The following is a 144,179-nucleotide window of genomic DNA, read 5'->3' as shown; positions in this document are numbered from 1 at the left end:
AAAACTAAAAACATATAAAAGTTTACAGAAATTAATTAAAGATCAGACTTGCTAACCAGGGTATCAGAGTTTCTTCTAGCTTACATTTTTACTCCTGAGTGCAGAGGGTGAATGACCTCAGAATGGCACATTGAGACCCTCCATATGCAATACAGTTCACTGTTAGACTTCACTTATAGCAGGTGAAAAGAAGTGGCCAGTGACTGCACACCGAGGGCAGTGATTAGAAATGGGAGACCATTTGTCCAGTTGGACAGATGTCTGAAATGTAAGGAAGCTTTATCAACATGGGCCTGGAAGCTGCTGTGCTAGAAAGAAAGCTATGTTACAAGTCAAGTGTATTTGTATAGCCCTTTTTACACTAGACATTGTCTCAAAGCAACTTTACAGCATCCAGGACCAACAGACCAAAAACCCCATTGAGCAAGCCAAGGGTGACAGTGGAAAGAAGAAACTCGCTTAAAATGACAGGAAGAAACCTTGAGAGGAACCAGACTTCTTGGGTGACCTGGAGAATCATTTGAATGATTGGGATTTACACTAACCATACAAACACAAAACATTATAGCTAGTAAGTTATAGCTAATAATTTAAACTAAAGTTATAACTAGTGAAAAGGAAAAAAAAATGACAATGAGGTTTTTGTTATTCAGTCCAGTCTGAGATAAAGTCAGTAGTGAGTTCTGGACATTTGCAGGGCAGACATGGCAGGTTTCCATCACATCTAGCAGGAGCAGCAATGTTGGTATAACAGTCTTAACTTGCAGGCTTCATCTATCTATCTATCTAACTATCTGACTATCACTTTATCTATCTATCTATCTATCTATCTATCTATCTATCTATCTATCTATCTATCTATCTATCTATCTATCTATCTATCTATCTATCTATCTATCTATCTATCTATCTATCTATCTATCTATCTATCTATCTATCTATCTATCTATCTATCTATCTATCTATCTATCTATCTATCTATCTATCTATCTATCTATCTATCTATCTATCTATCTATCTATCTATCTATCTATCTATCTATCTATCTATCTATCTATCTATCTATCTATCTATCTATCTATCTATCTATCTATCTATCTATCTATCTATCTATCTATCTATCTATCTATCTATCTATCTATCTATCTATCTATCTATCTATCTATCTATCTATCTATCTATCTATCTATCTATCTATCTATCTATCTATCTATCGTTACAACTAGTGAAAAGAAATAAAAGACAATGAGGTTTTTGTTATTCAGCCCAGTCTGAAATAAAGTCAATAGTGAGTTAGGATCTGTCACCGGAGCACCCGGTGGAAACCCACACACACTGTAAAAAATGTGGTGTTGAAATTACTTTAAAAATGTAAGGCAATAGTTTGCATGGATCTTTTTGAGTTGAATTAACTTTCTGTTTTATTAAGTAAATGGAACCTATCTAAGCCACTTAAAATATACTTAAATAAATTATCACAGTATAACTAAAATCAGTACGTTGAGTCAACTTAAATATTTTTAAGTTGAATCTACTCAGGTTTTGTAATAAACACAACTAAATAAAGTCAAAATGAAGGACTACAAATTCAAGTTGTACCAACTCATTTTTTTAAGTTCTACCAACATAGAAAGATCCATGCAAACTATTGCCTTAATTTTTTTGCTTTTGTATTACTTAAAATATAAGCACACTTAACTACCACTCAAATAAATCAATTTCCAGTCATCAAATACAATATCTGCATTTATTAAAAGTGCAAACAATTAACAAGCAGCAAAAGGGCTTGCATATACAGTGTATCACAAAAGTGAGTACACCCCTCACATTTCTGCAAATATTTTATTATATCTTTTCATGGGACAACACTATAGAAATAAAACTTGGATATAACTTAGAGTAGTCAGTGTACAACTTGTATAGCAGTGTAGATTTACTGTCTTCTGAAAATAACTCAACACACAGCCATTAATGTCTAAATGGCTGGCAACATAACTGAGTACACCCCACAGTGAACATGTCCAAATTGTGCCCAAAGTGTCAATATTTTGTGTGACCACCATTATTATCCAGCACTGCCCTAACCCTCCTGGGCATGGAATTCACCAGAGCTGCACAGGTTGCTACTGGAATCCTCTTCCACTCCTCCATGATGACATCACAGAGCTGATTGATGTTAGACACCTTGAACTCCTCCACCTTCCACTTGAGGATGCGCCACAGGTGCTCAATTGGGTTTAGTCCATCACCTTTACCTTCAGCTTCCTCAGCAAGGCGGTTGTCATCTTGGAGGTTGTGTTTGGGGTCGTTATCCTGTTGGAAAACTGCCATGAGGCCCAGTTTTCGAAGGGAGGGGATCATGCTCTGTTTCAGAATGTCACAGTACATGTTGGAATTCATGTTTCCCTCAATGAACTGCAGCTCCCCAGTGCCAGCAACACTCATGCAGCCCAAGACCATGATGCTACCACCACCATGCTTGACTGTAGGCAAGATACAGTTGTCTTGGTACTTCTCACCAGGGCGCCGCCACACATGCTGGACACCATCTGAGCCAAACAAGTTTATCTTGTTCTTGGACTGCTTGTCTTCAGCAAACTGTTTGCGGGCTTTCTTGTGCGTCAGCTTCCTTCTGGGATGACGACCATGCAGACCGAGTTGATGCAGTGTGCGGCGTATGGTCTGAGCACTGACAGGCTGACCTCCCACGTCTTCAACCTCTGCAGCAATGCTGGCAGCACTCATGTGTCTATTTTTTAAAGCCAACCTCTGGATATGACGCCGAACACGTGGACTCAACTTCTTTGGTCGACCCTGGCGAAGCCTGTTCCGAGTGGAACCTGTCCTGGAAAACCACTGTATGACCTTGGCCACCATGCTGTAGCTCAGTTTCAGGGTGTTAGCAATCTTCTTATAGCCCAGGCCATCTTTGTGGAGAGCAACAATTCTATTTCTCACATCCTCAGAGAGTTCTTTGCCATGAGGTGCCATGTTGAATATCCAGTGGCCAGTATGAGAGAATTGTACCCAAAACACCAAATTTAACAGCCCTGCTCCCCAATTACACCTGGGACCTTGACACATGACACCAGGGAGGGACAACGACACATTTGGGCACAATTTGGACATGTTCACTGTGGGGTGTACTCACTTATGTTGCCAGCTATTTAGACATTAATGGCTGTGTGTTGAGTTATTTTCAGAAGACAGTAAATCTATACTGCTATACAAGCTGTACACTGACTACTCTAAGTTATATCCAAGTTTCATGTCTATAGTGTTGTCCCATGAAAAGATATAATGAAATATTTGCAGAAATGTGAGGGGTGTACTCACTTTTGTGATACACTGTATATATACAGTATATAATACAATCAAATAGTAATTGTAATTTTGTCCAACTTTAAATAGTGATTTGAGTGAACTAACAACCTAACTTAGCAAAGCAAGTTGCACAACTGCTTTGGGCTGCTGAAGTTGAGAAAACTTAAAAAGGTGAGGCAGCCGGTTGCCTTACATTTTCAAGTCAGATTAACCTTTAGATTTTTAAGGCTGACTAAACATTTTACTTTTAGTTTACTAAACTGTGTTTTTTTTAACAAAAAAAAAGCAGTTACTAAATGTTTTTTTACAGGCAAAAGTTTTTTACATATCTGAACTGGCAGTTGGTAGCTCAGTGGTTAAGGTACTGGTCTAGTTGCTGGTTCAAGCGCCACCACCACTAAGTTGCCACTGTTGGGGCCCTGAGCAAGGCCCTTAAACCTCAATTGCTTGTATTGTATTCAGCCACAATTGTAAGTCTATCTGAGTAAAAACATCTGCAAAATGACAAAAATGTAAATGAATATGTTATGCTCTTAACAAGTAGCTATGAAAGAAATTTAAGACAATTTAAGAAAATCTTATTAAAACGTTTATTTGACTTTAACAACAGACATTTATTTTAAGCCATAAACCTGTGCCACTCCAGCAAAAGTATAATTAGCATCAATAAACAAACTAGTTTTCTAGTATAGTAAGCAGAGTCAGGATACAAACACGGCAATGGCCAGGAGCGCCCTTGGTAATGACACAATCTGTAATGTTTCAGTAGTACTTCTGGACTGGGATTGCATTGCATATCAATCTGCAATAAAAAACACAAACAATTTTAAAATAATATATTTACATTTAAACAATATGATGATTTAGCTCTCGTTTAATGATCAATTAAGACATGCACAGTAAATCAGCTAAAGTTGAAGTATGTAAGCAAAATTCCAATAAATTGACAATAAGCATATTAATGTTTAAAAGTTTGCAACTATAGCTAACTATGAATACCATGAATAAGGCCCTACCTAATTCACAGTCGTGAAAATCACATCAAATGAGCCGCTTACTTACAATCATACTGCATCATAATTAAGTGTAACAGACTGTTTTGTAATGTGCTGTACCACAGACAAGTTTTGCTTACTAAGCTAACACAGTTAGCCCCAGGCCATTCAAACAAATGGGCATCATAACCCGCTAGCATGTCAGCTAACAGCTCTCTCTGTGTACCGAAAATGGTTAAATTGTCACCGACAAGCCCAAATTTGCAAATAGATTACACTTGTACACCTTTATATAAATTAACAATTTGAAAAGAACTCGCACTCGTCTGCCATACAATATTTAAAATCTTTGGTTGAGAAAATACGTGAAACTAAAATGCTGTTCCCCTCGTTATTCAGTCAGTTTATTGTTTATGCATTTGTTAAGTTTTAAACATAACTTGTATTATGTTGAATAGCTGAATACCTACCTCAGGGCAGGTCAGGGCAAAATCCAAAACTTCAGGGTCGTCCTCGTCCGTTACAACTCAACTCGGAGAAGTGCGCATGCGCGGACACGCATGCTCTTCTCTTCTTTGCTTCGTTCAGACAACTCAGATATTTTAGTTGGCGCAACTCAAAATTGGTATGATGTTGTACTAAAGCAAAAATAATGCGTTGAAAAAGTTTACAATTTTGAGTTTGTCTAAAATAATGTCTTTTTAGGTTGCCCAAACTCAAAAATTTGAACAATTGTAACAAAATTATTTTTTTTTGTTGAACTGACTTATTATATTATGTTTAATTTACTAATGTGCTGAATCATTTTTTTGAGTGCAGACACAGGGAGAACATGCAAAATCCACACAGAAAGGACTCAGCCCTTAGTGAGGCGACAGTGCTACCCACTTAGCCACCGTGCCTTGTCTTGTTAAAGAGTAGCTGTTTATGTAATAAAGTTCAATAACATAGGTGCATGGTTATTGATGCATGTCATATATTCAAACATTTACCCCATACACATTGCCACGGTGCCACCAATAACATGAATTTACCCCCCAAGGACCAAATGTCCTCTGTTTTAAAAAACTAAACATGGTCACTATTTTAGCTGCTACAGTTTTTTAGTTTGAAGTTATTATTAAAGTTAGTTTAAAGTTAATACTATTATTAAGGTTATTTCAGAAATTTAAAAAGCCAGGGTTTGTGAGTGCTCTTTGTGAGTGCTGTGCGACGACCATGACAAGATAAAGCAATTAGTGGTAGTGAATTAAAAAAATATATACAGTGCTACCTTGAAACTCAATGTCATTTAGTTCTGGGAGTGGGAGTTTTAAGGTATTTTTTCCCATAAGGATGTTTGGGAAACCTGTTAATATGTTCCATGGTCCTGTGGAACTGCATATATTTTAGGCTCATGTAAAATAATGGGGTTGTTTTTGACACTTTTACACTGAAAATAACACAAATATAATATAAAAACACTGAAAATACTACTAAAAATACAATTGAAATACACTTGAAATACAATCGAAAACAGTAAAAAATCAGTAAAAAAAAAATAAATAAAACCTGCACTTTACCTTTATTTCTTGTTAATTGTTTCATTATGCTTCTTAATTGTGGAGATGCTTGATCTTGGAATATCGTATTCCGTTCAGTACCGGCGCATTCACATGAGAAACGGCATATTAGCTTTTGTGCTGCTTTTTAATGATTTAGACTCTCGAAAAAGCTGATTCTCACAATTTCTCAGAACCCCGAGCTACAACACAAGTTTAAAAGTGAAAAAGGAGAAAAATCCAGCTAAACACAGATACATGTGGAGTTTTCAGACTGGATCTGACGGTTATTCCATACAAATGCAGATTTGTCTCATATTCGCACTTTGATGACGTTTTACCGCACCGCTCAAGCCAAGTGTGGAACAAAGCAGCTGTTCACTGTTAATTTGAAATTAAACAAATATTCTTAAAAAAAAAGAAACTGAACACGTTGAGTTTAAGGAAAATGTTCAGTTTAAGGGTACAAATTTCTCAATAAAGGGCGTTGAGTTTTAAAGATTTTGAGTTTAGGGGACGTTGAGTTACAAGGTACCACTGTATAATCATTCTTTTTTACTTAATTTTGTTACAATCATGACACATTCATTTTAAAAGAATATCATACACATTTCCAATAAAATCGGTGATGTTATATGGTAAAATATACAAGTAAAAAGTCATTTGAATCTTTTTTTTAATAAAACATAGCAAGTAATAGTTGACAGACACATTACAAAAACCTGCTTAAATACATGTATTATTTACACCACAGCAGAGATGTAATTGTAATGACATTTGTATGATTTATTCTTTGGTATTATTTTAAATAAATGCTAAATGTTTTTGAATACGTTTCCACAGGGCATTTTAAGATTATCGACGTACACAAAAGTGTTTGCATGTTGTGAGGATTTTACCAAGTTGTTGCTATTTTGTCATGCCTGAGGAAAAATGTCTCGGGGCTCACTGTGTCTGCATCACATTGCCTTAAAAAACTCAATTTAAACTTAGAATATGCAAATTATTGTTTGTTTGGAAATTATGAATTTGAAAACATGTGAAGTTATGATGGACTTTATCGTTTAGCTCGTTGTTTATAATGAGAAGCTTTCCATCGATCACTGCCACTCTGAAGTAAATGGATAAAGCTCAATTATTTTTCCAAACTAAATATAAGACCTACAGTCTGGCAAGCATCCAAATATGTTAATGTCTGTGTATAGTTTTAGACTCAACTTGAAATGAAATGGGATTTTAATTGAAAATGAGATTACTGAGCGGCGTCTCTCAAGAGAAGAGCGGTATAGGGAGAGCATTTATTCCCTCTGTAAAGAAAAGTCACATTTCCCAGCGCAAAATCAGAAAAAAACAACATTTGCAAATTGACTTTATTGAGCATACTTGTGTTCTTTCAACCCTGCCGTTCTTTTTGGACCTACAGGCTAGTAAAAGCGCACGCTGCTGCTCCGTATTCCCTTTCTGAATCAAGCCATGGTCTATTAACATTTGTGTATTTTCATTATGGAAATGGTGTTAACACATGCCCACAGATTGCCACCAGCCATGCTGTAATTTCCTCCCAGTGATCATGATGTGTCCGAATGAGTCGTTTTGATTATGACATGCTAATTACATGTTCGCCTTTTCCTCTCTTTCCTTTTATTCTGCTTTTCTGACTCGCTCCATCCGGGGATCTTTAATGGTAATCTTTTATGAGATGGAAGGAAGAGCGAAAAAAAAGGAAAAGAGGGAGGAAAGGAAAATATCACGGCTCCCTACGTATCTGACGGCCGTGCCAGGCCCACGCTTCAGCGGTTCCCTTTAAATTTCCCAAATTGCATTTCACGACGAAGAAATACCCAAGCCCTTAACTGCCTGTATTAGATTATACACCATTAGATGTAATAGAACATTTCTACCCCTGTGATATTTTCATAAGAGTTTGATGCGTTTGATTAATCTGGGCACATTTTATTGCATTAATGATTTTTCCTCCTCACCGCTCCACTGTAAAGAACTCGTATGCAGGCTAATGCTGATACCCCCCCCCCCCCCCACACACACACACTCTTGTTCTTTATGCCACCCTTTCCTCTATTTTTTGTCTCTCCTGGTCTCTCTCTCTCTTTCTCTCTCTCTCTCTCTCTCTCTACTCGCTTGTTCAAGCCTGTGCAGTTATTGCAATGCATTGTTGATGAGGTGAGTCGCCGTCTTATGTGCTGTAGCTCCTAAAGTCATTGGTAATGGAGTGGAAAGCTTATATTTTGTTTCCTAATGAAGCACGGTGGAGGCGTAGGCTGCTGCCGCTCAGCCTTGCTCTGTAATACCAGGCTGCCACGGTGCTCGCTCACAGCCTGGCTGGCGCTCTTCAGAGGCGGTATGACGATAGGTGAAGTTGGATAGGCAAGTTCTTTGAGGCGAGTTATAGATCAGCAATAAGAAGAGGAGGGAGAAAAAGAACAAAAAAAAATTTATAAAAGACAATAATAATAATACTATTAAAATAAATAATAAAATCAATAAAAAATAAATAATAATAATAATACTGACATTAATAATAAAATAAATTAAAATAATAATAATAATAAATAATAATAATAAAATTAAATTAATACAATTAAAATATTATGCAATTTAAATAAATATTTAAGGTGATGCACATTCCTTAAACAATTTGCATGTATAGAAATCTATACCAATTATTAATAACATGTTAATGACAGAACAGCATGAAAAGGGGCTAACAAAGAATGCAGAGAAACAGATGGATTACAGTCAGTAATTGTAGAACTACAAAGTGCTCCTATATGGTAAGTGGATCTGATAAAATGGACAGTGAGTGTAGAAACAAGGTGGTTTTAATGTTATGGCTGATCGGTGTAGTTCTAAATCATTATGACATGCCAAACCTAAACCATGTAGTGTTTCAAAAATTAATTAATTCATTGTCGGTTTTACCACCGATTTATCCTATTCAGGGTTGCAGTTTGTACAATTCATCGGGTGAAGTTTAGGAAACACCCTGGACACGTCACCAGTCCACACCTACATTTACACCTAGGGTAATTTCAGTATCTCAGGTTAACCTGACTGCATGTCTTTGGACTGTGGGGAGGAAACCAAAGCACCTGGAGGAAACCCATATTGACATGAATAGAACATCCGCTTCACCTGTGAATCAAACCCAAGCCACTGTGCTGCTCCGTAGTTGGTTTTGCGTAAAAATCAAGAAAATAGCATTATTGAGCTACTACGTGTCCCACTAGCCAGACATACTTATTACTTTAGAATTTAGAAATGTCAGATTTGGTCAGAAATGATGGGCTTTAGCAAACTGGGTTAATTTGAGCTCAATTTTATTCCTGACCAGACAGCAATCTGCAGTATACTGACAAAGCTAAAGCTCATTTTAAGTGACAGAAGGGCAACCAGACAGCAACACCTTGCTCTAGTTTGGTCTAAAGATTACAAAAGCATGTACTCTCAGCATCATGTCGTGATAACTTGTGTCTTATTTTGCTTCATTTTATTATTAACAATATGCAACTATATAGGAATACATTTTAGGAATAAATGAGATGTTCACACAGTCTAACTTATTAACTTTAAGTAGACAAGATACAGTATGTTAGGGCTATTTATATTCAGCATGCTGGTTTTAGAACTGAGGTCACTGTGATAAAAGCACTTAAACACCTAGGGTTTGGGTGATTTGAGGCCTGTATTGTGATTTAGCCAGCGAGTCAGAAAGAAGGAGTTAGACCCGACACCTGAACGTTATTATAAAACGTCCTGGGTGTCTGAGAGAAGAGTTATTCTGAGCTCCGCTTCCAGAGCAAGGTCATTTTTAAAACACAAAGCTTCTGACACTAAGTAGGTCACCCTTCTTTCTTTCTCTCTCATTCTCCGCCTCTTACTTTCTCCCAAACTATCTGCCTACCACAGCTGATAATTAAACACACTCAATTATCCCAAATTTAATGGGATTTCAGAGCCACTGTTGTATTTAAAAGGTAATGAATAATATTTTAATTGCTTACAGTCGGTAAATGTGAGAGCCCGATGTGGTTCTGTGTCTCCACGTGTAATTATTAAGCCGCGCTTATATAATCTGGTTTGTATTTGGTGTGATGTGTGAATACACTGAAAGTGTCGATTCATAATCTTTGGTTGAGATTGTTGTGTACATTGTGTATAAATGGTGTGTATGCACTGATCAGCCATAACATTAAAACCACCTACTTGTTTCTACACTCACTGTCCATTTTATCAGCTCTACTTACCATATAGAAGCACTTTTGTACAATTGTAGTTCTACAATTACTGACTGTAGTCCATCTGTTTCACCCTGCTTTCACCTCGTTATTCAATGGTCAGGACCACTACAGAGCAGGTATTATTTGGGTGGTGGGTCATTCTCAGCACTGCAGTGACAATGACATTGTGGTGGTGTGTTAGTGTGTGTTGTGCTCGTATGAGTGGATCAGACACAGCAGCGCTGCTGGAGTTTTTAAATACTGTGTCCACTCACTGTCCACTCTAATAGACACTCCTACCTAGTTGGTCCACCTTGTAGTAGAAAGTCAGAGACGATCGCTCATCTATTGCTGCTGTTTGAGTTGGTCATCTTCTAGACCTTCATCAGTGGTCATAGGACGCTGCCCACAGGGTGCTGTTGGCTGGATATTTTTGGTTGGTGGACTATTCTCAGTCCAGCAGTGACAGTGAGGTGTTTAAAAACTCCAGCAGCACTGCTGTGTCTGATCCACTCATACCACTACAACACACACTAACACACCACCACCATGTCAGTGTCACTGCAGTACTGAGAATGATCCACCACCCAAATAATACCTGCTCTGTAGTGGTCCTGTGGGGGTCCTGTGGGGGTCCTGACCATTGAAAAACAGCATAAAACGGAAGCATGCAGAGAAATAGTCAGACTACAATCAGTAATTGTAGAACTACAAAGTGCTCCTATATGGTAAGTGGAGCTGATAAAATGAACAGTGAGCATAGAAACAAGGAGGTGGTTTTAATGTTATGGCTGATCGGTGTGTATACATGTGTGTGTTTGGTGGGTTAAGCGCAGCAACGTTTCCTTTCTGGAGATGTAATTAATAATTAAGCAGCTGTGGTTGTAATGGCTTAACCCCTCTGAACTTTTCATTACTCACACGACAGAGGCATCACTCAAACTCAAGCTCCCTCCTGCCTCCCTCACTCGCGCACCCTCTGGCTAGAGAACACCTATTTCAGCATCTATATTCAGCTGACCAGGGGCCTGATAGGGGGGTCGGACTGAATTAAGACTCTCAGTTCCGTAGAGAGCGGAAAGTCACTAAATCTCACAGAATGCCTTCCTTTAGTAATCCTGGTTGGGTTTAACTTTCTGGTTCTGGGGCAGAAAAAAGTGAAAGTAAGGAAAAAAGTATATATATATATATATATATATATATATATATATACTCATCAGCAATAACATTAAAACCACCTCCTTGTTTCTACACTCACTGTCCATTTTATCAGCTCCACTTACCATAGAAGCACTTTGTTTACTGACTGTAGTCCATCTGTTTCTCTGCATGCTTTGTTAGCCCCCTTTCATGCTGTTCTTTAATGGTCAGGAGCCCCACAGGACCACCACAGAGCAGGTATTATTTAGGTGGTGGATCATTCTCAGCACTGCAGTGACACTGACATGATGGTGGTGTGTTAGTGTGTGTTGTGCTGGTATAAGTGGATCAGACACAGCAGCACTGCTGTAGTTTTAAACACCATAATAGTCCACCAATCAAGAACATCAAGCCAACAGCACCCCGTGGGCAGCGTCCTGTGAAGGTCTAGATTTTGACCAACTCAAACAGCAGCAACAGATGAGCGACAGTCTCTGACTTTACATCTACAAGGTGGACCAACTAGGTAGGAGTGTCTAAGAGAGTGGACAGTGAGTGGACACGGTATTTAAAAACTCCAGCAGCGGTGCTGTGTCTGATCCACTCATATCAGCACAACACACACTAACACACCACCACCATGTCAGTGTCACTGCAGTGCTTAGAATGATCCACCACCCAAATAATACCTGACCATTGAAGAACAGGGTGAAAGGGGGCTAACAAAGCATGCAGAGAAAGAGATGGACTACAGTCAGTAATTGTAGAACTACAAAGTGCTCCTATATGGTACGTGGAGCTGATAAAATGGACAATGTGTGTAGAAACAAGGAGGTGGTTTTAATGTTATGGCTGATCAGTGTAAATGTGCATAAATATATGCAAAATATTGCCTGTTTACCCGTGACTGGTTTGCTAGCTCTTTATTAACATTTACCTAGCCAGCTTGCTTACTTGTCTATGATAAACAGACAGCTGCATACTTTTAACGTGTCTGCGATTTGGAATGCAGTGAATCTGACATTCTAAATGACTTAGTAATTATGTAAGCTGTTCTGGATAAGAGAGTCTTCAAATCTGTGTAAATAAATCCCTGAGGATATGATGCATTGAAATCCCACTCATATCTACCTGCGACAAATGCAGACTAATGCAGTTTATTAGAAGCTAGCAATCAGCCTATTATTATGAGATGGTTAAATAATAGCAGTGATTTCCTAATTATATATTTAAGCATAATAGAGGATTGTATTTGAATAAGGGTAAATTTTACATATTCATTGAGACATATTCAAATCTGGCTTTCTGTGTCAGCTCACTGGTTGCTTAGTGGTTAAGATACTAGACCAATGATCAGAAGGTTGCCGGTTACCCCTACCACCAAGATACCACTGTTGGACGTTGGAAATTTTAAATGATGTATTGTTATGATTAAATGTATTAGTGTTTCCATTCATTCATTCATTGTCTGTTTTACCACCACTTTTCCTATTAAGGGTACAATTCACTGGGAGAAATGCAGGAAACACCCTGGACAGGTTGCCAGTTCATCACAGGATACACACACAGACTGTTGGACGCATGAACAAGAGCTCAATTGCTTCCATGGTATATGGTCATAACTCCAAGTGTCTGATAATTAGACTAGTAATTAAAACGTTGCTGGTTCAAGCCCCACCACTGCCAGGTTGCCACTGTTGGGCCCTTGAGCAAGGCCCTTAACCCTCAATTGCTTAGACAATATACTGTATTGTCACAGTACTGTAAGTTGCTTTGGATAAAAGCATCTGCTAAGTGCTGAAAATGTAAATGTATTTTGATAAGGATACATTTTTAGGAATGTACCAGATTCCTGGAGACATATTCAAACCTGGCTTGCTGTGTCAGCTCAGTGGTTGAGGTACTGGACCAGTGATCAAAGGGGTGCCGGTTCAGTCCCTAATACCACCAAGATACCACCGTTGGACCCCTGAACAAGGGCTCAATTGCTTCCATGGTATATGGTCATAACTCTAAGTGTCTGGTAAATATAAATACTAAATACTAAAGTCCACTGTTTGTAGGGCAGTTGTAGCCTAGTAGACTAGTAATGGACTAGTAATGGAAAGGTTGCTGGTTCAAGTCTTACCACTGCTGGGCCATTGAGCAAGGCCCTTAACCTTCAATTGCTTAGACAACATACTGTCACAGTACTGTAGGTATGTTTTTTGTCAGGTATTTTAGCTTCTTGCCATCTGGATGTAAGTGCGATTTCCTGTCCTGGATCATCAGGGTGCAATTTCATCTTTCACACCAGACCCACCGTGACCCTGATCAGGATAAAGTACCAACTGTGGGTGCATAATAAAAAATTGATTAAAAATAGGTCGCTCAGGTGGCGCAGCAGTAAAAACACATGCTGGAACCAGAATACATCGTATCGAATCCCAGCTCTGCCTGCCGGCTAGGCTGAGCAGCCACGTAAACAACGATTGGTCTGTTGTTCAGATATGGGTGGGATTAAGCCGGATAGGGTCTCTCTCATAACTAATGCAATTACGACCTCTGCTGGCTGATTGATGGCGCCTGCACAGAGATGAGAAAAGAGTGCTCTCTGGGTGTGTAGGTGATAAGATGCATACGGCTGCTGCCCACGTGTCGGAGGGGGTGTGGGTTAGCTTCGTTCTCCTCAATCAGAGCAGGCATCGGCATTGGTTGAGAGGAAGCATGATGCAATCGGGCAACTGGACGCCCTAAAAAAATTGATTAAAAATGTATAAAAATTCATGAATGAATCTATCAATTTATGCATAAAGGGCTTCACGGTGGCTCTGTGGGTAGCACTGTAGCCTCACAGCAAGGTCCTGGGTTTCGATCCCCAGGCAGGGCGGTCCGGGTCCTTTCTGTGCTGAATTTGCATGTTCTCCCCGTGTCTGCATGGGTTTCCTCCAGGAGCTCCGGTTTCCTCCCATTGTTCAAAAACATGCAGCCAGGTTAACTGGAGACACTGAATTGCACTATAGGTGAGTGTGTGTGTGTGTGTGTGTCTGCCCTGCGATGGACTGGCGCCCCGTCCAGGGTGTTACTGTGTGCCTTGCACCCACTGATAAGCAGTTAAGAAAGTGAGTGAGTGAATTTATGCATAAACCTTTTGTATCTTGGTAAAGGCATAGCACTCTCACCGCCGTTATCACAAGTATGCCACTTAAACCTAAAAGCAATATTAGGCAGCCAATCTACCTGCTGCCATAGTTTGAAAATGAGTTACTGAGTGTCAATAAACTGTATTCTCCAATCAGACAGTACATCTTTAACACACGAGAAGCTTACTTAATTTTCTCCCCTGTAATTACTGAGCAGTCTCTCCTCTGTTCTACTTCTAATTGGGATGTGATCATTACATGTATATTTACCAGTCACAGTGTGTGATGGCTGCAGTATTTGGGTAATATGAGCCTCAGTGTCCTCCAACAGAGCAACTCTCGCTGTCTCACTCTCTCATTTCTACACTCGCCCACACACACACACACAGTTTCCTATACCAAGCACTGCTACCATTATGAATTGAATACATGCATGTCTGCTGGCCAGATTGCCTGGCTCAGTAGATGGAGGCTCACGCTAGGCTGACTAGCCTGCGGTGCTGCAGTTAGGGGAAGGAGGGTGGGGGGGGTGGGGTTCAGATGCTGGGTAATGATACATTGCTCATCTGAATGGCCACTGCTTTTCTCGTCTCGAATAAAAAAGGAGTCCGATTACAACAAGTTACTCCTAAGTTAATTTAAACGGCCCGGTGCGTTGTAGCAGGTAGCAGCTACGGAGGCAAAGCAGCCAAAGGCTGTTTCTCTGAGCCTCAATTAGATTGTACGTGAGGCTTGATCGCTTGCACTTTTCGCCCTTGTTTTTTTATTTATTTCCTTTGGAATTGCTCGAACGTTGTTGTTGTTGTTTTGAGAGCAGCTCCCAGGCTGTTTCGGTATGCAACACGGACGTGATTGCTGTCACAGGCGACTTCTTTTCTTATTTTGCTACAACATATTGAACTGTGTTTTAGGGCACCTAACGCCGTACGGTTGGATTAAAGGAGTTTATAGTTTTTCAGTAGACAGCATTATGTTGCTGGTATATACAGTATATTTGCAGTGTTTAATTATACATATTTTTCACATGGGCGGCACAGTCGCCTCACAGCACGAAGGTCCTGGGTTCGATTCCCAGGTGAAGCTGTCCATGTCCTTTCTGTGTGGAGTTTCCTCCGACAGTCCAACGACAAGTAGTCAGGTTAATTAGAGATACTAAAGTCCCCTAGGTATAAGTGTGTGTGTGGATGTGTGTGTGCGTTTGCCCCATCATGTTGTGTGTTTGCCCCATCAAGTTGGGACAGCACAGAAAATGCAAATAATAAAAACACAGAGTTTCTTACATTTACTTTGACTTTTATTTGATTGCAGACAGGATGAACCTGAGATACGTCATGTTTTATCTGTTCAACTTCATTTCATTTATTATTAAACATCCATTCCTGCATTTCATGCCTGCAACACATTCCAAAAAAAGTTGGGACAGTAAAGCATTTACCACTTTGTAATGTTGCCATTCCTTTTCACCACACTTAAAAGACGTTTTGGCACCAAGGATTCCAAGTAATTGTTTTTTTTTTTACATTTACATTTATGGCATTTAGCAAACGCTTTTATCCGAAGTGACTTACAGTTAAGACAGTATATAATCTAAGCAATTGAGGGTTAAGGTCCTTGCTCAAGGGCCCAACAGTGGCAACCTGGCAGTGGTGAGGCTTGAACCGGCAACCTTCTGATAAATGGACCAGTACCTTAATCACTAGGTTACAGCTGCCTTACAAATTTAGTGTTTCAGGTTTTATCTTTTCCCATTCTTCCTGCAAACACGTCTTAAGATGTGCAACAGTACGGGGTTGACGTCTCATTTTTCGTTTCAAAATGCTCTACTGGGGACAGATCATGACTGCAGGCAGGCCAGTCCAGTACCCGTACCCTCTTCTTCCACAGCCACGCCTTTGTAATGTGTGCAGCATGTGGTTTTGTATTGTCTTGTTTAAAAATTCATGAACGTCCCTGGAAAAGATGACGTCTTGAAGGCAGCACATGTTGCTCTAAGATCTCAATGTACTTTTCTGCATTAATGCTGCCATCACAGAAGTCTAAATGACCACGGGCACTGACACAGCCCCATACCATGAGACCCTGGATTTTGGACTTGTTACTGATAACAGTCTGGATGGTCCTTTTCGTCTTTGGTTCCGGAGCATACTCATCCATTTTTTCCAAAAAAGACCTGGAATGCTGATTCATCTGACCACAATACACGTTTCCACTGTGCGATGGTCCATCCTAGATGCCTCCAAGCTCAGAAAAGTCGATGCCGCTTCTGGACATGGTTAACATAAGGCTTCTTTATGCACAGAAAAGTTCTAAGTGGCATTTGTGCATGTAACTCTGTATTGTAGTGCTTGACAAAGGTTTGACAAAGTAATCCCTCACCCATGTGGTTATATCAGATATTGTTGAGTGACGGTTCTTGATGCAGTGCCGTCTGAGGGATCGAAGATCACGGGTGTTCAGCTTAAGCTTGCGCCCTTGACCTTTATGCCCTGAAATTCCTCCTGATTCCTTGAATTGTTTAATGATATTATGCACTGTAGAGGGAGTGCATAATTTTCTTACACATTTGCTGACAAATGCAGGAATGGATGTTTATTAATAAGACAAAACATGAAATATCTCAGGTTCAAACTGTCTGCAATCAAATAAGTCAAAGCAAATGTAAGGAATACTGCATTTTTATTTTATTTGCATTTTCCATACTGTCCCAACCACTTGATATATTTCTATTAAAAAGGGTGTATAGCTTTTTAATGCTAAAAGGACGTTTTGCATTTATAAAATGTATTGTTGCTTTTATTGATTTTACAATATGCAATAAAATCACCCATATTTAAAAAAAAAATAAAACCTATAATGTAACACTGCAGGAGCTCATTTTAAACTGGCGACTTTACTTTCCTCTATCCTCCTATAGACTTAAAAATACTAATGAGATTTGTATAGCGTGATGATATTAATGTGCTCTTGCGCTAATGTGTTGCTGAGGGAGTGCTAATAAAAACCAAATCACTTTTACAGGAGCTCACACTTCAGGGCGATAGGACAACACAAGAGGAATGAATGTTTGCGGTGCCATTAGTTTGAATCCCATCATGTTAATGGAGCCTTTGTGCGCTTATCACCTGATGTATGTGTGTGTGTGTGTGTGTGTGTGTGTGTGTGTGTGTGTGTGTGTGTGTGTGTGTACACCGCAGGTGCTGTGTACAGACTGCTGACCGTATTTACACAAACTGGAAGCCTTAAGCAAGCTTTTGGCCTACTCACTCGAGAACCAATGCCCTTCTCCTTCAGAGCTATTATTAGTCTAACCCTTACATGCATAATTCATCAGAAGACAAACAGGTTTAATCCTTAGTCCTGATTTCTCATACGTTCTCCTTTCTCAGATGCATCTCATATTTATCTGGGTCATACAGAAATGTATCTATAAACAGTGCTGTGAATAAGTATGTGCCCCCATTGTATGTGACTGAAGGTGTTATGGCATATTTGCATATTGTATACTTACCATAGAAGCACTTTGTAGTTCTACAATTACTGACTGTAGTCCATCTGTTTCTCTACATGCTTTTTTTAGCCGGATTTCACCCTGTTCTTCAATGGTCAGGACCACTACAGAGTAGGTATTATTTGGGTGGTGGGTCATTCTCAGCACTGCAGTGACACTGACATTGTGGTGGTGTGTTAGTGTGTGTTGTGCTGGTATGAGTGGATCAGACACAGCAGCACTGCTGGAGTTTTTAAATACCGTATCCACTCACTGTCCACTCTATTAGACACTCCTACCTAGTTGGTCCATCTTGTAGATGATGACTTTATCTGTGCGTTTATCTGTGGTCACAGGACGCTGCCCACGGGGTGCTGTTGGCTGGATATATTTTTGGTTGGTGGACTATTCTCAGTCCAGCAGTGACAGGTGTTTAAAAACTCCATCAGTGCTGCTGTGTCTTATCTACTCATACCAGCACAACACGCACTAACACACTACCACTATGTCAGTGTCACTGCAGTGCTGAGAATAATCCACTTTCAAAATAATACCTGCGCTGTGGTGGTCCTGTGGGGGTCCTGACCATTGAAGAACAGCATGAAAGGGGGCTAACAAAGCATGCAGAGAAACAGATACTACAGTCAGAAATTGTAGAACTACAAAGTGCTTTTATATGGTAAGTGGAGCTGATAAAATGGACAGTGAGTGTAGAAACAAGGAGGTGGTTTTAATGTTATGGCTGATCAGTGTCTATATTGTGATATATCTCTCACATTGGTGGTCCTTGCTTTATATACAGTATGTCTTACCTGATTATCTCTGTTGGGTTCAGATCAGGACTTCGACTAGGCCATTCCAATATTTGTATTTTGTTTATTTTCTGTGTGGCACATGGCTTGGTGGGTAGCACAGTCACTGTTTTGTGCATTAAATCATTATTAAATAAGCAATATGTCTGTTGTAAGCAGATAAGAATAAACAGTTAGCACAGAATGGAGGTTCCAAAGTCCACCCCCAATGTATAGCAGTATAAAGAAAGGGCCACAACTCTGTCCCTTGTTCTTCAGCTATTCCTCTGCTGAAAGAACCCACAAATGTGCCAATAAATTCTTCCAGTCTAGTCAACTGTAATCTTTGTTTTCCTTGATCATCTCACCATTTTGTCAATGGCAAGGGTTTGGCAAAAATGTGTTTTTCTTCTCATTGTAAATAAACTGTTGTTTTTGCACAAAACTACCAAACTTCAAAATCTTTACTTTGCTCGTGACTTTATTACCAGCAGGTTCTTTACCTTCTGAATGATGAGAGGTGGATCAACCTACTGTGCTTCCTGGTGCCTGATTTGTTGGACTAGCTGGCCTTCCTATGCCGGTGTTGTTTCGGGATGGGGGATGGACCCAAAAGCAGAGCTCCTGGTTTATTTATTTTAGGGTAAACAGTGAAAATGAACTGAGATAACAAAGAAAACAAGGTATGAGGTGTGGAGACTGTGTTTGCGTGCTTTTACTGTTTAGTGCTTGAGGCTGGATTCAAACCAGCAACTCACTGAACCAAAGAGCAGTGCTTTACCACAGGACAAACAGGTGGGAAAAGCACTTCAAAAAGGCGGGAACGGCAAACAAAGGAGAAGCTGAAAATGGCGTACTCAAACAATAGAAGACAATAGTAATCAGATAAACTAACACAAAAACTAACCTTGGGGCTGAAAATACTCCAAGTTTGCTCTAAGAAATTATTCAACTTAAAGACAATGAGCTGAACCCTTTAAGTCCAGTTCACTGTTCATATCCAGAGTCTTTTCCTGAGTTTAGACCTCAGTGAAGCGATCTGCTGGGGTTTGTAACCTTTGATATATAATTTTTTCTTTCTTTCTTCTCTTTTCCCTTTGTTTTAACTCTTTCGACTGTTTCTTCTCTCCTTTCTTTTACTTGTTTGTTATTTTCCTTTCTATTTCTTTTTCTTTCTTCTTTTCTTTTTACCTTTTGCTACATACCATACCGTCTGCTCCTCTACAAAGGTGCAGCACTGAGCAATGGTTTGAGTGAGCTTTTATACAGAGCCCTGCAGGTGTGTCTGATCAGCAGTAATCAGTGCTGGGGCTTCTGGGAACTGGAGTTCTGAGAGCTGCTCCCTCTCTCTGAGAGCTTGGTTATTGGTTAACTTATTTACCACTGTCAATTTATGCATATTTGTCCCAATTTTTCCCAATTTAGCGTAGTCAATTTGTCTTCTGCTGCTGGGGGATCCCTGATTGCAGTCGAGGTGGGTATATTGCTGCTCACACCTCCTCCGACCCACGCGCAGCCCTTAGCGGAACCCTTTTTCACCTATGCACTCTGCACAGGCACCTCTCTATCTGCCAGTCACGGTCCTTACACAGCGTATGAAGACCCCACCCACATAGTCTGGGTCATCCCGCCCTAGCAGAACCACCGGTCCACAGATGGCACTCAGTCGACCGGTGGCAACGCCGAGTTTCGAACCAGGGATGTTAGAATCTCAGCGCTGGTGTGCTAGCGGAAAATCCCACTGCGCCACCTGGGCACCCCAATGTAGGTGCTTTTGGATGGGAGTTAGCATGGCCACTTGTACTGTGTACTGTAATTATATGCAGCCGCATACACAGAAGATTGGTGCACTGTGACACATTCATTTCATCATCTGTATTAAAATTATCTGCAATGCACTTGTGACATTCATTTCATCATCTGTTTTAAGATCATTAACAATTTCAGCCACAGTAGCTCTTCTGTTGGTGTGTACAAGACACCATAGCCTTTACGTCCTCTGGCATCAATAAGTTCTTGCTTATAAGCTGTATATCAGTCTTTACACTGGCTCTTGGAGCTGCTGACATGAATGTAGCACACTTTCCCACCTATGCTGTGGTTGATGGAAATATCTGGTTTGTGTTCATATACACAGACACTTGGCTGTAGCTATTTGCACTTGGGGCCTCTGAGATTCGTCTTAGCATCCTGGATAACAACCTGTCAATGGCAAATATGTGTACTAGAACAAGATGCCAAAGCCTAAGCCTTGAAGAGGCTGTGAAAGAAACATGATTTCATCCTGATGTACATTAAACCACTGTTGAAACATTTTTGCAGTCTGTCATCAGGAAAGTGTAACAAGGACTAGATGCATCTCACTACAGAAGCACAAAGCAAATCCACACACCTGCAAAAATGTAAATAGAATCCAAGTGCAAATGTTTAATAAAGGTAAAAAGCCACTGACAAAAAAAGGCACAATCATAAATAAAAAGGTGGCCAAATTAATAGAAATAAAATAACAAATACAAGACATAAGGCCGCTCAGGTGGTGCAGCGGTAAAGTACGCTAGCGCACCAGAGTTGGGGTTTCGAATACATCGTATCGAATCTCAGCTCAGCCTTTTCGACTGGGCTGGGCGGCAGCATGAACAACGATTGGCTGTTGTTCAGGGTTAGAGGGTAAAAAAAGTCTGGTGCAACTGTGGCCCCTGCTGGCTGACTGATGGCGCCTGCAGAGGGCTGAGAAATAATGCTGATGGGGGTGTGGCCCTCAGTGGCGTACACAGTGCCCGTCAAGTGTATGAACTCGACTCGTGCAGGTGAAAAATACAGTCTGTACTGACTGTACGTGCCGGAGGGGGCGTATGTCAGTTGAGAGGCGTCCTCAGTCAGCGGTGAAAGGTCGAATCAGTATAGAGGATGCAATCAGGGTAATTGGACATGACTCGATTAGGGGAGAAAAATGGGGGGGGGGGGGGGGAACAAACAAATACAAGACATAAAACATCCTCAGCTTGCGACGGAGAAAGTGGATAGAACAGGGATAGTGCAGAACTAGATGCCACAATATGACAGGCTGCTTCGTCCATCTTTGACAAGCCACCCCTTAAAAAAGGAAAGATAGCAAATCATCAGAACCTACTGGTTCAGCCATGCATAAGTGGAACCATATCGCACTAACTGGAACTCCCCACACATAACATCAATTTACAGGTGGGGTCAGGACCACTACAGGGCAGGTATTATTTGCGTGGTGGATGATTCTCAGCACACTGACGTGGTGTGTTGTGCTGGTATGAGTGGGTTTAAATACCGTGTCCACTCACTGTCCACTCTATTACACACTCCTACCGAGTTGGGTCACCTTGTAGATGTGAAGTCAGAGACGATTGCTCATCTATTGCTGCTGTTTGAGTTGGTCATCTTCTAGACCCTCATCAGTGGTCACAGGACGCTGCCCACGGGACGCTGTTGGCTGGATATTTTTGGTTAGTGGACTATTCTTAGTCCAGCAGTGACAGTGAGGTGACTCCATCAGCGTTGCTGTGTCTTATCCACTTATACCAGCACAACACACACTATCTCTTTAATCTGTCTGTTTATGTGGTAGTGTTTTGTGTAGTTGATGTTAGTAGGTTATAGTCTGGTATATATCAGAGCTGATGGTCAACCATTAACAAACCAGTTGGTTAGCCTTGGAGAAGAGTTATGCAACTTAAAACATGACATGTCACAGTACTCAGATTTAAAGAATCATTTTTAAAATAAAAACACTTGTGTTGAAATGTTTAATTAATATTTTAAAAAGATAACATCAAACGTATAAAATATGACTCTTATCATTACACCAGACATTTATACCTCATTTCTTCATGGAAAACTGATGAGGAAGAAGAAGAGATGGCAAGGTCACGTTTTGGGCTTTTGGTCAGGATGGCTGATGGCGTCACCTCACCCAAATGCCCTCCTCTGCATACATATCACCCCTCTGGTGCACATCCATCTGTATGGAAATGCAGCATCTTCCGCAGCTGGAATCCCTGAAAAGCGCTGTCCTTTACTAATAGTTATTATCTCAGTGGACTGCTCCTCCGCGAGACCCTGCAAAACAAGCACATCGCATCTTTATGGTAATGCCCCACTATAGTATGGAAAGTGCCCCAGGCAAAGCATTGAGCCTAGAAACTGGATTTTATTACTATAATTCCCATTATCACTGGCTGATGCTCATCCTATGATTGGCACTATTGGCCGCCACGCTGGGCTGATGGAACCCGTCTTCTGAACGCTGTTTTCTCTTTTTGCTGTATGAACTTGGCTGTCTGAATTAATATAAGGTGGTACTATCTCACCCCTCTCAAAGCTTTGTTCTGATTTTAAAGTAACATGAATGGAACGTGTTCGGTATGGACTGGATATTGTTTAAGGCAGTACATCCAGTTGTGTTATGATTGGTACTCTGTTAAGGTAAAAAAACTCATATCAGGCATACATGAAGCAAGCACAGGATACATTATATGGACAAAAGTATTGGGACACACCTTCTAATATTTGAATTGCTTTGTTTTAACCACAACAATTGCTAACAGGTGTAATAAATCAGTTATATAAAGCAAATTATATGCCTTCAACTTAATAAGATGACCAACAAGCTCATGGTCAGGTGTCCAAATACATATAGTTCTATGTAGTGTATTTACTTAACAGCTCATACAATGGGCAATTTACACTGATCAGCCATAACATTAAAACCACCTCCTGGGCCGCTCAGGTGGCGCAATGGTAAAACACACGCTGTATACCAGAGTTGAGATCTCGAATACATCGTATCGAATCTCGGCTCTGCCTCCCGGCTGAGGCTGAGTGCCACATGAACAACAATTTGGCTTGTTGTTCAGATAGGGGCGGGATTAAGCTGGATGGGGACTCTCTCTCAGACTAGTGCAATTACGACCTCTGCTGGCTGGTTGGTGGCGCCTGCACAGAGATGGGAAAGGAGTGCGGTAGAGGGTGTGGCTCTCCGTACACAGCGCTGTACTGCACTGCACTCGTCAAGTGTAGGTGATAAGATGTTCGATTGCTGTGCACGTGTCGGAGGGGGCGTGGAGCAGCCTCGTCCTCCCCAATCAGGAGCAGGGACCAGCATTAGTGAGAGGATGATTGACGGGTAGAAATTGGAAGCGCTAAAGTAGGAGAAAAAGGGGGAAAAAAATAAACCACCTCCTTGTTTCTACACACACTGTCCATTTTATCAGCTCCACTTACCATATAGAAGCACTTTGTAGTTCTACAATTACTGACTGTAGTCCATCTGTTTCTCTACATAATTTTGTGTCTGCTTTCACCCTGTTCTTCAATGGTCAGGACCCCCACAGGACCACTACAGAGCAGGTATTATTTAGGTGGTGGATGATTCTCAGCACTGCAGTGACACTGACATGGTGGTGGTGTGTTAGTGTGTGTTGTGCTGGTATGAGTGGATCAGACACAGCAACACTGCTGGAGTTTTTAAATATTGTGTCCACTGACTGTCCACTCTATTAGACACTCCTGCCTAGTTGGTCCACCCTGTAGATGTAAAGTCAGAGACGGTCACTCATCTATTGCTGCTCTTTGAGTTGGTCATCTTCTAGACCTTCATCAGTGGTCACACGACGCTGCCCACGGGCGCTGTTGGCTGGATATTTTTGGTTGGTGGACTATTCTCAGTCCAGCAGTGACAGTGAGGTGTTTAAAAACTCCATCAGCATTACTGTGTCTTATCCACTCATACCAGCACAACACACCACCACCATGTCAGTGTTACTGCAGTGCTGAGAATGATCCACCACCCAAATTATACCTGCTCTGTAGTGGTCCTGGGAAAGTCCTGACCATTGAAGAACAGCATGAAAGGGGGGTAACAAAGCATGCAGAGAAACAGATGGACTACAGTCAGTAATCGTAGAACTACAAAGTGCTTCTATATGGTAAGTGGAGCTGATAAAGTGGACAGTGAGTGTAGAAACAAGTAGGTGGTTGCCCTCCCATTAGTTAGTCCTGTCTCATGCCCATTGTTTCCAGGTAGTAAAAATAAATATATAAATTAATTAATGAATGGATGAATAAAATAAAAATGTAATTTTAGAAGAATTAGAAACTTCTTGGTACTTGACTAGTGATCACAAGGTTGCAGGTTCAAGCCCTGCATCTGCCTGATTGCCACTGTTGAGCTCTTGAGCAAGGCCCTTAACCCTCTACTGCTTAGATCGTATATGGTCACTGCGTCTGCTAAATGTCTCAAATGTAAATGATTGTTTAGTTTTTACATTAAGATGAGGATGGATGGGTTAAATGGGTGAGACATCTTGTGTGTGTGATTGTTATTAAGAAATGATTGACAGTTGTTGTTGCATGCAGTAGCCTCCTCCTTCTTCAGCTCGCCCTCACTGTCACACCGCCTTTTAGCACTTTTGTTCCCAGCATTTCTCCTGAGAACAGGAGCCCACGGTGGCAGATGAGCCACCGCCCGTGACAAAAGGGTTCCTGCGCCCTCTACGATCGAACATCGCGACAGCCCCCCCTTCCCCAATCGTTTCGCACATCTCTTTTACTCCGGTGACATTAAAACACACACTACACCAACCTTTCCTAATGGTGACCTTCATCATTCACCCAGTTCTTCGGTCTCGCTGAAATTCACACTCACTGGCTTGCTGAGATTAAGTGGCCATCTAGTCGCGCTGCAAGTGGCGTGAGTGTTAGAGAGAGACCCAGGGGTGGCTTTTAGGAGGAAGATAAACATCAGGCCAGGAGAGGAGAGGAGTGATGTCTTGTTTACACATTAGCAAGTTGGACAATCTCCTGCTTTAACTCAACACAGTCATTCTTTACAGCCCTCCAGTGGGCCTTTTAATATCCCATCTACCACATTTTCCTCTCAGCTTCGCACATACACATACAGACTCTGTTTAAGTCTTCTACCTACTTAAATTAAGTTCTAGAGCCCCAAGACTTTGCTCCAATCTTGGCAGATTGTGTAGTTTCGGAAGGCGACTACTGTCACCCAATGACACCATTAGTTTAAAAAGAGTCACAGCTCCCAAAATGATAGCTCCGGTGCTGTAGACCTTAAAAAGCCCATCGCTCGCAGACAGAGTGGTCCAGGTTGTCCTATCTTGGGAATAACACTATTAGTATGCAAATCTGTAAAGTCTCCATTATTTCACTGACCTTCTAAGCTACCGTTCTACTCCTGCCAGTCTCTACAGTCCTTTTTTCCATTTGTTATAATCACCTGTGCCTTACATGAGGTGGTGTATCGTTTAATGGACCATAATAAACATATAGATCCATTCATTACAGTTAACTGTAAAAAAAAAAAAAAAAAAAAACCTAAACACCAATCAGCCATAACATTAAAACCACCTCCTTGTTTCTACACTCACTGACCATATAGAAGCACTTTGTAGTTCTACAATTACTGAATGTAGTCCATCTGTATCTCTACATGCTTTGTTAGCCCCTTTTCAAGCTGTTCTTCAATGGTCAGGACTCTCCCAGGACCACCACAGAGCAGGTATTATTTGGGTGGTGGATCATTCTCAGCACTGCAGTGACACTGACATGGTGGTGGTGTGTTAGTGTGTGTTGTGCTGGTATGGAGAATAGTCCACCAACCAAAAATATCCAGCCAACATTGCCTCGTGGGCAGCATCTTGTGACCACTGATGAAGGTCTAGAAGATGACCAACTCAAACAGCAGCAATAGATGAGCGATCGTCTCTGACTTTACATCTACAAGGTGGACCAACTAGGTAGAGTGGACAGTGAGTGGACACTGTATTTAAAAACTACAGCAGTGCTGCTGTGTGTGATCCACTCATACCAGCACAACACACACTAACACACCAGCACCATGTCATTGTCACTGCAGTGCTGAGAATGATCCACCACCTAAATAATTCCTGCTGTGTGGTGGTCCTGTGGGGGTCCTGACCATTGAAGAACAGGGTGAAAGCAGGCTAAAAATGTATGTAGAGAAATAAATGGACTACAGTCAGTAATTGTAGAACTACAAAGTGCTTCTATATGGTAAGTGGAGCTGATAAAATGGACAGTGAGTGTAGAAACAATGAGATGGTTTTAATGTTATGGCTGATCGTGTAAATCTACATATGATGCAGCTTGATAGAAACGTATGGATCTGATACTAAAACGGGATTGGTGCATTCCTGGGGTTGATTCACACAGTAACTTAGTAGACTCAAACGTGAGTTGTAGCACTAATTGTAGACCTTTATTCAAGCTTTTTATAAGTGTTTTTGGGGGGGCTTGGCACAGTTGGTAGAGGGGGTGGTTTACATCAATATGAGTCAGGCAGACCTGGGTTTGATCCTTTCCTCTGGTCACTGAATGTGTTTAGTTGTGCATGTTTCCACCTGTGTCTACTGTATGTTGAATTCCTTTGGTACTCCAGTTTCATTCCACCTATCTTTGATTGTTTGGCCATGTCCAAGGTGGATCTCTGGCTTGCCTAGTGTTTCTGAATAGCACCAGACCCACAGCAACCCTGACCAGAATAAAGTAGTTGTTTGGCAGTTGCAGCCTAGCAGTTAAGGTACTGGACTGGTAAGCAGAAGGTTGCCTGTTCAAACCCCACCCATGCCAGGCTGCCACTGTTGGACCCTTGAGCAAGGCCCTTAACCCCTTAGTTGTACAGGTCTTGATCAAGGTCAAGTAATAAGCAGACTAAATGAATAAATAAATAAATAAATAAATAAATAAATAAATAAATAAATAAATAAATAAATAAATAAATAAATAAATAAATAAATAAATAAATAAATAAATAAATAAATAAATAAATAAATAAATAAATAAATAAATAAATAAAAGTTTCTATTGACCTTTCAGAACACCAATAATCAAGATCAGCAAGAAAACACTTAAAACATGTAAACTGAAGGAACCCAACATATAGGGGTCAGTGTCAGGGTGGATGTAACACCCACCTTCCTAAACATGACTAAAATGTGCATATTTTACTCCGTCTTTTACTCTACAGCATTTCTCTCCTTGTCATTTACACACACACTGCATCTTCCCAACATCTAATGAGGTGATGACCAACCACTTGTTATAATTGCTTCAGACTACTTTTAATTTTCAAGCTTATTAATCATATGTAGAGTTATTTAAAAATGCATAAATTAATCTTAGATTAAAAAGCTGATCAGAGCCTCAAAACAATTAAAGTGTAAGGTGAGATTTCCCCAGGGCTGGCAGTTTTATTTTAATGGAGTGTTCAGGTGATTATCACGCTTTAATATGCAGCCTGTGATTAATGTAGGGCCACTAAATGATTTTTCTTTCCCTCTTTTTTTGCAAAAAGGTAAGGACGAGCTACATAATGACCTCCCAACTTCGCGTCTGAATAGCTTTTTTTCTCCCATTCATGGCATCAGGTGCTGTTAGAAAATGTCTATAAGACCGGTACTGTAGCTGGGGACTGGTTAGCTTAGCTCATCTGCGTAATGCTAATGCCAGTGTTCACTTATTATTAGCACCATTAGCATTTTTGAGCAGCATCTTCTATAAAGACTGTGTCTTCTGTAGAGACAGCTCACAGCCTGGTATAAAAGGGCGTCTTTTCTAAGACACCTTGGCAGGTGTAGCTGGTGGTGAACTTTTAGCACAAGGTAGTAGGGCAAATCTAAATACATAATTTGAGTAAACCTTTAATTAATGATTGTAAAATGTGTGAAATGAGATAAACTACCATGTTGGAAAGATGTTCAAGTTACACCTTTGGGTCAATTTAGCCTTGTAAATGTAGCAAATCTATCTATCTATCTATCTATCTATCTATCTATCTATCTATCTATCTATCTATCTATCTATCTATCTATCTATCTATATATCTATCTGTATATCTATCTATCTATCTATCTATCTATCTATCTATCTGTATATCTATCTATCTATCTATCTATCTATCTATCTATCTATCTATCTATCTATCTATCTATCTATCTATCTATCTATCTATCTATCTGTATATCTATCTATCTATCTATCTATCTATCTATCTATCTATCTATCTATCTATCTATCTATCTGTATATCTATCTATCTATCTATCTATCTATCTATCTATCTATCTATCTATCAATCTATCTATCTATCTATCTATTTATCTGTATATCTATCTATCTATCTATCTATCTATCTATCTATCTATCTATTTGTATATCTATCTATCTATCTATCTATCTATCTATCTATCTATCTGTATATCTGTATATCTATCTATCTATCTATCTATCTATCTATCTATCTATCTATCTATCTATCTATCTATCTATCTATCTATCTATCTATCTATCTATCTGTTTGTGGTATTGTGATAGAAGCAAATGGCAATAAAGATATTAAAACATTATTAAACCAGGCATTGAATAGCTTTTTTTCTCCCATTCAAGGCATCAGGTGCTGTTAGAAAATGTCTATAAGATTGGTACTGTAGCTGGGGACTGGTTAGCTTAGCTCATCTGCATAATGCTAATGCCAGTGTTCACTTATTATTAGCACCATTAGCATTTTTGAGCAGCATCTTCTACAAAGACTGTGTCTTCTGTAGAGACAGCTCACAGCCTGGTATAAAAGGGCGTCTTTTCTAAGACACCTTGGCAGGTGTAGCTGGTGGTGAACTTTTAGCACAAGGTAGTAGGGCAAATCTAAATACATAATTTGAGTAAACCTTTAATTAATGATTGTAAAATGTGTGAAATGAGATAAACTACCATGTTGGAAAGATGTTCAAGTTACACCTTTGGGTCAATTTAGCCTTGTAAATGTAGCAAATCTATCTATCTATCTATCTATCTATCTATCTATCTATCTATCTATCTATCTATCTATCTATCTGTTTGTAGTATTGTGATAGAAGCAAATGGCAATAAAGATATTAAAACATTATTAAACCAGGCATTATTCAGCAATACTGTATGGCAGGGTTAGTGCTCAGGTTTCAACTCAATAGTGTATCGGTTGATCTGTGATTGACTACTTGATCTCCATTCACCCTCACTGAAAGTGTATTTGTCGGGTTGCAGATGCAGCATTCTCCTCCTCGTCTCGTTTAACCAGTATGAACAGGGTTAGCGCACAAGGGCACACACTGGGAACAGCCCTGCAAACACCTATTACCAGCTCGCCTTTATCAATGTCCACTAATTAAATTGTCACCGTTTAATTCTCCGACCAAGCTGATTCTTTTGGAGCAATCTTTCTTTAATAAAGGACCTAATCGAAATGCTATTTTCAGGTGAAACAAAAAAAAGGCTTCGAAAGGCGGACCGAGTGAGCAGAGCTGCTGGAGATCAATACAGACTCGATTGCTGTGCTGCTAGAATGAAATGTATTGCTTTCATGCTTTTATGGTCCTAATGCGACATCGAAAAACATTTGTTAACAGCTGCGTTACTTAAAGCTTTCAGTTTTAGGCGTGTAGATGTTCATTACGCACTTATACATATAGGACTTCTTTGGGGGGCGTTTTAAAACGGGATTTTCAGTATACCACGTTTATAAAATCAGTAAAACAGATGCATTTATCATAGACTTGCTCCTGAATATCTGCTACTTTATACCTTAGATTTTGAAACAGGTAAGTGTTTAAATGTCCTATGTGTAAATGTGTAGCCCATGCTATTAAACCACTGTTTGGAAAGTGCATACACTAAGAAACACACTGGGTCCTAGTTTATTTAATAATAATAATAATAATACATTTTATTTATATAGCGCTTTTCAAGATACTCAAAGACGCTTTACATAAGACAAATAATCAAAACAAATATATCTTTGGCTGCATGTATTTCTGCAAAAACTGGGTTTTACAAGCAGGTAAAACAATAATTAAATCACATGCACGTAAAATTTGGTAAAATACCAAATGACCAGACAACAAGAAATCACTTTTATGCCAAACAGGTGCATCCACTTGGAAAATTTGAGTTTAGTTTAGTGTAGTTTTACCTTCAATCACAAAACAAATGTTAATATATAATTACAATAATATTAAATTTAATAATAATGTTGCTGACAGTTACAAATATATTATTATGGTGTTGGGTAATGTCAGTAGTGTTACCACCTCTTATTGAGTAACCCCAAAGAGCAGTCTGATGTGTCACTGACACACATAGACAATCCTGACAATTATGTTAACATTAACATGTATATTTATTTATTTATTTACTATTTATTAATTATGACATATTTAGTTTTTCCTTTCCTTTAACAATCAAAAACAACTGATAATATACAATTATAATACTATTAAATTTAATAATAATGTTGCTGACAGTTAAACAAAATTAAAACTTAGGTGTATAGATAGGTGTATAAACCTGCAAATTTTCAGTTTAAGCTGAAAAAATTTTATTTGTTTATTTATGGGTGTACATACAGAGATATTATTGTGGTGTTGGGTAATGTCAGTAGTGTTACCACCTCTTATTGAGTAACCCCAAAGAGCAGTCTGATGTGTCACTGACACACATCGACAATCCTGACAATTATGTTTAAAACATTAATTATTACATGTGTAGTTTTTTCTTATACCAATCAAAAATAATTAATAATATAAAAAGTAATATAAATAATAATAATAATTTTAATAATAATGTTGCTTAAAAGTTAAAGAAAATTAAAACTTAAAAGAAACCAAACAGAAATGCAATATTTAAAGAATGGTAATATCTTAAAGAAGCCAATTTCTGTATTTCTCTTTTTCTTTATTTCATTATAATATATATATAATTTGACATGCAATATGTCCATCAATGTCCATCAGCGGGACACATCAGTGTTTTCACAACACAGACTTTTATTCAAAGATCAGAAGCCTTTGGGATGGACAGATCCACCACCTCTACCCATAAAACGAAACGCTACAATCCAACCAATTATCTTTAACTCATTAACTGATTAGAAATGACAGTAATGTTTATGGCAGAGAAAAAAATTCACTTTCCACCATGGAAATACATAATTACTTTTTATCTTTATATCTAAAGCTTACAGATTATTGCTCCATGATATGAAACTATAGATTTTTATCATTTAGTTATTTTTTTTCCTATAAAAAATCAGCCCATACCACTGATACTTGAATTCTAGGTCACAGAGACACGAGTTTTATAATACTTTACATGAAACTGTTTATCCCTGTTAAAAAAGAAAGAAGGGACGAGGTTTATAACGTAAATTTATAAGTTTATTTTGTTTACTTTAATATACATCTTAGTGACAAATGTGGAACACATCTACCTTTAGATGCTGCGCAAACATGCATGTCTATTCAAATGTCTTTTGTTTTATTGGTGCAATTAATAAAGAACTGTATGGGTTGTTGTTTAAAACATTATTAATGCACAGTCCTTTTATCTTTATAAGCAATATGTCATTTTAGACAATCCTTGTAATAAATAAACTGTAGAATTATGAGACATGAATGTTAAGTTTCAGTAACCAAAGTGTCCGTTTCTGTCTCTTTACGCACTCGTGCTTTAGCGCGTGTGTAATAACAAGTATACCAGTGTGCCAGTCTCTTTAGTCTTGAATAATTTAAAGGAGGTGAATAATTACAGTCCAAAATGGTAATTATTGTTGGCGAAGAAGAAAGTCTCCTGTCTGTGAAAGTCAATAGCGTGGCGCTGGCTCGGATTACTCCCTGTACCATCATCAATATTGCAGAAGCAATAAAGACACAACTGCCTAACTGATCAGGACACAACCCTAACTAACAGAGCCAACTATCAGGACCAACTAACTTTTTACTTTCTTAGAATATCTCTGTTATACTGACTATTTTACTTTTGAAGAATTAGTAATAGCTTATTAATTCTTGCTCACACCCCAAAAATAAGCGTGCTCATAAATAACCCAACATGTAGCACCCTGATGGCATTAAGAATAGAATAGAATAGAATGCTCAGTGCACAGCACCCCTGGAGCAGAGAGGGTTAAGGACCTTGCTCAAGGGCCCAGCAGTGGCTGCATGGCACAGCTGGGATTCGAACTCTCAACCTTTCTGTTGATACCTCAAAGCCCTATAGGCTTCCACTGTCCTTTTAACCATTCTTGGTTGGGTTTAACATTTAAACTAGGAGTTTTGGGATAAAAACATGTAAACTGAGAATATCACTATTAAGTATTTAAAAAAAAAGTGGTAGGCCTAACAGTTAAAGTGACTACTTTCTAAAATCCAATATACATGTTAGGTAATATGATTTGTCCTTAAAAATATATTTGTTGCCTCAATGCAAAAAGGTCCTGGGTTTGATCCCCAGGTGGGGGCCGTCCGGGTCCTTTCTGTGTGGAGTTTGCATGTTCTCCCAGTATCTACGTGGGTTTCCTCCCTGTCCTCCCTGTCCAAAGACATGCAAGTGAGGTGAATTGTCTGTGACTGTGTTTGACATTAAACTTGTGAACTGATGAATGTTGTGTAACCAGTATCTACCGTTTCTGTCATAAATGTAGCAATGTTAAGTGTGTAAAACATGACGTTAAAATCCTAATAAATAGAAATATATACTCCTTAGCCTAAACATTCATAATTGTATGGTTTGCTGTATTGTCATCAGGCTATAGTACCAATCAACCCAACTATATTGTTGAATATTACCTTGCACTTAATAAAGAAATGTATTTTATTACTTACATAATTCAACAATAAAAATAAAGAATGTGTTCTTAACGTTTATATGGGTGTTTTAATCAGTAATCATTTCTGCTTTTTAGTTCGGTTCCCAAACCTAATGTGTGTTGTGCTGACCCAACCATCTGAAGACCCAAAATTATAATTTTTAGAGAGCTCACCATGTGTGTTGTGTTGACCCAACCATCTGAAGACCCAAAATTATTATTTTTAGTTCGTTTCCCAAACCTAATGTGTGTTGTGTTGACCCAACCATCTGAAGACCCAAAATTATTATTTTTTGTTCGTTTCCCAAACCTAATGTGTGTTGTTGACCCAACCATCTGAAGACCCAAAATGAAAATTTTTAGTCCGTTTCCCAAACCTAATGTATGTTGTGTTGACCCAACCATCTGAAGACCCAAAATTATCATTTTTAGAGAACCCACCATGTGTGTTGTGTTGACCCAACCATGTGAAGACCCAAAATTATAATTTTAGTTCGTTTCCCAAACCTAATGTGTGTTGTGTTGACCCAACCATCTGAAGACACAAAATGATCATTTTTAGAGAGCCCACCATGTTTGTTGTGTTGACTCAACCATCTGAAGACCCAAAATTATCATTTTTAGAGAACCCACCATGTGTGTTGTGTTGACCCAACCATGTGAAGACCCAAAATTATAATTTTAGTTCGTTTCCCAAACCTAATGTGTGTTGTGTTGACCCAACCATCTGAAGACGCAAAATGATCATTTTTAGAGAGCCCACCATGTTTGTTGTGTTGACCCAACCATCTGAAGACCCAAAATGATCATTTTTAGAGAGCTCACCACGTTGACCCTTTACTACTAAATAATCTTTAATTGTTGTGACACATACCTTATGATCCGTGTTTTTATTATACTCTGTTCTTACACTGTCCCAGCTCTAGCTTTAAAGCATTGCTGGAAGTTCAGCTGAACCCTGGGAAGCGGACCATATGTTTATAAAGCAGAGCCCCCTTACCGCACCGACCCAAATCGCCTCTAGAGACAGAGTCCGTTTACCAAGGCCTGCGGCGCACATCATTTTAATAACAATGTTTTATTCTTAAACGAATGCAGATGGAAAAGCTTAAGGCGATCGCTTTATTGTGGCCTTTTTTACTTTGTCTCATTTATCATTTGTTCACATTTAATTGAAACAGTAGATATTCTAATCTATTGATTAACGACGCATGACAGAGACAAATTACGATTATGAACATTTGTTCGTAAAAAAAAATAATTATTCTGTTTTTATTTTAAATTTTAAAACAATTCTAATTTTTAACTTCGAATGACAGTGTTGTGTGTCTATAAATACACCTACTAATACATAATTAACACTCTGTAATGCCCACATCACTTCATTGTTACATCACATACAGTAGTAGGGTATGTACATTAGAACTCATGTGGCTGCCTATTTATTTAGCATCAAAACAAAATTCAAGAAAAACTAGAAGCCTTTACGAAGAAAAACATTCTGACATCTAAAATAACAGCTTGGTTTTACTATTCCACAGAATGCCCTTCTATGCACATTAGCATTTACTGGATAAACAGATGATTAAAATTCAGATTTACTATAAACTGTAGACCTATAATCCACTGCAATATACTCAATATTCCATAACAGTTAGGACCTATTTTTTATTACATAAAACAGCCAATTTTATTAAAAACCAATTTTATTAACAACCCTGGTGAAAAAAGTATACTTAATCTTCAACAGCACACAGCACACTAAAGTGTATTATTTTCATACTAATGATCAATACACTTAAAAGTGCTAAAATGGAACAACTATATATTTTGTACTTATTATACTTTAGCTGTACAAGAATAATACAAAAGCTCAACTTTAATTGTAGTAAGTGTACTAAACTGTACTAAACTTAACAGCATGTGTATTTAACTCCATGTTTCACATTCACTTAAAGTGAAATTAAAGCACATTTAATCACATCAGTATTCCAAGTACACTTAAAGTAAATTGATAAAAAATTAATAGACTTCAAATATATTTACTTTAGACTAAAAATATATTTCCACTTCCTTTATCTAATGCAATTTATACAGTTTACTATTTAAACTCCGTATAGGTACACTGATTGAATACTAATGTGGTGATTTTTTGCAAGTATAATTACAGCATCAGTAAAGTAAAAGTAAAAGTGTTTTACTATTGTACCAATAAGTAATCAAAAATCAAATCAAATCAAGGTTTATTTGTCACATTATACATACATAGTCATACACAGTACAACTGGCAGTGAAATGCTTTAGTGACTGCTCAGCCACATTAGTTACAAAATCGTACAAATAGTCAAAATATATATTATACAAAAAATATAGAAATGTTTTTAAAATGTAAAAATGTAGAAAATTAGAAAAATGTAAAATATAATTTAAAAAATAGAAGCAATAGAAGCAATTAAAGTGAACAAGTGTGTAAAAGTGACAAGTAGAGCAGAAACTGTGCAACATAATGCTATAGAGATGTGAATCTTGTGAAAAATACACTTGGTTAACATACTTTGCAAAAATATACCAAAGATCTATTTGAAAACAAGAATTTGCGAAGTATATTAAACTTAATGAAACTTAAATTTAACTAAACGTATAGTTCATGGTAGTGTGTTTATTAAAAGTATACTTTTTGATTAAAGTGTACTTGCAATCATTTGATTAAAGTATGACAATAATACATATTTAACATGTTTATAATAAGAACAGACATATGCTAGTTTATTTATAGTATACTTAGACAAATCTCAGTATACTTTAAATACACTTAAGTGCATGTGTTTCACTAGGGAACATTAACACAAACAATTCTCAGTCCATGATAGTTAGAGAAAATGGTTAGCAGTAAATATATAGTGTATATATATAATATATTATAGACACTAAAATGGAATGGTCCATTGCAAATGTGAATATCAGTTTTTACAAGAATACGTTTCATAAACAAAGCAATTGCCAAAAGTGAGTAAGCTAAAGACAAATATTTAGACTTCAATTAAACATCTAACACCCCCCCCCCCACACACACACACACACACGTGTACACACACACACACACACATTCCTTTCGTGTGGTAGGGCGAAGAGATCACGTGGTTGAAGCTTTAGCGTCTGCGGGCCTGTGTGAGTGGTGACAGCCGCAGCGTCGCTTGCTTTCATTGGTCCCGGAGGCGGATGGTTCATGTAAATACTTGGCGCTAAGTGGGAGTGTTCCACCATTAGTTTAGCTGTCACTCCATCTCAGAACTGCACACTCTCGGAGCGGTCAGTGCGCTGGACGGACTGCACTACAGGCGCAGAGAGCAGCATGCCGAAGCGTGCACTCTCATAACAGCGCAGAGTCCGCCTGCACCGAACCTCTCCCATGCAAGCGCACAACCTACACCATCAACCAGACGAGGAGGAAACAAATCAAGTCTGAAGGTTAAACAATAAAAAAATATTACTTAAGGACGTGGCTGAGGTCTAAAACTTAGTGCTTTTTTATCTTTAAATAAGGTAAGATGTATTGCTTTTATCACACAATTAAATGATATTTTATATTTCTAATAATGTCTTGTTTTATTAATTAATTTGCATAATATGTATGTCTTACATTTGCCCAAATTAGTTTATTAACAATTTTCTAATAATCTAATTGATAGATGCGTCTGTTTTATTGGCGCAAAACAAGAAATCTATAGGACAGTATTCCAAAATCGTAGTTTTGCTGATTTCACATATCTTAAACCATGATTAAAAAATAATTATTATAATTAAACAGCTTTGGAAGGTCTCCTATACCAGTGCATGTCATGATTTGAAATAATAATTTTCAATATCTAAACAAAAACATAAGTGAAATGTTATTTGACACAATAGCCACGACAGAACGAATACATTTTAATAAATAAAAAGAGTTAATTGAGACCAATTAAGAGGATAATCTTGCTCAGATTCATTTTCTATGAATTAATGAAGCCTGCAGGAGTCCTCGTGAGTTGTTGATGAGTTCTGAACGCCATTCGAATAAGCTGCTACAGGCTATAATTTGTTAATGTTCGGGTTAATTGATTGTTTTTCGTGTTTTTATTATTATTTTAAAATAATTACAATTATTTGTTATAATTAAAATTATTTGTTACAATTAAAGTTATTTGTTATATTATTATTATTATTATTATTATTATTATCATGTATTGTTATGTATTATTATGTATTATTATTTATTATTATTATTATTATTTTAAAATAATTACAATTATTTGTTATATTATTATTATTATTATTTATTATTATTATTTTAAAATAATTAAAATTATTTGTTACAATAAAAATTATTTGTTATATTATTATTATTATTTATTATTATTATTATTATTATTATTATTATTATTATTATTATCATTATTATTATTATAAGTAGCTGTATGTATAGGCATTTTAGCAGCCTGCAACCAAAAAGATGTTGTAATATCAATCTTAAAATTTGTATTATTTAGTATAATAGATATGTGTGTAATAGTCAAGTGGTGAATAAGGTTGGAGCGTCAATTTGTAATAACCTGTGATCAGAATCCAAAAAGTACGGATTACAAATTAATAACCTTTCCAGGGCCAAACAGATATTTTTAACAAACAAAAGTTCTACAGTTAGGTTCTAAAATTGCTTTAATTATTTAAACACTTGATTTAATACAATTATATTAATTTAGATTATTCATATTTTCCTTATTTCTATTTTTATTTAATCATATTCTTTATTTTAAGATAACCATGTACTTTGTAAGCTTTGTCTTCACTAAATTTATTTGATAAAATAAAAAAAGTATTCCATATAAACTGTATAAGGATTAAGGGTGGTTAATCTGTGATTATTCTCTTAAATGTATGGTCTTTTGAATGATTAGCGTTCCTTTCAAGTTAATGCGTAAATTTCTTCGCGTTTGGAACATTTCTGTTTTGTAACAAGTGTTTGGTTGTGTGCAGATTTCCAGGAATGGAATCTATTTCGAGCCAGCTCTCGGCTGGAAGAGATTCCACCTGTTCACCCAATTCCAAGCAGGACCTGCAGTCCTACACTGGCACCACGCTCAAACCCAACCAAGTCAGCGAGTCTTCTCTGTACGGAATACCCATAGTTTCGTTGGTCATCGATGGCCAGGAGCGACTGTGTCTGGCTCAGATTTCCAACACACTCCTAAAGAACTATAGTTACAACGAAATCCACAACCGACGGGTGGCACTGGGCATCACGTGTGTGCAGTGCACGCCGGTGCAGCTGGAGATCCTGAGGCGCGCCGGTGCCATGCCCATCTCGTCCCGTCGGTGCGGCATGATCACCAAGCGCGAAGCTGAGCGCCTCTGCAAGTCTTTTTTGGGCGAGCACAACCCTCCCAAACTGCCCGAAAATTTCGCGTTTGACGTTTCACACGAGTGCGCATGGGGCAGCCGGGGCAACTTCATCCCAGCCAGGTATAACAGCTCAAGAGCGAAGTGTATCAAGTGCTCCTTCTGTAATATGTACTTCTCACCAAACAAGTTCATCTTCCATTCTCACCGCACACCTGAGTCCAAATACACGCAGCCGGATGCGGCCAACTTTAACTCGTGGAGAAGGCACCTCAAACTGTCTGATAAAAACTCATCAGACGACGTGATCCACGCGTGGGAGGACGTCAAAGCCATGTTTAACGGGGGCAGCCGAAAAAGAACTCTGCCCGGCAGTGGGTCTGAAAGCTCATCACCGTTGAAATCATCAGGTCCTGTCAGCCGAGCCCAGGGTAACATGTCTGAGGTGCCACAGAAAACCCTTCGGTGTAATGACGACAGACCCGGTGTGCCCATGCCCACTGGCATTCGCAGCTACCCCGTAATCCCTGTACCTAGCAAAAGTTTTGGCATGCTCCAAAAGATACCTCCGCCTCTTTTCCCTCATCCGTATGGCTTTCAGGCTTTTGGACTGTGTCAGAAGAAAGACGACAGTGTTGTTGGAGATCAGACCAAACCGAGCCTGCCTGGTGTGTTCTGGCCAGGCGCAAAGGACAGCGCATACCCGTCATTCCCAATGTTTTGGCCTACAGCAGGTGGTCTCCCCATGCCTCCGTACCATCACGCACCCCCTAAACCTCCTTCTGAAGTCATTTGCGCCCGGCAGCACGAGTTTGACACATCTGAGACAACCGAGAGGACCTCAAACACACCAAAGGACAGCGTAATCGAGACCGATCGCTGCTCGAGCACCCAGTCCAGCCGTAACGACGAGGACAAATCCGGGGACGAGACCAGGCAGGTGGAAAGCTTGCCCAGAAAACCCTATGTATCAGCCTTCAGACCTGTAGTCAAAGACAGTGAAAGTATAGCAAAGCTGTATGGCAACAGAGGTCCGTTTCCGGGAGCAAGACCTGGGTACTTGTCCCCGGACTTTCTGAGCGAGAGCTCCAGTTACAGATCGGCATCTCCAGATGTGGATGACAGCGCAGAGGATCCAGATGTCGACGTCGAATCTCACAAAGCGCATGAAGATGAAGAATGCCTGCAGCTCTCAGTGGACGACCATCACCACAGTCCATCAGGGTTGACGGCGAAGGGTCAAGCAGAGAACAACAGCAGAACTATAAACGATCCGCATATAACGCACACGAGTGATGGGGAGAAGCAGAAACCATTAATAGAGAGCAGCAAACCCACAGCACGATTTGAAGTGAGTAATCAACTTCACTGCATAAAAGCAACTCACCTGACCCATTGTCTATTCATTTGCTCACCACAACTTCAGTGCATCCCATATGGTGGCCCAACTACCACCATTCAACATAGGGGCATAGATTTAGTCCTTACCTCACAAAAGATCTATTGGATGCTTGAAAGTGACCCTGTAATAGACTGACATTCCTGCTTTGCCCCAAGTGTTTTCAGTAATATCTGATCAAATAAGGGGGTTAGTAAAATTACTGAGTCAAGAAGGGAGTGTTTGTGGTGCACATCTGGGTCCTGGACCAACCCTCACCTACATACACGGCACTACTACATGTATGTTGATTGGCTACTTTAAATCACCACTGGATATGAATGAATGATGACCAGACATGGATTGGCAGGGTGTTTTCTAGCTTGGGTCAGCAGTAGTCTTTTCCACTCCTGGTCCCAGCTACACTGCCATTCCATGTCTGGTCATCATATTCATTTATATCCAGTCAATCATCATGTAGTGCTGCAGTAAACCTGATCAGAATGAATCTGTTACTGAAGATTGAATTAATGTATGACAAATAAAATCAGTGCCAAGACCAGTTAAAAGTATATCATGCTATAACAAATATTGACCCTGTTGACTATACAGCCACATCATAAAATAAGCATCGATTTAGACAAACTGACCAGTCAATTTTTTATGCTAGACCCTAGAACAGATGTGGAACAGATGTGGAAAACAATAAAAAAGGAAAGTTGTATGCTGTATTTTAAGTGGCAGAAATGACACAATCGTGTTGATGTGATATAGTTTGTTTAAATGGAAATAAAGTACAAATTCGAAAATATAGTGAGCAGTGTGAGTCATGTGGACATGGGTTTAATCCCCGACTGTCTGTGTAAAGGGTAGCAATTAGTTTCTCCTGTGTCCGAGTAGCTTTCCTCCGGATCGTCTGGTTTCCTTTCATCTTCCAAAAACATGCAGAAGATGTGTGAGTGAGTAATGTGTAAGTGTCCAGTTATTGAGTCAGACCCACCAACACCCTGACAAGGATGCTAGGGTTAGTGAAAGTAAATCAATTAGTTTATATATTTTAATAATTGCTAAATTAATATATTTACAAGCAAAACACAACCAAGGTATTAATCCTGCATATTATGAGACTATGATAATTTATTTAAAGAATCTGTTTAAACTGTATACTTGAAAGTGCATCTTTCTGCAAATTCATCCATTTACATATTTACACATTTGCACATTTGTTTTGTTTATTTATTCATTCACTCATCCATTCATGCAACCTCAATTGTGGTGTTGAGTTGCTACATCTATCCAGTATATGTAAATTACATGTAGACCTTGAAGACCTTTATTGTTGGGGTTGTGTATGTTCAGTTTCTGTATCTGTACTGTTATTTGTACACAGTTTTTTTGTTATTTCGCATTTATTTTTTTATAATGTGTACTTTCATTGCTGTATAATGCTATTGGGATAAGTAAAGTATCCATCCCTACCCAACACCTCACTACATTTTACACTACGTTTTATGTTTAATGGTTTTTTGTGATGCTAATAGAACATATCTGCTGAGAATAAGAGCAGACGCGTAATTGCTTCAATTAGCAAATTAATTATACGACCTTTCTTTAGTGCTCATGATTGTTTTTCAAATCTGGAACTGGGCTTTAATAGTCCAGACTGGGTTTGCTATTGGGACTATTAAAAAACTCTCTTATGCAGGCTCGAGAGAGGTGTAGGAAGGTGAAATTGAGGATAATTGGTACTAATTACCTGGTTAATTTTACAGGTGTATGTACATGAAAGGGACGAATCTGGATATCAGATGAACGCGCCGTGTTTCAGCACCACAGCTTCTTACCAGCGCGATCCTCGTGACTGCAGCGCTACTGGTACCCTCATCTCGTGCTTTATTTCAGCACTCGTTTTAAAACTATATAAATATTAAAATTTAGCAATGATTTAATAGTTCTTTTTATTTGTGCACAGTTAAAGACGCTCACGAGGAAGAACCCTCGTCCACAGTGGAGGAAATAACGCCGAAACCCCTGCACGAGCACGAGCACGCGCGCCTGTCTGACGGTGGCACGAGAGAACCTAGTGAAGGTGCGTTCACAGCGTCATTATCGCTTATAAATAATCTGTTATAAATGTTCATATTCTCAAAGAAAAGCTTCATAATCTTACTAGTTTTTTTCACAAATGTGTTTAGATATAGAAGCAATGCGGAGTAAAACAGGCCGAGCGTCACTAATAGGAAAAAACATCGAAAACATGGCAAAAGGTGAGAAACTATTAATAATGTTTATGCATTTATATAGTTTACATCAGTAAAATTCATTCTTACATAATATAGTGTTGTGTGCATATTAATATGTTTTTTAATTTCCTGAAAACACATTCAATACAAGTACGCCTAATATCATTAGATTTCCTTTACATTCATTTTAATTACATGCTTTACCTTGTTCTTCAAATATTACTTAGCATACCACAAGCTTTTTCTTATAGGATAATAGGTTATGCACAAAGGCAAAATATATAACCCGTATTATGTATTTCTAATTAATATGAATTATGGAATGCTTTAATTCATGGTCTGTAATTACACATTTTTGAAATAATTGCTGTGTGATGAAGCTTATTGTATAGGCCTAAATAATACGAAAAAAAATGACATAGACACATTATTACAAGTGTCAGTTAAAAGATCCATGTTGTAGCTAAGACATGTAGCTAAGACAATGTAATTTCCTTCACATTAATTTTAATCACATTCTTTATATTATGCTTCAAATGTTACTTAGCATACCACAAGGTTTTTCTTATAGGATAATAGGCTATGCACGAAGGCATAATAAAAAAAAGAAATATATAACCCTTATTATGTATTTCAATATTCATAATCATTAGTTCCTAATTAATATGAATTATGGAATGCTTTAATTCATGGTCTGTAATTACATATTTTTGAAATAATTGTTAGAAGACACACAGCTGCTGTGTGATGAAGCTTATTGGGTAGACCTAAATAATACTAAAGAAAATGACATAGACACACTATTTACAAGTGTCAGTTAAAAGATCCATGTTGTAGCTCAGACATGTCTTTCAATATTATACATATATATATATATATATATATATATATATATATATATATATATATATATATATATATATAAAATGTATATCATTAGATTTCCTTTACATTCATTTAATCACATTCTTTACATTATTCTTCAAATGTTACTTAGCATACCACAATGTTTTTCTTTTAGGATAATAGGTTATGCACGAAGGCATAATAATAAAATACATTTTAAAATATATAAACCGTATTATGTATTTCAATATTCATATGAATTATGGAATGCTTTAATTCATGGTCTGTAATTATATTTTTAAACAATTGTTAGAAGACACACAACTGCTATGTGATGAAGCCAACTGTTTAGGTCTAAATAATACAGAGACCCATAAAATTTTAACTGAATTATTGTCCTACAGCAATATCATATTGATTAGTGGCTGTTCGAATATGGAGTTTCTATACACAGATTTTATTTATTTATTTTTCAAATTTGCAAATGAGCATTTTAAGACTAATGTTGATATAATATGCAGCACTTGTCCCTTTATAAACAGACTAAGCTAAATGTGTCATTTTATCCATACACAGTAAATATTGTAAAATAATATTTATTATTTATTAAATAATAAATCAGAATTAACTACTTAATTAATTTAAAACATTGATTATTTGCTGGTTTATAATTTACAGATAATTTACAGCAGCAGTCCCAGCAATTATAGATGCTTTACAAGAAATTCAGACTTAAACTAACAAATGTTTTTAGCCAAATAAATGTCATGTAAATTTTGTGCACTAGCAGTGTGCTTAAAGCGGTAAAAATACAGTAAAATGAATTAAATTAATCAATTACATTTATAATACAGATGTTGATAAATGCTAAATGTATTAAGTAAATGTTGTAGCATCATTTATTATCTTTCTATCTATATTTATTAGAAATACAGTAAAAAAAAAAAAAAGTATGATCGAGTTGACCAAACAATAAATGCTTGATACAATTTATGTAAGTTAATTACTGATTTTGCAGCAAGGTACTACTATATACAGCACAAAAATACAGAACCTTTACAGATTGAAATCTATGTATTAAGAGCATAAATCATCTATTTAAATATTGTAGTACAATGTACTGTAGGTACAATTGGTAAATAACCTTGGTAAATGTGACCCTTTTCTTTCCAAAACTACCCACAAAACCCAAATCCGTTACACTGTGTTACAAGATCTGAGCATCTTTAATCATATAAGCAGCACTTTTACTTGTTTATTAACCTTTATTAAAAATATAATATAACTTTATTAAATTAATATAATAATAATAAATGAAATAAAACCCCGATGCGAGTTCCTGGGACCCAATTTAAAAGCACAGGTGTAGATTAAGGAACATTTTATTATGCCACAAATTGAAGCATTTTACTTCCATTTAAATGTTTTATTTGTAAGCCAGATTTTATTTTATGGTGATTTATTTTTAAAACAAATTTAGGATCCTTTATATTCACTTGAAGATTATATTACCTATTATATTCCAATAATGTGCTGTTAACTTTGTTATCCTTGTTTTCAACAGAAGAGCTCCAGAAACAGCTTGTGGAACAAATGGAGCTGAGAAAAAAGTTAGAAAGAGAATTCCAAAGTCTAAAAGGTATTTTATCATATGCTAATAGTACTGGAATTTCTGTTGTGCTTAAATTATATATAAACAAAAATTTAGGGTATTGATTGTTCCTTAGACAATTTTCAAGACCAAATGAAAAGGGAACTTTCATATCGAGAGGAAATGGTCCAGCAACTGCAGATTGTTCGAGGTGAGTTTTCAGTTTCTATGCCATGTAACCTAACATCTTTCCAGAGCCTAACAGATTTCAGGTCCTAAAATGTTTTCTAAATAACCATCCTTCTTATATAAAACCCACCATGTTTATATATGCCATTAGCACCCAGTTCTAGTAGAGCTGAGTAAACTTCAGACAGATAGGTTTGGGGTATGATAACTAAGAATAGGATTTCTTAATTATTACCCTAATAATAGATGCAGGGATAGATTAATTTATTAAGATTCATCATTCATCAATCTCACACTGACAAGCCAGCCCCCCATAAAATAACTCAAGATCCCCACCCCCACCCTTTTCCCAACACTGGACTCTACATTTCATTATACACACATGTATATATTTACATATAGAATATACTCCACTTACCATTTAGAAGCACTTTGTAGTTCTACGATTACTGACTGTAGTCTATTTGTTTCTCTATATGCTTTGTTAGCCCCCTTTCACCCTGTACTTCAATGGTCAGGACCCGCACAGAGCAGGTATTATTTGGGTGGTGGATCATTCTTAGCATTGAAGTGACACTGGCATGGTGGTGGTGTGTTAGTGTGTGTTGTGCTGGTATGAGTGGATAAGACACAGCAGCGCTGCTGGAGTTTTTAAACAGTGTCCACTCACTGCCCACTCTATTAGACACTCCTACCAAGTTGGTCCAACTTGTAGATGTAAAGTCAGAGACGATCGCTCATCTATTGCTGCTGTTTGAGTTGGTCATCATCTAGACCTAGAACAGCATGAAAGGGGGCAAAACATGCAGAGAAACAGATGGACTACAGTCAGTAATTGTAGAACTACAAAGTGCTTCTATATGGTAAGTGGAGCTGATAAAATGGACAGTGAGTGTAGAAACAAGGAGGTGGTTTTAATGTTATGGTTGATCGGTGTATAGTGTTTTATTATATAGTTGTAATTGCCATACTGTTGTACAATAGTAATTGCATCTCATAGCTAATATTTTTTATAATTTTCTTATGTTTATTTTATTCTACTCTATATTATTTACTCTATTTACTGTACTTACACTGTACTGGAGCAACTGTAACACTCGAATTTCCAGAAGCACTTTGTAGTTCTTCAATAAAGGAATCTTATCTTATCTTATTCTAATTATAGATGAAATAGTTTGTGTGTGTGTGTGTGTGTGTGTGTGTGTGAGAGAGAGAGAGAGAGAGAGAGAGAGAGAGAGAGAGAGAGAGAGAGAGAGAGAAATAAGTCAGAGGATTGGAGAAATGCCCCGTTGTTGCCAAAATTTACAATTTTGCTCTAAATTTGTGCTTATTATAAAACGTCTTATTTAAACATGTCAGTAAGTAATTAGTTTTAATACATTTATTTATCCTTGGTTTAAACAGAAGTTATTCACTTTGTTACATGTTACAATTAAATACATTTACATGTATTACACAGCTTTCTGGATTACAACAGGGGTTTAAGTTCTATCTAAAAAAAAATCACAATTATTCTTAATTCCAGTAACTCTCAGTTGTTTAAATTTCATAATATGACAGGTCTGCAATGCTATCCATAAAATTATAGAGCATACATGTGTTAGAAACAAACACAACACAATCAGGTGCCAAACGAACCCGGTATTTAAATGTCTCCCCCAGGTGCAGCTAATTAATGTTTGATAAGGCTCAGAGACTGCCTGATTAAAGAAACCGGCACTATCAGTCATCTGCGCCTCCGTGCCCCCTGCTGGCCATAACGGTATGGCAAGTGGGAATGATGCTGATATACACTGATCAGCCATAACATTAAAACCACCTCCTTGTTTCTACACTCACTGTCCATTATATCCGCTCCACATACAATATAGGAGCACTTTGTAGTTCTACAATTACTGACTGTAGTCCATCTGTTTCTCTACATACCTGTTTGGACTGTTTTGTCCCTGTTCTTTAATGGTCAGGACCACCTCAGAGCAGATATTATTAAGGTGGTGGATCATTCTCAGCACTGCAGTGGCACTGACATGGTGGTGGTGTGTTAGTGTGTGTTGTGCTGGTATGAGTGGATCAGACACAGCAGCGCTGATGGAGTTTTTAAATACCGTGTCCACTCACTGTCCACTCTATTAGACACTCTTACCTAGTTGGTCCACCTTGTAGATGTAAAGTCAGAGACGATCGTTTACCTATTGATGCTGTTTGAGTCGGTCATCTTTGAGATCTTCATCAGTGGTCACAGGACGCTGCACACGAGCCGCTGTTGGCTGGATGTTTTTGGTTGGTGGACTATTCTCAGTCTAGCAGTGACAATGAGGTGTTTAAAAACTCCATCAGCGCTGCTGTGTTTTATCCACTCATACCAGCACAACACACACTAACACACCACTACCATGTCAGTGTCACTTCAGTGCTGAGAATGATCCACCACCCAAATAATACCTGTTCTGTAGTGGTCCTGTGGGGGTCCTGACCATTGAAGAACAGCATGAAAGGGGGCTAACAAAGCATGCAGAGAAACAGATGATAACTGATAACATGTCTTCATAACCTTTGTTGTTTAACCGATCTATCCCCTTTTTTCCCAGAAGCTCACGACGCACTGCATCATTTCTCATGTAAGATGCTGACCCCTCGCCATTGCTCCGGAACGTGTACCTTCAAGCCTCCGCTACTACCACCCTGATGTCTACGGCTTGTCCTTCACGAACAATACTACTGTGGATATAGACATTACTGTACCGATAAATCAGCACTCACAGAACAACAACAGATCTTAAGTTATCCACCTGAAATGAGAAACAGTGTCTGGAAGAGTGCACTAGCTAGACTGTAATAATAACTTAATACAGTAAACGAATTATTATATGTACTGGATAATTTATATCAAATCTAGCTTATTTGACGTTTCATTGAACAATGATCTGTTGATCTGTTTTAGAATATACAGTACTTGTATTAGGTGGCTTTGTGCAATGCATATAATATGTAATATAATTCCTATCTTGTGATACTCGATCTTGTGATCCTTTTGTTTGTGAAAATTAGGGCACTTAGATGCTATGATATTTTATTTATTTATTAATTTATTTTGAACAGCTTTATTTAATCCATGTTGTCCATCATTGTTGTTTGTTCTGACATGTAAACTGTGTAAAATATTCATGTGAAGCACTTTAAATAGGACACCCTGATGGCAAGACTGATACCTGAAATATGTATTAAATTAATCTTCTTTTGAAAGGGTGACATTATTGTGACCTTAGATAACGATGAAGTTCATTAGCATTTCTCTGATTATACACTGTGAGGATTTTCTATTAGAAAGAATTTAGGAGGAAATCTATGTTATAGAATGTTTCTAACATGCATAGAGGAATTAAACATTTGAAGTACATTTTTATTATTATTGAACATTTCTGCACAGACATTATAGTTTTTGATTGGGCACCTGTTAGTGGGTGGGATATATTAGGCAGCAAGTGAACATTTAATCCTCAAACTTGATGTGTTAGAAGCAGGAAAAATGGGCAAGCGTAAGGATTTGAGTGAGTTTGACAAGGGCCAAATTGTGATGGCTAGACGACTGGGTCAGAGCATCTCCAAAACTGCAGCTCTCGTGGGGTGTTCCCGGTCTGAAGTGGTCAGCATCTATCAAAAGCGGTCCAACAAAGGAACAGTGGTAAACCGGCGACAGGGTCATGGGCGGCCAAGGCTCATTGATGCACGTGGGGAGTGAAGACCAACAGACGAGCTACTGTAGCTCAAATTACTGAAGAAGTTAACAACCTTACAACAGGTGCAAACATCTTGGTGCCAGATACCACAGCACACCTTCAGGGGTCTAGTGGGGTCCATGCTTCAATGGGTCAGGGCTGTTTTGGCAGCAAAAGGGGAACCAACACAATATTAGGAAGGTGGTCATAATGTTATTCCTTATCGGTGTATGACTATTACAGTAAATTAAGCAAAAATGAATGACTGACAGGATTTCAAACTCATTTAATGTTAACAAGTGTGTCTAAACAGTCAATAGGAAGGTAGCTGGTTCAGCTACATATGAGCATCTGCTTGGTTCACTGCTGTTATCTCATATACCTGTCAAAAGTTACTGTTTCATAAAGAAAGGCTCTTACAAAACAGACATATAGTTAATCTTAGTTAAATCATGCTACCTTACTGACTTGCCTTCAATCCACCCCTTCAAATCTTTTTGCTAACTACTCACATTAATACAAGAATAGGTCCAACACAAAACATTCTCATATTGAGAGTTTAGACATGGTCATAAACTGTGCACATTGGTCAGATGTTTTAAACCCCTTGACTTCAAAACCCCCTTTGCACACATGATGGATGTAATCGGCTTTTTACCCAACAATGTACATCAGTAACAACAAGGAAAAAACATGTTTTAGAGTTTTTTTTATTTAATTATAAATTAAAAATTGAAATGTCTTATTTAAAAAAAGCATTCACATTGTTTATTTAATACTTTGTATAAGCAGCCCAGCACTTGCGTTTCTTAGACATGTGACTACAAATTTTGCAAACCTGGATTTAAGCAGTTTATCTCCTTATTTAGATATAGTACATATCCTCAATGGGATAGACTGCTTTAATAATGGTGTGCAGAGAGATGATAGATACAATTTCTTACAACATCCACTGACAGTATAAAAAACAAGCTAAAAAATTTATGCATAGCATAAAATAATGGTAGGTATTAATTATAAAATATTATATATTATTGAATAGTAATTGCAGCTGTTAGGAAAGACTTCCTCTAGCATTCAGTCCTGCATCTAGGAGGAATCAGTCTATGACTAAAGGTGCTCTGTCGAAACACCTTAAGGGCATGAAGTGGGTGTGAACGATTTGTGATTATCGAGTTAACACACGAGTCTTGTGAGCATTTTTAACTCTGCTACCTGCTGAACTGAATTCTGTTTGGACCCAATTATAGAGCTGGCCTTCTTGATGAGTTTATTTATTCAGTTTGTGTCTGTTGTGCGAGCACCCTCACCCCAGCACACTACTACAAAGAAAAGAGCACTGGCCACCACAGACCACCACAGTTTTAAAGCCATAACATTAAAACCACCTCCTTGTTTATACACTTACTGTCCAGTTTATCTGCTTCACTTACCATATGGGCAGCACGGTGGCTAAGTGGGTAGCACTGTCACCTCACAGCAAAAAGGTTCTGGGTTCGATCCCCAGGTGGGGCGGTCCGGGTCCTTTCTGTGTGGGGCTTGCATGTTCTCCCCGTGTCTGCGTGGGTTTCCTCCGGGTGCTCCTGTTTCCTCCCACAGTCCAAAGACATGCAAGTAAGGTGAATTGGAGATACTAAATTGTCCATGACTGTGTTCGATATAACCTTGTGAACTGATGAACCTTGTGTAATGAGTAACTACCATTCCTGTCATGAATGTAACCAAAATGTAAAACATGACGTTAAAATCCTAATAAACAAACAAACAAACCACTTTTGTTTCTACAATTACTGACTGTAGTCTATCAGTTTCTCTGCATACTTTTTACCTGCTTTCACCTTGTTCTTTAGTGGTCAGGACCCCCACATGACCACCACAGAGTAGGGATTATTTGGGTGGTGGATCATTCTCAGCACTGCAGTGACACTGACATGGTGGTGGTGTGTTAGTGTGTGTTGTGCTGGTATGAGTGGATCAGACACAGCAGCGCTGCTGGAGTTTTTAAATACCGTGTCCACTCACTGTCCACTCTATTAAACACTCCTAACCAGTTGGTTCACCTTGTAGATGTGTTGCTGCTGTTTGAGTTGGTCATCTTCTAGACCTTTATCAGTGGTCACAGGACGATGCCCACGGGGCGCTGTTGGCTGGATATTTTTGGTTGGTGGACTATTCTCAGTCCAGCAGTGACAGTGAGTTGTTTAAAAACTTCATCAGCATGGCTGTGTCTGATCCACTCATACCAGCACAACACACACTAACACACCACCACCATGTCAGTGTCACTGCAGTGCTGAGAATGATCCACCACCCAAATAATACCTACTCTGTAGAGGTCCTGGGAGAGTCCTGACCATTGAAGAACAGCATGAAAGGGGGCTAACAAAGCATGCAGAGAAACAGATGGACTACAGTCAGTAATTGTAGAACTACAAAGTGATTCTATATGGTAAGTGGAGCTGATAAAATGGACAGTGTGTAGAAACAAGGAGGTGGTTTTAATGTTGAGTCCAGGGACCCACGGAAAGTTCCTTGTAGTCTATGACTTATAGACACCCTTATAGACCACAGTTTGTGCCATTCCAACTAATGTCTTATTAATTTAAAATGTGGATGTCAGGTGGATGCCAAGTGAGTTCTTTAATTATCTCAAAGATAACTAATGCTAACAGCTTGCACCTGACCACAATTTGGAGTGCCACAACAAAGGGTGTGACAGAATGTGAGGATTGAACCCAGGTCCATAAGGCCTTAAATGGCAACTACATTACTCTCTGCACTACCATGCCAACCAGTTAATGAAATTATTCATTACTATTATTACTATCCACTCCATTCTTCAGTCCAGTTGCAAAAAAGGAAAGCCCTACTCTTTTGCAGAATGAGTAAGTGACTCTGTAAGTCTGGTTACTCTCTGCATGTTTTGGAAGGACTAGCGAGAACAAACCGACAAAGATATGTGAAGAACATGCAAAACTCTCTTAAGAAGAATTGTTGCTGTGTGACACCCATTATACAAACTGCAGCTCTGAATACAATTTTCTTTTATCAAATATTAGAGGGGGGTGGCACACTGGCTCGGTGGGTAGCACTGTCGCCTCACAGCAAGAAGGTCCTGGGTTCGATTCCCAGGTGGAGCAGTTCAGGTCCTTTCTGTGTGGAGTTTGCATGTTCCTCCCGTGTCTACGTAGGTTTTAAAACACATGCAGTCAGGTTAATTGTAACTACTAAAATTATCCGGGGTGTTTCCTACCCTTTGCTCAATTAATCTAACCCACCGCGACCCTGAACAGGATAAAGTGGTGGTAAATTAGTCAACCTGTATGGAACGGCAACGATGTTTATAATACATGTTCTTGTTGCGCCATCTAGTGGACACTAATGGATTTTCTAGTGCAGACACTGGGGAAAAAGCAGTCGGTTTAAGTAGTCTAGTTTTAAAATAAATTGTAAGAATCAGTCTTATAAGCTGCACTGTATTTTTCAGGGCTGTTTTTTATTTAAAAAGTAGGGTAATTAAAGGCAGGTGTGCTAAAACGTTTTATTTATGCTTAAAAAACAAGAAGTGTAATGCTGCACAACATAAGAAAACACTTTATCGTCTTCAGTAACCGCTTTATCCTGATATTTAGTCTAGACCCCACATGAACTGAGTCACTGAGCACTCACATTCTTACATACGAGCATTTTAGAGTAATAAAACTTCTGTATGTTGTTTTTTATTTATTTTGGTTATGCATTTTCTCCCTTTTTTTAAGTGTGTTTTGCCCGATTGCGTCATGCTTCCTCTCCACCAGTGCCACCCGCTCTGATTGTGGAGAACGAAGCTAACCCGTGCCCCCTCTGACACGTGGGCAGCATGCCGTATGCATCTTATCACCTTCACTTTGACGAGTGCAGTGCAGCTCAGCACTGTGTACGGAGAGACACACCCTGAGAGCACTCTTTTCTCATCTCTGTGCAGGTGCCATCAATCAGCCAGCAGAGGTCGTAATTGCACCGGTCATGGGAGAGAGACCCTATCAGGCTTAGTCCCGACCATCTGAACGACAGGCCAATCGTTGTTCATGTGGCCGCTCAGCCTTAGCCAGGAGGCAGAGCTGAGATTCGATACAATGTATTTAAGATCCCAGCTCTGGTTACAGAGTGTGTTTTTAACGCTGCGCCACCTGAGCGGTCCCTGTATGTTTTGAGAAGTGGGAAAATCCGAGGGGAGGCGTTGGAGCTGTGTGGCACCTACCCACACTACCTGACCCTACTGTAATCCATGAAATGCTGCAATTTAATATATATATATTTGTGTCTTTATATATCACTGTATAAGTTGCACTCTCAAGTCAAAATACCTCAAGAATATAGCTGATTTACTATGGCCAAGGGGTGTGCACCAACATATTAATCTCCTTGTATTAAAATGAGGGACACTGAGTATAAAGTCATCAAAGTTTTATACGTCCGGTTTTATGGTAATGTAAATGTAAAATGTAAATGTATGAAAATGTAAAATGGTGGACGGACCGGTTTTTCATCTGCCTGTCAGCAGTACGACGAAGTGCCTGGACGGACACATATTTGTCCTCCTATGGAAGGTAACCGAATGCTTGTAACGATCATAGTTTATTTGCCTGTCATTGGCTTATGACTATGTGAAAAGAAATGACTTGTATTTCTTTGGTTTAAAGCCACCACTTTCCATGAGGTCATCTACCACTTTATTGTGGAACGTCCAGCCCTGAAATGCTAGTTAATGAATACTAAAAAGTACAACTTTGAGTAGTTGGCTCACCGCTCTTTTATTTTTACATTTACATTTTCTGCATTTAGCAGACGCTCTTATCCAGTGCGACTCACAGAAGTGCTTCCATAGTGAACATTACCTTACTCTTGTTTAAGTAAAGAACAGTCCAAGAACACAAAGTTAGAACATTAGTAAGTAAGTACAAGTCAGCTTAAGTGCTTAGTAAAGAGGTGGGTTTTTAATTGTTTTTTAAACACAGCAAGAGACTCAGATGCAGGGGCGGCTCGTTCCTTAGGGCGATAGGGCGACGCACCACTAAAGGGCGAAAGGGAAGAAATTTTTCGATCACAGCTGTGACTGTTCTGGAGTCTGTCTTGCCTCGGAATATCGTAGTCCAATCAGCGTCGAGTTGTGTTCCGTACAGTACCGCCCCTTTTGGGGCGATTTCAGTCTAACTTGCTCTCATAGACTCTCATGTTAAGGCTCTTTTTTTCGAACTGCAGGCGCTGCAATACAATCTGAATGGGTTCCAGGAGGGCTCGCACTTACGTGCTAGCGTCACACGTAATCTGGTGTCGCGATCTCGTCACCATGACTACCATCACCTCAGTTTGGAGCAACTCCATCGTGTAATCAGAATGAATTAGCAACTTAAGAAATAGGGCCACCCAGACCAAATTTAAACATCAAGTGTCTACAAAGGGGGGGGAATCATATAAGTAACAAGTAAATTACAAGTAAGTAATATAATTTTTAAACAGTGAATTGTGATTGCACTTATTGTATCTCCCCAATTATTTAATTGTACTTCTTTATTTATTGCACATCAGCCCCGATGCCCCAATCTTTATTCTGGATCTGCTGCACCTAAAATAAAACGCTATCTGATGAAGACTGAATTCAATTGTTAGTGTGAAGGCTTTAAAGACTCTAAATTATTCTCCTTCAGACACACAAGTCTCAGCTCGCATCTCACAATGGATGTCAGCTCTTCATCTAAAACTCAGTCCCAGCAAGACAGAGATGTTGCTCATTCCCGGAGATCAATCTCCAACCCAGGACCTAGTCATTTCTCTTGATGACTCCCAGATCAGACCATCTGATAAGGTAAGAAGCCTTGGTGTTGTCCTGAATAACCAGCTGACCTTCTCTTCTTATATAGCCAACATGACAAGATCGTGCCGGTTCCTCCTGTACAACATCAGGAAGATTCGGCCATTTCTCTCCAGGGAAGCTACCCAGATTCTGGTCCAGTCACTTGTAATCTCACGGTTGGACTACTGCAACTCCCTCCTAGCAGGAGCGCCCATGTCCACTATTAAACCCTTGCAGCTCATTCAAAATGCAGCTGCCCGTCTGGTTTTTAACCAGCCCAAACTCTGCCACATCACCCCACTGCTGCGTTCTCTTCACTGGCTTCCTGTAGCTGCACGCATTCAGTTTAAAACACTGATGCTCGCCTACAAAGCCAAAAATGGACCAGCCCTAAGCTACCTTCGCGGTCTAATCAAACCCCGCTCTGTACCACGCAACCTCCGAGCCACTAGTCTCGTTCGGCTTGAGCCTCCACCCAGGACTAAAGGAAGACGAGCATCAAGGCTCTTCTCTGTTCTAGCACCCAAGTGGTGGAATGAATTTCCTCTGTCTGTCCGAACATCTGAGTCTCTTGCTGTCTTCAAAAAACGATTAAAAACCCACCTCTTTACTAAACACTTAGGCTGACTTGTACTTATTTACTAAAATTTTTTTCCATTTCCATCCTGGGTTCGATCCCCAGGTGGGGCGGTCCGGGTCCTTTCTGTGTGGAGTTTGCATGTTCTCCCCGTGCCTGCGTGGGTTTACTCCGGGTGCTCCGGTTTCCTCCCACAGTCCAAAGACATGCAAGTGAGGTGAATTGGAGATACAAAATTGTCCATGACTGTGTTCGATATAACCTTGTGTCTTGATGAACCGTGTGTAATGAGTAACTACCGTTCCTGTCATGAATGTAACCAAAGTGTAAAAACATGACGTTAAAATCCTAATAAATTAATATAAATAATAATATTCCATTTCCAGGTTTCTGCAGATTTGTGTTCTTCGACTGTTGTTTACTAAAACTTGAGAAATGAGATGTTTACTATGGAAGCACTTCTGTAAGTCGCTCTGGATAAGAGCATCTGCTAAATGCAGAAAATGTAAATGTATTTTAAAGACTAGAAAGATTTTATGCATTTTGTACATGAAGTACACTCTAAATTATATCAATTAAGTTTTTAACTGTGTTCTGTAGACACTATTCTGACCACCCACTGTCATGTCCTCCTCTTTAGGGTTATGGACGTGGCCCCCTAGCAGGAGCAGAATTCTAAACAATCCAGACGGGACCTGTTTTTTTTTATTTTATTCGCATTAATAAGAACAATGAAATATTAACCAGTGTAGCTTTAAGCAGAACAGACTGAAGCTGACTGGTTCTAAGCCGGCTGTGTGGACACATCAGATGCAGAATGGAAAGTGAGTTCATGTGAAAACTCGGCGCTAAGTTTGAATCTGAAACGTTAACGGGTCCGCGCTCACGTGCCGGGGGTCTAGCGCGCATGCGCCAGAGAAACAAGATGGCGGACAGTGCGGAATTGAAGGTAAAGCGTAGCCAGAAAATTTACTATTGATATCCGATCTATTGGAACTGTATTGCTTGTTTACCCGGGTTTTTATGGTTTTCTGTTTACACGCAGCGATGCGGTAGGTGTGATTTAAACGCTCGGCTTGGTTGCTGGGTTTGTTGCTGATGGAGAAACGTTGTTATGGTTGTGATGTTGAGACTTGGTTGTTTCAAAGCTAACGGTGCTAGCATGTAGCTTCCTCCTCAGACTGCGTTAGCGCTGGTCAGATAGCAAGTAGCTACTCGAGTCGTGTGAAACTGGACAAAATATGAAGCAATTAATGCTTGTCACGGTTCGTGCGTTTGTTGTTTTGTGATTTTAGAGTCGCCGATATGAGGTTATATTAGTGCTGAGACGATATTATGTGCGAATAAACAACAAACTGTTTGTAGCCAGGTTAGCTGGATTAGCTCATCCTGCTAACCGGCTAGCCGTTCATTGCATTCAATTATTATTTATGAGGACAAGTAAGGATTGACAGGCCTAAATCAGGACACATTTAGTTGAGCGACATGACAAAATAGAATTCGTGGGTTTTTACAGACATATTGTTGGTATTTATAAGTCATTTAATTTTCCTGTGAAGTGACTAACATAATAGTCATATTATGCTTATTATGAAAAATACATTTAAAGTAATGTCACTCCATATAAATCCATAGACTGCTTTGCAACACAACATTGCGTCCACACGTCGTGACAACAAAGCTGTTGGACACCAGGGTAGGATATTTCCAACATTTCAAACCAATGTGATGATTTTGATCAATCAAATTCAAATGAACAGACATGGGGGCATTGTGGTGTGACGTCACGCCCTGGCTGACCACTATGTGGGCAGTATTGTTGCTCTCACTAACTATTTCATAGACATCTTTCAAATAAAATAATACATTTTCTCCGTTCTTACCTTATCTTTCTTTAGAGGTAATTGTTAGGTGTAATAGTTGACATCTGTACAGATGTTTGGCATAGTTGGGCGGCAGGGTGGCTCACAGCAAGAAGGTCCTGGGTTCGATCCCCTTTCTGTGTGGAGTTCGCATGTTCTCCCCGTGTCTGCGTGGGTTTCCTCCAGAGGCTCCGGTTTCCTCCCACAATCCAAAGACATGCAAGTGAGGTGAATTTGGAGATACAAAATTGTCCATGACTGTGTTTGACATTAAACCTGTGAACTGATGAATCTTGTGTAACGAGTAACTACCGTTTCTGTCATGAATGCAAACAAAGTGTAAAACATGATGCTAAAAAATCCTAAAAAAATAAATAATAAGTAAATATTTGGCATAGTTAATGAACAGACAATTCAGTTCTTAGTCTAATAGTGCGTTTATACACTGGGACATACCACTGTCCGGCTGAGAATTTCCCTCTTAAATGGCTATTAAAGTCATATTTAAAATTCCAAATGATGCAAGATGTGTTAGCGCAAGCATTAGTCTTTTCAAAAGTGTAAAAATGAATCCATGCAGCTGTTATTACTGTGTGGGGAAATTTGAAGAGGAATTAGTGTCAAATTGAAATGCATTAAAAAAAGGTGAAATGCTTGACCATAGAATCATGCAAGATATGTGTCAAAACAAAAAGCAAAACCTATACTGAAACACAGCACACACACAAGGACTTCAAAATGCTGAATGTGTCAGAATTGTATACACTTGACTGTGAGTTTAAATCAAGGCACAGCTTTGTTGCTTTTTATTGTGCGGTGATTAAGAGATGTTAAATCATGCAGTGGATCTTTTTAGGGCTGGACGGTATGACCAAAAATGTATGTCTGTGGCTGATTTTACTGTCATAAGTACATAATATAATATAACATTTTCATTTCACCATGTATAAAGTGAAGATTTTGAGTACTATAAGGTTTGCTTGGCCCCACAAAATGACACAATATAAGATGGAATCAGTATGCGTGAAATATGAGGTGGAATATATACAATGTTTGTTATTAATATAATATTTAAGTATTATATGATTACCGTTAGCTCTTCCTTTAACAAATAAAACGGAGTTTGCAGTCTCTGTCACCACTGATGAAGTGCACAGTTATACCATTATACTAAGATATGACTCCACTGATTGTACAACTTGATCACAGGTCTGTTGTAGAAAAGTGGACGACTTTATATATCTATGCATCCAGCTTGCTTCAGTGTTGTTGGTATAACGGTGGTATAGCAGCTGAAGTATTTTTGCCCCGGTAGTAACGTCGCTTAACCGATTGCTTTTTTGCAACAACCCTTCCCCGACCAATTGTACAGTACATAGTGTTTTAGTTTTTTTTTTTCCACCACATCGAGAAAACATCTCATCTGTTAACACTGTTATGCTAATGCTACCTGGTTAACAAGTGAGCTGTATATAGCGCTTTTAGCGGCGATCAATATTATATGATTTGCGTCGGGCGGCACACGGTGGCTAAGTGGGTAGCACTGTCGCCTCACAGCAAGAAGGTCCTGGGTTCGCTCCCCAGGTCGGGCGGTCCGGGTCCTTTCTGTGTGGTTTGCATGTTTTCCCCGTGTCCGTGTGGGTTTCCTCCGGGAGCTCCGGTTTCCTCCCACAATCCAAAGACATGCAAGTGAGGTGAATTGGAGACACTAAATTGTCCATGACTGTGTTTGACATTAAACTTGTGAACTGATGAATCTTGTGTAGAGTGACCATAGTTCCTGTCATGAATGTAACCAAAGGGTAAAACATGACGTTAAAATCCTAACAAATAAACAAACAAACATATGATTTGCGTCCTATTGAAGCCTACAGCTGTTGTATTAACTGTGCTTTGGTATGGCGGGATACCGTACGAGGAATCAAAGCCGGTATACCGAATGTACCGTCATACCGCCCAGCTCTCGACCTTTTACTTTACATTTTGGCATGTTTTAGCATCGTACAGTGAAAAGAAATAAAACTGCCTTGATTTCACAGTCGTTCGTATACAGTTCTCACACGAATTCAGCTTTTTGTTCTTTAAATGCAAATCCTTGTGTATTGTTTTTTAGTAAAGTGGTCAAACAACAGGAAAACAACGTAACGGGGTTTTGTTTTTTGTTTTGGCACTTATTCTGCATGTTTGTATGAAAAAGTAATGACGTGTATATTGTAGGGATGTAACGATACACTCTACCCATGATGCAATGCGATTCACGATACTGGGTTCACAATACGATTTTTTCCCGATTTCTTTTTTTAAACTGAATGAAGAGAATTTGTCCTTTTATTATTTCTCTTAAAAAAGTAAAATACTGTATTTGTGATTATCTTTTATTTATCTAAATAATGAATGTCCTTTTATTTCTGAGGTAGGTACAAACTATGCAAAACAATTTTGAATTAAGCCCAATTTGGCTGGAAAACCCTGAATTTGGCAACCAGGCATATAGCGCCAGTGACGTCAACCAGGCGAGGTGTATAGCATCAGTGCCCTCTGCTGTTTAAAGTGAATATCAATTCATTTTACATGTCAAATCGATTTGAATCGTGTAATTTTTTCATTTATTAACCGTCTTGTGGTGCATCATTACATCCCTAGTATATTGCATTTCAGATTTTTCCACTGTAGTTATTGCATTTCATTTTGGCACTAATTTTTCTCCATAGTTTGTGGCAGCTGTAACAGTAAAAGTCTTAATTTAAAGCAATGCTTTTCTTATTCATTTTGTATTCTGTACATTAAACAATTATGGCAAAAGCTCTTTAAAATAAAAGAAAAAGCAAGATTATTATCTTGGAAAAGATTATTCTTTCTTTGTGTTTTAGGCATGTCTGCAGACAAGCTCAAGGTCAGAATGTATTTTTGTTTACTAGCTAACATCTGTTACGTTTTACGTTGTAAATCAGCATCCAAATGCAGCACTATTGTACAGTATTTACAAGTGTTTAGGTACACAGTAAATTTACATGTAAGCATGGGTACATTGTGTTCTTTAGCTTAAACCATTCAAGTATGCAAGTTAATCAAGCATGTAATTTTAACCTAGACTGTAATTAAATCCAGTTTAGTTACATTGCTGTTCATGTGTAATTATATTAGTAATTCATTGCAGTACACCAAGAAGAAAATCATTCAATAAATTTTTTGCATTAGTCATGTTATAGCTTATTGTTCTATATAGATTGTTAATTGTGTGTCCTGCACACATCCAGTTCTAAATTATACATATTTTTTTAGTTAATTAAATTGAAAGCCTGACATGAAGTGGAAGGATTCCATCAAAATACATCTACATGTTTTATTAGCTTTTCAGTTTTCTTTACTATATAATGTGTTAATATAACTGATTTTTTCTAGTTGGCTTTATTCAGCATAATTGGCAGATCACATTGGTCAAATTTATTTATTTGTAGGCTGCTCAGGTGGCGCAGCGGTAAAACACCAGAGCTGGGAACTCGAATACAGCGTATCGGGTCTCAGCTCTGCCTGCCGGCTTGGCTGAGCGGCAACACGAACAACGATTGGCCTGTTGTTCATATAGGGACGGGATTAAAGCCAGATAGGATCTCTCTCATGACTAATGCAATTACGACCTCTGCTGGCTGATTGATCAAAAAAGTGCATTGATCAGGGTGTGTCTCTCCGTACACAGTGCTGATTTGCATGCACGCCTGTCAAAGTGCAGGTGAAAAAAAATGCATACGGCTGCTACCCACATGTCGGAGGGGGCGTGGGTTAGCTTTGTTCTCCTCAATCAGAGTCAGGGTCGGCATTAGTGGAGAGGAAGCATGACACAATCAGGCAATTGGACGCGCCAAATCGAGGGGAAAAAGGGGAGAAAATGCATAAACAAAAATAATAATAATAAAAAAAAAAAGTATTTGTTTCTTGTAGCATTTTAGCCAAAAACTCATGAAAACTTTTTATAACTCATTAAAAACATGCTGTCGTATTTAGACAGACCAACTTATGAAGTTTCATAATGCTATAATGACCATACTCAAGTGCAATATTTACCAGCTGACTTGCTGTATGAAAAACAGGAAACCGCATAGCAATAGTTAATCTTTCCCGCAAATTAACATTTTATTAAAATCCTCCCCGGGTCTCGAATACATCGTATCGAATCTCAGCTCTGCCTTCCAACTGGGCTGGGCGGCAGCATGAACAACGATTGGCTGTTATTCGGGTTTAGAGGGTAAGAAAGTCAGATCATAGGTCCTCATAACAGGTGCGACTGCGGCCCCTGCTGGCTGACTGATGGCACCTGCACAGGGCTGAGGAATAATGCTGATGGGGGTGTGTCCCTCCATGCACAGTGCTCGTCAAGTGTATGAACTCGACTCGTGCAGGTGAAAAATGCAGTCTGTATGACTGTACATGCCGGAGGGGGCGTACGTCAGTTGAGAGGCGTCCTCAGTCAGCGGTGAAGGGTCGAATCAGTATAGAGGACGCAATCAGGGTAATTGGACACGACTAGATTGGGGGAAAATTAAAAAAAAAAATCCCCCCTGCTGCGGTTTTAATGCTGCTTTACTACTAAGATATACATGAATTGTAATAGTTATTAATATATGTATTATTGAGAAGTGAGCTTTATGGAAACTCTGGAATACTTGCCTTAATTTAAAATGCGATTTAATGATAAACAAGTTGTACATTTAGCAAATGCTTTTATCCAAAGCGACTTTCCATTGTTACAGTATAGGGCTTTGCTCAGGGGTCCAACAGTGGAAACATGGCAAATTTTGAACCAGCAAGCTTCTGATCACTAGCCTTGGCATATTATGGGTGATTTATGTCATTGTCTAAATCTCACACTGCTATAAGACATTAGATCTAAATTAAACAGTATAGTTTAAGTACTGGTGTCGATTCTGACCTGAAATGATACAGAAATGATTATCTTAATGCATGATACTATTCTAATGGTAATTCCTTGTTCTGTTATGTTTTGTTATGACAAATCATTAATTTTTGCTGTTGTGAATCTTTGTCCAGACTAGATCAACACAATGTGACCAAGCTATGCTAATGTTTTGTTGCACACCACAACTGCCATGCTTTGCTCAGATGGGGCAGAGGCAGACTCACTTTGTGGATTCTGCCATCCTTTTGGCACATATTCCACTTAGTTCTGGTCAGACTTAAGGTTTTTATACCAACCGGGTGGGCGGCACGGTGGCTAAGTGGGTAGCACTGTCGCCTCACAGCAAGAAGGTCCTGGGTTCGATCCCCAGGTGGGCCGGTCCGGGTCCTTTCTGTGTGGAGTTTGCACGTTCTCCCCGTGTCCGCGTGGGTTTCCTCCGGGAGCTCCGGTCTCCTCCCACGTTCCAAAGACATGCAAGTGAGGTGAATTGGAGACACTAAATTGTCCATGACTATGTTTGACATTAACCTTGTGTGATAAGTAACTACCGTTCCTGTCATGAATGTAACCAAAAGTGTGAAACATGACGTTAAAATCCCAATAAACAAACACCTGTACGTATTCTTGGATACACCTCTACAAACTCCTGAATTTGGGCAGTTTATCCCATTTTTCGTCGCAAATCGTCTCTGGCTCGAATGGATGGCATGGATCTGTAAACTGCCATCTTTAGGTCTCTAGGCTCAAGTCTGGGTTTTTTTGCTGGGCCACCTAAGGACATTCAGAGAGGTCTGTCTGAAAGGTAAAACGTGCCCCTGAGTTTGTGTGTGTACTGGTGGAGTTTCAAGGATTTTCCTGTATTTGGCTTTATTTATTCATGCCTCAATTCTTATTGTTCTTTCTGTTCCTGTTGCTGAGACGCACCCTCATATCATGATGCTGCCAACCCCATGTTTCAACATATATATATATATATATATATATATATATAGTCTCTATTAGCCAGTTTATGTGAAGTACCTGTTTTTTGTTGCTATGACCAAAAAACAGGCTGTCATATGCCTATTACTCAACAGTGGCTTTTGTTTTGCAATTACACCATAAAGTCTGCAGCAGAGGTTTTACTTTTAGAGGTTCCTTAACCAAGGTCCTTCTTGTCCAGATGCCTAGTCTGACCAGACGGCCAATTCTAAAAAGGTCCAACATTGTACCAAGTTTCTTCCACTTCTTCCCAGATTATTATTGTTGCCTGAAGCTTGAAGCTTTATGAATAGTTTTACATCATCTTGTCACAATTTGATCACAGTGACAAATAAACAGACAAATCCTTGGACCTCATGGCTTGTTCTGACAGTGCAGTGTAAATTGTGAGCCCTTATAGATAGTCTGATTTTTTTTGTGAATAAACTTTTTGGTTTTATTGAATTTAAAACTGATTGTAAAACTGATTGTAGACATGATCTGTGCTTGCTTTTGGGAACCTACAAGATGCAGTTGATAAAACCAAGCTAAGAAACGAGATAAGGCACACAAACACGATCAGCAATACTTCGCAACGAGACAGACAAACAGAAGTGTTTAAATACACTGCCTGGCCCAAAAAAAAGGTCACCACCTGGATTTAACTAAGCAAATAGGTAAGAGCCTCTTTTGGATAATTACTCACCATTGGATAATTACTGCATGGGTAATTATGTTTCAGCTGGCAACAAGTTATTTAACCCTAACTGATGCAGTGAGTAGCTTCTTCTCATTTGTTAAACAACCATGTGGAAAGACACATCCTGTGGTCGTGGAAAAGATGTTAATCTGTTTCAGAAGGGTCAAATTATTGGCATGCATCAAGCAGAAAAAACATCTAAGGAGATTTAGCTGAAACTACTAAAACCTGGTTAAGAACTGTCCAACACATTATTACAAAGTGGAAGCACAGTGGGGAAACATCATCTTCGAGGAAGGAATGTGGTCGGAAAAAAAAACTTGAATGATCGGGATCGGTGATCACATAAACGTTTGGTGAAATCAAATGGTAGAAAAACTCCAGTAGGACTCAGGGATGTTTAATAGTGAAAGTAAGAGCATTTCCACACGCACAATGCGAAGGGAACTCAAGGGATTGGGACTAAACAGCTGTGTAGCCTTAAGAAAACCACTTGTCAGTGAGGCTAACCAGCAAAAACTGCTTCAATTTGCTAGGGAGCATAAAGATTGGACTCTGGAGCAATGGAAGAAGGTCATGTGGTCTGATGAGTCCAGATTTACCCTGTTCCAGAGTGATGGGCGCATCAGGGTAAGAAGAGAGGCAGCTGAAGTGATGCACCCATCATGCCTAGTGCCTACCGTACAAGCCTGTGGGGGCAGTGCTATGATCTGGGGTTGCTGCAGTTGGTCAGGTCTAGGTTCAGCAACGTTACGTGCCCAAAGAATGAGGTCAGCTGACTACCTGAATATACTGAACCACCAGGTTATTCCATCAATGGATATTCCAAGATGACAATGCCAGGATTAATCAGGCTCAAATTGTGAGAGAGTTGTTCAGGGAGCATGAGACATCATTTTCACACATGGATTGGCCACCACAGAGTCCAGACCTGAACCCCATTGGGAATCTTTGGGATGTGCTGGAGAAGACTTTGCACAGTGGTCCAAATCTCCCATCATCAATACAAGATCTTGGGAAAAAATTAATGCAACTCTGGACAGATGCTTGTGGAAACGATGCCACAGCGAATGTGTGCCGTAATCAAAGCTAAAGGCGGTCCAACCAAATATTAGAGTGTGTGACCATTTTTTTTGGCCAGGCAGTGTATCTATATATACAGTGAGCGGACAGTGTTTTCTTTATATTTTGTAAACTTCTATATTAAAATGTCCCCAGAGAAGGTGCAGAGAAAGCACAGTTTTTTGTTGTTGTATAATTTCTCCTGCCAGTAGCTGTCACTGTGTATCAGACAGAGGGGACAGTGAGTGAGAGAGAAGGAAGTCGCTGAGTAAAGTATTCTTTCCTTCGTGCAATTACACCTACAAAATACAACACTATTGAAATAAAGAAGGAAATAATAGAGAAATATGAGTTATTGTTGTTTCTGGTAGATACAATGTATTATGGTTAGGGATGCATCAATACCATTTTTTCCCAACCGAGTACAAGTACATGTATTTTAGTACTCGCCGATACCGATACCTATTTAGAATGATGCAATCTGGAGCATTATGGAATAGTGTAGTTTTGAGTGTAAAATAGTGCAGTGGAACAGTTGCTTGGGTTGCCATCACTAATTGTAAAAAAAAAAAAAAAAAACACCGCACAGCCATCATTGAGAAAGCTTCTGACAAGCTAACGTTAACGTTCATTAATAAACGCACGTAATTAACGCTGTGCACATCATACATGCGATGCGATTCTGCTGATTGAAATATTTTCTTTAAAAGGATAATACAGTCCGATCCCATCTGAGCCGATTCTATCAGCACATACATTCGTGGTTCACCTCGGTAAATCGTAAACGACTCTGAGTCGGCTCCCGCTCTGTGGTAATAACCAGTATAATTAAGCCTGAGCTTTATAATGTAAGTGAGTCACACAAAATGTTCTGTAGTAGTTGGTGTTTATTTACAACCGCATCATTTATTATAACAGTAAACACGGAGAGATGACTGAGAAAAGAAACTTACGCTGCGCTTAAAATGAGTCGACTCCTGAATCACTTGTATCGACACTGAACAGAGTATTAAAGACACAAACACGTCCTATAACAGCGGTCGCTGCTTTTGTAACCGGTTATCTTCGCTGTTAGCTCTATTTTGAAGTTTTTTTTTTTTTCAAACGGAACTAAATAACATTAAACGTGCATGTGAGCGTGGTCAGTGAGAATAATTCAATCTGTCTCCCGTGGGTGAAAAATGAATTGCTTTAGTTTTAGAAGTAAAAAAATCTCGCAATGTCACGCCCCCCGGTCAGGCACTCGCGCCCCACAGGTTGAAAATCCCTGCGTTAACGCAGCAACGTGCACTAGGCACAAGGTATCGGATGTTTAGTATCGGAGCCTCGTTTGCGAGTACGAGTACGAGTTAATGAGCGCGGTATCGGGCTAATACCCGATACTAGTATCGGTACTCATGCATCTCTAATTATGGTGTATGGTACAGCACACGTACTGTACTGAAATGTGATGTGTGTTTTATGTGCAGTCCAGTACTACTGTGTATTGTTGTTTATTATTGTTTATTACAGTAATGTCTATTCTATAATTTAAGATTTAAGGGCAAATATACTTGTATTTATAACAAAAAAGACCATTTAAGACATTAGAAGGGTTAGGTAAGGGGGTGGTTTGGGAGGTCTGGCACGGATTAATTCTATTTACATTATTTCTTATAGGTAAAATAAGTTTAACTAACTAACATTTTGACTTAAGAACAGCCCTTCGGAACCAATTAAATTCGTTAGTCAAGGGTCTACTGTATCGTATTGTTATGACGTTTGAGTCCCTTGAGAGGATAATTATAGGTGGTGCTGTTACTATTTTTGCACTTCTGCAGTCTTTTAAACTAAAATGTAAAAAAAAAAAAAAAAAAAAAAAAAAAAAAAAAAATTAGTCTTTTTTCAATTGCATTATACAAGAACAAACAAAAAAAATCTGAATCGGGAATTGATAATAAACTTGAAAATAATCTAGTTTTTTTTTTTTTTTTTTTTGCAATATCGCCCAGCCCTAGCTTCAGTTTAATTAACTCTGATAAAAAGTTTAGACATTTTAGACATACACATCTAGTTGTGGCTTACAAATAAAAAGGGACTTTCCTGTCTTATAAATTCATAACCTGCGGTAGTTAAAATGGAAATTGTGGCATATCCAAAATACCCAGTCTTTGTAAACATATCAAAAGTATGTAGTCATGTGGAATGTTTGCTTAATTATAGAGATCAGGTGTCTTTTGCCACACCCATTGTTAACAGGTGCTTTCTTATTCCAGTGTGACGCAAGACCGTGCTCTTTTACATAGTCCATAAAGAAGTAGTTTGATGGGTTTGGTTATTCATTGGGACGTCCACAAACCTTTGACTTCATAGTGTAAACTACTATGGACGTTCCATCAGAAATCCATCATTTCTTTCATGTAGAGATATCAACATTTCAGTTGTTGAGTTTCGTGTTTAGTAGCATGGTAAAGTATTGGTAGTACAGAGTTCAGTTGGCACCACATGTGAAACGTTTGAACAGCCACTGACAGTTGTTGTTGTTTCCGTTTTTACTATTGAAGTGACTTCTGATTACTAAGTTACGTATTTAAATCATTTCATTTTTAATACCACTCTAACTCTTTTTATTTGCATCCTTGTAATATTTGAAGGAAAAAACTAAACATCCTCTTAGCGTTTTCCTCCCTGCGTAGAGAGGCAGCATAATGTCATGCAGTTTCGATATATCAGAGCAAAGTGACTCACAAAAACACCAAACGAAACCAAATGAGGTTTTACATCAGGAACTTAATCTGTAAACAATTAGTTAGGTGTCATGTCGTGCAGTTTTCATGGTGGTGTGTGAAAAAACATCGATGCGGCATAACATTAAAACCACCTCCTTACAGTTACAGTCCATTTTATCAGCTTCACTTACTATATAAAAGCACTTTGTAGCACATCTGTTTCTCTACGTACATTTTTAACCTGCTTTCACTCTGTTCTTCAATGGCCAGAACCACCACAGGACCACTACAGAGCAGGTATTATTTATGTGGTGGATCATTCTCAGCCCTGCAGTGTCACTGACATGGCGGTGGTGTGTTAGTGTGTGTTGTGCTGGTATGAGTGGATCAGACACAGCAGCGCTGCTGGGGTTTTTAAACACCTCACTGGCACTGCTGGACTGAGAATAGTCCATCAACCAAAAATATCCAGCACAAAGCGCCCCGTGGGCAGCGTCCTGTGACCACTCATGAAGGTCTAGAAGATGACCAACTCAAACAGCGGCAGTAGATGAGCGATCGTCTCTGACTTTCCTACCTAGTTGGTCCACCTTGTAGATGTAGTGTCTAATAGAGTGGACAGTGAGTGGACACGATATTTAAAAACTCCAGCAGTGCTGCTGTGTCTGATCCACTCATACCAGCGCAACACACACTAACACACCAACACCATGTCAGTGTCACTGCAGTGCTGAGAATGATCCACCACCTAAATAATACCTGCTCTGTAGTGGTCCTGGCCATTGAAGAACAGGTTGAAACTACGGGACTAAAAAAGTATGTAGAGAAACAGATGGACTACAGTCAGTAATTGTAGAACTACAAAGTGCTCCTATATGGTAAGTGAAGTTGATGAAATGGACAGTGTTTAGAAACAAGGAGGTGGTTTTAATGTTATGGCTGATTGGTGTATATACACACACACACAGCTTTTTTATGTTATTGGTTATTTACTGTGAAAAGAAATGCATTGGTGTGTGCTATGAGGAGCAGGTTGTGTTCTTTCTCTCTCAGACAGCACTGAAGCTGCATGTTTATGTTTATGTTGGGGGGTGGCAGTTTTAATTAAAAGATGTGCGTGTGTTTGTTGGAACAGTCCAGTTGGCACTTGGCGATAAACTGGCAGTTAGAATACGGTCACATATACTATGAAATGTGAGCTGCTATTGACCTTAGACGTTTTAGTTTTCTTTGGAGTTTTGCTTTGTTGATTTTAATTATAAAAGCGTACTGGTTCAAGCCGAGGTTCAGTCTTCCCCTCCCCCCAGTCTCTTACCACCCCCACCCCCCCCGTTTCCTGAGTCATAGTTTAAATTAAAACCAAATGCTGGAGAGTTTTATGATATTCAACATTAGCTGCATTGCTCCTTAATGATTACTGTTGCTTATATGGTTGCATATTAAATGGGCAACAGGTTGCACCCCTGCACATGAAGTATTAAAGCTTATTTGGACCTAGGGCTAAAAAAACGGGGCTAAAAGTGCCGGATAGGTGTTTGGAATAGATTTTTTAAAATGTATTTTCTGACCTGTTTGTTAGGTGCTCCAAGGAAGCCTGCTCCTGTTGTTATGCATTTTTCATACTGTTACTGACAGCCGTCAGCTTTGGTCACAGTTTTAAAGATTAATAAGAAAGGTGGGACTTGAAGGGCAGGGGGTGACCATACTTTCGTGGTTTGAGATCTAGTATGTCGGTCGACAGGTCATCGCAATCTACTTATTAAGGTTGGCCTCATCAGCTTCACAGGGCAAGTAGGGCTGAAACGATTCCTCGAGTAAATCGATTACTAAAAATCATCGATTCAAATTTTTTGCATCGAGGAATCGTTTAATCCGCACAACCATATACAGCTCACGGTGTTTTACACGGACGACTTTCACTTTTGCGCAGCGTGTTTAACGCTGTGTGCAGGTGACGTGAAGAATCTGAGGGCTGCGTCCCAAATATCTTAAACATAAACAGAACTTAACAGGACTTAATCCGGGTTCTTTTTGCGGACAGTTTAATGAACACTACGTATTTGGACAAGTTCGCCGCTCCTGCGAACTGAACGTAGCGATTTAGGACGCAGCCGAAATTTGATAGGAGACTGGACAGAGAAAACCACAGAAAGTTTGAGATCATTTTAAGCTGATAAAACTAAAACTCAGTATAACATCCACACCATCAGATCGTCGTGTTTACTTTACTCATGTTTACTGACTTTACTTCGTTTCAACCACCACAGGCTTTTATGAAGATTTAGGCAAACACACACACTAGGGTTGGGCGGTATGACGATATTACCGTATACCGCGGTATTCAAAAATGGTGACGGTATTCAAAAATGGTGACGGTATTTTTTAAATGTGAAGCGCCGAATTTCTGCAAGTGTTGAGAAAAAGGAGCAAACAGTAATAATAACGTTACGCCCAATCCGCTGTTCTGACTCTTGTGTCTGCCATAGATTTTCCTGCCTATGTAAGAACTATTTTTTCCTAAATAAAAGCGCTATATTAAGAAAAAAGAACGTCTCACCTGTCGTGTAATGTGAATTATAAAATATATTGTCTGGCCCTTTAAGAAAGTGAAGCGCACTATAGGGCGTAGGGAGCGAGTGTGTAGGGAATAGATCGGATTTGTACCGTTTCTGTGCTCTAGTTTTGCACTGAGCTTGTGTGACATGTAAAGTAGCGTTCTCGTTAACCACTCAAATGTTTGGACTTTGAATTATTTTAACATTACTTTACATCACCGTCATCGCAACATGAACATTTACATTCATATTTTTTGTTACGGTAAAGAACTTAATTCTGGATTACAGGCATAACTAATCGTACACATTCATACACTTTTAAGAAATATCTGTAACTATAAACTAAGCAGTTAACTTTTGAAATATATTGAAGTGTGTAGCTGCTATTATTCTGTTTTGTGTGGGCAGAGAGAGATTACAATGCCAAAATGTTATGTGTTAATGTTTGTGTTAAAGTGTAATTGATACACATGCATTTATACTTATGCGTATTTATTATAGATCAGACAAGATAAGCAATGTTTGACGTTCAGATTGTTAAATCTTTTTATAATAAAACATTGAAATATTGTAATTACACTCGTGTGTACACTGTACAGTTTGTCCGCGACACAAAGCAGTAAAGCACATCTTCAGCTCAGACAAGAATTCCTGAAACTGTCTGTAGTTAAGAGCATTAGCTTTAATGAAATTAACACAGGACACGAGGATTTTCATAACGAAATCCCACTTAACTGCTTCGCAACACAGTGCAGTGGCTGCGGTCACTCATCTCTCTGTTGATGCGCCAATCACTCCCCTCATGCTTGGAGCGCCACCCGTTGGATAGCTGCCGTATAATCTACTGAGACTCCGGGTGGCCAATTTTTGTTTCCTCTGTTAATTTTTTCCCCGTTATAATACTGTGAGTTCGAAGATGAACAGCGGCCAGACAACATGTATTGCTGCTGTGGTTAAAGGGGCCGGTCAAATTAAAGCATCGGGCCGTAGTTTGATGACCCCTGTTCTACAAGTTCTACATTTACTGACTGTAGTTCATCTGTTTCTCTACATACTTTGTTAACCCCCTTTCATGCTGTTCTTGAATGGTCAGGACCACTACAGAGCAGTCATTATTTAGGTGGTGGATCATTCTCAGCCCTGCAGTGTCACTGACATGGTGGTGGTGTGTTGGTGTGTGTTGTGCTGGTATAAGTGGATCAGACACAGCAGCGCTGCTGGAGTTTTTAAATACCATGCCCACTCTATTAGACACTCCTACCTAGTTGGTCCACCTTGTAGATGTAAAGTCAGAGACGATCGCTCATCTATTGCTGCTGTTTGAGTTGGTCATCTTCTAGACCTTCATCAGTGGTCACAGGACGCTGCCCACGTGGAGCTGTCGGCTGGATATTTTTGGATGGTGGTCCAGCAGTGACAGTGACGTGTTTAAAAACTCCAGTAGCACTGCTGTGTCTTATCCACTCGTACCAGCACAACACACACTAACACACCACCACCATGTCAGTGTCACTACAGTGCTGAGAATGATCCACCACCTAAATAATACCTGCTCTGTAGTGGTCCTGGGAGAGTCCTGACCATTGAAGAACAGCATGTAAGGGGGCTAACAAAGCATGCAGAGAAACAGATGGACTACTGTCAGTAATTGTAGAACTACAAAGTGCTCCTATATGGTGCATAGTGGAGCCGATAAAATGGACAGTGAGTGTAGAAACAAGGAGGTGGTTTTAATGTTATGGTTGATCGGTGTATAATCACTTGTGAGTTTCAGCGAATGTATTGTTTTTATGATCAGATTGACTGTAAAGCATTTTACTAATTTATTGTCTTTTTCCTTTTATTTTGCACACAATAGCAAATGGTAATGAGCTTGCGCGTCTCAGAACTGCAAGTGCTTTTGGGATACGCTGGGCGCAACAAGCACGGGAGAAAGCACGAACTCTTGACCAAAGCACTCCATTTGCTGAAAGCGGGCTGCAGCCCGGCTGTACAAATGAAGATCAAGGAGCTGTACCGCCGCCGTTTCCCCACAAAGATGCTTTCCCCGACAGACCTTTCTCTCGCTGGGGTCCATTCCACGACGGGCGCAACGCCCACAGGCTTGCCCGCCAGCCTAACCCAGCTGGGCTTCGACAGTCACGGGTCTCCCTCACCTCTACTGCCTGTCTCTTTACTGGGGCCTAAACACGAGCTGGGCCTTCCACACCTTCCCTCCGCTCTGCACCCCGTCCACCCAGACGTCAAGCTCCAGAGGCTGCCTTTCTACGACGTGCTGGATGAACTGATCAAGCCCACCAGCCTGGGTAAGATTTCTTTTCTAGAACCAGCATGTTTTTGCTACTTATGCCAAGTTCACACACACTACGCGACTTTCTGATTTGTCGGGTCGCTGTACAGTTCACACTACACCACTGAATCTTTTGCACTCGGGAGTGTTTAAGTCGGCGTGTATTTCACACTACAGGACTGATCGGCGATAGGGGGTTTCACACTACACGATCTATCACCAACTGGAATCGCAGGCGAGCTTCTATGATCTCCCAAACTACACATGTGAGAAGTGACGAGGGGTTTAATGATACCACGTCCAAAAATGCTCATCAACAAGTAGCGAGCGATCAAAGTTTGTGCGCTGATGTGCAGCAGAGAAAAAAATAAATGAATCTGAGTGGATTTGGCAACACGAACAGTATCGATTATTCTATTGTGAGTTGGAGGTTAATAAATATTTTTGCAATGCAGTGTTGGTGTTATGTTTTGTAGAGGACGATCAAGTCAGAAATACTGTAAAACGTGTGTGTGCGCCGATGTATTCTGATATAAACTATATTATCCCCCTGTCCCACCTGTTTACACTCCTCTCCTGCGTTTCCCTTCACCCCGTATCTTGCGTTCTCATTGGCTGTTCGACATAGCACTCACTGCCAGTCGGGCAACTGAGATCAGATATCTGACATGCTAGAAACCTCGATCTGGTCGCCGAGCGCTCGGCGAGCCAGTCGGATCGAGTTGTTGGGTAGTTCACACTTAGCGATCGAGAGCCGAGTTGCTCCCGAGCCGGCAAATCTAGCGCCGACCAGCCGCCGAGCGAAAATCAGGGCAAGAATGGTGTAGTGTGAACCAGGCATTAGTGACAGCAAGGTGCTCTTCAAATGATTTGTGCCTTATCATATTAAAGCTTCTCAGCATGGCTATATATAGCCATGGTGCTAAATAGAATGGAGGCAGTTTTAATGGAAAGAACGTGCTGTACATATGAGGGCCTCACTTGCACCAAGGTAAACTCTCTCCTGAGGGAGTTTTTGAAGCCAGATGGCAAAAGTTTAATATAAACAAAAACAGTGATTTAAATCTGTTAAAATGTATCAAATAATATACCATTACTGTGTAGTTAAATAGGATATATACATACACTAGTCTTTTCAAAAGGTCTAAAAAGCTTTAGTCTTTACCTTTACTTTGCTTCTTATCTCTTGACTACCATTAACACAGTTCTTATGGTTTATCTTCTATTTGTTTTGTCTTCTATTGTCTTCCAGCCTCAGACAACAATCAGAGGTTTCAAGAAACATGCTTTGCATTTGCATTAACGCCTCAGCAAGTCCAACAGATCAGCAGCTCGATGTAAGTAGTGTATGGGTGTTGGCCTCCAAATGATTGATTCAAACTTTTATCATATGCACTGTGTATTCTGACACCTTCGTATCAGAACCAGCATTAACTTCTTCAGCAGTTTGAGCTACAGTAGCTCGTCTGTTGGATCGGACCACACGGGCCAGCCTTCGCTCCCCACGTGCATCAATGAGCCTCGGCCACTTTTGATAGATACTGACCACTGCAGACCGGGAACACCCCACAAGAGCTGCAGTTTTGGAGATGCTCTGACCCAGTCATCTAGCCATCACAATTTGACCCTCGTGAGACTCGCTCAAATCCTTGCGCTTGCCCATTTTTCCTGCTTCTAACACATCAGCTTTGAGGATAAAACGTTCACTTGCTGCCTAATATATCCCACTGCAGTTTTAGCAACCTAAGCTTTACATAGTAGCGTAGTGGGCAGAGGTGCGGTTTACTAACTGGAATGTTAAGGGGTTCAAACACTCACTGACAATTGCATTCCATCTCCCCTAAATTCTCACTGTAATTATCATCAGTAATCACTCATGATGGCCATAATGGTTTACAGTTTGCCAGAAATTAATTAAAAATCAAGAACTGAAATGGTTCATTTTCAAATGTATTCAGGCTCTTTGCTCTGGCACTCCAGATTGTGGTCAGTTGCCTCCTGTTTGCTTTAGAGAACTTGTTACCGTCTGAACTGAAATTACAGGACATAGTTTGGAAAATGCACTGAATGTTTTTAGCATTGCTTCATATCAACGTGTTATACATGCATGGTAAAGAAAGCAATAACGTAGAACCTGGCGGTCAAAAGGTTGCTGGTTCAAGCACCACCACTGCCAGGTTGCCACTGTAGGGCTTGGAGCAAGGCCCTTAACCTTCAATTGCTTTGACAATGTACACTGATCAACCATAACATTAAAACCACCTCCTTGTTTCTACACTCACTGTCCATTTTATCAGCTTCACTTACCATATAGAAGCACTTTGTAGTTCTACAATTACTGTTAATTGTAGTTCTACAATCTGTTTCTTTACATACTTTTTTAGCCTGCTTTCACCCTGTTCTTCAATGGTCAGGACCCCCACAGGACCACCACAGAGTAGGTATTTGGGTGGTGGGTCTTACTCAGCACTGCAGTGACACTGACACGGTGGTGGTGTGTTAGTGTGTGTTGTGTGGAGTTTTTAAATACCTCACAGTCAGTGTTGGACTGAGAATAGTCCACCAACCAAAAATATCCATCCAACAGCGCCTTGTGGGCAGCATCCTGTGACCACTGATGAAGGTCTAGAAGATGACCAACTCAAACAGCAGCAATAGATGAGCGATCGTCTCTGACCTTACATCTACAAGGTGGACCAACTAGGTAGGAGTGTCTAATAGAGTGGACAGTGAGTGGACACAGTATTTAAAAACACACTAACACACCACCACCATGTCAGTGTCACTGCGGTGCTGAGAATCATCCACCACCTAAATAATACCTGTTCTGTGGGGGCCTGTGTGTGTCCTGCCCATTGAAGAACAGGGTGAAAAAAACCAGATGGTCTACAGTTAGTAATTGTAGGACTACAAAGTGCTTTTATATGGTAAGTGTAGAAACAAGGAGGTGGTTTTAATGTTAATCAATTTGCAGAACAGAAGAAATGCCACACTTAAGTTTGCTCAAGGTTGAACATGTGCTAACTTATTTTTACCGTGTTCTTGTTTCTCATTTCTAAGAAGCTTTGATGTTTAAAGCACGCCTGTCTGTATGCGTGGTATGCTCATTTCTCCCCCCTCTTTCTCTCCGGTGTATAGGGACCTCGCTGGGACCAAATGTGACTTCTCTGTACAAGTTCAATTAAGGTATGATAACCAAGTTCATTTTCATCCACAATATGAAATACATTATTGATGAATATAGTCATATAGTGGCACTTTATGCAAGATCAAACGGACTTGTTGTGCATACTAAAGAACCCTAATGGCTTGCTTTCTTTTTTTAAATACTAAATACTAATTACTGGAGAGTTTGTCTTGTCAGCCAGTAAAATTCTTTTCCCCATGCATCCCTTACATGGCCCCTCATCGTCATACATGTCTTATCTGCTCTTGGTTTTCAGGTTTTGTTTATCAGAGACAAGTTGTCCTCAGGAAGACCATTTCCCACCAAACCTCTGTGTAAAAGTGAACGGAAAGCCCTGTAACCTCCCTGTAAGTTTAAGCACATCAAAACTACTTCACACTGCACAGTTATTAGTATTTTAATCATGATCACTATTTTTACTTTCACAGTTAATAAGACATGTACAGTATTGGTTAACATATCGTTTACATATAGTCTTATGCAAACGTTTGTACAGTGGTCTTGTTAAGACGAACATCTGCACGTTAATGCACATTCACTGTTTATTTGCTGTGTTTACATTACATTAGGGGCGGCACGGTGGCTTAGTGGGTAGCACAGTCGCCTCACAGCAAGAAGGTCCTGGGTTCGATCCCCAGGTTGGGCAGTCCGGGTCCTTTCTGTGTGGAGTTCGCATGTTCTCCCCGTGTCTGCGTGGGTTTACTCCGGGTGCTCCGGTTTCCTCCCACAGTCCAAAGACATGCAAGTGAGGTGAATTGTAGACACTAAATTGTCCATGACTGTGTTTAATATAAACTTGTAAACTGATGAATCTTGTGTAATGAGTAACTACCGTTCCTGTCATGAATGTAACCAAAAGTGTAAAACATGACGTTCAAATCCTAATAAACAAACATTACATTAGAGCAAAATTCAAACATTCAAATGTGGCATGTGCACATTTAATCTCCAACACTACCCCAAGACCAATCACCCAAAACTGTGGCCAGTTTGAGTAGGGTCTGACCTAGGGTTGGGCGATATTGCCGATCGTCATACCGTCTTCAGGAAATACCGCGGTATACGGTATTACCTTGGGGGGGGGGGGGGGGGGGGGGTTGTGTCGCGGACAAACTGTACAGTGTACACACTTGAGTGTAATTACAATATTTCAATGTTTTACTATAAAAAGATTTAACAATCTGAACGTCAAACATTGCTTATCTTATCTGATCTATAATAAATACGCATAAGTATAAATGCATGTGTATCAATTACACTTTAACACAAACATTAACACATAACATTTTGGCATTGTAATCTCTCACTGCCCACACAAAACAGAATAATAGCAGGCTACACACTTCAATATATTTCAAAAGTTAACTGCTTAGTTTATAGTTACAGATATTTCTTAAAAGTGTATGAACGTGTACGATTAGTTATGCCTGTAATCCAGAATTAAGTTCTATACCGTAACAAAAAATATGAATGTAAATGTTCATGTTGCGATGACGGTGATGTAAAGTAATGTTAAAATAATTCAAAGTCCAAACATTTGAGTGGTTAACGAGAACGCTACTTTACATGTCACACAAGCTCAGTGCAAAACTCGAGCACAGAAACGGTACAAATCCGATCTATTCCCTACACACTCGCTCCCTACGCCCTATAGTGCGCTTAACTTTCTTAAAGGGCCAGACAATATATTTTATAATTCACATTACACGACAGGTGAGACGTTCTTTTTTCTTAATATAGCGCTTTTATTTAGGAAAAAATAGTTCTTACATAGGCAGGAAAATCTATGGCAGACACAAGAGTCAGAACAGCGGATTGGGCGTAACGTTATTATTACTGTTTGCTCCTTTTTCTCAACACTTGTGCTCGATTTACCCTGAAGATATATTTAGTAAATAAGTACATGTCCGCGCATGCACGCGCTTGTGTTCATTTCCGGTTGAACTGATAAAAAATGTTGATTTTGAAAAATTAAAAGACGAGCCGTTTTTCAGTTTCTGCTTGTTAGCTCACAGCTAACGCTAGCCAGTGTGGCTCTTCACTCGTCTCTCTGTGTTATCACCAGTAAGCACCCCACAGCCAATCAGCGAGCTCCAACCGCCAACCCCTCCCACCCCTCCCTCACTGTGGATGCGCGCATGTCCTAAAGTCTCAGTTTTCAAGGTAAACCTGAAGCAGAAATTCGGTGCTTCACATTTAAAAAATACCGTCACCATTTTTGAATACCGCGGTATACCGTAATATCGTCATACCGCCCAACCCTAGTCTGACCTTCTCTGTGAGGTTCGTAGCAGTCTGGGGGGTGTGACGTTTGTTTTTTATTTTCATTGCCTTAAGTTAGTTTTTAGGATCTCTTGTAAATAGTCCCTTTTTTGTTAACATGTATTCTGTCCTGCACACATTGTATATACATGATGCATGTCTAATTTTGCAATCAGGGATGATGCACAAAAGTAAAAAAAAACTTGACAGCTAGACTTTTTACTAACTGACATAATGATGTCGAGCATCAAACTCTCATTTAAAGTTGTGCAGAGTGGCGCAGTGGGAAAATCTAGTAATCAGAATGTTGCTGGTTCAAGCCCCACCACCACCTGAGCAAGGCCCTTACCCCTCAATGATCATCCGCTAAATACAGCAAACGTAAATGTAAACACAGCAACTGGTGTCTATAATTTTGACCCTCTTATGTCTAAGTGTTGCCTTAGTGTAGGTTTGTATGTTCACTTTTTGTATTCACCCTGTAAATGTTCGCAGGGTTATCTTCCTCCAACTAAGAACGGAGTGGAGCCAAAGCGACCAAGCAGACCTATCAACATTACCTCCCTGGTCCGTTTATCCACAACAGTCCCCAACACTATTGTGGGATCCTGGACGTCAGAAATCGGCAGGGTAAGCAACCACACCCTACTGCCAGATGTGCTTTTTTTCTATCTAGGATCTGCTGACAAACACAGAAGAAAAAATGAATTGCTTCTTTCAATACTGTTCTAAACTTGCATCTTGTGCTGTGTCGCATTTTGTGTTCAGAGTTACTCTATGGCTGTGTACCTCGTCCGACAGCAGTCATCCTCAATCCTGCTACAGAGACTTCGGTCGAAAGGCATCAGGAATCCAGACCACTCCAGGGCACTCAGTGAGTTCAGTAGTGGACTATGAAAAGTTGATACGCTACTAAATGCTTTTATTATTATTCGATTGATGTGGATCGTTCTTCTTCTCAACAGTTAAAGAGAAATTAACAGCAGACCCTGACAGTGAGATTGCCACTACTAGTCTGAGAGTCTCACTCCTCTGTCCGGTATGCTTATTTATATATGGCTTTTTATAGGGAAATGCATTTGTGAGACATTTTTACCTATTTTAAGAAGCAGCAGGTCTTACGGAGCAAATATGCTTGCTTTAATCCACACCAGCATTGTTATAAATCAGCACCTTAACGTATCAAAGTAATGTAGTGCCAACACTGTTACAGCCACACTGTCAAACAGAGTGGTTTGACTAATATTCAGGTAAAGGATTAATTTGACGGCTGCATGCTAGCACTGGGAGTGATTCGGTTTGTGTGTGTTTACATGTAACAGCTGGGGAAGATGCGGCTAATGATTCCGTGCCGTGCGCTGACCTGTTCACACCTGCAGTGCTTTGATGCCACGCTCTACCTTCAAATGAACGAGAAAAAACCCACGTGGGTGTGTCCAGTCTGTGACAAGAAGGCCCCATACGAGCACCTCATCATTGACGGGTCAGTATTAAGCGACCTAATTTCTGCGTCAGTCAGTAATTGTAGAACTACAAAGTGCTCCTATATGGTAAGTGGAGCTGATAAAATGGACAGTGAGTGTAGAAACAAGGAGGTGGTTTTAATGTTATGGCTGATCAGTGTACATTGGTATGATTTGAGATTAGGCAGCAGCACCGTTAATCAGCATATCCATTGAAAATGGCTCACTATAAAGATGAGTAATGAATTAAGAATGTTGATTTTGTTGTTGTATGCAGGTTATTTATGGAGATCCTGAACAGCTGTGTAGATTGTGATGAGATCCAGTTTAAGGAGGATGGCAGCTGGGCCCCTATGATTTCCAAAAAGGTGGTGCAGGAGGTGTCTGCTACGTCCAATGGCCTGGATGGTATGCGCTGCTGCTCTATATAGGATTCAGTTTGTGGAATTTGCATGTTCTTCCCTTGTAGGTTTCCTTTGAGGCTTTGGTTTCTTCCCACAGTCCAAAGATGTTTTAGTTAGATAAACTGGAGATACAACATTGCCTGTGTCGGTGTTTGACACTGAGTACTTGTCCTGTCATGAGTATTAAACATGACGTTAAAATCCTAATAAATAAATAGAACTCAGTTTGTCTCATTGGAAAACATTATAGGCTATGGACATCTATCTGTGTAAACTGAAAAGACTTTCTTTGGTACTAGCTAGTAGCCTTTGAATAAAGAGTTCAAGAGAGGCTTTATTGTCATTTCAGCTATATATAAATACATATTGAAACGAAACAACGTTCCTCCAGGACCAGGGTGCAACACCGAGCACAAGTGCAAAACAACACAATAAACACAGTGTAGATAATAAACAGTACAATAAATACAAATAAGTACAGAAGACATTTCTAATCTAAAGGAATTTTGAGGGGGACGAGACTAGAGACGTGTAGTGTTGGTCAGTACATACTGAGTAAATGATAAGTGAGGTTAAAAACATAGTCCGATATACAGTTAGCAGTGTAGAGTTTTTATAGCAGCAGAGATATAAAAAGTAGTAAGAGTAAGGTGCAAAAATACAGTGTTGTGCAAATCGCAATATTGTGCAAAGATGCAAGTAATATAGTGTATTCAGAGAACAAGCATGTGCAAGTGTGTGGGTGTGAATGAGTTTTTGTGTGTTAGTGTATGTATGTGCTAGTGTGTGTTTCTGCATGTGTGAGTGTGTCTGTTAGTATGTGTATAAACACCGATCAGACACAACATTATTCCTAATATTGTGTTGGTCCCCTTTTTGCTTCCAAAACAGCCCTGACCCGTCGAGGTATGGAGTCTGACACCTTTCTATCAGCTACAGTAGCTCGTCTGTTGGATCGGAACACATGTGCCAGCCTTCGCTCCCCACGTGCATCAGTGAGCCTTGGCCGCCCATGACCCTGTCGCCGGTTTACCACTGTTCCTTCCTTGGACCACTTTTGATAGATACTGACCACTACAGACCGGGAACACCCCACAAGAGCTGCAGTTTTGGAGATGCTCAGACCCAGTCGTCTAGCCATCACAATTTGGCCCTTGTCAAACTCGCTCAAATCCTTACGCACGCCCATTTTTCCTGCTTCTAACACATCAACTTTGAGAATAAAATGTTCACTCGGTGCATAATATATCCCACCTACTAACAGGGGCCGTGATGAAGAGATAATCAGTGTTATTCACTTCACCTGTCAGTGGTCATAATGTTATGCCTGGTCGGTGTATGTATGTGTATGTTTGAGAATATGAGTGTATAGTAAAACATCTGGCGGGGTATATTAGCCAATGCAAAGCAAATGTGCAGTTTTATAGATACCTGTAAACAAGTTAGCTGACATTTATTTCCTTAATTAAGATAAAACTAATATTTTCTATTTTTACAGGTTCAAGTCGACAGGTGGTGTCTGACCACAGAAACAGTTCTCATAGCAGCAGTAGTAACAGTAAAAAAGTCGAAGTGATTGACCTCACACTGGACAGCTCCTCGGATGATGATAACGATGACGAGCCTCCACTAAAACGAGCCTGTCCATCTCTTTCACCCACTTCACCACCAGTCAGCAAAGGGTTCGTCTCCGTTCCAGTTACACATTCACTACCATTAAATTATAAGCCCTCTTTTTCCTTTCTGCAGTGAGTTTAGTTTTATTGTATTTCTTTGCACGCACAGGGTATTGAATCTTCATCATCAAGCCTCGCCAGTGACGAGAGCTCCCAGCATGCCAGCAGTGGAGCCAAACTACATACCTCCCCCACCTCCTCTCATTCAGGACTACCGCCATTATTATCACGCATCCAGTGACCTACCAGGTATGAGCACAAACCAGCTGCAAAATTGTGGTAGTGACTACTTGGTGTTTTAATGCCCCAGCATAGTTGCATGACTACCTTCATTATACACATCAGCACATTACACAAGTATTTGGTTATATGAGCCAATTAGGTTTTTATTTTTAGAATATGTCAGAATAGTAATCATGAAGTCTGAAATACTTGTAAATCACTTCATACCACATACAACCTATTACTTATACACTGAACATTCCAGTTGACCCACATGTAAAGAATGTCATTTCATTTAAATGGTCATTAGTGCTTTTCCATGAATGCACACACAGCCACAATGGATTAGAGCTGAGAGAACACCCACACCTTCTTTAGGAATTTTTATCACTATTGGCTTCGGTATAATTCATAACTAAGAAGGTTAAACAGTTAACTGGCTAACATTAGCTATATACCTTTTGTTAAAAACATTTTTTGCTTTAAACTTTGTAACCATAACAAAAACCGTGATGTCTACAATACAGCTTTTAATACTATTTATACAACAGTTAGTTCCGACCGTACAATCTGATTGGTTGAGAAGCGTTCTGATATTCGTGATAACAGCACGGCCTTTTCACACCACAACTGTATTACTCCGCTGACGCGTTGCCAGAAACGACAAGCTTCATGCACACAAACGCCCACGCAGGTGACACAGACTTTTTTCCCGATCGCGTTTTTAAATCCGTGATCTGATATACAATCTAGCGCACTGTGTAGGGAACATAAATCAATTGTCTAATATACTGTCTAGTGCACTACGTAGTGAACATGAATGCGTTATCTGATATACAATCTAGCACAGGTGTTTTCAACCTGTGGGGCGCGCCCCCCCCATCCCCCGGGTACTTGTCTGGGGGGCGCGAGTGCCTGACCGGGGGTATAAACGAGATTTGGCATTACGAGATTCTTTTTTACTTCTAAAACTAAAGCAATTCATTTTTCACCCACGGGAGACATATTTCATTAGTCTAACTGACCACGCACACACACACACGCAGGTTTAATGTTATTCAGTTTAGTTTGGGGAAAAAAACTTCAAAATAGAGCTAACAGTGAAGATAAGATAACAAAAGCTGTTATAAAAACGGTAAAAACTGCTGTTATAGGACGTGTGTGTGTCTTTAAGAGAGACGCTCTGTTCACAGTATCAATGTGATTCGAAGTGATTCAGGAGTCGATTCATTTTAAGCGCAGCGTAAGTTTCTTTTCTCACTACAGAACATTTTGTGTGACTCTTTTGTGTGACTCGCTTACCTTAAAAAGCTCAGGATTAATTATACTGAGTATTACCACAGAGCGGGGGCCCGACTCAAGAGTCGTTCTGTCTGTGGAGCTAAACGTTTTCTGTCAGTCAGAGCAGATGATCCCGAACTAACCAACTTAGTAAATGATGAACTTTTGTCTATGCTTGACTCTGTGAAGTAACATTTTCTGCTCACATCTACATAAAAAAAGCAAGAACTGCTTACGATTTACCAATGTGAACCAGGAATGTATATAATGTGCTGATAAAATCGGCTCTAATGGGATTGGGCTGTATTATCTTTTTTAAGTAATTTTTTCAATCAGCAAAATTGCATCATATGTAAGATGTGCACAACGTTAATTACGTTATTTTAGCTTGTCAGAAGCTTTGTCAATGATTTCTGTGCGGTGGTTGACGAAGGGGAGGGGGGGGGGGGGCGCAAGTTCGCGGTTGGCACACGAAGGGGGGCGCATGTCCAAAAAGGTTGAAAACCCCTGATCTAGCACACTGTGTAGGGAACATAACCAGTTGTCTAATTCACTATCTAGTGCACTATGTAGGGAACATAAATCCGTGATCTGATACACAATCTAGTGCCCTATGTAGGGAACATTAATCCGTGATCTGATACACAATCTAGTGCACTATGTAGGGAACATTAATGTGTTTGTAACGCGAACAGTTAGCTTAAGAGCAAGAGGTTTTTTATTTCTTTTCTTTTTTCCCTTCGGAGGTTCTTGCCTTCTTCTTGTTCTTCTTACCTCCCTGAAATGAGTTTTTGCAATCTGGGATGTCTGCTTTGTAGTGTTAAACTTTATATTCATTGTGGAACTACTTTTTGGCAGAAGGTATTGTCAATATTAAAGCATTTTAATTATGAAATTCAGGGCTTCTCTGGTGTATTTTCTTTCTTTATGTTGTAAAAACTGTTGTATAAAAGCAATAGAACAACTGAGGGTCGTGTATTATCGCGAATAACATCACGGCTGTGAGTGATGATCTGCGACCGAATCACAGCCGTGATGTTATCCGTGATAACACACTCCCTCTCGTGTTCTATTCCTTAAAGAGACTTGTTTATTACCGCAGACCAGAAGACGTGCTGCGTTCAGCAATGTGCATGTGCTACAACTTTAAATAAATAGTAGAGATGCAACGATCGATCGGCTATGAATCGGTATCGGCCGATTTTTAATCAAAATATGCTATCGGCGATCGGCCGATATTTCCCAAATGTAGCCGATCCGATCGTGTGATATATAAAGATCACGTTAAGCTTAACAGCTCAGTGGCTTGATCCAGACTTTAAGCTACAAAGCACCAACCATCGCATCAAAATTCGTCAACAATCGTACAGAAACCATCGTGAAAGCTCTTCACGACCTAAAATAACATCATTAACGTTGTGCATCATACATACGATGTAATTTTGCTGATTGAAATATTTACTTTAAAAAGTTAATTCAACCCGGTCACATCTGAGTCGATTCTATCAGCACGTTATATAAACTCCTGGTTCACTTTGGTAAATCGTAAGCGGTTCTTACTTGTGATGTAGATGAGAACAGAAAACGTTACAGAGCCAATCAGAGGCAAAAGTTTATTCATTACCAAATTCGTTAGTTCAGGATCATCTGCTGAACTTTTAGGACCATCAGAAAACTCTTAGTTCCTTAGACGGAACGAGTCTGACTCGGTTACAGATCTGTGGTAATAGCAGTTTAATTAAGCTTTTTAATTAAGCTTTTTAATGTAAGAGAGTCACAAAAAATGTTCTGTATTAGTTGGTTTTTATTTAAAACCACGACATTAATTAATAACAGTAAACACGGAGAGATAACTGAGAAGTGAAACTTACGCTTCGCGGAAAATGAATCGACTCGTGAATCACTTTAAGCGATACAGTGAACAGATCATTTCTCTTAAAGGCACAAACACACACGCACGCGCGCGCTGCTCTGGTTTATCTTCACTGTGAGGCTCTTTTTAAGGTTTTCAGACTGAACTGGATAACATTAAACCTGTGTGTGTGTGTGGTCAGTTAGACTAATGAAATATGTCTGATGTTGTTGTTTGATGTACTTTATTTACTGCTAAATTTGCAACGCAAAATTTCCTCTCTAAAGACATAAAATATACCAAATATAAAAATATAAAGTAATACGAAGTAGCAAAAACTTTTTTAAAAAGCCAAATTGTAATATGACTGCTGCGTAGTGAGATGTCTTGTATTGAGAAATGTTTGTCATAAGAGGTATGATTTTACCTTTAGTATCAAATCTATTACAACTTGCATGCATTTTTATTATCTGATAAAAGGGGCAGCACTGTAGCTCAATGGGTAGCACTTTCTGCGTGCAGTTTGCATGTTCTTCCTGTGTCTGCGTGGGTTTTCCTCCGGGAGCACCGGTTTCCTCCCACAGTCCAAAGACATGCAAGTGATGTGAATTGGAGATACAAAATTGTCCTTGACCGTGTTTGACAGTAAAGACTGATTAATCTTATGTATCCATTTACTACCTGTACTGCTATGAATGTAACCAATGTTTAAACTTGTGCATGTTACTTTCTGCTACTTTAAAATCTGTATTTTTTTTTTCTTCCACAGATCTGAATTTCTTTTCATTTCTACAAGGAGAAAATCATCAGGTAGGATCTGAATCTAGCTCTAGCTAGACACGTACATTCAGAAAATATCCGTCTAAACTAGGGATGCATCGATACCATTTTTTCCCAACCGAGTACAAGTACAAGTACATGTATTTTTGTACTTGCCGATACCAATACCTATTTAGAATACCGTTTTTTTTTTTAAACAAAAACACACGTGAGAAGTGACGAGAAGTTTAATGATACCACGTCCAAAAATGCACGTCAACAAGTAGCGAGCGATCAAAGTGTTTGTGCGCTGACGTGATGAAATCAAGGAGGAAAAATAAATGAATCTGAGTGGATTTGGCAACACGAATAGCATGGATTGTTCTGTAGTGAGTTGGAGGTTAATAAATATTTTTGCAATGTTGGTGTTTTGTTGTTATGTTTTGTAGAGAACGATCAGGTCAGAAATACTGTAAAACGTGTGTGTGTGTGCCGGTGTATTCTGATATAAACTATATTATCCCCCTGTCCCACCTGTTTACACTCCTCTCCTGCGTTTCCCCTCACATCGTATCCTGCGTTCTCATTGGCTGTTCGACACGTCACTCATTCCCAGTGGCACATCTCAGATCAGATATCTGACGTGCTAGAAAACTCGAGCGCTCGGCGAGCCGGTCGGATCGAGTTGTTGGATAGTTCACGCTTAGCGATCGAGAGCCGAGTTTTGATCGCCGAGCGAACGCCGAGTTGCTCCCGAGCCGGCAAATCTAGCGCCGACCAGCCGGCGAGCGAAAATCAGGGCAAAAATCGTGTAGTGTGAACCAGGCATGACGCAGCAACGTGTACTAGGCACACGGTATCGGATGTTTAGTATCGGAGCCTCGTTTGCGAGTACGAGTACAAGTTAATGAGCGCGGTATCGGGCAAATACCCAATACCAGTATCGGTACTCGTGCATCTCTAGTCTAAACTGAAGCTTAGATTGGGCTTAGTTCAGTACAGCTCGATTCATTCACTTAAAAACCTTTCCCTCTGTTTCTTCACCCCCAGCATTACAACATGGTGATGGCAGCGGCAGCCGCGGCATCGGCCTCGGCATCGGCGTCAGATGATCACGACCTCCTCCACTTCATGCCCTACAACTCCTCCCAGCTCTACCTGGATCAGGCGAACACAACGCAGAGCGGCATGCTGGCACCACCCAACGGCAACGTCACCAGTAGCTCCAGCCTGCGGGACGGCCACGGGCACAGCAACGTCTCGCGGTCGCGATCGGACACGGCCGCCTCCGTCATTTACGGCTCCATCCCCGACGTCATCTCACTCGACTGAGCACACGGTAGCGTGCCAACTCAAAGACTGACACCATCCATGGGAGATGAGAAGTATAGTGAACATAAGGAGAAACTTTTGTACAAAGAAAAAGAAGAAACGCTGTACAGAGAATAAATATCTATTTTCAGTTTTACTTTTGTATATAAACAAAGGGACGCTGCCTGCTCAGCGAGTGACTTCAGTTCATATTTTTTGGTGTGATTACTGAAGATAGTCGTTTTGGTCCCCCACTGCTCCGTGTGCTGTCCTTCGACTTGACTTTTTATACTCTTTTGCTATTTTATTTCACCTCAGACGCTGGTTTCAGTCCCAGTGTGTTTGATCTTTTAAAGGGGTCAGTATGTTATTTAAATACACTTTCTCGTGCAGATAATTTATGAGGCTTTTTTTTAAGTTATGTCATTTGTACGCTGTATAGAAGCATTTCCGTTTGCCGTCGCAGGATCTAGCCATGAGGATCAGCAGACACCTCTTATTCCAGCTTCATCGTTCACTTTCATCTTACTCTCCATGACGTATGCAAGACAATTTCAAGCTTTTTGTTTGAGACGTAGTTGTACCACTTTTGAATTGAAACCCTCACGCTACAACGTATGCTTATTAGTTCGTTAGAATTGACTCGTCAGATGTTACGGATTATGGATTACAGTGTGGTGCATTTATGAAGTGAATCACTTGCAAACCCAAGCAGTTAACGAGCAAATTCTTGAGAGCCGTCAGAAAAAGCATTGCTTTCTCCCCTAATCTAGTCATATCCAATGACCCTAATCACGTTACGCTTTACCTCTAACCAAATACAACCCTCCACTTCTGACTGAGGAGCTTCCCAGTGACACACGCCCCCTCCGACACATACTCAGTACCGACTGCCTCTTTTCGCACTGTAGGAACGTTGTAGCCTAGAGGTTAAGGTCTTGGACTAGTAATCAGAAGGTCACTGGTTTAAGCCCCACCACTGCCAGGTTGCTGCTGTTGGGCCCTTGAGCAAGGCCCTTAACCCTCAATTGCTTAGACTCTATACTGTCACAGTACTGTAAGTCGCTTTGGGTAAAGGCGTCTGCTAAATGTCTAAAATACAAATGTTTTCACCTGCACGAGGTGAGTTCATATGCGGATCAGCCAACCGTTGCGGGATAATCACAGCGGGATATTCCGCTAGCACACCAGCACCGAGATTCTGAACTCCTCGGTTCGAAACTCGCCGTTGCCACCGGTCGGCTGGGCGCCATCTAGCGGGCATGATTGGCTGTGCCTGCAGCAGACACGTCTCTGCTACGGCGGATGACCGGACTATGTGGGTGGGGTCTTCAAACGCTGTGTAAGGACCCTGAGCGGAAGACAAATTGAGTACTCAAAATTAGTAGAAAATGCACAATAAAATAGAAATCCTAATAAATAAATCAATCAATCAGTAATAATGGAGCTAAAGCGGTGCCTGCTAGTTAAAAAAACAGACTTTAATTCATAATCCGCCCTCCTTTACTTATGTCCAAGGGTTTGTAGATGCCAAAAGCTCCTCAGCAGGTGCTCGTTACCTAAGTTATGAATTTACTATAGTTGAAGTTCCATCTGTTTAAATTATAATTAAGAAGAATTGTGCCATCTGTTTAAATAACTGAAGCATTGATTTTGATTGGCTTACACATCACCAGATTTTATTGTGTTGTATAATTATGCATCATTTATCATTATGGACGTTTATTATAATCAATAGCAATTCATTATAGCATTTTCGACAGATATCAGAAATTTCCTTTGCGAATGCTGCCGAAGGGTTTTCATACTTGCATTCTTGATTATAAATGTCATTAATTTCAATGTAAAAAATAAGGTTTGGATGCCTGATGTTTGGTGTTTGCTTTGAAGAACGTCCACTGCAGACTTATATGGTGGCAGGGAAGTATGTTGTCTGCAGATAAAGAATATGGGTAGGCTTGAAGCAGTCTGAATTTCAAAGTTTCTAAGAACAAAATGATAGAAGATGAGATATGAGTCCAGATATGATCATAAAGAGTGTGAAAATGCCCTATAGGAGCATCTTACAGCAGAGAAGAATATCGTCCACTGTTTTTGACCTGAGCTTGCTTTCAGGTCATTAAAAAAGAGGCCACATTGACATTTAAAAGGAGATATAAATTAGAACATAGTTTGTCATTTCTGTTATTTAAGTGGTTATCTTTACATCAGGAGCTGATATATTGTTTTTGCTGATTTTCCTGAACTGTAATCTGATAGGACGGCTCGGTGGGTAGCACTGTCGCCTCACAGCAAGAAGATCCTGGGTTTGATTCTTTTACATTTAGCAGACACCTTTTTCCCAAAGTGCTGTTCCACTATACAGTCTGAGCAATTGAGGGCTAAGCGCCTTGCTCAAGAGCCCAACAGCAGCAACCTAGCAATGGTAGGGCTTGTACCAGCAACTTTCTGATTTCTAGTCCAGTACCTTAACCACTAGGCTACGGCTTGATTCTTAGGTGGAGCGGTCCGGGTCCTTTCTGTTTGGATTTCGCATATCCTTTTAATGGCTGTGTGGGTTTTCCTCCAGGAGCTCCGGTTTCCTCCCACAGTCCAAAGACATGCAAGTGAGGTGAATTGGAGATACAAAATTGTCCATGACTGTGTTGATGAAACTTTAAAACGTTTACCTTATGTCATTTTGTATCGGTATCTTCCTCCCTTCTAATAGTTCAGTTCACAATTTAAGAAATGCGCTGGACCGATCAGACATAACATTAAAACCTCCTTTTTGTTTCTACACTCACTGTCTATTTTATCAGCTCCACTTACCGTAAGCACTTTGTAGTTCTACAATTACTGACATCTGTTTCTCTACATGCTTTGTTAGCCCCCTTTCATGCTGTTCTTCAATGGTCAGGACCACCGCAGAGCAGGTATTATTTAGGTGGTGGATCATTCTCAGCACTGCAGTGACACTGACATGGTGGTGGTGTGTTAGTGTGTGTTGTGCTGGTATGAGTGGATCAGACACAGCAGCGCTGCTGGAGTTTTTAAATATCGTGTCCACTCACTGTCCATGCTGTTAGACCTAGTTGGTCCACCTTGTCACTCATCTATTGCTGCTGTTTTAGTTGGTCATTTTCTAGACCTTCATCAGTGGTCAAAGGACGCTGCCCATGGGGCGCTGTTGGCTGGATACTTTTGGTAGGTGGACTATTCTCAGTCCAGCAGTAACAGTGAGGTGTTTAAAAACTCCAGCAGCGCTGCTGTGTCTGATCCACTCATACCAGCACCATGTCAGTGTCACAGCAGTGCTGAGAATGATCCACCACCTAAATAATACCTGCTCTGTAGTGGTCCTGTGGGTGTCCTGACCATTCATTGAAGAACAGGGTGAAAGCAGGCTAAAAAAGCATGCAGAGAAATAGATGGACTACAGACAGTAATTGTAGAACTACAAAGTGCTTCTTTATAGTAAATGGACAGTGAGTGTAGAAATAAGGAGGTGCTTTTAATGTTATGGCTGATCAGTGTATGTCCTCATTTGCATTGCATAATTAGGCGAGTTTGTCTACCTTTTCAGGTGGTTGCAAGGTTGTTCGGACAGTGTTTGCTGTGAAGCTGTCAACGGCCACACCACAGAAAGAGAAAAAAATAGTGCAATCCACTGTAATCTGTGTGTGAAACAACATTTAATTACCAGATTGATTGATTATTGTTCTTTAAAGGAGACTTTTAATGTTTTTTTGCAGATCAATTCCTTGCTTTGTCATCGCGCTGCCCTCACTACTTTGTATGAAACTAAATTTATTTATTTTGATCTATCTATTTTTACTTGTTGTTTGACTATTCTTTACTGTCATCGTACATGTATTTTCTTATGAATTATTTAAAGAGCTTTGCATTGTAACCTTTTCATTTGTATTTGTGTCCGGCTCACACGTTGATTTACGTCTGCTGTACATGAGGCATTAATTCCATCTTTCTAAATCGTATCATGCTATGACAGATTTCACTATTTTATTGCTATTAAACACTTAAACAATGTAAGCCAGCTGAGTGTGGACCACAGGGTTATTATAATTCATTAAAATGTGCTACAATTCTGATCAAAACATGCATTTTAAAGCTTTAAGGAGGTTTGTTGTGTGGTATTATAACTTTTAACCTTTATGTCGCAGAATGATAGTGCTCATTTCTCATTACAGTGTTTGTGCTTTAGGTTTTTCTGCAGTCCTGGATGCACAGCAATTCCAGCCCTGAGGTGTGAAAGCTGATACATACTTACATAATTTATGAAAGATGGGAGTCAGTTTGGCTGGCACGGTGGCTCGGTGGGTAGCGCTGTCGCCTCACAGCAAGAAGGTCCTGTGTTCGATCCCCAGGCCGGGCGGTCCGGGTCCTTTCTGTGTGGAGTTTGCATGTTCTCCCCGTGTCTGCGTGGGTTTCCTCCAGGAGCTCCGGTTTCCTCCCACAGTCCAAAAACATGCAGTGAGGTTAATTGGAGACACTGAATTGCACTATAGGTGAATGGGTGTGTTTATGCGTGTGTGTGTGTCTACCCTGCGATGGACTGGCGCCCCATCCAGGGTGTTACTGTGTGCCTTGCGCCCATTGAAAAGCTGGGATAGGCTCCAGCACCACATTTGACTATTTTTGCATTTTTCCCCAATTTTCCTCCCAATGTAGTCATATCCAATTACCTGCTTGCATTACTTTTCCTCTCTACTGATGTTGACCTCCACTCTGACTGAGGAGAGTCGTGACTAACACACGCCCCCATCCGACACGTGTGCAGTAGCCGACTGCATCTTCTCACCTGCAGGAGGTGAGTTCATATGTAGATCAGCTTTGCACACCAAGAGTCACACCCTGATCCCATTATCCCCCGTCTCTGTGCAGGCACCATCAATCAGCCAGCAAAGGTCGTTTTTGCATCGGTTATGAGGAATACCATTGTGTTTGACATTAAACTTGTGAACTTGTGTAACGAGTAACTACCGTTTCTGTCATGAATGTAACCAAAGTGTAAAACATGATGTTAAAGCCCTATAAATAAGTACTTATCTAGAACACACCAATTAACACTCAATGCCTTATTTAAAAACAAAATTACAATGAGACTAAGCTCAAATGTAATCACATTTACACATTATCCTTCAAATATAAAGGGATCAGGACTGTTAAACTGTTACAAAAGTGCTGTTCACCGGTAAAATACCCTAGCAAACCAGAGCTGGGATTTCTAATACATCGTATCGAATTTCAGCTCTGCCATCCGGCTGGGCTGGGCGGCTATATGAACAATGATTGGCTGTTGTTCATCCAGGGAAGGGAGCCGGATAAGTGATGCTAATACGACCTCTGCTGACAGAGTAGAGGAATAATGCTGATCAGGGTGTGTCTCTCCCTGCACAAGGCTGATCCGCATATGAACTCACATGCAGTCTGCATTTTGCACTGCATAGTACCCTGTGATATGGTACATTTTGAAATCCATGATCCCACACTTATTGCTCGTTTCATTTGCCAAATGATCAGCAAATTTGGTTGCCCTCCTTGGCCAGCGCCCAGGCATACCATAGCAAGCTGTAAGGGTGGAGCAGAAAATAGTAAAGACTACTAATTGGTCAAATGCAATCAACACTGACCATATTTTAAACCCAACTGCAGCACAGTGTGGGAAAAAGTTTCTACAGTAAATTAAATACCACAATAACCACTGCTGAGCAAACTGCAGATCATCCTGTTGTTGCTTCTGCTATTGTTTAGTCACTGTGGTTTTTTGCTCTGTGTCTTGTTGAGAATGGCGTCAAAGCCTCACCTTCAGTGAACTTCACCTACTTTCATAGGTACCCTTGTGGAATTAGAAACGGACAGTAGCACATTAGGTTAGGTATAGACCGTTCTGGATTTGGATGGGTACTGTATTGTGCTGTAGTGTACCATGCAATGAGAAGGGCAATGTAACTTTCTCAGCTAGTCAGTTCCTAAAATGTTGGTGCTGCTAGAGTTTGCTTGGTCAAATGTACAGTCAAGCCGGAAAGTCTGCACACCCCTTACACCTTCTCCACATTTTATTACGTTACAGACTCATTCTATAATAGATTGAGTTCTTTTTTGCCTTAATTATCTACACACTATCGCCAATCATTGCGAATAATTATAATTAGGGGTTACATATCTGTACACACCCTTAGCCTAATACTTGGTTGATGCACCTTTGTCAGCAATTACAGCTTCGATGCATCTTGGGAAAGAAGCCACGAGCCTGGCACACTTGTTTCTGGACATTTTTTCTCATTCCTCTTGGCATATCCGTGCAAGGTTAGATGGGGAGCATCGGTACACGGCCATTTTCAGCTCCTTCCACAGATGTTCGATTGGATTCAGGTCCGGGCTCTGGCTGGGCCACTCAAGGACATTCAGACTTTCTCCGAAGCCACTTCTTTGTTCTCTTGGCTGTGTGCTTTGGGTCATTGTCATGTTGGAAGGTAAACCTTTGCCCCAGTCTGAGGTCCAGAGCGCTCTGGAGCAGGTTTTCTTCAAGGATGTCGGTGTACTTAGCTGCATTCATCTTTCCCTCTATCAGGACTAGTCGCCCCGGTCCCGCTACTGAAAAACATCCCCACATCATGATGCTGCCACCGCCATGCTTCACTGTAGGAATGGCATTATCCAGGTGATAAGCAGTGCCTGGTTTCCTCCAGACGTGACGCTTGGTATTCAGGCCAAAAGTTACATTTCTCTAGGTGCCTTTTGGCAAACTCCAAGCGGGCTTTTTCATGTGCCTTTTACTAAGAAGTGGCTTCGGTCTGGCCACTCTCCATTCTTCATTTAAGCTAGGATTTAAGTCTTAGTCAAAGTGCTTCCAACCTTGTGGCAACAGTTTGGGGAAGAACCTTCCCTGTTTTAGCAGAACTATACAACTGGTCACAAAATAAGGTTTAATAAAGTAACTGGATGCAAGATGTGATTTACATACTGGACAGGGCACCAGTTAACCCCACGGCCACACTAACTCATACACATGTAACAGTTCACCTACTAGCAGTGTGTTAAGAGGTGGAACCAGAGTAACCCGAGATAATCTGAAGGAAGGACATCATTTTAATTCAGGAGGAATAGGACCACAGCTGGACTTGTTTCCATCATGGGTCAAAATGTGGAACAGGTGGACACTTATAAGTACTTGGGTGTCTGGCTTGACAACAGACTGGATTGGAGGGCTAACACGGAGGCTGTGTACAGGAAGAGGATGAGCAGACTCTACTTTCTGAGAAAGCTCAGGTCCTTTACTGTCTGCAACAAAATGTTGACCATCTTTTACCGGTCTGTTGTTGCGGGGGGGCTGTGTTCTTTGCAGCTGTGTGTTGGGGAAGCAGCCTCAGAGCAGGGGATATAAAGAAACTCAACAAACTGATCAGGAAGGCTGGCTCAGTCTTGGGCTGCTCACTTGACAGTTTCGAGTTGGTGGTTGGAAGGAGGTCACTGAATAAACTCACAACCATATTTGACAACCCATCTCACCCCCTTCATGACCTGTTAGTCAGACAGCGGAGCACTTTCAGCAACAGACTCATCCAACTCTGCTGTAACAAGGAACGGTACAGGATCGTTTATACCAGCAGCGATCACGCTGTATAATTGTTCACTAGCTCGGGACATTACTGAACACTAAACTACTATCAGGACAGACTCATGGAGCATGTTCTAGCACTGTTTATAAAGACTATACTACATATCTGTTATTATTTAACATAACAGCTTAGTATATCGCATATTACATATCTCATCTAAAATATTTAATGCTAGGATACTTCTTAAGTTTTTTATGACATACTAAATTTTTTTATTCTATTTATTCAATTACATAGTGTGTACAACATTACTTGTGTACTTTAATTCTTTGTGCTTTAATGTACCTGGAGCTGCTGTAATAACTGACTTTCCCTATGGGATTAATAAAGCCACCCATCCATCCATCCATCCAATTTAATGTCAACTTCAACATAACTGGTAGATCAAACCCAGGTTCCTGTGGGAGTGTTGTAGGGGCAGTTGTAGCCTAGCGGGTTAAGGTACTGGACTGTAGTAAGCAGAAGGTTGGTGGTTCAAACCCCACCGCTGCCAGGTTGCCACTGTTGGACCCTTGAGCAAGGCCCTTAACTGTCAATAGCTTGTGTATACTGTTAGTGGCTTTGGATATGAGCGTCTGCTGGAAATGTAAATGAGTGTCATACAAATTAAACTAAAATGAATAAGCAACACTTTCAAATACTATTTTATGAATACAAATACTAGATGAAAAAAGAAAACGTGAAAAAATATTGTTATTAAATGTTGGTTGTTAAAAACTGTGTATAAAATTTTTTCGCACCCATTTTCTGCAAAGTCCCGCCTCCTGCGATAGTTTGGTTTATTTTCAGAACCATTTCACCGATTGGTCAGTTATATAACAAGCTGGCAAAATGTAAGATCGGATAGCCAATCATTTTAAGGAAGAGGCGGGGTCTCCTCGAATACCGGTAGGGAAAACGCAATACTGTACTCTGATTTATATAAAGTCACGTGACACGACGCCTCATTAGCGCGTCGACAGAGGGAGACGTAGCACGGCGCCTTTACCGTGTCTGAATGAACTCGGGATTGGCGATGCCTGGATTTGTTTTTCCAGCTATTTTCAGTGCTTAATCTGTGAATGGCGCCTAAACAGGACCCTAAACCTAAATTTCAAGAAGGTAAGGCAGCATCTGTGGCGCATGCTGAACATAGAACAGTGCATGGTTCTCTGCTGGGCTCCTGTGGAGCACAATGGCGCTCACATCAGTGCTTAGCCAATATCTGTCCACTAAATCAATACATTAAGCATGAACTTCATATTATATGAGTTGGCACTGCTTTCTACTATTTATAAGCTATTATTTTTTCTAACTATGTGTGAAAAAAAGAAAGCCAAAAGGTTTAACACCTCAGGTGATACAGTGCTAGCTAGTGTGAGTAGGCTTTCAGTGTGTGTCCCAAATAGCGTGCAAAGGCACTAGATAGTGTGTCGAACTAGTGCACTACCAATGGTATTTTCACACACTGCGTACTTCGAAGAGTGCTATTTGGAACGCAGCCCGTTCAAGTGTTTACAACCTTATGTGTCTAGGTAACTGAGCTAAATGTATTGTTTACATTTTTCTATTAATTATATATTTCACCAAAATATAACGAACACTACTGCAGAGTACGTGTTGTAATATATCTTTTTTTTTTAATAAAAAAAATACAGTTTCACTCGAACTGTTAATAGCACTCGATAATGGCGGCAACGCTGTATGGAACACTGTGACAAACACTAAATAGCATATTTGTCACACTGTGTATACATGGGTCAAAATATAATGCATAGTAATGTTTATTTTATGCTTACTTTAATTTTACAATAAATTTTGTATACACGTGGCAGCAGTATAGTAAAATATACTATAATATATCAATTAACCCAGCTAGCAACGTGTGTGTGTTTAGCATGGGTCAGTCATTGATATGTATTTCAGATGCAACCATCAAATAATAATAGTGTAATTCAATACATGGTAAAATAACCAATTTGTCAACTAGTAACATACAAGTGAAATATCTTCATTGGTTTGTGTGGGTCCTAGGGATGTAGGTTCAAACCTTGACTCTGGGAACTGTGTGTGAGTTTGGTATGTTCTTTTCAGCATTTCCTTTCACCTTCTATAAACGTACAGATTGTGAATTGGCTACTCTTTGTTGATTCTAGCTACAAGTAAGTGAAAACGGGAATGAGTGAGTGGATGTGTGATCGATTCCCTGTGTTGGATTGGATCGAATCCGGTCCAGACTGTAGAGTTTAGGCTGATTCAACCTTCATCAGGATCAAGTGGAAGTTGAAAATGAATTAATCAATCTGGGATCTCGAATACATCGTATCGAATCTCAGCTCTGCCCGCCGGCTAGGCTGAGAGGCCACATGAACAACGATTGGCCTGTCGTTCAGATAGGGGTGGGATTAAGCCGGATAGGGTCTCTCTGATGCAGTCATAACTGATGCAATTACGACCTCCGCTGGCTGATTGATGGCGCCTGTACAGTGACGGGAAAAGAGTGCCGTCCGTACACAGTGCTGATCCGCGTTGCACTCGTCAAAGTGTAGGTGATAAGATGCATAAGGCATGCTGCCCACGTGTCGGAGGGGGCCTGGGTTAGCTTCGTTCTCTTCAATCAGAGCAGGGATCGGCATTGGTGGAGAGGAAGCATGACGCAATCGGGCAATTGGACGCACTAAAAAGGGAGATAAAATGCATAAAAAAATAATAATAATCAACAGTAAACACTCTTCTATTGCTATTTCAATTTGTTAGGTTCAGTATTCCACTAAATTGTTTTTGGCCCATTGTGCTTTAAAGTAAAGCTCCAGTTCCAGTATGTGAGTGGATTTGCATTCAGAAACACTTGATGCTGTAAATGCAGTCAACAGAGCTTTTATCTTGTTACTACTCTGTCTACGTGGTAGTCTAAAGGAGACCCAGATATCTTTTTTTTTTTTTTTATATATATACACGACTGTCAATTTTCATTGCTCTGACAGCTTACAAGATCGACTAAATCATCATTTAATCCTGAAGGGATAGCCTAGCTGTCTATTACGCTAGCCCATCACTGCTGAGATTCGGGTTTGAATGAGCTGGCCGGGCACCTATGCAGACATACGTCATGACCACCTCCTTGTTTCTACACTCACTGTCCATATTACCAGCTCCAATTACCATATAGAATCACTTTCTACAATTACTGACTGTAGTCCATCTGTTTCTCTACATACTTTTTTAGCCTGCCTTTACCCTGTTCTTCAATGGTCAGGACCCCCCACAGGACCACTACACAACAGGTATTATTTGGGTGTTGGATCATTCTCAGCACTGACATGGTGGTGGTGTGTTAGTGTGTGTTGTGCTGGTATGAGTGGATCAGACACATCAGCGCTGATGGAGTTTTTAAACACCTCACTGTCACTGCTGGACTGAGAATAGTCCATCAACCAAAAACATCCAGCCAACAGCGCCCCATGGGCAGTGTCCTGTGACCACTCATGAAGGTCTAGAAGATGACCAACTCAAACAGCAGCAATAGATGAGCGATCGTCTCTGACTTTACATCTACAAGGTGGACCAACTAGGTAGGAGTGTCTAATAGAGTGGACAGTGAGTGGACACGGTTTTTAACAGCTCCAGCAGTGCTGCTGTGTCTGATCCACTCGTACCAGCACAACACACACTGACACACCACCACCATGTCATTGTTACTGCAGTGCTGAGAATGATCCACCACCTAAATAATACCTACTCTGTAGTGGTCTACAGTTAGTAATTGTAGAACTACAAAGTGCTTCTATATGGTAAGTGGAGCTGATAAAATGGACAGTGAGTGTATGAACCAGGATGTGGTTTTAATGTTATGGCTGATCGGTGTAATCTGCTATGTCTAAGGTATGGTCAAAGCCCTGTGATGAATTAACACCCTGTCGAGGGTATTCATGCCTTGCGTTCAGCGTTTCTTAGTGGACCCTGACCAGGATAAAGCCGTTAATAAAAATAATTTGGATTGGCATAACTTTGCCTTTAATGGATTAAAGAGAGCATGTAAAGAATGTAATTAAAAGCAAGGTCACAACTAACGCAAATGAAGTTGGCATGCTTTTTGTTTCAGATGTTGGTACATTTGTGGTACATTTTGTTTTGTAGGTGAACGAGTGCTGTGTTTTCATGGGCCACTGCTATACGAAGCTAAGGTATTTAATGTAAATATAGTTGTGTTGTTACAAAAGAGAATTATGATAAAGCCTGTAGCCTACATTTAAATGTTTTGAGTAAAACTATTCAAAGGGTCTTATATTGCTGTACATGTCGTTCTATTTCTATTCTTCTTTTTATTACAATTACTGGTCATGAATAGAAAGTCTTTACAAGTGTTATGATGGCATTAAACTAATCTTGTGTCTTTCCTTGCAGTGTGTGAAAATCAATATTAAGGATAAACAAGTGAAATACTTTATTCATTATAGTGGATGGAATAAAAAGTAAGTTCACATTCATCAACCTTAACTGTTGTTTCAAGAGTAGTGTACCTTCAGCATATGAATTTAAAAGTATTTTGTTTTTGTTTTTTTAGTTGGGACGAATGGGTTCCTGAAAGTCGTGTTCTTAAATATGTGGACAGTAATCTGCAGAAACAGAAAGAGCTTCAAAAGGCAAACCAGTAAGTTCACACTGTTTCTGTTAAATCAGTAAAGCATTATGCTCCTGTTTTACTATTTGTGGCTATTTTGCTTTTGCAGATCAATAGGCTTTGACATTCACAAAATAGGAACCAACACTACATGGGATGTCCAACATGCTTACCGTTATGTGTCCACCTATTTTGGCCTGTATGGAAAAAATCAATATATGTAACACACACACACACAAATATATAAATAAATTAGGGCTGTCGAAGTTAACGCGATAATAACGCATTAACGCAATCTCAATTTAACGCGATTAAGATAAATAGTGCCATTAACGCAAATTCTAGTTCATGTTGAGACTTGACTGGTAAAACAAACGTTTTAATGTCGGACATGTCACCGTTTTTCATTTGCGGTTTGTTAACATAATGTAAAAGAGCGTCGTAGCATCTGCACTTGCATAATAAAGAAATAAATACACGCTATATTCACAAGTTGTCGGGAGCAGAACACTTTATTAACTTATTCTGTTACGGTAAAGAATACCGGACAGCTGAGTCAAGCACGTTGTCCATGAACTATGGAAGCCCCAAAGGGTCAAAACACACTCACTTCGTGTAGAAACGTCCATCAAACCATTGGATAGTATTACTGCCTAGTATGTGAGTGAATAAAACTCCCTTACAGTTTTCTCTTGTCCCAGCAGTTTTTAACATCAGTACATTTAGCATAAAATGTGTTCACCATTTTAATTGTAACATTTCACTTAAAAATCCTTGTTTTCTATAACATTTACACAGATTTTTTTTAATGCGATTAATCGCGATTAACTATATGAAATTCTGAGATTAATCGCGATTAAAACTTTTAATCGTTTGACAGCCCTAAAATAAATAAATGTGTTTGAATATATAGATGTTTGATATATCAAACATCGCACTTAAATTCATAGCCAGTCCGAATATTTTAGTTTTATCTCAAGCACACCTGATTAGGGATGTAACGATACTCACTCACTCCTTCACGATATGATTTTTTTTATTTTTTTAAACTGAAGACAAGTTTTCTTACTTTATACTTCTACCTTATACTATTACTTTACTGAAATACTGTATTTGTATTGATCTTTTATTTATCTAAATAATGAATGCCCTTTTATTTCTGAGGTAGGTACAAACTATGCAAAACAATTTTGAATTAAGCCCAATTTAATTGAAAACCCTCGAATCTGGTAACCAGCCGTATCGCACCACTGACGTCAACCAGGCAAGGTGTATAGCGCCAGTGCCCTCTGCTGTTTAAAGTGCATATTGATTCATTTTACATCGATTTGAATCGTGGAATTTTGGAATCAGTTATTAACTGACTTGTGGTGCATCGTTACATCCCTACACCTGATACAACTAACAAAGCCCTTGAGAGCACCTGATTTGGGAATGAGGGCTTCCATTCAGGTGGTGGAATAATTCTGTGACCGCAGTAGTCATTAAAGGTGGCATTTGTGGATTTGTTCATTATTGAGCATTCATCAAGAGTTCTTGTTTGATTTTTGTGCAGGTTTCTTCTAATTCATACATGTCTATTTATGTTTATGGATGTGTTTATTTTTATCGATACATTTGTGTCTATAGAAATGCAAAACCTGCTGTGTAATTATTGCTGTTTGTCATATTTGAAAAGATAACTTCTTGTGCATTTTGCAGAGACCACTATGTTGAGGGAAGGATGAGGGGAGTCGCACCAAACAAGAAGATAGCTGCTGTGCAGCAAAAAAATGTTGATGTGTGAGTTGTCTATGCTTTCTTTTATCATTGTGAAAAGTTCCATGTCCTTAACAGACACGGTTGTTCAGCTAAATTTAGACTTGGGTCATAATGTTAATCAAAGTAAAAACATTTTCTTCATCTTCTTTTAGGAAGACAAAGAAGAACAAACAAAAGAGTAAGTATTTAACTTTATATGCAGCATTTGATTTTCTGTGAAAGTAATACTGGTAATGCTGGACTAATATTAATAATAATAATAATACAGGGTCCAGGCTTTGCAATAATGACAATAATGTGTATTAAATTATGTTCTGTTTTTTAGTACCAGGAGCTGGAGAGGGAACCAGCACAGGGGAAGTGCCTCACCCGCCACGCAAAAAGAGGGCACGTGTTGATCCAACTGTAGAAAGTGTATGTTAAGTCACATTTGTGCCTTGTTCCTTGGGCTACTTAACTATATGTTTATTAATCTTTTGCACTTGCAAGCAATGTATAGGGAAAAAATGTCATAAGAGTTTAATTCAATGTAATTAGTACATTTAAAAATTCTTCTCTAGTTCAAATTAATAAGTCGCATCTAAGGCCCTACCTAATTTACAGCCGTGAAAATCGTGTCCTGGACCGTCCGCTAAGCCTTTTTCCACGTAATATGCAATTTGCTCTAAAATTCTAACTTTAAGGTTTGCCATAGCATTCAGGTGCCCCACACTTACTGGTTAATTTTCACTATGAGGTGGTCCTAGCAATCTTACAGCAATTCCGTTAACAATCGCTTAGTTAAAATGTCAATAAAAAATATCTAATGTAGCTAAAAACATTACTCGGGTAACCGAGTTTGCAATACTCCCAGCCAATTGTGTGGACACAGAGGGGTGTGTCAAAACACAGATGAGAATTATCGTATTTGAGACGAAGCCTCGCATTGTTGCTGGATGTGTTAGGTTTACATTCAGTTGTTAAGATAGGCTGTGTTGTGTATTGTAGCTTTCATTTAATTTATGAGTGTTGTTTAATGAAAAATCTGTGAAATCTGAGATTTTTGAAAAATCGAGTTCCATAAAATAAATTTTCCCGTAAATTTAGTACGGTGGTGTCCGAACTTTTCTTGTTAGGGGCTGCATTAAAAAAAAAAAAAAAAAAAAAAAAAAAAAAAAAAAAAATGCAATGATGGGCCACAGACTCTCTGCAATAAAATATATATAAAAAATAGGCCTACTTGGTTACTGTGAATGTGCAGCAATGGGGGGCAGTGCAGTGGGGGGTTTGAGTTCATGTCCCCGTAGTTATGCCCCTGCCCCGTCCTTAAAGCAACTGTTTACTGAAAAAATTACACATACACACTTCCCTCTGAAATCTGTGAAAAGGTGTGAAGCGTTTTAGATGGTCATATGTGATATCGACACCCAGTGTTCAAACTAGGAATAATTTTTTTGTAGACCTAAAACCTGTGGGCCATTTTTCATTTAATTTCTAAAATACCTCACGGGCTGTTTCAGAAAGGGTAACGGGCCACAAATGGCCCACGGGCCGGAGTTCGGACTCCACTGATTTAGTACAACCGTAGTCATATCTGTTCTGGTAAGCCTAAGACATGACTGCTAATTTTGCACTTGGCTTTTCTGTAGGAGGAGACCTTTATCAATCGTGTAGAAGTTAAGGTGAAAATTCCTGAAGAGCTGAAACCATGGTTGGTTGATGACTGGGACCTGATCACCAGACAGAAGCAGGTAATATTTAAGCTTAAAAGTAGCAGTCATCCCTACACTTCGGGTCATACCTTTAGATCCTTTATCTGTACCAAAGTTTCAGCTTTTGTCAGGAAGCGGGCTGGTCATTAAGTGTTCTGGCTTCCATAACTTTGGAACTCGCTACTGCAAAACCTACACTACATGACAACATTTGAGTCTGCCAAACTGCAGCTGAAAACCTACCTTTCACACAGACCTATCCTCTAAATTCTGCTCTGGTTATCTACTTTACCTACTAACCTTCAATACCCCAAAAAACGATGGGAACAATGTATATACACAAGATGCCACATAGGACACACCAAACTGACCCATACCTACCTGCTAAAAGGAGATCAGGCCCCCACTTGCCCCCTTTGTAAATCAAGAACTTAATAAACATATCCTCTACTCATGCCAAAAAACGTACACCATCAGAACACAATTCTAAAATACGAACAGCTACATGGAAATTTTGGAATCACTTCCAATTAAAAACATTATATAAGTTAGACCCTCATAGTCACACAAACACTCTTAACCACCATATGCACATCAAAGAAATGGAACCGCCACCTTGACGTTTAAATAGTCGTGATAATAGCCATTGCAGCTGACATGGCGTTAAGAATTAAACAAACAAATCTACTTGCCTACATACACCAACTAGGCATAACATTATGACCACTGACGGGTGATTTGAGCGAGTTTGACAAGCGCCAAATTGTGATGGCTAGACGACTGGGTCAGAGCATCTCCAAAACTGCAGCTCTTGTGGGGTGTTCCCGGTCTGCAGTGGTCAGTATCTATCAAAAGTGGTCCAATAAAGAAGCCGTGGTAAACCCGTGACGGGGTCATGGGCGGCCAAGGCTCATTGAGGCCCGTGTGGTCCAATCCAACAGACGAGCTGCTGTAGCTCAAATTGCTGAAAAAGTTAATGCTGGTTCTGATAGAAAGGTATCAGAATACACAGGGCATCACAGTTTGTTGCGTATGGGGCAGCATAAGGGGGACCAACACCATATTAGGAAGGTGGTCATAATGATATGCCTAATCGGTGTACACACAACCAGACCCTTTACAACTCTGATCAGTATAAAAAGGTAGATGTAAATTAAATGAAGAGAAGCATTAATGTATTGAAGCATTCTGTAGTTTGAACCATTAATGAGCACACTTGGAGTAGTCGACTGCGAGTATACACTCTCGGCCTTTCCCAAACCGCTCCCTCCTCACTAACACTCCACTACAGAGTCATACTCCATATGAAGTCACACTCTGTGCTGTGAAGGGAGCTTCCGATTAAGCGGAGGGTCTAAATTCAGGAATCAACTTTGGGACGCCCTCCTTGCTTTCAAGCGGAAGAAGGAAGCTGCCGTCACCATGGCTACAGATAGACGCTTTTCTCGCCTTGCTGTCATGTCTTGCGCTCCGTTATCATTCCAGCATCTCCAAGCAGAAATACGATCTCAGGAGTAGGGCTGTCGCGGTGAAAGAATTTCCCCTTGCGATATTCAACCTGTCTCAATATCGCAGTATGCGGTGATATCGCCTTTTTTTATTTTTATTTTTTTTAAATTACTTAATCTGGATTTTAGAGCTATATAAACAAGCTTTATTGTTAATCTATGATTCGGTATATTATTGCTTTATAATGACAAAGATGAGACAGCTTTAAGACCAATGAAATGCGTGTTTATTGTTAAATACAGAACAGAGCAGGGATGCGTGTCTTTTGTCTTTTAAAAAAAGGTTTAAATTTAGCTTCTAGCCTAGGCTAGATATACACTGTGAAACGGAAAAAAAAAAGAGTTTAGGCTAAATATTTTAAACGCACATCTAATCAAAATATGGTAAAAAAAAAAAAAAAAAGAATAAAGTCTGTAAGAGTTTAAACCTGCGTTATCATGCGCGCTAGAAGAACCAACATGTTCACCTGATGTGGTATCAGAGAGGATCCGAGTGGGGTAGAGATGTTCCCGGCGTTACCGATGTTACACTAATACACACGTGTACTGATCCTGCATGCGACTTTACAGAGCAGAGCAAATCTAGCCTGGTTATTGCACCACTATTAATTATCTATTTAGTAGATATAATTAACATAACAATATATACTACATTTTAAGTTATTATTCGTTTCAATACATTTTTATTCAACGAAAAAATACATTTAAATCATTCCAGCAAGCCAGCAAGAGAATATTTGCAGGCTGCAATGCCATATTAACCATCATTAAGTGTTTTAGTACACCAAGGCTGTTTGAATATAGTCTAAATTACAAGTATTTTATTGAGTGTGAACTCAATTTGATCATTAATAAACTTGCCTATAATTCCTGTTGCCATTGTTTACATTTTAAAACACAAACTCTGACACTCAGCAGCAACGCATGCGAACAGGTTGCGGGAAAATGACGCTCCTAGCTCATTTTCATTATGAATTTATTTTACATTTATTATGCCCGATTGTAAGCGTATAAAACAAAGAAGAAAGAAAGAAAAAACGTGAATATCGCGGTGATGCGGTTGCTTGGCATGCCCTGCGGTTGGCTGGTCTATACCGCGATATTTCAAAATTGCGGTTAGCGCGACAGCCCTACTCAGGAGACTCAAGCACCTGCTACTTTATTACTAGTACAAATGTATAGTTATGTTTTCATTCTCCAAAAATGTTTTTTAAATATGATAATAATGTTAGTGATAGTATTGTTGGGGTACAATAATTTTGCCATTTATGAAGTTTAAGTTCACCAATTACACATTCCATTACTTTCTTTAAAAGACTGAAGAAGACACCGAACACCTTATGAGGAAACCTAATATCATATTTTACTGAAAATGATGTCGGACCCTACATTTGTAAGGTGTTTCCTCCATTCTCCTTTCCTAGCTGCACTTCCGTGGAGTGTGGTGGTTGAGTGTGCTCTTATGTTCACTTGCTGTTGGAGGGTTGTATAGTGCACTCCCCCTCCGTCCTAATTACTTTGGGACAGCCCTTAATGTGGCGAGCACTCCACGTGAACGCGCAAACGGAGGCGGAGTCGAGAGGCGGAGTGAGTAGGGAGCGGATTGAGATTGGGGGATAGTCTGCTTCCAATTTTTGGCCGTGAGTGTGTGTGCAGTTTGTACCAGATAGTATATTCATCTACAGCCAGCAACACTTGTCTGCCTGCAACCACAATCACGACACGTACACGGGTTTACTTCGTTTCTGACCTCCAGCTGGGATTTGAACGTTGATTACATTTGTGGTGTATAAGCACTAAATGAATGTTCCACAACTCCCCTAAATCATGTGAAATGCCTTTAGGCTAGCATAAAAATCATGTCTGATTATATGTTGTTCTGACGTACTTGGTATTTGAGTAATCATGCTTGACTCTAGTATGAGGCAGATGATAGCAATTCTAAAATGTAATTCTAAGAATGTAAAGGTGGTTAAGAGCAGTGCTGAAGAAATCATCCTTAAAAGTTGCAAGAAATCATGGCGGTTAAGGTACTGGACTAGTAATTGAAAGGTCACTGGTTCTAGCCCCACCACTGCCAGGTTGGCAACCTGTTGAGCCCTACAGCAAGGCTCTCAATTGCTTAGACAATGTACTGTCACAGTACTGTAAGTCGCTTTGGATAAAAGCATCTGCTAAATCAAGTCAAATTGTGATCTTGTTGAAGCTGTATATGTGTGCACCACTTACAACCATAATAATACTAATAATTATTATTGTTATTTCTCCTTCAGCTTTTCCATCTGCCTGCAAAAAAGAATGTTGATTCTATCCTGGAGGATTATGCAAATTACAAGAAATCAAGAGGAACCTGTGATAACAAGTATGTACATTGCGGAATGAAAAATGCTCGAGGCTGGTAAATCTTAGTCGTCATTCATAAGGATCTGAACTGGACTTGCTTTTGATCTTAATATGGGGTTGAAGAACTGGTGCAATTACGACCTCTGCTGGCTGTCGAGGAATAATGCTGATCAGGGTGTGTCTCTCCGTGCACGAGGCTGATCCGCATACGAACTCACCTCGTGCGGGTGAAAAGATGCAGTCGGAGGGGGCGCGTGTCAGTTTCGAAGCTCCTCAGTCGGCAGTGGAGGGGTAGCGTAACGCAATCGGGGTAATTGGATACGACTAGATTGGGGGAGAAAATTGAAGGGGAAAAAATGCAGTTGAAGAATAAACCAGTGTAGTTCGAAAGCAGTGTTTTATTCCCTAATGTAAAACCTGTCAGCTTGATAAGAGGGCTTGGTTTTCTTACATGTTTTTAAGATGCTAAAATTTAAATATCGTCACGCTGTGTATCCGCACGCTTGCCCTATTTATAAACATGATCAGTGATGACCGATTATGATCTAATTCTTTCTTTAATCTTTTCTTTTACGCCATGAACACACACACAGTCATGGATTGTTGCCAGGCAACATACTACTTTAATTGGTTAGGTCTACACCTTATCACAGGTCAATTACTTTGTACCATGTAGGTTTATTTGTACTTTTATATACACTGATCAGCCATAAAATTATAACCACCTCCTTGTTTCTACACTCACTGTCCATTTTATCAGCTCCACTTACCATATAGAAGCACTCTGTAGTTCTACAATTACTGACTGTAGTCCATCTGTTTCTCTACATACTTTTTTAACCTGCTTTCACCCTGTTCTTCAAGGGAATACGCTGTAAATGAAGTGGTCGCTGGCATCCGCGAGTACTTCAATGTCATGTTGGGCACTCAGCTCCTTTACAAGTTTGAAAGGCCACAGTATGCTGACATCCTTTCAAACCATGCAGACACCTCCATTTCTCAGATCTATGGAGCTCCACATCTGCTGAGGCTTTTCGGTACGTTTCTGTTGCTCAAACGAATCTCCATCTGAATAACAATGTACGCTTGATGTAATTGTCCAGCGCACAACAGTGGACCAGCTTATTCCAAAATCTTTTTTATGTATTGCCATTGCTTTATCCTGGTCAGTGTCGCAGTGGGTTCGGTTTTCTCTGGAATCACAGGGCGCTAAGCAATAACACACAAACTAGACAAAAATAGTAAGACGTTTCTCTTCAGGGGAGAAAAAGCCTGGCTTATCCACATTTTGACCAGTAGAGGGCAACAAAAATGGATTCTTACTGTCCTTGCAATGTAAAATAACAAATTTTATTGTCCCTATAACTTATATAACATACACTATATTGGCAAAAGTATTCACTCACTCATCCAAATCACTGAATTCAGGTGTTCCAATCACTTCCATGGCCACAGGTGTATAAAACCAAGACTGCCTCTACAAACATTAGTGAAAGAATGGGTCGCTCTCAGGAGCTCAGTGAATTCCAGCGTGGTACCCTGATAGGATGCCACCTGTGCAACAAGTCCAGTCGTGAAATTTCCTCGCTACTGAATATTCCACAGTCGACTGTCAGTGGCATTATAACAAAGTGGAAGCGATTGGGAACGACAGCGACTCAGCCATGATAGTGGTAGCCACGTAAAATGACAGTGCGTAGAGAGCTTAATGGAATGGGTTTCCATGGCAGAGCAGCTGCATCCAAGCCTTACATCACCAAGCGCAATGCAAAGCATCGGATGCAGTGGTGTAAAGCACGCCGCCCATGGACTCTAGAGCAGCGGAGACGTGTTCTCTGGAGTGACGAATCACGCTTCTCCGTCTGGCAATCCCATGGACGAGTCTGGGTTTGGCGGTTGCCAGGAGAACGGTTCTTGTCTGACTGCATTGTGCCGAGTGTAAAGTCTGGTGGAGGGGGGATTATGGTGTGGGGTCGTTTTTCAGGAGTTGGGCTCGAATCCTTAGTTCCAGCGAAAGGAACTCTTAACGCTTCAGCATACCGAGAGATTTTGGACAATTTCATGCTCCCAACTTTGTGGAAACAGTTTGGGGATGGTCCCTTCCTGTTCCAACACGACTGCGCACCAGTGCACAAAGCAAGGTCCATAAAGACACGGATGAGCCAGTTTGGTGTGGAAAAACTTGACTGGCCTGCGCCTCAACCCGATAGAACACCTTTGGGATGAATTAGAGCGGAGACTGACAGCCAGGCCCGACCTCACAAATGCATTTCTGGAAGAATGGTCAAAAATTCCCATAAACACACTCCTAAACCTTGTGGAAAGGGTGGGCCAACATCATATTAAACCCTATGGATTAAAAGTGGGACGTCACTCAAGTTCATATGCGTGTGAAGGCAGACGAGCGAATACTTTTGGCAATATAGTGTATAAGGACAGAAATAATAAAAATAAGGCAAAACCTGTGTGTGTGTGTGTCCAAACATTGGACTAAAAGTGCATTTTCTCATAGATTATTAGTAAATAAGAATAACTAGCAGAAGCCGTCCTAACTCATGTTCATTTCTTATGAATGTTTGACAGTGAGAATTGGGGCCATGCTGGCTTACACACCTCTGGATGAGAAAAGCCTGGCTCTGCTTCTCAGCTACCTGCAAGATTTTTTAAAGTAAGTAATCCGTCCACCCATTCCCCATCCAGCGGTTAATTAAAAATGATTGCAAGTTATCAATCTGCTTCATTCGTGAATCTGTCTAATGCAGGTATTTGGTAAAGAATTCATCTTGTCTGTTCAACACCTGCGATTATGAAGTTGCACCACCGGAGTACCACCGCAAGGCTGTGTGAACACAAAGCCAGTGAAGATCTGTGCTGCTTTTTATTCATCGTGGAATGTTTTTACATGTTCCTTTTAAAACCCGAGGAAGGTTATAGGACAGTTCAGTTGACTGGAAGGTGAATTAAGACTGTATATAAGAGCCTGTTGTACTGAACTGGTACTTTATGTTTTTTTGGAAAGATGCTCAGTCCACACATTGTTTGAATATATTTAGGATCAAATCACATTGGTAAAAAGTAGCTTGAGTAAAAGGGAATCAAGCTTAATACTGCATTTTTTTTGTTGTGACTTTTATGTATGTTTGTTAATAAAGTGTCCTGCAATATGGCTTAGTGACCATTGTTTTATGTAGGTTATATGGATCAAATGAAACTGTTTTGTAAAAAGGTGTTAAAACATTTAAGGGTCATTTCTGGCTCTTTTAATTAAACTGAGTTATAGCAAAATGCTTTACTAGGTATTAACAACTTTTAAAAAATTAAAAAACTATTAAAAAATTGGCACTTTGGTAGCACCAATGCTCTAGCCTACCATGCCCAAAATTTAAGCTGTACTATCGACCAGCCAGGCACCCACACAGGACAGGACTGATTTGGGGAAAAGATGAAAGAAAGGCCTGCTGGCTGGACAAGATGTCTGGACAGGGAATTGTAAAAATCATGTACAGAGAGAGACAGAAAGGGCCAGCTGCAGCCCAATGGTTAAGGTACTGGACCAGTGATCAGAGGGTCACTGGTTCAAGCCCCACCACTGCCAGGTTGCTGCTGTTGGGTCCTTGAGCAAGGCCCTTAATCCTCAATTGCTCAGACTATATACTGTAACTGTAATGTAAGTCGCTTTGGATAAAAGGTGCCTGCTAAATGCTGAAAATGTAAATGTACAGTAGTATACTGTTTTCTGTAAGTCTCTATATCTAGCAGATGAAAAGAAGCGGTCAGCGTCTGCTTGTGATTCTGCACTCTAGGTCAGGGTTGGAGTCTGCAGCAGACTGTGTAGACAATGAGTGTGTTCGAAAACCTAGAGACCTTGCTCTTAATGCCTACATATGCAGCTGCCTCAGCAGAGAGGATTCTAATAAGTCATGGACTTAAAAGTCAGGTTATTCGAACGCACTACTGAGACAGCGATAACATCGGGTTTTGCTTACTAAGCTAACGCGATTAGTATCAAGCCATTCAAACAAATTGTATGAGGTGGCACAACGTGCTAGTATGTCAAATAACATCTTCCACCAAGTACCGAAAACGGTTAAATTGTCCCAGACCTGCCGCTCGGGTGGCGCAGCGGTAAAAAGACACGCTACAACCAGAGCTGGATTCTGAGTACATCGTATCGAATCCAGCTCTGCCTTACCGGTTCGAGGCTGAGTGGCTGTATGAGCAACGATTGGCCGGTTGCTCAGTTGGGGGACGGGACAAAGAACCAGATGTGGGTCTCTCGCCGTCGGAACGCGATTACGACCTCTGCCGGCTGATTGGAGGCGCCTGCACAGAGATGAGGAAGAGTGCCCTTAGGGTGTGTCTCTCCGCATGCAACGCTGGGTGGTGCCACAGTCATCAATGTGTGGGTGGCAAAAATGCATCCGGCTGCTGCCCATGTTTCGGAGGGGATATGGGTTAGCTTCGATCTCCTCGGTCAGGGCAGGAAGCACAATGCAAATCAAACGATTGGATGCGCTAAAGGGGGAGAAAAGGGGGAAAAAAAAAAAAAAAAAAAAAAAATAGTTCTGACAAGCCTGAACTTGCAAATAGATACAGTTGTACACCTTTATACAAATTAATCATCAATGATAATTTATTTACATTTGAAAGTATATCTATTCGTTGCCCTGCATTGTCTGCTATTTTTGTTTGTTTGTTTTTGTGAGAAAAGTTGTGCCGCATTGAATGCTGGGATTGCCTTCGCCGCTAAGGCAGCATCAGATGCTCACTCGTTCTATAGTCAAAATACCGTTGAAATTTTAAGATATCTTACTAGATATTAAGACGTCCAGGATTTCGACCAGCCTACTTCTCGGGAGCGCGCATAGGTATGCTGTCTATGTAGAGAGCTCACTAGGTTTTCGAACACACCCAGTGTTTGCTTGTGTGTTGGAGGGGCCCTACGAGTCTGCACTCTACATCGATAACGTTGATGTAGTAGTGTAGAAAAAAGGCAACTGACAAAATAGAGCAGCACACTGTTATGGGTAGGTCTTTCCTATAAATAAATTGGAGAGAAAAAAAGCCAAGGGGTTATTGAGCACCATTACCTACAGCATTAAATAGCACTTGGAAACTGACAGGGTAGACCCAAAGCTACAACAGCATCAGAAATGTTTTTAAGTCAGCAGCTTTCATGACAGGTGACACACAGGACTTAAAGAACAACTAAATACAGGTTGAAGTAAACAAATGTTAGGTTCAGTTCAATCATCGTGAGGACGATTTTGAGCAATAAGAAAGCCATTGTGACGATGGACTGCTGTGGAACTACTGACTACAGTATTTTTGGTACTAATATTTACTGTTTCCTAGGTTTAGTCCTATTTAAATCTCTTTAAATGACAAACAATGATAAACAATGGCCAAATCTGACTAATCTAACTACTTACCTTGGTATTTATCTGCTGCCTGTGTTTGGAAAAACACAGACATCCCAAGTGTCCCGGAAGTTCCGGGAGTCTCCCGCATATACATAGCGGCTCCCTGATGCCCGCAAGTCAGATAAAATCTCCCGGAATCTAGAACGAGCGGCCAAGAGTGTGCGCACACGCGCATGCAGGCGACACAGACTTTATTCCCCGATCGCGTATTAAATCCGTTATCTGATATACAATCTAGCGCACTGTGTAGGGAACATAAATCAATTGTCTAATATACTGTCTAGTGCACTATGTAGGGAACATAAATCCGTTATCTGATATACAATTTAGTGCACTGTGTAGGCAACATACTGTAATTAATTATGTAATACACTATCTAGTGCACTATGTAAGGAACACAAATCATCATGTAAGTGAACATGAATGCGTTATCTAATACACTATATAGTGCACTACGTAGGGAACATAAATCCGTGTTCTGATATACAATCTAGCGCACTGTGTAGGGAACATAAATCAATTGTCTAATATACTGTCTAGTGCATTATGTAGGGAACATAAATCCATTATCTGATATACAATTTAGTGCACTATGTAGGGAACATAATTAATTATGTAATACACTATCCAGTGCACTATGTAAGGAACACGAATCATCATCTAGTTATACTTTCTAGTGTACTATGTAGTGAACATGAATGCGTTATCTAATACACTATATAGTGCACTATGTAGGGAACATAAATCCGTGATCTGATATACAATCTAGTGCACTGTGTAGGGAACATAAACCAATTATCTAATTCACTATCTAGTGCACTATGTAGGGAACACAAATTCATATCTAAAATACTATCTAGTGCACTATGTAGGGAACATAAATCCGTGATCTGATATACAATTTAGTGCACTATGTAGGGAACCTAAAACTGTTAACTAATACGCTACCTAAAGCATTATGTAAGAAACATAAGTCTATTATCTAGTACACTATCTAGTGCACTAAGTATGAAACATAAATTCTTTTCTAATATGCAATCTAGTGCTCTATGTAGGGAACATACATCTATTATCTTTCACACTATCTAGTGCACTATGTAGTACACATTAATGTGTTTGTGACACGAACAGTTAGCTTAGTAGCTCAGTTAGCAGCTCCTAAATGTTCTGTTATCACCCATATCCTTTGGTGTGTGCGAGAGTTTTTTTTTGTTTTTTTTTGTTTTTTGGCTTCGGGGATCGGGGTCAAGGTCCAGGTCCGGGGGTACCTCCCTGAAATGAGTTTTTGCAACTTGGGATGTCTGAGAACATCACTGTAGGGCTCTACCAATGCTTTATTGGTGCGCAAGATAAGCACCCCTGGTTTACATAGACAAAACAAATAAAATTTCAGTGGGTGTTAGTAATCAGTGATCAGTAATTACACAGGTATAATTTAAATGCTTTGTATGCTGTTGCCAAATGCAAAGTCACGAACATTACAGTTAATGTAATTACTACAGTAAAGTCATGGTTAAATATATAATTAACTTCATAATTATAGCATACCACAAAAATTATAGTGGTATGTGGTTTGGTTAATAATGTTTAATGTAACTCCCTTAATTGTCACAATTCACAGGAGTAAATCTGTGGTAGTAGCTGGGGGCAAATGTTAAATACCCATGGCATTACCATGTAATACACCAGACAAACTGTTATAATAGTAACAGACATAATTACTATAATGTGCCATTATAAATCATGTTAATAGCATGGTTAAACATTTAAATAAAATGAAAGAACCAATAATTACTATAATTTACCACAGTAACTTGTTGAAAGTAAGGAGCCTAAAAACTGTTTTCAATACAGTTCTTTAGGCTTTTCTTGAGCATACCCGACAGGTTAAAACAAAGAGGTTCAGGTCATGGGACTTGGATGAACATACATACCCCATTGAACATGATTCTTTTATGTTGTATTACCATTCTTCTTTTTATGATCTTTTTTATATCACAAACATAATAACCCAGTGTTTGTTTTGGGTGCTTTCACAAGCGCTGCCTCAGTTTGTACAATTATATAAATACAACCCCAAATCAGAAAAAGTTGGGACAGTATGGAAAAGGCAAATAATAAAACACACAGAGTTTCTTACATTTACTTTGACTTTTATTTGATTGCAGACAGGATGAACCTGAGATACGTCATGTTTTATCTGCATTCCTGCATTTCAGGCCTGAAACACATTCCAAAAAAAGTTGGGACAGTAAAGCATTTACCAGTTTGTAATGTTGCTATTCCTTTTACCACACTTAAAAGACGTTTTGGCACCGAGGATACCAAGTGATTTAGTGTTTCAGCTTTTATTTTGTCCCATTCTTCCTGCAAACACGTCTTAAGATGTGCAACAGTACGGGGTCGTCGTTGTCGCATTTTCAGTTTCAAAATTCTCCACACATTCTCTATTGGGGACAGGTCAGGACTGCAGGCAGGACAGTCCAGCACCCGTACCCTCTTCTTCCGCAGCCATGCCTTTGTAATGTGTGCAGCATGTGGTTTTGCATTGTCTTGTTGAAAAATGCATGGAGGCAGCATATGTTGCTCTTCTGGCTTTTGGACTTGTTCCTGATGACAGTCTGGATGGTCCTTTTCGTCTTTGGTCCAGAGCACACAGTGTCTATTTTTTCCAAATCTGGATTGCTGATTCGTCTGACAACTATACACGTTTCCACTGTGTGATGGTCCATCCTAGATGAAATTTCTCCTGATTCCTTGAATGGTTTAATGATATTATGCACTGTAGAGGGAGAAATATGCAAATCGCTTTTTAATCTTTCTTTGAGGTACATTGTTTTTAGACATTTCAATAATTTTCTCACACATTTGTTGACAAACTGGAGATCCTCTGATCATCTTTGGAATCACATCATGGGCATAAGGGCAGTGATAGCTCAGTGATTAAGGTACTGAACTAGTAAACTGAAGGTTGCCGGGTCAAGCCCCGCCACCACCAAGTTGCCACTGTTGGGTCCCTGAGCAAGGCCCTTAACCCTCAATTGCTCATTGTGTAAGTCGCTTTGGATAAAAGCGTCTGCTAATTTATTTACCACAATATGCATATAAAATAAACTTTAGATAGATAGATTTTCACCTGAGCTGGTCTCTAGCCATAACATTAAAACCACCTCCTTGTTTCTACACTCACTGTCCATTTTATCAGCTCCACTTACCATATAGAAGCACTTTGTAGTTCTACAATTACTGACTGTAGTCCAGCTGTTTCTCTGTATGCTTTGTTAGCCTGCTTTCATGCTGTTCTTCAGCACTGCAGTGACACTGACATGGTGGTGGTGTGTTAGTGTGTGTTGTGCTGGTATGAGTGGATCAGACACAGCAGTCACTGCTGGACTGAGAATGCTAAAAATGAAAATGTACGATGTACATCATTATTTCGTTTTTTCACCTCATTACTAGCCCTAAATTGCCCCCGTCCCAACTCTTTTTTGAATGTGGTGCAGGCCTGAAAAGCAGGAATGGATGTTTATTAACAAATGAAATGAAGTTGAGCAGATAAAACATGGAATATCTCAGGTTCATCCTGTCTGCAATGAAATAAAAGTCAAAGTAAATGTAAGGAACACTGTGTTTTTATTTTATTTGCATTTTCCATACTGTCCCAACTTTTTCTGATTTGGGGTTGTAAGTAAATGTACCAGTTTTTCTGGAAATAGGGTTGTGTGTGTGTGTGCATAAATCCGTGATCTGATATACAATCTAGTGCACTGTGTAGGGAACATAAACCAATTGTCTAATTCACTATCTAGTGCATTACGTAGGGAACATAAATTCATATCTAAAATACTATCTAGTGCACTATGTAGGGAACATAAATCCATTATATGATATACAATTTAGTGCACTATGTAGGGAACCTAAATCCGTTAACTAATACGCTACCTAAAGCATTATGTAAGAAACATAAGTCTATTATCTAGTACACTATAAGTGCACTAAGTAAGGAACATAAATTCTTTTCTAATATGCAATCTAGTGCACTATGTAGGGAACATAAATCTACTGTATTATCTTTCACACTATCTAGTGCACTATGTAGTACACATTAATGTGTTTGTGATGCGAACAGTTAGCTTAGTAGCTCAGTTAGCAGTTAGTTAGCTCAGTTTTGGGGTGGGGGGTGGGGGGGGGGCTTGGGGGGTCGGGGTCGAGGTCCGAGTCCGGGGGTGCCTCCCTGAAATGAGTTTTTGCAACTTGGGATGTCTGTGGTCAGGACTCTTCCAGGACCACTACAGCACTGCAGTGACACTGACATGGTGGTGGTGTGTTAGTGTGTGTTGTGCTGGTATGAGTGGATAAGACACAGCAGTCACTGCTGGACTGAGAATGCTAAAAATGAAAATGTACAATGTACATCATTATTTCGTTTTTTCACCTCATTACTAGCCCTAAATTGCCCCCGTCCCAACTCTTTTTTGAATGTGGTGCAGGCCTGAAAAGCAGGAATGGATGTTTATTAACAAATGAAATGAAGTTGAGCAGATAAAACATGAAATATCTCAGGTTCATCCTGTCTGCAATGAAATAAAAGTCAAAGTAAATGTAAGGAACACTGTGTTTTTATTTTATTTGCATTTTCCATACTGTCCCAACTTTTTCTGATTTGGGGTTGTAAGTAAATGTACCAGTTTTTCTGGAAATAGGGTTGTGTGTGTGTGTGTGTGGTGTGTGTGCTATTATGAAAGCGGGTGTATAATCCTGTAAAGCGGCAGAACAATAAACCACTGAGCGACCTTCGCACTGAGACTTTACCCGCACCGATAGGACCGTTTATATGAATGTTGTAGTCCATATTGTCCTGTCCTGTCCTGTCCTGTCCTGTCCTCGGTAACTGAACCCTGGAGTCCTAACCGCACAGGAAAGAGGCGAGCTGAGCTGGGCTCGGTGGGCTGAACAACTTTCGTTCGAGAGAACAAGTGTACTTGCCTGAGTGAAAGTTTAAACAGCCATGAAAAGTTTTAAACAGCGACTGAAGAAACAGGAGAGTTTACACAGCGTGAGTAATATTTAATTCCTACATATATATATATATATAATCTTAGATAATCGTTTCTTTAGTCTGTTGATATAGTTCAGCGTGTAGTTTAGGAAATAGCTTTGGTTAGCTTACCGTGTACTGAGGTGGAGCTTTCGTAGAACAATTACGGGTGTGAGCTAATTCAAAACCGCCGAATTTCCGTGGTTTTGTCTATTTAATTCCTTTAAAAGTCGGTATAAACTGTTTATTTACCACAATATACATATAAAATATCTATTATCTACTATATTTACACGGTTTCTGTCGAGAGACCAAGAATTTTGACAGACCAGCTGTCAAAAAATCCTGTCAGATATTCACCTGAGCTGGTCTGAGCCACACTAGCCATAACATTAAAACCACCTCCTGTCCATTTGATCAGCTCCACTTACCATATAGAATCACTTTGTAGTTCTACAATTACTGACTGTGGTCCATCTGTTTCTCTGCATGCTTTGTTAGCCCACTTTCATCCTGTTCTTCAATGGTCAGGACCGTCCCAGGACCACCACCACAGAGCAGGTATTATCTGTTGTGCAGGTATGAGTGGATAAGACACAGCAGTCACTGCTGGACTGAGAATAGTCCACCAACCAAAAACATCCAGCCAACAGCGCCCCGTGGGCAGCGTCGTGTCGTGTGACCACTGATGAAGATCTCAAAGATGACCGACTCAAACAGCAGCAATAGATACGATAGCGCTCGTCTCTGACTTCACATCTACAAGGTGGACCGACTAGGTAGGAGTGTCTAATAGAGTGGACAGTGAGTGGACCACGGTATTTAAAATCTCCAGCAGCGCTGCTGTGTCTGATCCACTCATACCAGCACAACACACACAAACACACCACCACCATGTCATTGTCAGTGCAGTGCTGAGAATGATCCACCACCTAAATAATATCTGCTCTGTGGGGGTCCTGACCATTGAAGAACAGAGTAAAAACAGGTTAAAAAGTATGTAGAGAAACAGATGAACTACAGTCAGTAATTGTAGAACTACAAAGTGCTTCTATATGGTAAGTGGAGCTGATAAAATGGACAGTGAGTGTAGAAACAAGGAGGTGGTTTTAATGTTATGGCTGATCGGTGTATATAGCAGCTCTTGTTGTTTTGAATGATCATTGTTTAAACATAAAATAATAATACAAACTTAAATATATATATATTCAGACCCCTGACTTTCTGCACACCTTATTGTGTTGTGAATTTGACTTGCCATTTTTATCCACTAAGCTACACTTAATTACTCATAATGTTCATGCAATGAGTCTTTTGATAATTAAGTACAAATTTGAACCCAAAATGTCTAATTCACTGAAGTATTCAGACCCTTCTCTGTAACACTTCAAATTGTGGTCAGGTACATCCTGTTTGCTTTGACATTCTTGCAATATGTCTAGGACTTAATTGGAGTCCAATTTATTTGTACAGTGCTTTTTACAATGGACATTGTGTCAAAGCAACTTTACAGAATCCAGGATCAACAGACCAAAAACCCCTGTTGAGCAAGCCGAGGGCAACATTGGCAAGAAAAAACTCCCTTATAAATACAGGAAGAAACCACCTCTCTTTGGGTGGCCTAGAGAATAATTTGAATAAAAAGGGTTTACACAAATCTTACATACAGAAAATTAAACTGAACTTAATTGTTATAACTAGCAAAAAAAAATGTCATTACATTTTCGGCATTTAGCAGATGCTTTTATTCAAAAGCGACTTACAGTTGTGACAGTATACAATCTAAGCAACCGAAGGTTAAGGGCCTTGCTCAAGGGCCCAACAGTGGCAACCTGCTGATTACTGGACCAGCACCTTAACCACTAGGCTACAGCTGCCCATATAAATAAAATAATAATAACAAAAACAATAATGTAAAAAATTGGAGTTCTTCATTATTCAGTCTGTAGTGAATTCTGGACATTTTCGGTGCAAACACACCAGGTTTCTGTCATATCTAGCGGGAGCAGCATTGTTGGCACAGCAGTCTAGACTTGCAGTCTTTAACTTCGAGGGGGTAAACAGGTTTCTGTCAGAAAAATTTGAAATCGTTAAAAGTTAAACGTCAGTTTTGCAGAGAGTAACATGCAACTCTGGCACCCCTAATTATTACAGCATAACTAAAAGAAAGAGCGAGCAGGTAACAAAGTCATGAAGGCTTTCACAGGACGTCAGCGCCCACCTCCCCCACTGCCATCAAACCTGAGTGATCGGACAAGAGAGGCAGAACGACAGCAACCCAACATCCTTGATCACCACTAGTTTCTATAACCTAGAACCCCTAATTTATGTGCCTTTGTCTAAAATTGGGGTGGGCAGCTCCGGTGCTAGGGGTCAGAAATGAGGTGCAGTCAGAAGACAATACTGGAGATAGTTTTTAAGGACCTGGATCTATACACCGATCAGGCATAACATTATGACAACCTTCCTAATATTGTGTTGGCCCCCCTTTTGCTGCTAAAACAGCCCTGACCCGTCGAGGCATGGACTCCACTAGACCCTTGAAGGTGTGCTGTGGTATCTGGCACCAAGATGTACAGTAGTTCGTCTGTTGGATCGAACCCCACAAGAGCTGCAGTTTTTTTCATCTAGCCATCACAATTTGGCCCTTGTCAAACTCGCTCAAATCCTTACGCTCGCCCATTTTTCCTGCTTCTAACACATCAACTTTGAGGATAAAATGTTCACTTGCTGCCTAATATATCCCACCCACTAACAGGTGCCGTGATGAAGAGATAATCAGTGTTATTCACTTCACCTGTCAGTGGTCATAATGTTATGCCTAGTCGGTGTGTCAACAATTTACGCTGCATAACCAGGATAAAAATTAAGACATGACGTCCAAAAATAGTCTGTGGATCAAATTCTACATGACATTCTACAATAATAATTGTGTAATGCCGTCATTAAGTCTTCCATGCCATACTGTGCTACTCGGTGCCCAACAACGCTAATGCTCTTGTGGCTAAATGGAATAAAATTCCTTTACTCATGTTCCAAAACCAAGCAATAAAGCTTACCAGGAAAAATGGAGGCTGCTATCCAATAGGGAACCAACTAGGACTGGGAACCAACTCCATAATAGTTTTAGTGGACTTTGAGCTTATATGTCTAATATGTCTTTTTGTTGTATTCTTGACATCCCATTGTGATTTGACATTGCAGAACACAGACTGGAACAAGTATGATGAGCGTCTCCTGAGAGCAGTGGAAAAAGGCGACGTGGAGAAAGTTGCAGCCACACTCAAGAAAGGAGCCGTCGCCACCAAACAGGATGCTGAAGGATGCTCCGCGTAAGTACCAATTTATTAAATATGGGTACAATAATCATTTATACACCAATCAGCCATAACATTAAAACCACCTCATTGTTTCTACACACATTGTCCATTTTATCAGCTCCACTTACATTATAGAAGCAATTTGTAGTTCTACAATTACTGACTGTAGTCCATCTGTTTCTCTGCATACTTTGTTAGCCTTCCTTCATGCTGTTCTTCAATGGTCAGGACTCTCCCAGGACCACTGCAGAGTAGGTATTATTTGGGTGGTGGGTCATTCTCAGCATTGCAGTGACACTGACATGGCGGTGGTGTGTTAGTGTGTGTTGTGCTGGTATGAGTGGATCAGACACAGCAGCGCTGCTGGAGTTTTTAAACACCTCACTGTCCCTGCTGGTCTGAGAATAGTCCACCAACCAAAAACATCCAGCCAACAGCGCCCCGTGGGCAGCGTCCTGTGACCACTGATGAAGGTCTAGAAGATGACCGACTCAAACAGCAGCAATAGATGAGCGATCGTCTCTGACTTTACATCTACAAGGTGGACCAACTAGATAGGAGTGTCTAATAGAGTGGACAAAGAGTGGACACGGTATTTAACAGCTCCAGCAGTGCTGCTGTGTTTGATCCACTCATACCAGCACAACACACACTAACACACCACCACCATGTCATTGTCACTGCAGTGCTGAGAATGATCCACCATCTAAATAATACCTGCTCTAATACCTGCTCTGTAGTGGTCCTGTGGGGGTCCTGACCATTTAAAAACAGGGTGAAAGCAGACTAAAAAAGTATGGAGGGAAACAGATGGACTACAGTCAGTAATTGTAGAACTGTAGAAACAAGGAGGTGGTTTTAATGTCATGGCTGATTGGTGTACATTTATCTGTACACGTATTCCTCTAATGGAATCCCGGTTTCAGACTTCTTCATAAATTTTGAGTGCAGTTTAAGTCTGGAGATTGGCTAGACCCTACTGGGATCCTAATATTCATTTAAAGAAAGACTCCAGTCAAGTCCGGACCTGTCTCAAATTAAAAATGAGTGGCACTTTATAAAGCACAGTTTACGCCAACGAAAACCACAGACTGTTGAGCAGCGAATAGACAAAGGTTTACTTTAAACAGTTGCTGTAACACAGTGGTACTATACAATTCAAATCCATCTATGAATTTTTTTTAAGTGTGTATAAAAAAAAGAAGCAAAAGGTTTATTCGCCAAATTTGTCTCATTGTGATTTCAGTTAAATACTGGTCAGAAATGATTTGCAAAACATTATGGTTCATGCACTGTTAAGCAGCTAATATCTTGTATCAAGCAGAAATGGGCAAAATTTTACTAGCAAATCTGCAACAAGTAGAATCCTCAGTTCCTAAATGATTAAAAAGTGTAATTATTAAAGAAGGTAATGTAACACAGTGGTAAACATGCCTCTATTACAGGCATCAAATTCAAATGTGTTTATATGTACAAAATACAATTCATTTAATCTGTAAAAAACATTGGAGATCTTTGGAATTGCAAATAGGTTTAAGCTTAACAGATAAGTGGAGCCACAACAAAGATATAGCGTCCGGTTCATGGTCAAGGTTGACAAGCCTGAAGGGCAACAAACTGCAGGAGGAAACGCTTATAATATGGCTGTTCAGTTGGTAGTGATTGTTTTCTTCCTTTTTTAATTGTGTCTGTGGGTGCTCGGGTGGAGCAGTGATAAATTATGCTATCCCACTACTTCTGGGATCCAGGTTTCGAACCCCCATTGGTCATGTGTCTATGCAAAGACATGATTAGCTATGTCTGGGGGGGTTGACCTGAGGCTGGAAGGATTGGCATCCTGTTTAAGACACTCACTCACTCACTCACAACCGCGTATCCAGTTAGGGTCGGGGGGGGGGGGGGTGTTGGAGCCTGTCCCAGCTTTTTCAATGGGCGCAAGGCACACAATAACACCCTGGATGAGGCGCCAGTCAATCGCAGGGCATACACACATAAACACACACACACACACACACACATTCACCTACAGGGCAATTCAGTGTCTCCAATTGACTGCATGTTTTTGGACTGTGGGAGGAAATCGGAGCTCCCGGAGGAAACCCACGCAGACACGGGGAGAACATGCAAACTCCACACAGAAAGGACCCGGACCGTCCCGCCTGGGGATCGAACCCAGGACCTTCTTGCTTTGAGGCGACAGTGCTACCCACCGAGCCACCGTGCCGCCCCTGTTTAGGACATTGTAGCCAAATAGAAGTGCATTTTGCTTTGGTTTGGTGGTGCAGCGCTCAATTGCACTAACCCACTACTGCTGGAATCTCAGCACTCAGCACTCTGTCCAAGATGTATTACTGCGTTCCCTGTGTTTCTAGGGAAACTAGACCCACGGCAACCCTGACCCCAACCCCAAGATAAAGTGGTGGTAAAATTCAATGAAAGTTCTTCTGACGTTGTCCATCTTGTTAGAGATGTAAATGTACTTATTTATTAGGACTTTAACGCCATGTTTTATAATAATAATAATAAGTTCAACTTATATAGCGCCTTTCACCAAGCTCAAGCTCACTTTCGTTACATTCATGACAGAAACGGTAGTTACCCGTTACACAAGGTTCACAAGTTTCATGTCAAACACAGTCATGGACAATTTTGTATCTCCAGTTCACCCCACTTGCATGTCTTTGAACTGCGGGAGGAAACCGGAGCTCCCAGAGGAATCCCATGCAGACACAGGGAGAACATGCAAACTCCACATTAGAGATGTAAACTGTTAGGGTTCTTTAGTGTTGACTTCTTAATGGCAATGCAGTTTAGTCCAGTACAAGGCTTAGCATGATTTCAGGGAGTCAGTTTAAATAAAGCATATTTAATTAGGAAGAACCTAACGCTGCACCTGTAGCTTCATGCTTCCGTGTCCATGGGCCCCAGTGCAAAAAAAGAAAATTTTCATGCCAGGTACTGCATTCTGATTGGCTGAGCTGAATGTGACTCACATATCGCTGCTACAATATTGTAATATAATAATAACAACCTGGCGAGTGCAGCCAGTGGGTTGGGGCAGTGCGGTGGGGGGTTGAGTTCATGTCGTGGAGGGCCCCCCTACGCCATGGGCCCCAGTGAACCCGGTAGTTACACCCCTGCTTGTAAGCATCTCTGTTTATCCGCAAGCCTTCGAATCTTCCTGTTGCCACGTTCTTGCAGTCCTTTCATTTTCCTTTTCTGCTTATCCATCGACACTCCAGCATTTTGTAATTAAAAGGAAGTAAAAAATAATAATTCACAATCATCAAAAATTAGAAATGAATATTTATTGTTTGTTTTTTTCCAATTCAGACTTCATCTCACAGCTTGTAAGGGGTTAATCAACAGCCTCAATGTTTTCCTTGCACACGGAGTCAACCTATACTCTACAGATGCTGCCGGTAAGAGATTCCACAATACGATTTTCTGCCCCGCCGATCTTTGAGTCAGACTTATAAGTATGTTTTTAACCCGCAGGTAAAACGGCTTTGCATCTTTCTGCAAGTGGTGGCCATTCTGCATGTGTGCAGCGACTGTTACAGGTAGAGCAAGCCTTGCTTTCACTTTATAAACAATCGCAGGAAGACATGGCTGTGTGATAGCCGCCCTAGAAGGGCAAACAGTGCCAGTGCTGTGTCTTGTAAAAACAGCCCCACCAAAAAGTAGCATTCCAGAGTTTGTTAAACAAGGCTGAGTTACATAGCTGTGACAGAGCAGGTTTTTCATACCACAGCAGCAGTGTACAGTAAACAGTAGAGCTACTTCATGGTGAATAATAATAGCCTAGCTGAATGAATACACCGTTGAAGGATTGGGTAATGTACCTTAAAACAAGTTTGCACGGCAAAAGTCATTTTGTATAACATATACAAACCCCATTCCTGAAAAAGTTAGAACGTTTTGTAAAATGCAGGAAACAAGATGAGTCAGGTATTTGGTAATTCCCTCGAGTCTTTATTTAACTGGTAAAAGTATAAAGAAAAGATTTCCACTGTTTTTACTAGGGATGTAACGATACACCACAAGACAGTTAAAAATCGATGCTTTTTTGGAACTATTTAAATCGTTAATTGAAGAAAAACGAATCGATATTCATTTTAAACAGCAGAGGACACTTGCGCTAGCCACCATGCCTGGTTACCAAATCGGGCTTAATTCAAAATGGGTGAAAATTCAAAGGTTGTGGTGGTGATTTATGCCTGACCTGGCAACCCTGTCACTACACAGTTTTAGGAAAATGGTGATTTATTTGAGGTCACTTTATTTGTATTATTCATTAATTTATATAATGAGGGATTTGTTGTAAAAATTTCATTTCAGTTTTTTTACACAAAAATGTGCAGCATTGTTTTGATTGTTTGATTGTTTTTTATTTAGATAAATAAAAAATAAGCACTCATTTGTCTTAAATTTCATTTGGTTTTAAAAAATCGTGAAAATATCGTATTGTGGGCAGAGTGTATCGTTACATCCCTAGTTTATACTTTAAGTAAAATAAGAATAATACGTTTATAGAATATTGTAGTTCCACCACAGCTTTCCACCATAAGCAGGTGAGTTGTAAACAAGTGAGGGAATCGTAATTGGGTGTACTTTTACCCACGACAACGAGGGATATACACTATATTGCAAAAAGTATTCGCTCGTCTGCCTTCACACGCAAATGAACTTGAGTGACGTCCCATTCTTAATCCACAGGGTTTAATATGATGTCGGCCCACCCTTTGCAGCTATAACAGCTTCAACTCTTCTGGGAAGGCTTTCCACAAGGTTTAGGAGTGTGTTTATGGGAACGTTTGACCATTCTTCCAGAAGCGCATTTGTGAGGTCAGACACCGATGTTGGACGAGAAGGCCTGTCTAGCAGTCTCCGCTCTAATTTATTCAAAAGGTGTTCTATCGGGTTGAGGTCAGGACTCAAGTTCTTCCACACCAAACTCGCTCATCCGTGTCTTTATGGACCTTGCTTTGTGCACTGGTGCGCAGTCATGTTGGAACAGGAAGGGACCATCCCCAAACTGTTCCCACAAAGTTGGGAGCATGAAATTGTCCAAAATCTCTCGGTATGCTGAAGCATTAAGAGTTCCTTTCACTGGAACTAAGGGGCCGAGCCCAACTCCTGAAAAACAACCCCACACCATAATCCCCCCTCCACCCCTCCACTTGCCACAATGCAGTCAGACAAGTACCGTTCTCCTGGCAACCGCCAAACCCAGACTCGTCCATTGGATTGCCAGACGGAGAAGCGTGATTCGTCACTCCAGAGAACACGTCTACACTGCTCTAGAGTCCAGTGGCGGCGTTCTTTACACCACTGCATCCGATGCTTTGCATTGCGCTTGGTGATGTAAGGCTTGGATGCAGCTGCTTGGCCATGGAAACCCATTCCATGAAGCTCTCTACACACTGTTCTTGAGCTAATCTGAAGCCCACATGAAGTTTGGAGGTCTGTAGTGATCGACTCTGCAGAAAGTTGGCGACCTCTGCGCACTATGCGCCTCAGCATCCGCTGACCCCGCTCTGTCATTTTACGTGGACTACCACTTCGTGGCTGAGTCGATGTCGTTCCCAATTGCTTCCACTTTGTTATAATACCACTGACAGTCGACTGTGGAATATTTAGTAGCGAGGAAATTTCACGACTGGACTTGTTGCACAGGTACCACGCTGGATTTCACTGAGCTCCTGAGAGCGATCCATTTTTTTACAAATGTTTGTAGAAGCAGTCTGCATGCCTAGGTGCTTGGTTTTATATACCTGTGGCCATGAAAGTGATTGGAACACCTGAATTCAATGATTTGGATGGGTGAGTGAATACTTTTGGCAATATAGTGTATGTGCAGACAGCCTATTGCACACCTTATATACCCACCAAGTCAGCTCACAAAACATGACTTCCTTCATGAGCTACACGCTGCCACCGTCGAAAGTAGGAAGCGGCCTGTGTATATTAAGTCATACATTGTTCTTGCTCTGCAGTGTAAAAGTCCTGTTGACAGCACAGATCTGCAGGGAAGAACAGCTTTACATGAAGCAGGTGAGAAGAACTTCTCTCCCTTCTCTTTGTGACTAACAATACGCTCCTCTATTATTTTAATTTCCATTGTCAGGAGCCCATTGTAACCAGCTCTTGGGAGAAAGCATATATTCCTTTCCTTTTTAGGTGCATGCACTGTGAGCAGTATCTTTTTGTTCAATGTCAATCTGTTGTGCACCTGAATGGATGGAACACAATCCAGGTGTTAGTCAGACTCGGGTGTGTTTAGAACACATAAAAGCAATACAAAGATTGTGTAAACTGGGTCAGAATAAGGTCATTACAGAGGTCCTACTAAAGGTGAGGTGAAAGCATGTAATATATATATACAGTATAGATACACCGATCAGGCATAACATTATGACCCCCTTCCTAATATTGTGTTGGTCCCACTTTTGCTGCCAAAACAGCCCTGACCTGTCAAGGCATGGACTCCACTATACCCCTGAAGTTGTGCTGTGGTATCTGGCACCAAGATGTTGGTGGTGTTGGTGAGGTGGGGCCTCCATGGATCGGACTTGACTGGCACCCTGACTGGTCTGCGGCTATGCAGCCCCACACGCAACAAACTGTGATGCACTGTGTATTCTGACACCTTCCTATCAGAACCAGCATTAACTTCTTCAGCAATTAGAGCTACAGTAGCTCGTCTGTTGGTTCGGACCACACGGGCCAGCCTTCGCTCCCCACTTGCATCAATGAGCCTTGGCCGCCCATGACCCTGTCGCCGGTTTAACACTGTTCCTTCCTTGGACCACTTTTGATAGATACTGACCACTGCAGACCGGGAACACCTCACAAGAGCTGCAGTTTTGGAGATGCTCTGACCCAGTCATCTAGCCATCACAATTTGGCCCTTGTCTAACTCACTCAAATCCTTACACTTGTTCTTTGAGGATAACTTTAAGGATAAAATGTTCACTTGGTGCCTAATATATCCCACCCACAAACAGGCCGTGATGAAGAGACAATCAGTGTTATTCACTTCACCTGTCAGTGGTCATAATGTTATGCCTGGTCGGTGTATATATATTGCTTGGTCGGATTTTGGCCCATAATGATTGTGTAAATTGATGCACCATTTCAATCACTCTGTTAAACAGTCTGGTTAAACAGTCCAGGTGACTGTATATAAGCTTTCTGCAATATGTACCCGGATGTTTAAGGACAGGATTGTAAAAGGTAAAGTACACACAGCCTGAGTGGTAAAGTGTCAGTGGTGATTGCATAATGATAATGTCTGTTTTTTTAAGCATATGCGGGTCACACTACCATTGTTAAGCTGCTCTGTGGGAGTGGAGCATCTGTCAGTGCTGTTGACAAGGTAGGAACTGAATGTTCTTAATATGTGTTCTGTGGTCTAGCACCCACCGCTATATATAAATAATGTAACATAATGCCTGGATTCGTTATGGCTGGTATCTGACAACCCTAATGTGAGCTGTTGGGGATTAATAATGCTTTTTTAATGTATATATGGTTCTTAAAATTCATAGGTTACTTATAAGGTTAAAAATGTGATTAGAGCAGGATATTCTGCTAGCACTCCAGTGTCGAGATTCTGAACTCCTCAGTTTGAAACTTGACGTTGCCACCGGTCAGCTGGGCGCCATCTAATGGGCATAATTGGCACTGCCTGCAGCAGACAATAATTGCCCACTGTTTTTGCTAGGTTGGGATGACCGGACTATGTGGGTGGGGTCTTCAAATGCTGTGTAAGGACCCTGATTAGCAGATAGAGAGGTGCCTGTGCAGAATGCATGGGTAAAAAAGGGTTCAGCTAAAGGCTGCGCACAGGTCGTCGGAGGAGTGAGCAGCAATATACCCAACTCAGATGCAATCATGGATCCCCCAGCAGTGGAAGACAAATTGACTATGCTAAATCATGAGACAGAGGGAGAAAATGCATAAATAAATAGAAAAAAACTGTCTGCTACCGGTCGGCTGGGCACCATCTAGTGGGCAGTGCCTGCAGCAGACAAAATTGGCCATCAGGTCTGCTGTGTGGAAAAAGACTGGGCTAATAAAGTGGGTGGGATTTTCAAACGCTGCACAAGGACCCTGGTTATCAACCCGAGGCGCCTGTGCAGAAGTGGATGAGCCTCATGTGCGAATAATGTGAGGCACGGGCGAAGAAGAAGGGGTCAAGGGACTGCGCACGCATCGGAGTGGGCGTGGGGCAGGCGAATATACCCTCCTCTGATGCAATCAGGATCCCCAGCAGGAGAAGGGTTAGGGTTAGGGTTAGGGTTAGGGTTAGAAAATGCATAAATAAATAAATAAAATAAAAATTGTATTTATTTTTATTTTATAAAATAAATAAAAAACAGTCTGACTAAACATATCAGGCTAAAGCGATGAATGGGTAAATAAACACACAATCATAACAAAGAATAGAAGTAATGAATTAATTGAGTTATTTCTATGTATAAATAAGCCTATAAGTCTAATTCTGAAATACTCCTAGACACAAATTAGGAAACAAGCAAGACAGGCACTGTCAGGAATATTTATCCCCTGCCATAGGTCTATGCCTGTCATATAATGCCACACCTCATTATCAAACACGCTTACTTCTGTTGTCCTGTATGTAGTCACGTTTGATCATAACAAATGACTGGTTGAATTTATTGACATATGACCACATCCAAACATTGTGCACGGAATCATAGTAATCCGGTTTAGTTCAATTCATTTGAACAGTTTAATCTTGCTTTGATTGCAACATTGATTGTTAACAATACCTCTGTTTTAAGTCACTGTGTTTAGAAATGAACATGAATATTGTAATATAAATGCTGTCATTTACGTTTAAATGTTGACCCCTTGTCAGGATGGTCGGTCCCCCTTGATTCTAGCTGCTCGGATGGGTCATTCTCGAGCCTGCCAGCACCTTCTCAACAGTGGAGCCTCCATCAATCTCAGAGACAAACAAAATAAGTATGTTTACATGTGTTGACGTTGCTGTGATCTTTTTTTAAAATGCTTTAAAAGGCCTGTTAGGCCCCACTGCCAGGTTAGAATTCAGTCTTCATTAGCTGAAACACAGGAATGAACTAGATGATGTAATGTTCTGGGATGTCCCTGTTTGTGTCGGCAAGATGATGCCAAACCAAATTCTGCTGGCTTTATAGCAGCATGGCTTTGTAATAAGAGTGCATGCGCTTGAGTGTCCAGCCTGTAGCCAATTGTCACAATTGTTCAATTGCGTTGTTCAATTGTGTACCTTTTCATGATTTAACCTCAATGTTTACTAATGACAGCAATTTAAAAATCTCTAACTCAGTTTTTGCGGCGAAAAAATGGCGGCAAATTAAAAATATCAGTTAATTTTGGGACACCCTATAATACATTTACATTTTCAGCATTTAGCAGACGCTTTTATCCAAAGCGACTTACACAATGAGCTGAACACAGTGAGCAATTGAGGGTTAAGGGCCTTGCTCAGGGACCCAACAGTTGCAACTTGGTGGTGGCAGGGCTTGAACCGGCAACCTTCTGTTTACTAGGCCAGTACCTTAACCACTGAGCTATCACTGCCCTTGTGCAGAAATCATAATAAGACATTGAACTCATAACACACACATTAGACACACTACTTAGATAACGATTACATCACCTCAGTTTTTACTTACTACGCTAACACAGTTAGCCTCAGGCCATTCTAACCAAATTAGATTATAGATATTATTATAGATCTAACCAAATTAGATTATAACCAAAAATTACCAAGTTATTTATATTTGAAAAGAACTCTGTTTGTTGTTCCGCATCAATTTGAGCCATTCTTGCCTGATGCACTGCAGCCCTGACCAGGATAAATGAATTAATTAATGTGAGCCATTCATGCTTTGCTGGAATCTGGGCTAGACATTATTTTCAAGCCTCTCCTCTGTTATTTAGCATGTTAACTGTTACAAACTTTCAGTTTTCCAGAGAAACCCATGCAGCAGACTTGTTTGTCGTTGGTAATGCTGTCTGTTTATACAGTGACACATTGTTATACTTAAAAAGCTCAGTACATGTAGGGCAAGGACATCTTGTTGCCTGCTACTGACTGTAAAAATGACAGGCATGCAGGAAATATACAGACTAAGCTTTATATACAGTGGGGAAAATAAGTATTTGATCCCCTGCTGATTTTGTAAGTTCACCCCCTTACAAAGACTTGAACAGTCTATAATTTTTATGGAAGGTTTATTTTAACAGAGAGAGACAGAATATCAACAAAAAATCCAGAAAAAAAACATTAAATAAAAGTTATAAATTAATTTGTATTTAATTAAGGGAAATAAGTATTTGATCCCCTACCAACCAGCAAGAATTCTGACCCCCACAGACCGGTTATGTGCCCATGAGGCACACAAATTAGTCCTGTCCCTGTATACAAGACTCCTGTCACAGAATCAGTTTCTTCTGTTCAAATCTCTCGACCACCATGGGCAAGACCAAAGAGCTATCAAAGGACGTCAGGGACAAGATTGTAGACCTGCACAAGGCTAGAATGGGCTACAAGACCATCAGCAAGAAGCTTGGTGAGAAAGAGACCACTGTTGGTGCGATAACTCGAAAATGGAAGAAATACAAGATCACAGTCAATCACCCTCACTCTGGAGCTCCATGCAAGATCTCACCTGGTGGGGTAAGAATGATTCTGAGAAAGGTGAGGTCAGTCCAGAATTACACGGGAGGGGCTTGTCAATGATCTCAAGGGAGCTGGGAGCACAGTCACCAAGAAAACCATTAGTAACACACTTCGCCGTAATGGATTGAGATCCTGCAGTGCCCGCAAAGTCCCTCTGCTCAAGAAGGCTCATGTACAGGCCCGTCTGAAGTTTGCCAATGAACATCTGAATGATTCAGAGAAAGATTGGGAGAATGTGATATGGTCAGATGAGACCAAAATTGAGCTCCTTGGCATCAACTCCACTCGCCGTGTTTGGAGGCAGAGAAATGCCCAGTGGGGATGGTGTTCTTGGGGTCATATCCAGCATTTCTCTGCTGCCAGCTCCCTTGAGATCATTGTATTTCTTCCATTTTCGAATTATCGTGCCAACAGTGGTCTCTTTCTCACCAAGCTTCTTGCTGATGGTCTTGTAGCCCATTCCAGCCTTGTGCAGGTCTACAATCTTGTCCCTGACGTCCTTTGATAGCTCTTTGGTCTTGCCCATGGTGGTCGAGAGATTTGAACAGAAGAAACTGATTCTGTGACAGGAGTCTTTTATACAGGGACAGGACTAATTTGTGTTCCTTTTGTGCACATAACCGGTCTGTGGGGGTCAGAATTCTTGCTGGTTGGTAGGGGATCAAATACTTATTTCCCTTAATTAAATACAAATTAATTTATAACTTTTATTTAATGTTTTTTTTCTGGATTTTTTGTTGATATTCTGTCTCTCTCTGTTAAAATAAACCTTCCATAAAAATTATAGACTGTTCAAGTCTTTGTAAGGGGGTGAACTTACAAAATCAGCAGGGGATCAAATACTTATTTTCCTCACTGTATGTTGATTTATTAGCTTTAAATATGACCCAGGGATACATACATACATTTTCCTGAACTGCTTTATCCTGGCCAGGCTGCCAATCTATTGCACGGCTACCTATTGTCCACCCCCCCTCCACACATAGCCAGTCATGTCTGTTTAGGCGCTCGGCCAGCTGATAGCACTGCTGAGGTTCAAACCTGGGTTTCAGTGGTGGTAGGCTAGCATAATAAACCGCTGTACCATGCGAGTATTTGTTTCTACTACCATTTTCTCACATGATGTATAAATAATTATTAAATAAGTAATTTTACTCCCTGAGAAACTTGATTAGCTAATTTTTGTGTGTTTGTATGTAGAACTGCACTGATCCTGGCTTGTAAGCACCGTTGTCGCGAGGTCGTGGAGGTCCTGCTGAAGCATAAAGCAGACGTTACCGCCGTGGATGTCTTTGGCCATGATGCTTTCCACTATGCCTGTCTCACTGAGGACCAAGCTCTGATCAAGCAGGTCAAGCAGGCCTTGGAGGCGACTAGCAAGGGCAGGTCTTTATATATGTAACAAACATCTGTTTTATTGCAGGGAAAAAGGCTTACCTGAGTGTCTGGTGTGGGAGGGGGTATATTTCCTTCCATTTCCCCCTTTTCTGATCCAAATTTGTATTGCAATTCCTTCACCGCTAAGGAAGCATTGGATGCTCCCTCATTATTCAGTCAGGTTATCGCTTAGAAATAAGGCATCTTAGTAGGCAGCATTTTAAGGTATCTACAAATTCAGAGCTCACTAGATTTTCGGACAGACCCTATCCCTAGCCACTTCCTATCACCTACCAGTAATGAGGTCTCACAAAGAGCCTTTTTACATACAGAGAATCACCCTATTCCCTCTGGGAATCACCCAACTCTAGTGCTTTATTATTGTTCTAGGTCTACCTAAACCACTTCCTCTGGAACCTGGCTGTACATGCAGCAGCTGTGATACAAGTTCTTGCTAATTGCAGATATTACTGTGTGTAGGTAGACATTTCCTCTAAAACATGTACCAGTCTGTCTCTAAATTAATCAAGTCATAGCCTGAAGGCTTCAGTGGCAGCATGGACTTTAGAGTGTCCATGCTAATAAACAGAAGGTTGCCGGTTCAAGCCCCGCCACCACCAAGTTGCCACTGTTGGGTCCCTGAGCAAGGCCCTTAACCCTCAATTGCTCATCGTGTTCTGCTCATTGTGTAAGTCGCTTTGGATAAAAGCATCTGCTAAATGCTGAAAATGTAAATGAAAATGTAGGGAGGGTTTAGGAAGGAATTCCTCATAACGGATGCAGTTATGACTAGAGATGGGACGATCGATCGGCTATGAATCGGTATCGGCCGATTTTTAATCAAAATATGCTATCGGCGATCGGCGATATTTCCTAAAAGTAGCCGATCCGATCGTGTGATATATAAAGATCACGTTAAGTTAACAGCTCAGTGGATTGATCCAGACTTTGAGCTACGAAGCACCAACCATCACATCAAAATTCGTCAACAATCACACAGAAACCATCGTGAAAGCTCTTACGATGTAATTTTGCTGATTGTAATATTTACTTTAAAAAGATAATTCAACCCGGTCACATCTGAGTCGATTCTATCAGCACGTTATATAAACTCCTGGTTCACTTTGGTAAATCGTGAGCGGTTCTTACTTGTGATGTAGATGAGAACAGAAAAGAGCCAATCAGAGGCAAAAGTTTATTCATTACCAAATTCGTTAGTTCAGGATCATCTGCTGAACTTTTAGAAAACTTTTAGCTCCTTAGACGGAACGAGTCTGACTTTAATTAAGCTTTTTAATGTAAGAGAGTCACACAAAATGTTATGTAGTAGTTGGTGTTTATTTAAAACCACGACATTTAATTAATAACAGTAAACACGGAGAGATAACCGAGAAGAGAAACTTACGCTTCACATAAAAACGAATCAACTCATGAATCAATGAATCACTTATAGCGATACTGTGAACAAAGCGTATCTTCTAAAGGCACACACACACGTGCGCGCGCGCTGCTCCGGTTTATCTTTACTGTGAGGCTCTTTTTAAGTTTATTTACTGCTAATCCACCCCCCCACCCCCCCCGATCGGAATCGGCTATCGGCCGATGTCCCTGAAAGGAGATCGGAGATCGGAATCGGTGCCAAAAACCCCGATCGGTCCATCTCTAGTTATGACCTCTGCTGTGTAATCGATGGCGCCTGCACAGAGGCGGGGGATAATGGGATCAGGTTGTGACTCTCCGTACACATAGCTGATCCACATATGAACTCGAAAAGATGCAGTCGGCTACTGCGCATATGTCGGAGGGGGCGTGTGTCGGTTGCAGCTCTCCTCAGTCAGGAGTGGAGGTTAGCATCAGTAAAGGGGAAGCGCAATGCAATTAGGGTAAGTGGACACGAGATTGGGAGGAAAATTGGGGGGAAAATGCTAAAGAAAAAATACAGTTGATGTCAAGTGTAGGTCAGTGATATGATATGTGATCTGGAATGTGATTGGTTGTACCTGAGCAAGTTTATAATGGTTACTCAAAGGAACAGGTTAATTATCCAAATTATAATTATTTATTAGATTTTTTCATGCAAAATGCAATCGAGTAATTGAATATGACTAGATTAGGGGGGAAATTGGGGAAAAATGACAAATCTAATAATTGATGCTTAATTAAGCAATAGTCTCATGGCAACACCTATTACTCTTTATTTTACAGGTATAAATGCCTCTAGGACTTCCCAGAAAATGCAGCATCAGGTAAAAAAAAATCAAACTGTGCTCAATAAAGGTGATATTAAAAATTCCAGTTTACATGATTTAACCTGAGTACACTATGCCCAGTGATTAGTGGGGTTCTGTACTGTTACTGCTAACTGCTAAGCGCTGCATATAAAGTCTCTGTAGACAAACATTTGCAAAAGAATAGGCCATAATAATGCACTCAGTGATTTTAAGCATGTCATAAGCAGTAATTTGCACAAGCTTACAGAATGGGACGAAGTGTAAAATGTGCGGTGGGTAAAAATGGCTCTGCAAGGTCCTCTGGAAGCCACATCAGCATAGTAGGTGGTCATTATCTTTATGGATTGGGTTTCCATGGTCAGGCAGCTGCAAGCAAACCTAAGAAAACATTGTGCAGTAGCATTGATTAGTCATCACTCTTTAATATTTTAGTACTTTCATAGATACTCTATATTGCCAAAAGTATTCGTTCGTCTGCCTTCACACGCATATGAACTTGAGTGATTTAATCCATAGGGTTTAATATGATGTCGGCCCACCCTTTGCAGCTATAACAGCTTCAACTCTTCTGGGAAGGCTTTCCACAAGGTTTAGGAGTGTGTTTAAGGGAATTTTTGACCATTCTTCCAGAAGCGCATTTGTGAGGTCTGACACTGATGTTGGATGAGAAGGCATGGCTCGCAGTCTCCGCTCTAATTCATCCCAAAGGTGTTCTTTCGGGTTGAGGCGCAGGCCAGTCAAGTTCTTCCACACCAAACTGGCTCATCCGTGTCTTTATGGACCTTGCTTTGTGCACTGGTGCGCAGTCGTGTTGGAACAGGAAGGGACCATCCCCAAACTGTTCCCACAAAGTTGGGAGCATGAAATTGTCCAAAATCTCTCGGTATGCTGAAGCATTAAGAGTTCCTTTCACTGGAACTAAGGGGCCGAGCCCAACTCCTGAAAAACAACCCCACACCATAATCCCCCCTCCACCAGACTTTACACTTGCCGCAATGCAGTCAGACAAGAACCGTTCTCCTGGCAACCGCCAAACCCAGACTCGTCCATGGGATTGCCAGACGGAGAAGCGCGATTCGTCACTCCAGAGAACACGTCTACACTGCTCTAGAGTCCAGTGGCGGCGTGCTTTACACCACCGCGTCCGACGCTTTGCATTGCGTTTGGATGCAGCTTCTCGGCCATGGAAACCCATACCATGAAGCTCTCTACACACTGTTCTTGAGCTAATCTGAAGGCCACATGAAGTTTGGAGGTCTGTAGCGATTCTCTCTGCCCCAACCACAAGTGTCCTCTTTTTTTGAAAACCAAATTATGGTCACCCTAACTAAACAAGCAGCATTGCAGAATGATAGTGATTCCAGACCCTGATGTTTTAAAACAGTATTGGCTGAAACAGTAGCAATGGGGGGGGGGAAACATTGTACAAGTTGCCAGGGTTTTGGAATGTGATTTTTAGGAATCACATATGTGCATGATGCCCCGGTATCTCTCTTTATACTGTCGAGTTTTGATGCGTGCCCCCAAAAACATAGTGCTAGTACTTCTTTATAAGTAATTTTACTGCCACCTAGAGTTCAAACTGTTCATTACTTGGCCGTGTAATGCAATCATTTAGACACTGTTTATTCTTTTGTTTGCAGAGGTCAATAAATAATGAAGCTCAAGCTCATGTGAAAATGTCAACTGCACAAGTAAGTCACAATTATCCCTTCAAGACCAATTAAGGATTTAGCATAATAGCCTATGGTTTATTTTTAGTCCAGTAGGTAAATTGATAGTAGTATAACTCCAATTAAATAAGATATAAAGTATTAACTTTATTAAAGTTTAGGTTAAAGTGTATAACGGTAGCCCACCACTGCTGGGATTCGGGTTTAAATCTCAGCGGTGCTATCGGCCTGGGGGTATGTCTGAAGCCCTGTGATAGATTGGCACCCTGTCTGGGGTATTCTTGCTGTGCGCCCAGTGTTTCCCGGTGGCTCAATGGTGTGCTGGCATGTTAGACTGCTGCACCAACAGTTGTTTCATATATTTACTGTGGAATTTGCAAACATAAGTTGACTTAAAATATGCACACAGCATCTTACTATCATTTTATTGGTGTGGTATGGTGCAATATGGCTTCCAAATTCTTTATTAGCACTTATGAATAACCAAAGCTGGTGATTTATCTGTGCCCATAAAAACAAGACACTTTATTTCTGTTTTAAAAGTCTCCACCTAAAAGTCCAACCTCAGAAGTTGTAATGCCGGAGAGAGCAGCATCACTAAAGCACAAAGTGAGTGACTTTATCTGGTGGCATGGCACCATTTTTAAACAAGCATCCTGTATTTCAGTTGTCTCATTTAATAAAAGCTTTTTTTTAATTCCAGAAGGAGCACAGCAGCCACTCTGTTGTTGGTAAGAGTTAAACTTTAGAAATCTGGTTAATGGCTGATGATTGTATAGCTTGTGATGATTGGCCTGCTTATTTTATTTTCAATTTTTGTGTTCTCAAGGAAAAGATGTTCCACAGGGCCAATATATGGATTTCACACAGGTAACCATCCTAGCTGTTCTAATTTCTTTGTATGTTAATGATTGTAGTAATATATTGTAGTTATACACTGATCAGCCATAACATTAAACCACCTCCTTCTTCCTACACTCACTGTCCATTTTATCAGCTCCACTTACCATATAGAAGCACTTTGTAGTTCTACAATTACTGACTGTAGTCTATCTGTTTCTCTGCATGCTATGTTAGCCCCCTTTCATGCTGTTCTTCAGTAATCAGGACCCCCACAGGACCACCACAGAGCAGGTATTATTTAGGTGGTGGATCATTCTCGGCACTGCAGTGACACTGACATGGTGGTGGTGTGTTTGTGTGTGTTGTGCTGGTATGAGTGGATAAGACACAGCAGCACTGATGGAGTTTTTAAACACCTCACTGTCACTGCTGGACTGAGAATAGTCCACCAACCAAAAATATCCAGCCAACAGCACCCCGTGAGCAGTGTCCTGTGACCACTGATGAAGGTCTAGAAGATGACCGACTCAAACAGCAGCAATAGATGAACGATCGTCTTTGACTTGTACAAGGTGGACCGACTAGGTAGGAGTGTCTAATAGAGTGGACAGTGAGTGGACACGGTATTTAAAAACTCCAGCAGCGCTGCTGTGTCTGATCCACTCATACCAGCGCAACACACACTAACACACCACCACCATGTCAGTGTCACTGCAGTGCTGAGAATGATCCACCACCTAAATAATACCTGCTCTGTAGTGGTTAAAAAAGTAAATAGAGAAACAGATGGACTACAGTCAGTAATTGTAGAACTACAAAGTGCTTTTATGTGGTAAGTGGAGCTGAAAAAATGAACAGTGAGTGCAGAAACAAGGAGGTGGTTTTAATGTTATGCCTGATTGGTGTATATATTATGATTAGGGCTCTACTAAATTCAAGGACAATGTGCCTAATTTCACGGACCTCATTTTTTTTAATAGAAATCACAGATTTCATGGATTTTTATGCCCTCCATGTGACTCCCCGTACTCGTGCAGGTGCCCGGAGTGCCCTAAAAATTGTACATACGTGGTACTAAATAATCTGTGGCACTTTCAGACCTACGTCGGTTCTTCATTTAAAAACAATTATGAATATTTCAGGTTCAACATCCGGTCCTTCACTCAGCAGCTCCCGGCCTGGATGAGACCGAGATCCTGAGGATGGAATTGATGGAGGCGCTGCGGAGACACGAGGCCGCCAACGATGAGGTCCGTAGGCTGGACGCCGCTCTGAACCTCCGCGCTCGGGACTTCGAGGAGCTCAGAACAAGCAGCGAGCTAGCTCTGCAGGAGGCTCATAAGCATGCATGGGAGCTTGAGGACGCACTGTCAGAGGTGCAGCGCAGGATGACCGGCTCTGAGGCTAGAGTAAGGCAGATGCAGGCGCACCTGGTCGGCATGCGTGAAAAGCTGGCGGAGGAGCTCGGGGCCCAGCTGTTCGAAGCCAGAGCCGAGCTGGAACGGACGCGCCAAGAGCTCGGTCGAAGCAGGAAGGAGACACGGGAGCATCGGGAACGAAGCGTGACGCTAGAGCAAGAAGTGCTCAGGCTTAATGAGGAGCTAACGAGCAAAGACGGAGATGCTAGTGCACCACACGCTGACTTGGAGACCCTGAAGGCACAGAGGATGACGGCTTCGAAGGAAATACAAACGCCATCGGATTGGAAGCCTGCGTCTTCGAAAACCACCATGACGGACCTTACCGCTGATATTCTTCAGCGTGAGATGGATAAAAAAGGCTACATCAGCTTAGACGAGCATGAGGCTGTCCGGAGGTCACTCGGTTCCAAACTGGAGCTGTCAGAAAGCCAGGCGCAGACAGCTCTACTGAAGCTGAAGCGCTCTGAAGAGGAGAATCAGAATCTCCTCACAGAACTGCGGGAGCAAAAATCAGAGCTGGACGTCCTCCAGGAGGCACTTCACGCTCGCTTTGTTCCCGTGTCCCGACTAGAAGAAAAGGACAGAGAGCTGGACGAGCTGAAGCTAAAACTCGAGCGAATGCAGGAGAGCAAACGGAAGGAGCAGAACATTGAAAATCAGGAACGACAAGAGGATAGCTGGAAGGAGGGCAGTCCTAAATCAACTAAGGACAGTAGGGACCCTCAAAGTAGGGATAGTCTGAATGATAGTAAGAAGTTGGGGGACATGCTGGCAGATCCATCTGAAGAAAAGAACAAGGTTTGCAGAACAATTTTACACTAATCAAGTAGCGATGCACTGGTTTTATATTTACAACCCCAAATCAGAAAGTTGGGACAGCATGGAAAATGCAAATGATAAAAAAAACACATTTTTTACATTTACTTTGAGTTTTATTTGACTGAAGACAGGATGAACCTGAGATATTTCATGTTTTATCTGCTCAACTTCATTTCAATTGTTAATAAACATCAATTCCTGCATTTCAGGCCTGCAACACATTTCAAAAAAAGTTGGGACAGTAAAGCATTTACCACTTTTCCTTTCAAAATTCTCCACACGTTCTCTATTGGGGACAGGTCAGGACTGCAGGCAGGCCAGTCCAGTACCCGTACCCTCTTTTTCCGCAGACATGCCTTTGTAATGTGTGCAGCATGTGGTTTTGCATCGTCTTGTTGAAAAATGCATGGACGTCCCTGGAAGAGACGTCGTCTTGAAGGCAGCACATGTTGCTCTAAGGTCTCAATGTACTTTTCTGCATTAATGCTGCATCACAGAAGTGTGAATGACATTTGCCAGGGGCACTGACACAACCCCATACCATGACAGACCCTGGCTTTTGGACTTGTTGCTGATAATCCTTTTGGTCTTTGGAATTCTGAATCATCTGACCGCAATACACGTTTCCACTGTGTGATGGTCCTTCCTAGATGCCTCCGAGCCCAGAGAAGTCGACGCCGCTTCTGGACATGCTTAACATAAGGCTTTTTTTTAATGCAGTCTCCTTTTTTCTCCCCATTTTTAGCACGTCCAATTTTTTCCGATTGTGTTCCTCTCTACTTCCGGTGCTTCTGATTCTTCCTCTCTACTGGTGCTGAACTCCGCCCCTGATTGAGGAGAGCGAACTGACACACGCCCCCTCCGACACGTGAGCAGTACCCGACTGCATCTTTTCACCTGTCCCAACTTTTTCTGATTTGGGGTTGTATATTTTTAATATAACACTGATACTAAGGGCAGTTGTAGCCTAGTGGTTAAGTTGTCATAGCTGGTCCAGTAATCATAAGGTCGCCGATTCAAGCCTCACCACTGCCAGGTTGCTGCTGTTGGGCCCTTGAGCAAGGCCCTTAACCCTCAATTGCTTAGACAAACTTCTGGCAAGTAAGTTACATGACAAAAAGTATTTGCCCTCTTGATTTTTTTTTGCATATTTAGGGGTGGCACGGTGGCTTGGTGGGTAGCACCGTCGCCTCACAGCAAGAAGGTCCCGTGTTCGATCCCCAGGTGGAGCGGTCCGGGTCCTTTCTGTGTGGAGTTTGCATGTTCTCCCCGTGTCTGTGTGGGTTTCCTCCGGGAGCTCCGGTTGCCTCCCACAATCTAAAAATCCTAATAAATAAATAAATAAATAAATTTTGTACATATTTGAGTAGGATTGGGGGTTGGGGACATCAGGTTTGTTCGTTTTCAGCCCAAGCTCTTTGTAATAGTGAAATCATAAACCTCTTACATTAACAGAGATAAGCAAGGCCTGCTGTTCCTTAGATGTTCACCTTGGTTCTTTAGTGACCTCCTCAGTATTGGCGGAATTCTAAAAGGTCGAACACTGATAGATACTGACCACTGCAGACCGGGAACACCCCACAAGAGCTGCAGTTTTGGAGATGCTCTGACCCAGTCATCTAGCCATCACAACGTGGACCCTGTCAAACTCGCTCATATCCTTACGCTCGTCCATTTTTCCTGCTCCTAACACATCAACTTTGAGGATTAAATGTTCACTTGGTGTCTAATATATCCCACCCACTAACAGGAGCCGTGATGAAGAGATAATCAGTGTTATTCACTTCACCTGTCAGTGGTCATAATGTTATGCCTAGTCGGTGTATATGTTCATGGCATGAGTTTACATGTATAATCAGTGTCTTATCATTAATCATAACACAGATATACAACTTAAATTGTAGACTAGAATCACTTAATATGTCACACTATATGACAGCTGGTAGAGCGGGTCTCACACAGCAACATGGGTTGGGTATTGGGGATTACTTTGGGAGGATCTTCCTCTGTCTGTAGCTTGTTTGAGTTTCCTCAAGGTAGTTTGTCTTCCTCCCACCTTCTAAAACCAGCAGGTGGATTGGGTGTGCTGTGACGGATTGGCGTCCTATCTAGGGTATAATCATGTCTCGGGTTTGCTTGTTAGATATTATTATATTGGTAATGTTGATTAAACAGTTATTATACAGTGTATCACAAAAGTGAGTACACCCCTCACATTTCTGCAAATATTTCATTATATCTTTTCATGGGACAACACTATAGACATGAAACTTGGATATAACTTAGAGTAGTCAGTGTACAGCTTGTATAGCAGTGTAGATTTACTGTCTTCTGAAAATAACTCAACACACAGCCATTAATGTCTAAATAGCTGGCAACATAAGTGAGTACACCCCACAGTGAACATGTCCAAATTGTGTCCAAATGTGTCGTTGTCCCTCCATGGTGTCATGTGTCAAGGTCCCAGGTGTAAATGGGGAGCAGGGCTGTTAAATTTGGTGTTTTGGGTACAATTCTCTCATACTGGCCACTGGATATTCAACATGGCACCTCATGGCAAAGAACTCTCTGAGGATGTGAGAAATAGAATTGTTGCTCTCCACAAAGATGGCCTGGGCTATAAGAAGATTGCTAACACCCTGAAACTGAGCTACAGCATGGTGGCCAAGGTCATACAGCGGTTTTCCAGGACAGGTTCCACTCGGAACAGGCTTCGCCAGGGTCGACCAAAGAAGTTGAGTCCACGTGTTCGACATCATATCCAGAGGTTGGCTTTAAAAAATAGACACATGAGTGCTGCCAGCATTGCTGCAGAGGTTGAAGACGTGGGAGGTCAGCCTGTCAGTGCTCAGACCATATGCCGCACACTGCATCAACTCGGTCTGCATGGTCGTCATCCCAGAAGGAAGCTGACGCACAAGAAAGCCTGCAAACAGTTTGCTGAAGACAAGCAGTCCAAGAACATGGATTACTGGAATGCCCTGTGGTCTGACGAGACCAAGATAAACTTGTTTGGCTCAGATGGTGTCCAGCATGTGTGGCGGCGCCCTGGTGAGAGGTACCAAGACAACTGTATCTTGCCTACAGTCAAGCATGGTGGTGGTAGCATCATGGTCTTGGGCTGCATGAGTGTTGCTGGCACTGGGGAGCTGCAGTTCATTGAGGGAAACATGAATTCCAACATGTACTGTGACATTCTGAAACAGAGCATGATCCCCTCCCTTCGAAAACTGGGCCTCATGGCAGTTTTCCAACAGGATAACGACCCCAAACACAACCTCCAAGATGACAACTGCCTTGCTGAGGAAGCTGAAGGTAAAGGTGATGGACTAAACCCAATTGAGCACCTGTGGCGCATCCTCAAGTGGAAGGTGGAGGAGTTCAAGGTGTCTAACATCCACCAGCTCCGTGATGTCATCATGGAGGAGTGGAAGAGGATTCCAGTAGCAACCTGTGCAGCTCTGGTGAATTCCATGCCCAGGAGGGTTAAGGCAGTGCTGGATAATAATGGTGGTCACACAAAATATTGACACTTTGGGCACAATTTGGACATGTTCACTGTGGGGTGTACTCACTTATGTTGCCAGCCATTTAGACATTAATGGCTGTGTGTTGAGTTATTTTCAGAAGACAGTAAATCTACACTGCTATACAAGTTGTACACTGACTACTCTAAGTTATATCCAAGTTTTAGTTCTATAGTGTTGTCCCATGAAAAGATATAATGAAATATTTGCAGAAATGTGAGGGGTGTACTCACTTTTGTGATACACTGTATATTGAATCGGTCAGTTATTCATATCAACTGGAAAACAAAAAGAGTTATGACTGGTCATTATTTTATCTAGAGTTTCTTATGTCCTGTTTATAACATTGTGCTACTTTACATAATAAATACATTTCAAATGAAACTGCTCCACAGTCACATTCTTTATGCTTTCATTCATTTTTACAAACCGCTTCATCCTGGTCTTGGTCACCATGGTTCTTTAGTCACAACTAGGGGCAATTTACAGCAGCTAGACCACCTTCTGAATGTTCTGCATGTTTTGTGAGATGGGAGGACACCAAACTTGAGGTTTCCTCCTCACAGACAGTGACTACAAGTGAGGAGCAAACCCATTGCCTCAGGACCTTGTCTGTAGGACACACACTCTACTTTTTTAATTTACTCTAGTTTCAATTTTCACTTTATATTATTTATCAGCCACTTTTATACTGGATGGGGTCGCAGCATGTCTGGGTTTCACCGGGAGACCCTGGGATCAAGGCAGGGATATCCTGGACAGGGTGCCAGTCCATCACAGGGCTTTAATCCCTCCTCAGACATAGCCAATCATGTCTGTGTAGACGCCTGGCCGGCTGATAGCACTGCTGAGCTGCAAATGACTTACAGTACTGTGACAGTATATTGTCTAAGCAATTGAGGGTTAAGGACCTTGCTTAAGGGCCCAACAGTGGCAACCTGGCAGTAGTGGGGCTTAAACCAACAACCTTTGGATTACTAGTCCAGCACATTTACATTGACATTTGACATCCAAAGTGACTTATATTACTGTGACAGTACATTATCTAAGTAATTGAGGGTTATGAGCCTTGCTCAAGGGCCCAGCAGTGGCAACCTTGCAGTAGTGGCGCTTAAACCAGCAATCTTTGGATTACTAGTCCACCACCCTAACCACTAGACCACAACTGTCTGAGGCAGATGTCACCTTGCCTACATCATGATAGTGTTTTAACATTTAATACATAGGAATTATAATTAAAAATGTCTAACTTGTTTCACGTTAGAAACAAGTGGGTAGCACTGTCGCTTCACAGCAAGAAGGTCCTGAGTTCGATCCCCAGGGTCCTTTCTGTGTGGAGTTTGCATGTTCTCCCATGTCTGCGAGCTCCGGTTTCCTCCCACAGTCCAAAAACATGCAGTCAGTTAATTGGAGACACTGAATTGCCCTATAGGTGAATGGGTGTGTGTATGTTTGTGTGTCTGCCCTGCAATGGAATGCCCTGCAATGCAATGGGTGTTCCTTTTTAATTAAAGCCCTGTGGCTGTTTTGTTATCCAGAATTCAGAAATAGCACTGGAGACAGAAGACCAGAGGGAGGCGCAGAGCAGTTCGTCAGCACCCAGCAGCCCCTGTGGACTACAACACTCGGACAGCGTCAGCCTGCTGGCCCACATTAACAGCCTGAAGCAGCAGCTAGAGGTCAGTCATTCCCTACTAATCTTGCTTGTTGTTTGTTCAGGGGATAGTGGGTTCGATTCACAC

The 144,179-nt window shown here is 40.4% G+C and overlaps 5 protein-coding genes across 8 annotated transcripts in view; all 5 read left to right on the top strand.

Moving 5' to 3' along the window:
- The first annotated feature begins 38,343 nt into the window (after window positions 1–38,343).
- skor1b (SKI family transcriptional corepressor 1b) lies at window positions 38,344–47,629 on the top strand. Its single transcript, XM_063004668.1, has 7 exons — window positions 38,344–40,047; window positions 41,847–41,949; window positions 42,047–42,163; window positions 42,270–42,341; window positions 44,728–44,802; window positions 44,891–44,965; window positions 47,532–47,629. Exons 1-7 carry the CDS (start codon window positions 38,344–38,346, stop codon window positions 47,627–47,629), a joined length of 2,244 nt encoding a protein of 747 aa, XP_062860738.1.
- Window positions 47,630–59,805: 12,176 nt separating this feature from the next.
- Window positions 59,806–86,955, top strand: pias1b (protein inhibitor of activated STAT, 1b). The gene is made up of 14 exons (XM_063004667.1): window positions 59,806–59,824; window positions 71,690–72,137; window positions 73,374–73,458; window positions 75,260–75,307; window positions 75,565–75,655; window positions 78,066–78,200; window positions 78,339–78,444; window positions 78,536–78,609; window positions 78,893–79,053; window positions 79,311–79,441; window positions 80,936–81,119; window positions 81,223–81,362; window positions 85,238–85,278; window positions 86,278–86,955. Exons 2-14 carry the CDS (start codon window positions 71,693–71,695, stop codon window positions 86,557–86,559), a joined length of 1,923 nt encoding a protein of 640 aa, XP_062860737.1. The 5' UTR covers window positions 59,806–59,824; window positions 71,690–71,692; the 3' UTR covers window positions 86,560–86,955.
- An 8,170-nt stretch (window positions 86,956–95,125) lies between these two features.
- On the top strand, window positions 95,126–109,210 carry morf4l1 (mortality factor 4 like 1). 2 transcript variants are annotated; one of them, XM_063004664.1, is made up of 12 exons: window positions 95,126–95,261; window positions 98,277–98,323; window positions 98,544–98,611; window positions 98,704–98,790; window positions 100,462–100,542; window positions 100,674–100,699; window positions 100,847–100,935; window positions 102,150–102,251; window positions 105,994–106,082; window positions 106,928–107,100; window positions 108,647–108,731; window positions 108,826–109,210. In XM_063004664.1, exons 1-12 carry the CDS (start codon window positions 95,222–95,224, stop codon window positions 108,908–108,910), a joined length of 972 nt encoding a protein of 323 aa, XP_062860734.1. In that variant the 5' UTR covers window positions 95,126–95,221; the 3' UTR covers window positions 108,911–109,210. The 2 variants fall into 2 exon arrangements, with proteins under 2 accessions (XP_062860734.1, XP_062860735.1); XM_063004665.1 differs by lacking the exon at window positions 95,126–95,261 and adding an exon at window positions 95,659–95,674.
- Window positions 109,211–116,370: 7,160 nt separating this feature from the next.
- Window positions 116,371–123,464, top strand: LOC134322918 (ankycorbin-like). Its single transcript, XM_063004330.1, has 4 exons — window positions 116,371–116,542; window positions 119,729–119,856; window positions 123,178–123,266; window positions 123,343–123,464. Exons 1-4 carry the CDS (start codon window positions 116,495–116,497, stop codon window positions 123,462–123,464), a joined length of 387 nt encoding a protein of 128 aa, XP_062860400.1. The 5' UTR covers window positions 116,371–116,494.
- Window positions 123,465–134,090: 10,626 nt separating this feature from the next.
- uacaa (uveal autoantigen with coiled-coil domains and ankyrin repeats a) overlaps window positions 134,091–144,179 on the top strand; it is a 14,413-nt gene continuing 4,324 nt past the window's right edge. For all 3 annotated transcript variants that reach the window (XR_010013970.1, XM_063004136.1, XM_063004137.1), the window contains exons 1-7: window positions 134,091–134,169; window positions 135,798–135,848; window positions 136,371–136,436; window positions 136,531–136,558; window positions 136,657–136,697; window positions 137,813–138,889; window positions 143,976–144,116. Coding sequence is in view for 2 of the 3 variants with exons in the window: in XM_063004136.1 (XP_062860206.1) it covers window positions 134,098–134,169; window positions 135,798–135,848; window positions 136,371–136,436; window positions 136,531–136,558; window positions 136,657–136,697; window positions 137,813–138,889; window positions 143,976–144,116 (1,476 nt within the window). In the remaining variant the exon portion in view is untranslated. The remainder of the gene's footprint in view (window positions 134,170–135,797; window positions 135,849–136,370; window positions 136,437–136,530; window positions 136,559–136,656; window positions 136,698–137,812; window positions 138,890–143,975; window positions 144,117–144,179) is intronic.

Source organism: Trichomycterus rosablanca, chromosome 11, assembly GCF_030014385.1.
Source record: "Trichomycterus rosablanca isolate fTriRos1 chromosome 11, fTriRos1.hap1, whole genome shotgun sequence".
Classification (NCBI taxonomy): domain Eukaryota; kingdom Metazoa; phylum Chordata; class Actinopteri; order Siluriformes; family Trichomycteridae; genus Trichomycterus; species Trichomycterus rosablanca.
Note: the sequence above shows the minus strand (reverse complement) of the source record. Positions and strands in the feature narration are given on the sequence as shown.

Excerpts from the sequence above, each read along its gene's own strand:
- morf4l1 (XM_063004664.1), top strand. The coding sequence starts at position 95,222 with ATGGCGCCTAAACAGGACCCTAAACCTAAATTTCAAGAAG. Across the intron at positions 100,543-100,673 it reads CAGCAAAAAAATGTTGATGT|GAAGACAAAGAAGAACAAAC; the intron begins GTGAGTTGTCTA and ends ATCTTCTTTTAG. Across the intron at positions 106,083-106,927 it reads AGAGGAACCTGTGATAACAA|GGAATACGCTGTAAATGAAG; the intron begins GTATGTACATTG and ends CTGTTCTTCAAG.
- skor1b (XM_063004668.1), top strand. The coding sequence starts at position 38,344 with ATGGAATCTATTTCGAGCCAGCTCTCGGCTGGAAGAGATTCCACCTGT. Across the intron at positions 41,950-42,046 it reads TCGTGACTGCAGCGCTACTG|TTAAAGACGCTCACGAGGAA; the intron begins GTACCCTCATCT and ends ATTTGTGCACAG. Across the intron at positions 42,164-42,269 it reads CACGAGAGAACCTAGTGAAG|ATATAGAAGCAATGCGGAGT; the intron begins GTGCGTTCACAG and ends AAATGTGTTTAG.
- LOC134322918 (XM_063004330.1), top strand. The coding sequence starts at position 116,495 with ATGAAAAGTTTTAAACAGCGACTGAAGAAACAGGAGAGTTTACACAGC. Across the intron at positions 116,543-119,728 it reads AACAGGAGAGTTTACACAGC|AACACAGACTGGAACAAGTA; the intron begins GTGAGTAATATT and ends TTGACATTGCAG. Across the intron at positions 119,857-123,177 it reads GATGCTGAAGGATGCTCCGC|ACTTCATCTCACAGCTTGTA; the intron begins GTAAGTACCAAT and ends TTTCCAATTCAG.
- pias1b (XM_063004667.1), top strand. The coding sequence starts at position 71,693 with ATGGTAATGAGCTTGCGCGTCTCAGAACTGCAAGTGCTTTTGGGATAC. Across the intron at positions 73,459-75,259 it reads CAACAGATCAGCAGCTCGAT|GGACCTCGCTGGGACCAAAT; the intron begins GTAAGTAGTGTA and ends TCCGGTGTATAG. Across the intron at positions 85,279-86,277 it reads TACAAGGAGAAAATCATCAG|CATTACAACATGGTGATGGC; the intron begins GTAGGATCTGAA and ends CTTCACCCCCAG.